Source organism: Alligator mississippiensis, chromosome 3 (genome assembly GCF_030867095.1).
Source record: "Alligator mississippiensis isolate rAllMis1 chromosome 3, rAllMis1, whole genome shotgun sequence".
Taxonomy (NCBI): domain Eukaryota; kingdom Metazoa; phylum Chordata; order Crocodylia; family Alligatoridae; genus Alligator; species Alligator mississippiensis.
In genome coordinates this window covers 20,104,265-20,248,443 of record NC_081826.1, presented here as the reverse complement: position 1 = coordinate 20,248,443, position 144,179 = coordinate 20,104,265, and the positions used below count along the sequence as shown (strand labels likewise).

The 144,179-nt window shown below is 44.2% G+C and overlaps 1 protein-coding gene and 1 non-coding gene across 2 annotated transcripts; both read left to right on the top strand.

Moving 5' to 3' along the window:
- Positions 1-31,392: 31,392 nt before the first annotated feature.
- FER1L6 (fer-1 like family member 6) lies at positions 31,393-127,184 on the top strand. The gene is made up of 41 exons (XM_059723470.1): positions 31,393-31,499; positions 32,750-32,832; positions 36,156-36,279; positions 37,098-37,152; positions 37,243-37,374; positions 37,953-38,015; positions 45,616-45,694; positions 48,425-48,581; positions 49,373-49,559; positions 51,528-51,720; positions 52,901-53,238; positions 58,142-58,250; positions 61,583-61,769; positions 67,527-67,647; positions 71,813-71,913; positions 72,708-72,798; positions 75,459-75,578; positions 78,168-78,320; positions 81,101-81,287; positions 82,027-82,151; positions 82,890-83,024; positions 83,647-83,796; positions 88,393-88,503; positions 89,747-89,908; positions 91,515-91,698; positions 91,985-92,211; positions 93,535-93,657; positions 93,787-93,826; positions 95,814-95,932; positions 96,946-97,077; positions 99,768-99,893; positions 100,740-100,867; positions 101,966-102,136; positions 104,336-104,496; positions 107,579-107,721; positions 110,252-110,340; positions 112,848-112,946; positions 116,469-116,710; positions 118,541-118,704; positions 123,565-123,665; positions 125,355-127,184. Exons 1-41 carry the CDS (start codon positions 31,393-31,395, stop codon positions 125,536-125,538), a joined length of 5,703 nt encoding a protein of 1,900 aa, XP_059579453.1. The 3' UTR covers positions 125,539-127,184.
- On the top strand, positions 64,421-64,613 carry LOC132249717 (U2 spliceosomal RNA). The gene has a single exon (XR_009461279.1). It is a non-coding gene; the product is annotated as a U2 spliceosomal RNA (small nuclear RNA).
- Positions 127,185-144,179: the final 16,995 nt, after the last annotated feature.

Here is a 144,179-nt window from a genome sequence, read left to right as displayed (position 1 = left end):
TGTGGTTGTTTAGGGTAGAACATGGCGATGAAAAGTGCTTATTTGGGGTAATTTTCAGGCCACTTTGTGTTTTCAGGGTACCTTCTGCTTTGATGGAACAGATCTTTCTACAGAGGTTTTGGGAAATGTGTAAAAAATCGGTTTTGGGAAATGTGTAAAAAATCCATGTTTTGTTTTTCTTCTTGTGCTTTGTGCTTCCTAGTATTGGCAGTAAATGGAATAAAAATTGCTGCAATATAACAAAAAAGCCCAATTTCAAGCTCTATTGAATTGGCTCATGAGCAGGGATCCTGATTTTCTCTGATAAAAAAAAAATTGCAAATTCTCTGATCAAAAACCCCAAATCTGCAATTAAAATGAAATGCCACTGTATATATAGCTATCAATTGAACACAATGTTTTATTGATATATTTACAATTTTAAAGCAGTTTGGAAGCCTACAAGTGCCCCAATCATTATAATAAAATAAATTCTAAATACCTATACATTTTGGTATTTGATTTTAGGTTTTTTTATTACGGAAAATCAGAGCTCCCCCTGTCTCCTTCACTCAAAGAATGAGCTCAAAGGTTGTCCTCTGTCCTCTGTTGATACAAAGCCAATGCATAAAGGCATCGGGTTTTGTATCAATAGAGGACAGAGTAGCAGAAAACCGGGATGTCCTCTATGATGGCCACCCTACGGGCAGCACAGCTGGAGCAGAGTCCATGGGATGGGCAGGTGCAGGCTGCCTGCTGCAGGCTTGGGCGGGGGGTGGGGGGTGGAGCACTTCCGGGGGGGTAGGGGTCCTGTGCTCCCCATATCTGTACACAGGGCAGGGGCAGGGGCAGATGCAGGCTTCCTGCTGCAGGCTTGGGCTCCCTGCCCTGCTGCCCTACCCTGGGGCCTTCGCAGCCTGGCAGGTGGGTCCTGGCATGGCAGGGCAGAGCAGGGCTGGGAAGCTCCTTGCTGCTGCAAGTCCCACACCACTCCCAGGCAAGCATGGGGGGGCATGTGCCCCAGGGATCTGTGCGAGGGGCGAAGCGGGCTGCTGCTGTAGGTGTTGTCCCGGGCACCAAACTTCCTTGCTTTGGCACTGAGACCCAGGCTATCACTCTGAGCCCTGCTGCTGTGCCTTGCAGTCCATCCTGCTGCAGATCCTGGGTCTCAGTATGCATCTCGGCAACTGCTGTTTCTCTCACTTTCTTCAATCCCAGCTCCCCCTCCACTTCCTTCCTCTTTCCCCAGCAGCCTGCTGAGAACAGTAGTTTGTGCTGTGACTTTACAGTCCAATATACCTGCTTCAAAACCATCACAGACAGCTGCCTATCCAGCTTCTTCTTGAAAACTGCCAGTGAAAGAGGCAGCTTGTTCTATTGTCCTATTGCTCGTATTAAGTTAGGACACTTTTTTCCATAGATGTAGTCTAAATTTACTTTGCTGCAGTTTAAACCCATTACTTTTTGTCTTGCCTTCTGCAGCAAGAGCAGTCTTTCTTCCCTCTTCTTTCTAGCAGTTTTCAAATATCTGAAAGACTGCTATACTGTCTCCCATTAATCTTCTTTTCTTCAAATTAAATATACCTAGTTCTCCCAACTTTTCCTCACATGGCTTGTACTCCAATCCCTTTTTTCATCTTTGTTACTTGCTTCTGGATCACCTCCTGTTTCTCCACATCCTTCTGAAAATGCAGAGCCCAGAACTGCATACAGTACTCCTGCTAAGGCCTAGCCAGCACTGCGTTGAGTGGTACTATCACCTCTCGTGTTTTGCACACAATACTTTTGTTAATGCAGCCTAGCATTTGCTTTTTTCATGTCTGCATCGCATTGTTGGCTCATGTTGATCCACGAAGACTCCCAGATCCTTCTCAGATATGCCACTGCCTAGCCAGTTATCTCTCCTGCATTTGTGCACTAGGTTCACTTCCCTAGATCTCACACTTTGCATGTCTTTGTTCATGTTGTTGTCTCTAGCCCAGTTCTCCAATTTGTCAAAATCGTTTTGAATTCTGATTCTATTTTCCAAAGGGTTCTCAAGCCCTCCCAGGGCTTTGTCATCTGCACACCTGATTAGAAAGTTTGCTATTACTGCATCCAGGTCATTAATGGAAATGTTAAACAGCACTAGGCCAACAACAGGGTCCTGTGGCACTATTATTTATCAGATGACTGATAAATATCAGACTTCAGGACCAGGAATTGGAAGAGTTCTCTGGCCCACAACTGGCTCTAGGTTATCTGTTTAAAATCATACCACTCTCGTTACCATTGTGGTTTGCTTCCTACTTTACCTCTGAAAGGGTGTTGGCACCCACTATTTCATGAAATGCTAGGTTTAGATGTTAATGCTCTATACCAAATGAAAGCTACAGCTACAAGCCTAGCTTTCAGGTGATATAAAGCTGCACCTGTTCTCAGGATAGCCTCCTCAAATTATAGCAAAATCCAATGTAGAATTTGTGGAGAGAAAGGAGATAATCAGAAAGGCATACTTTTTAAGATCTAATATGTCAAGCCTCACCTGGATTAAATGCAATTGAATAATTTATGCTTCAAGAAAGCCTGGATGGTAGTTCTGTATATCTGCTGTAAACTATCACTAGCCCCTTTAAGAGTGCTGGTCCAGGACTGTATTCATGGTGTATGTAGTACCGCATAGTAGATATTCCAAGACTTATCAAATGCATGGGTTAGTAGGTCTTGGTCCTAGCTAAATTGGATTAAGATGGAGTGGAGCTTGGGATCCCACTGGCTTGGTCAGGCAGGACTGGGTGGACTGAAGGAGCTGGACTCAGACTGGGGTTGGGGGACAGCTGCATCCCGCTGTTTGAGTGCTCAAGGACTAAAGGCTTGACTGGGGATACCTCTGGAGGTGTGTGTGAGGGGGAAATTAAGGTACTGAGTGTATCTACAGTTGTTGATGCTCCTTACCTTTTACCAGTTCCATCCTTTTGGCCCATTGGCTTGTAACCCTAACCCCAATGAGTTTCTGTATACAAGTGGGAACTCCCCCGCTGTTTTTTATGCCAGTTTTTGGGCTGCAGGGTGGCACACAGCATTTGGTCTGGACTCTGAAAGAACTGGGGGCCTGATCTATAATTGTCCCCCTCTGCTGTTGCTGATCTACACCAGTACATGCAGGCTTGAAGTTGCATCTCAGCTTCTTGCAGACCCTGGTGAGAGTGTGATGCATGCAGCAGAAATGGGGGCGGTTTATCTTTCTGTAGCTGATGTAAAAAGAAAACAGTGTCTCAGAGACAGAGCTATCTCTTGCCCAGGCTCAGGCTGGAATTGGAAAGCAACCAGCTAACTTCCTGAACAGTTTTTGTGTGTCATGCCCACTTGACAGAGAATCTCACAGCAAATTAAGTGCTGAGACAAAGTTAAACTGCCAGGCAGTTCCTGCAGCAAACAGTTTGTTTTTGCTTTAGTGCCATAAGGTACCCTTTAGTGCCAGGGTTTGCCCTCTGGATATCCATCAGTGGCTTTCCTGTGCAAACAACATACTCATAAAACAGAAGCATCTGTGTAGTGCCTTGTTTAATGGACCTTCCTCCCCACATCATGCATCTTTACTGGAGAACTTGCAGAGAACCTGCCAGCTGTTTGTGTTTTGTTTGCCTGTGCTGTTGCTTTGGGCTTCTACCCCAGCAGCCTCACTGCCCTGTTCAAACACAAGTGAGTTCACATTTCTCCATCTGGATGTGTATATTGCTCACTTTATCCAGGCAGTAGTCACTGCTGTTACTGACTATGAAAAATGGGCTTATTTCAGAATAACTATCTGATCAATGCTATATGAGGCTACTGGAGGATCTAAAGAAAAAGGGGTGTGCCAATGGGGACTTTGATGAAGGGGCTGCAGAGTATTTTGAAGATCCATCAGACCCTCTCTCTCTCTCTCTCTTTGCCCTAGCCTGGCAAGGTAGGAATAGGGAAACTCAGTGGATCAAGTTCCCTGAGGACTTTTCTGAAATAAAGCCCTGGATAGGTTATATCTGGCTATGCTGCCTCTAAGTCACTTCCTATCACAGGACAGAGGAGAGGGGTCATTGGGAGCTCATTGGGAGTAAGCTTGTTGGGAGCTGAGGAAGGGATAGTGGCTGGAGCACTGTTGTGTTCAGCTGTCCCAGTCTGCTGTAATAGTCCATTTGGATCTGGCAAAACTCAGAGTAGTCCTGAGACTTCCCTAAGTTATGGCTCAGCCCAGGGGAGCTCTCAGCAGTTTGGCGATGCAGGAAAGGTGGCAGAAGGTGACTTAGATCGACTTTTTGCTACGCCCTATCCTGAGTTGCCCTGAATATAAAACCTAAGATTTATACTGTTGAATAGACTAAGACCAAATTAATATAAGATGGGGAGTTGAATAATCTGTTCGAGCCCAGCTATGCCTCTTGTGAGGCTGAGCTGCCCAGAGGGAAGCTCCAGCATCCCAGTGGAGAGGCTAGGGGCATTTTCATAGTATCCCTCTCTCATCACCCCAATCATGCACAATACCTCCTGAACTCCAGGCAGTACGCTTTGCTGCACCTTTAAATCCTTCTGCTCAAGGAGTTATGGCTCCATCACCACCATATATACTTAATTAATTCTTCACAACACCCCTCTGAGAGGGGAAACGAGGCACAGAGAGATCAAGAGGCATGACCAAAGTTGCACAGTGTGCCAGTAGCAGAGATGAAAAGAAAACCCAGCTCCTCTGCACTTGGTGTCCATCCAGTGCCATAACCACAAGACTGGACTGCCTTTCCTCCTAAACTTGTGCATCCTTCCCCTAAAGCTAAACAGTTGTTCCACATAGTCCAGCCTTCCTGGTACACAAGATGTGTCTGGAATAGCTCTGTGTATAGCATCTTAAGTGGAGATAAGGCCCTTGGGACAGTTAGCAGGAGATAGTTAGGCATTGTACTGCTTCCTGTGGATGATCTGGGTTAGCTTGCCTCATGCCAGATGAAGGTACATTCCCGCCACTCATTTCCATAGCCGGATAGCTAATGCACACTCATCTTGCAGTAACAGCACCTTCTTTTGTCAGCAAAGGTAGTCTCAGATAGAGTCCACACTAGCTGTCCCTCTTCACCAAGTTTTACATGTCAGCACTGGGGACCACATAATGCCTGCTTCCTGCCTGGGTGGGCTGTGGCCAGAAGGGGCCTCTATACCCTTTCCCATTTGCACACATCCAAGAAAGACAAAACTGCAATTAGCCGTACGTGCAATATTGCTAATAAAAAACAAAAATATCAGCCCAGATAGACTACATGAACTCACGCCACAGACTTTAGTAGCGGATGCAGCAGAGACTGTTATTCCTGTATGGTTTTCATTATATTAGAGGAAGAATTAGAGAGCAGACACAAAGTGCAGAACATCCTGCTTCACTTGGAGATAATAATAATTTCAGATCAGATCTGTATTGTCTCACTGTTATTTTCTTGGATTCTTCAGTCTGTCTGTGTCCACTTAGCATCTCTTGTCTTATACTGGGATTGTTAGCTTCTAATGGCAAGTATTGGCCTTTTGTTCTGTGTATCACCTAGTGCAAATATTGGCCTTTCGTTCCCTGTAGCAGCTAATTCAATAGGGCCCTGGTCCATGGCTGGGGCTCCAACATGTTACCGCAATACAAATACATAATGTCCCATCAATTGCCAAAGTAAAATTATAGTAAGTAGCTGAGGCTAGGGGTGCCCTGTGCCATGTTCTGTACAAACACAAAGCAAGGGAAGCCTGGACCCAAGGAGCTCACAGTCTAAATAGATAAAAGGTAAGAGAGAAAACTGAGGCACAGAGAAATGAAGTGACTTGCTCAAGATCATGCAGCAAGTCAGTGGCAGAGCCACAATTATAATACAGGCTGCAGCACAATTTCTTTCTATTATTAAACCATTAATTCCTGGTAAAATAGGTAGAAAAAGAGGGATGAAAAGATGACTGCTGGGAGAACATAAAGCCAAGGTCCTACTTGATGGGAAATGTAATACAGTTCTTTTTTATAAGGCTCTCTTTTACAATCACTTTTTCTTTTCAAATTCAGCACCTGCTGCATCAAAGCAGCGAGAAGTTCAAGACACGTCCAAAAAATTCAGTATTCTCTAAGAATTGTGTGCAGCTGCCATAACCCAGAGCATCCGTTACATGTCTTTACACATGCTCTGGGGTGGGGGAAGGAGGGGGCTTTAATTAAAGCTGCTCTCAGGAGCTGCTCTAATGAAAGTGCCTGCAGCGTCTTGTGTATTTAGTGGCCCGTGCTTCAAAACAGTGGTGGGGTGCTAAAGCCTGTTCAATGACCTTTACTTAAAGTGCCCTGCCACCTTTTTGAAGTGCAGGGATGTTGAATACATGAGAGGTTGAGGCTGTTGGACCATGATCATTAACATGCATCAGGGCAAGCATCTGGCACGTGTATAGGTGCCTCATGTACAAAGTCTGTGATGGTCAACACATCATGACTCTACAGCTACCTACCTGACCTCTCCTTAAAATATTTACTAGGCTACTGGGAATATTAGACATGAGTTTCTTAGGTAAAATGATCAGATACTTTGCTGTGTTGGTGTCTCCCTGTCCATTCTGCAGCATGATTTAGGGAGTCCAAAAACCTGTTTCTTAAAGGAACTGGTTTTTCAAAAAAAGCTAATTCACCACATTTCTTTACCTATGTTCTCTTAGCTCATTAGCTGTATGCCTTTGCAGATTACAAAATGCAAATTATTGTCCTGCCTGCAGATACTCTCATTTCTGGAGCCAGAATCTTCCATGATACAAACTAGCATTGCTCCACTGAAGTAAATTGAAATAAGTCTATTTATACCTGCTGAGGAGATAGCCCATTTAAGGGGGTCTATGCTTTTTATGAAACTTGTCCTCCATTGAACTTATACTCTGTAAACACTGTTCTAGTAGGCAACTGTCAATCCTCTGGATCGTGGCATAAATGTAAGGAGTTTAGTCAGAGGCCTGATAAATCCGTTTGTGGCTGACAAGCTCAATTCGAGAGCGACACAGCTTGTTACAAGTTTCACGGATCCATATGTTGTCTGAGTTGGAGTCCACATTTACAGCGTGCTGCTTTCTTTTTTCTCGTTTTGCTTCCATCCTTTGAATCAAAGCTGCTTCGTGTTGAGCTGTACCCAGTGCCAGATGTTCCCTCCAGATCAGATGGGATTTTGTGCACTCCTCCCAGCTTTATATGTTGAGGTTGAACAGCTTCATACCATTTTTGCACACATCACGGTACTGCCGTAGAGGGTGACCCCGCTTTCTAGCGCCATCTTGAATCTCACTGTACAAACACTCTTGGGGATACGGTCTTCTCCCACTCTCCTGACATGGCTGATTCATCACAACCTCCTTTTCCTGATAGTGGTTTCTAAGGGTGTCAGTTCTGCATGCTTCAGTACCTCTCTGTTTGGTATTCTGTCTTCCCACTTCATTTTCAGGATCTAATGCAGACATCTCAAGTGGAAGCTGTTCAGTTTCTTGATATGCCTAGCATATCTAGTCCACATTTCTGAACCATAAAGCAGAGATGATAGTATACAAGTCTCGTAGATTTGCATCTTCACTTTAGCTGAGCGTTTGATGTTATTCTGTGCATGTTTCTGTAATAGCCCCAGGTTCTTAGCTGTTTCTCCAATCCTGTTAGTTCAGTCTGAAGGTCAAAATTCCTGCTGAGCCCAAGTAGCACAAACGCGGTGGGGCCACTTGTGGTGGGTAGCTGCTATAAAATACCACAATATTGGAATCTCCAGAGTAAGGCAAATTTAGGGTGCCTCAAAACCCTAGCCCGCAGTGCCTTGTGGGTAGTCCTTGGTTGGAAAAAGGTTACAGGACATCACCCTGATAGAACTGCATCCTCACTGATGCATTAGGCCAGGGGCAGGCAATTATTTTGGGCGGAGGGCCACATACTGAGTTTTGGCAAGCCATCGAGGGCTGCATGACAGGCAGCCAGACAGATAAATATTAATTTTCTACATTTTTTATGGGCCCTGCAGGCTGGATAGAATGGTCTGGCGGGCTGCATCCAGCACGCAGGCCTCATTTTGCCCACCTCTGCATTAGGAAGTCAACAAGAGCTTTTATCTGTTGCTCTCTATCAGGAGCTACAGCTATTGAGGCACTGAACTTCTGGACTCGGGCTGGCCTTTGGACTCTGTCTCAATGGTCTAAAGGGGATGGTATATCTAGGACAGCCTCCAACTCTTGCCTAGGCATATGCATTGAAGGTCTGGGTGTGATCTATACTAGCCAAAATGATAAAGCGACTTGCATGCTGGAATGTTTGGACTCTGACCCCTGGGTTCGATTCAGACTCAGGCTTGTGGAAAATGGTGCTACTAAATTATGAATTGGTTAAACTCAGAATTGACATTGCTGCATTTTCAGTAACTCAACTCTCAGATACAAGTTCTATCTGAGAGAATGATTACACCACATTTTGGCATGGGAAACCAGCAGGGGAAAGGACAGAATAGGCTTTGCTATTAGAAATAGGTTACTATCTTTCTGTGAAAGCTCCATTACTGTGTCTGTTTGACTCATGATGCTCAGAGTGCATATGCAGAATGGCTTCATCATGTTGTTCAGTGTCTATGAGCCTACCCTTCAAGCTAGCAATAAAGACAAGAATGTTTTCTACCAAAAACTTGAAGAAGAGATTGAGAAAACTCCCAGAATTCATTATAGTTCTTGGTGACTTCAACTCAAGAGTTGGATGTAGTTTTAAGAATTGGCCTGGTATTCTGGGCAAAAATGGAATCGGTAATGTGAATGAAAATGTCCAGTGAATGTTAGAGCTTTGTGCAAGTTAAAATCTGTGTGTTACCAACACATACTTTGCAGGGAAAATCACAAGAAAGACATAGAGGAAACATCCAAGACCAGGGCACTGGTGCCAATTAGATCTCATGCTAGCTAGGTGTAACCAACTAAAAGAAATCCTGAAAATGAGGGTTTATCACCATGGACGATGTGTGCCCCCAGTGGCTGGGGGGGCATGGCAGCAGTGGGAGCGCGGCAGCGGTAAGCGGGGGAGCTCCCGCAGATGCCATCGGTGCTGTCGGTGACAGGGGGTGGGGGAGTGGTGAGCACTGACCAGGGGTCGGTGACCACCTGCAGATGCTGCTGGCAGTGCTGGCAGTGGCCAGCGGGGATCACGGACTGCCCACAGATGCTGGCAGCGGTGTCGGTGTTGGGGTAGTGAGTGGCAACTGCCCACATGTGCCACCGACAGTGTTGGCAGTGCTTTTTTGTAAGGGGTGCACCGCCATGCTCAGGGGGTACACATGCACCCCTGCACCCCCTACGCATCACCCCTGCTTATCGCAGCGCAGACTTTGACACTGACCATGCCTTAGTGTGCTGCAAAGTCAGAATCAAAGTCAAAAAGATCCTTCATAGCAAAACTATCAGTCACCCTCAGATAGACATCAGCCAAACTAAAGACATAGAAAAATGCAGACTATTCAATGAAACGTTGTGAAAGCAAATTTACCTAACTCAGCCACCAAGGCTTGGGAAAGATTAAAAACTGACATGTACAATGCTGCTATAAAAGCGCTTGGCAAAAAATACAAGAAAATGCAAATTGGTCTGAAGAGCACTCTGAAACCCTTCTACCACTGGTTGAAAACAAAAGGACAGTGCTAACCAACTCCAAGAAGTTTCTCAACACCATACACCTGGAAAATCTGAGAAAGTTTTGAAGACAAATGAAAAATGAGGCTAATAGCTGAGCCTAAAATTTTTGGCTGAAACTCTGTGATGATATTCAGAAAGCAGCTGATGCAGGTGATAGCCAGGGAATGTACAAAGGCATCTAACGAGCAATTGGTCCACTCAAGAAAACCACAGGTCTGCTGAAAGATTTAAATGGAAACGTCATTACTGAGAAACAGAAACAACTCAAGTGTTGGCTTGAACACTATGGAATCATATACTAGGTAAGACTGAAATCAAACACTAAGAGCTTGAAGAGTTACCACAGTTTGACATTATGATGGATAATTAGTCTACATTAGAAAATTTGCAGAAAGCCATTAAATCCATTCCTAGGAACAAGGCATCTGCCAATGACTATTTGCCTGCCGAAATCTACAGGTGTGCCACCAACTAATTTCTTTGAAAGCGTCATGAAGTTAGATTGCTCTGCTGGAAAGAGGAAGCGGTATCGCAAGATTTCAATGATGCTCAGTTTGCATAATGATACAAAAATAAAGGGAATAGAAGCAACTGTGACAGCTATAGAGGTATCTTTCTGTTGAACATTGTTGGACAAACTGTCGCTCGCAGCATGCTGCCTAGGCTGCAATTTCTAGGTAATAAAATCTAGCTGAAAGTAAATGTGTTTTTTGCTCAGAACGGTCCACCATTAATATGTTATTTTTGGTCAAGCTGCAAAAGAAGTGTAGAGAAAAATGAATACCACTGTATATAATTTTAATTGATCTGACAAAGGCCTTTGGTACAGTCAACAGACAGGCCTTTTTATTGTTCTGAAGAAACTGGGTTGTTCCCTTAAGCTGTTGAACATCATTTGCTCATTACATCATGGTACGAAGGCAACTGTAGTGTATGAAAACAAAGAATTAAACACCTTTGAAGTCAACAACAGAGTGAAACAAGGGTGTGTCTTAGCTCCATCCTTTTTAACATCTGCTTTTTATTCCTGCTTCTTCATTCATTCAAGGACAGCAATAATGGCATTTATCTTCGAACCACACTAGATTGTGGCCTGTTCAACATTACAAAGTTTAAAGTGAAAACCAAGGTGAAATAACTGGCTTTGAGAGATTTCCTGTTTGTGAATAGGTTGCTTACACTGAATCTTCCCTGCAAAATCTCTTGGGCAGGCTTTCTGAGCCATGCAAGAGCTTTGGGATGGCAGTTAGTCTCAAGAAGACTGTGATCATGTACCAGGGCATGAAAGAGCCAGTACCTGACATCACTCTGGAGGATAAATCTCTTGGTGTTGACAATTTTTGCTACTTGGGTTTTACAATCAGCAGGAATTTTGACCTAGAATGAACTAACACTGTTGTAATGTTTTAAAAACACCTCCATGAGCAGATCGGTACCAAGGCTCAGTTGCATTGACAAAATAAGAGCTAGATTGGCATTTTTTGCATGGACTATGGATTGGCAAACCCCAAACTCCATGGAACAAACAGCAGTGGGGCTTTGTGGTGCTGAAACTCAACTAAAAGTCATGTTTCATCTCAGAGCTTTGCAAATATGGCTTACAGCTCTCAACACTTTGCTTGTGAGAGAGGTAAATATTTTATGTTCGTTGAGAGCCTGGACTACTAGGAGGTTACATAACTATTTTAAACACGGCAGCAGCAGAGACAGGAATAGAAAGCCCATAGCCCTGCTTCTTATTTGGGCCTGCTAGACCATATGCCCTGCGAGTGCAAACTCAGGAATGTCTTATGTTAGAAGGCTGAGCAGAATCATTTCTCCTGATATTGTGACTATAGAAAACCTTGCCGAGTGTAAGCTCTCCGGTTCCATTTTGCTGATAAATCTTTCATGCTGTTTAAGTTCAACCCCCACCTAAACTTATCATAGTGCTTCAAGGAACACCTCCTTTTCAAATATCAGAGGGTGTTCTGTTCAGCCTTATATCCACAAAAGAAAACTTGGTCAGAGTCAACAGCACTCTCGGCTGACAATATGAATGCACCATGTGCTGGGTTTCAGTGGTTAAGCTGGGTTAAAGTCTGCTTGGCATTTCTTTCCAGAATGGTGCATCACCTAACAGTTTAAGGGTCCATGATCACCACCATAGAGCGAATGGGATTTTTCTTTTTTACAGCAATGGAAGGAGTTTAATGAACTGGATTGTATTCTGAGCATTGAATAAAACTTGACTTCACTAGATTTTATTTTATATAGATTTTAAATTCTGTGCCCTGTGTGATGATTTCATGTGGCATTTAAACCTTTTGTGAAGCTTTAACTACTTATTTGGAATTGAAATATACCCAACATACAAGATGTATTATCTTTGTAGAGGGAAAATATTCAGGATTATTCTGGTGGAAATGTTCATTATTTTCACTATGTGGTAACTAGAAGCACATATGAAGTCAAGGCATATTTCAGAGATGCATGCCCTGAAGAGAAAGGTAATATTGAGGGGAAAACATTTTCAGCTTAAATTTGGTTGAATTTTACTCAGCTTTTATTACAGCTGATACTGCAGTAACACTGAAGTGAGGCTGCAATGGGCTTAACATTTGTTTAATAGTACATTTTCTTCCCATTAGCATCACAGTGCTCAGTTTTTCATAGCTCATCGTTAAATCTGCAAAAGCCAGCTTCCTTTTCACTACCGTTGCAGCCATCAACTTCAGAACTGTATTTCTCACTGTCACTTGGTTGGTACATAATGTCATCCTGACTGCCATCAAGCTCTTTGCTGATTGCACGTTTCTTAAAGAACCTAACAACAGCTTTCAGCTCGACTTGATCATCAAAAGTTTCTACCTACTCACAGATCTGTGTAACAGTAAGGTTTTTAGCCTTCTTGAAGCTGTGTGCTCCTGACCTTCAGTGTCCAGCAGTCATGCGTTTCAGTGTTCCCTCATAAAAGTTTTGAAGGGCTTATTAATGGGGCTTATCACTGGCTGAAGCTGGGATCTGAGATCAACAGGCATGACAGTCAGATTAGCTTTTTCTTCATGGAATTTCTTCTTGATTGCTATGGTAACATTGGAGTGATGTTTTAGCCATGATTTTCCAGGAATTATGTGAGGCAAGGATTTCTTTGGGTGAGACCTTTTAGTGGACCAGCTGCATAATTGTGATGAGTTAGACAAGCTTTTGAATGCAAGACATTCTTCTTCAGACTTCCATCAGCAATAAAGGGCAGTACAAGGTCTTTCCCCAACATTAATTTATTGCAATATGTGCTATTGCACCCTAGTATGGTGTTAGAATGGGGACGTCTACATCCCAGCTAGTGATCAACATGTGCTCTGGAGCATAAGAGTTAATGGCCCTTACAATTTTTACATCCCTCTGTCTCAACATCACACTTCTTGCAAGATATATGGACAATTTGCTCACGAGGTAAATAAGTGAAACAGATGACTTTGCTGTGTGGTGCACATGGATGGGTCCTATTGAAGTCAACGATGCTCTTCCTTCACGCATCACTGTTGCAGGATAAAGACCTTCATTAACCTTCACAGAGGGCTGAGGTCATCATTCCATGAGGCTTAAATGAGGGGTGAAGGAAGCAGCACTGCAAACCAGATCAGGAAGGTCTTTCTGGGTGGCATGGAAGAAAAAGACAAGCAGTTATGGGGGAGAAGTGATATATGGGGCAGTGTGGCTGTTATCAAGGATTGCTTAAATCCATATGCAGCTACCTGATATGCGTGACTTCTTTTCATGTGCAAATGAGCTGAATTTTTTGCTGATACCTGGTACTTCTGTTTGCTTATTAAAAATGTGGCTGTTCAGTGTTAGTAGATTGAAACCTTTTCTTACTTAAAAAAAGCAAGAGATGAAAGAGAGAAGACTTTTTTTTTTTTGCCCCAAAACACATTTTGTTAAAAAATCAAAAGGTGTTCTGTTTAATTTTTCCAGAAGAAAGTTTTGATCAGGGCAGAACAGCAGTATGTTGTTAGCTTAGCTTTAGATATTCCAAAACCAGCAAGGTACTTGGTGTTGAGAGTCGCAGCTTCCTGCTGAGTGGGAAGCTGTTTGAAAACTTGCTTCAAATATTATTTGAAACTTCCTGCACTTGAAAAACAAAAAGTGTGGAACACGGATTGCTTAGAAAGGAGATTGGCAGCGTGGAGCCTTTCGCCTCTGCCATGTCAACATGACTGCGTGCCAAGTCACTCATGAGCCATAGATGTCAGCTTGAGAGCAGGTAGGTTTTTAAGGGTTTAGATCTGTGTCTTTTCTTCTTGGCAGCCTTTTGTCTCCTGAATTGTCAATCCAGGACAAACTATTTACAAATCTTAATAGTTAGGAGAAAAAAGGAGTAAACTGTCCTAAAGCACATCTTTCCTGAAATTAATAATTCCAAATTCAATCCTTTAGGATGGTAGGCACCAACCTTTTTGGCAGGCATGTTAGCCCTGCACTCTCCCCAAGTGCTACTCTGATCCCTTTCCCTTCCCCAATCTGCTATTCTGCTCTCTGCTTCCTTCCCTGTGCTCCCTGCCTTATCTACCATTGTGCTCCCCGATCCCTCCCCAGTCTGCCACATACCACACCCAGAGGCTGCCCATGCCACTTGTGGCATCCTTACCACAGGGCTGCATTCACTAACCTATTAGGACAATTTTGCTGTCTTCTAGGGCTTCCTATTTCACAGCTCCTGCATCCTGCCTCCTTGCCCTGCACCCTGTACATGGGTACTCATTTTAATTTTCATGGGCTGGCCAGGACTGGCCTCCAAAATCCAGAATTATCCTGGCCAATCCGGGATGTATGGTCAACCTGCACAATGTGCTACGTCACAGAGATAATAACTGTGAAATAGGTTACATATCTCTGGAATAGGAGGAGGGTATAATTCATCCTTCACTTAAGAAGCCTTAAACTCCTTTATCCTTTATAACTAAATGATGGAAGCTTTAATAGCCTCCACCCCAAACACAACAAGCACATATCACTGCCCCAAATACAGGCACACATTAGGCACATGTAGGCAGAGAGGATTCACTTTTATGAAGTTTTTTGTGAAAGAAACAGCAGAAAAGGTGGACAAACTGAAAGAAGAGGAACAGTTATAGCCTGGCCCTAAGAAAAAGAGAGAGAGCTTTGTAGCCAAATGCTGGATGAAAGAAGCTTGGAGTTGTGAATAAAGAAACTGTCTCCTGTTGTTTGATACTTCTGGTGTTCAGGAAAACACAACTTGGTACATTTTATATAAGCATACAAGATGCCTGACTCCCTCATTGATTTCTCTCCCTAAAGAAAAGAACCAAACAAAACCTCAAACTTTGGCTAACCACTCAGGTCAGAAATGACTTTCACCGGAATCAGCAATTCACTGGTTTCTAAAGAGAGGAAATATGAGCTGGTGTTCCTGGAGAACCAAGATGGAGCAAGTAGTGGAGGCAGTAGTAGTTTGGAAAATTCAAAGATGGCTGAAAGGAATTAAAACAATTTTGCCAAAGTTGCAAGGCAAATAAGGCACTAATTGTTGGCTAACCACTTGAATCAAAATGCTGTTATAATAGTTCACCTGTATATTGTATCTTTCATTCCAACTGGTCTTGGAGTATTCCCCAAAGTACATGCTTTCATAGCAATGAACTTCATTTATATACCTTAGAGAGGTGGAATTTACTAGGGCTGTGCGAAATTTCACCAGCCATTTCGTTTCAACACTGTTTTGACCAAATTCAAGGTCAAAACAGAAAAATTGGAGTGAAACAAAGGCCGTCGAAATAGCCTTGAAACAAAATGAGGCTGGTCAAAACATTTTGAAAGTCAAAACCTTTCGACCATAGGCTGGGGATGGGAAGTTGGTCCACCTGGGCTGACTTCCCATCCCGAGCCCAAGATCCGGTAGGGGGCACGGAGGCAGCCCAGCTGGGCTGCTTTCCTATCCCCCGTGCTACATCCGCCGGGGCGGGAGGCAGCCCAGGTGGGCTGCCTTCCACCCCCGGCATGATCTAGCGTAGTGGTATTCTCAGTGGTGGCACTGTTCTCACTGGAGGGAGATGACAGAACAACGAGTAATAGTCTCAAGTTGCAGCAAGGGAAATTTAGGTTAGCTATTAGGAGGGCAGTAAAACACTGGAACAGGTTATGCAGAGACGTGGTGGAAGCTCCATCCTTGGAGTTTTTTAAGACCTGTCCAGACAAAGCCATGGCTAGGATGGATCTAGTTGGGGCTGGTCCCGCTTTGAGCAGGGGAATGGATTAGATGACCTCCTGAGGTCCCTTCCAGCCCTAATTTTCTATGATGGTATATGATTTTTACAGTAAGCTGCCATTTTTAATATCCATTTAGGTGAGAAATGTGACTTGAAAATAGTATGTGTCATCCCTTTCTTCTTTAATCACTTGGGGAAACATATTTCAGCAGACTACAAAGGAGTTAATCTTTACATCATCCCAGAGTTCTTTGTTTTGGTGCAGTGTTTACCAACTTGACTAACATGCCAGCCCATTTGATACATAGAAGTAGATGAATTTTAAATACAGATATTAAGTGGGGAGTATGTTCACAATGTAGAAGGCAGTCAGTGGACGGAAAACATTCCTGAACGGGATGGAGCCCTTAGCACCTACTCCACCGTCCCACAGGTACGTTTAAAAAATGGGACTTTTTCCAAGGCTTGTGTTTTATTTAGCAGCTGATGAAATTATTTTGAAGGAAAATAAATTCCTTACTGCTGTTTAATTAGTTTAAGCAATGGCAATTACCACTAGTTTAAGCAGTGGCAATTACCACTGCTGTTTTATATGTATATATTTCCTGTTGCCTTGCACTTTGTGTAGTCTACTCATGCAATGTTCAGCATAAAAATGAATTCAGATCAGCATGACAATGGGTTACATCCTCATTTTACAGGTGTATATCACTGCATGAGGTGCAAGGAAGTGAAGGTACAGAGCCCATGTGTATAATTTCCCTCTCTTTTTCTCTCCATATATTAAATGTGGGATACATTTATCAGTGTCAGATACTCATCTGGTATAAATTGGTATGGGATAAATGAACCATTAGGGACCAACACTGAGTTATCCCTGTTGTGAACCTGGCCCATTTTCTGATACAATACATATAGATCGTGGAGCTCCTGGAAAAAGCTCTTACCTTCCTGCAGGACAGAGTAATAATTTTAAAGATCTCATTTCCATGTTGCTGTCTGCAGAGCTCATTTCTATGTTGGAGTCTGCAGAAGACTATGGCGGTAGTAAGACTGGTGTAGTTGCACTGTGTGACAGTATGAAGGGCTGGGCACTACACAGGTTTACTGGCCACCTGCCTCTGCTTTTGGGAAGGGGCTAATGTCCTGGACCTCTGATTGTTGGTTGATCCTGTCATCTATCTGATAGCAGGCGAGGAGAAACATTTCTCCATCTCACGGCCCAGATAGACCCAGTATCTAGTCCAGTATATTTTCCATGCTGTTATATTTTTCAATTCTGATTTGTTTCTGATGGAGCTTTTCACCTTTTAAAAGGTTATAAATTATAGATTATCCAGACTGTGTGTTTTATGCCTGTCAAAGGAAACAAATGACACTCTGGTTTAGCAAGGTTATGTGAATAAGCCTGAGGTTTCAAGAGTCCAGTCTCCACTTAGCTACTCAAAAATACATAAATATTTAAACATTCCTGAAACCAGGGTCACATTGGCTGATCTGAAAGACATCAGTGATGGCATTTTCACCAACAGCTTTGTCTTGCTGCAATAGATTGGATGCTAATAATGCAAATACAGTCCATGGGAGCAATGGTCTCAAGTTGCAGCAAAGGAGGTTTAAGTTGGATATTAGGAAATATTCTCTCACTAGGAGGGTGATGAAGCACTGGAGCAGGTTACCAAGAGAGGTGGCTATCTACAGAGGTAGTAGAATCTCCATCCTTGGTGGTTTTTAAGGCCCGGCTTGACAAAACCCTGGCTAGAATGGTCTAGTTGCAGATGGTCCTGTTTTGAGCAAGGGGTTGAACTAGATGACCTCCTGAGGTCCCTTCCAACCATAATTTTCTATGATTCTAGGAATATGTTGCAGTGTGGCTGCTAAGAAATAGCTCTCCTGATTTTAAACAATAGCCTGTAATATAGGATCATGTAACTAGAGTGTATATCCAGCTCAAAGAGAACTGGGCAAACTTTTTAGAAACCTGGAGACACCTACTCAGAAGTGTCCCCAGCACATTGCTTAAATGATCTTCAGTGGTTTTCACTTTAGATGGGTCTGGTAGCATCTACATGTAAGGTTCATAGAGGTTTGATGTGGATTTCAAGAGAAGGCTAAGTCTTTTCTATTACAAATATTTTGCCCCTTCAAAATATAAAATAGGGTATAGAATTAGGAGGGATTAAACTAAATAGGGGCAGATGATGAGACCTATTAGACTGTGCAATAGCATCCAGAGAAAAGTCATGCTGGAGTAATGGAACCATACCTGGACAAAGCATGTGAGAATATATTGTATTTAGCAATGTTGTGTAGGCAAGGGAGAGAGTCTGGATGATGTCTCTCTCTAACTTGTGTGATTCTATGGAAAGGCTTGAAATGAAATCTTCATTAAACTTCCTATTAAGTCACTCCCTGGGTCCCATCTGGCAGTATGGAATGGATCCTCTTGTGTTCATTCCTGTCCATCGATGTAAGTTGATATTTCATCCCCGGGACTTTGTCTAGGTGTACAAATGAAACACTGGCAAGCTGAAAAGTACTTCCCAATTAATCAATTATGCTTGCATTATAATTTTTGGCTGATTACTTATATTTATATTGATGTCCCATCCTACTGCAGTAATTATGTTTTATGCTTTGAAATAATCAGTTTAAATTGGGGAGGTAATTTATTTTTTCCTTCCTATCTCCTTTGCTAGTAAGTGAGCTGTTTATTGGCAAGTGCTGAAAAGTCCCAAGCCTTTCTTGGACTTAAAAAAAAATATTTTAGAGAAAAATTGAGATGTTAGAGAATTGAGTTGCAAACTAATTGTGCCTTAATAATTGCTGTGCTAATAACATGTTATTTAATGTACTGGAAATTCCCATGGAAAGGTAAGTTTTGTGGAAAGAATCAGCATTTAAACAAGGAGAAAACACATGTATAAACACAGACTCATCTATTGGATTTGGCATTTATGTCAGTGAAGAGTAAAGGGAGCATTTTGATTATGTTATATTCCTTTAAACTGAGTGAAGGCTATTCAGATCATGGGTTTTCAGTATGTAGGAATGAGATCTGGAAAATATGAACTGAAGCAAACCTTTGGCTTTCCTCTTAAAGTAACTTTTCTTTTTTTAAGTTGATTAAGGCCACCTCATCTGTCACTGCTCCTGATAAGGCAGGGCATCTGGTGAAATAACCAAACAGCACACTTCCCTCCCTGCCTCTCCCCCCAGCAGTGCAAGCTCTTGCCTGCCAGTGAAAGCTCTCAACCATCTCACCATCACCCAGTCTTCTAAGTGCCTCTCAAAATTTCTCTTGGTGGCAAGCTTCACTTCTGGGTTTAAAACCTATAGACCTATTTCCATTGTTGCCTGCCTTCACGCTATGAGCTATGATTACCTGACTTTCCACCCTAGTTCCACTATTCACAAGGAGTGAAATTCACTCCTATCCAAAGGCCCAGTCCAAGGCGTACACACTGTTTGTGTCCTGCTTAAGTCCCCAGGTTACGATATAAGGGACTGGAGTAGAGCACAGGGCTAGTATTTGCTATGGCACTGGCATGAATTTCACTAGAGCAGCTCACTTGATGGAAAATGACAAGAAGTGGGCCTTAAGGAAAGAACAAGCAGATGTCTGCATCTGGTATAACACATTCTCTAGAAATCTGGAACCAGAACTTGAATATGTAAAACTATAAAGAAATGTCATATGATCACATCAAATCACAGCAAATACGTAGAAATGCAGTAGGTTCCATGCTCATACATGCATAACCTTAGGTTTTTCACTTCTGTGTCCCTCCAAAGGGTCAGGTGTAGTGGCAGTAGTAAGACCACTTATAAGACAATGCAGTTTTGACAGATCCTAGATCCTACTGGATAGATCAGCAGTCCACAATCTATAACTTGCAGGCCACATGCAACCCAAAAGTTTCTCCAATGTTGCCTGTGGCCAAAGGAAATGTAGTCCTCCACCAATACAGAAAGAGAAGTAGTAAGCTGCCTGCAGCATGTCACTTGTTCAGTATTGTTGCCAATAGGCCAGGGAAGATTAAGGGTTGGTAGGATAGATAGGCCATCTCCACAAACCACACATACATTTCAAGAAAAATAAACCTAAATAAGCCACCTGAAGTAGTTTAGTCCTGCATACATGAATCAAAGTGGGAAGATTATCTGATTATGCATTAAATAATAGGCCAAATGGCATGAACCCCCCTGCCTTGTTCAGTTCATGATTCACTGTACCCCAGGTTCCGTTCCTCTTACTTTCACAACAGACTATATTCAATATAGAGCAGGTTATATTTTCAAGTGCACCCCAGATTATATGGAGCAAAATCTGAAGACATGGGGAAAGGTAGCTTTGCAACTCACCTTTTCTGGCACTAACCATATCAGTCCCTAGCACAGGTTAAAAAAAATATAGTCTTGGGCTGCTCTAACTTTTGTCCAGAGGTCTGTAGGCCACAGCGAGCTGTTTCTGCAGTCAGAAATACCTGAATCACTGCAGCTTCTTGGGTGCTGCCTTCACTGAGGGCTCCTAAGTGAGGTTGTGGGTGAAGGGGTAATGTCAGAATCCATATGGTGACTCTGAGAGGGTTATGTGCAGGCAATTCTGCCAGCATCCCACACGCCTTTGTAGGGCTGAGCTGGTACTCATGCCACCAAGCACCAGCCCAGCTCCACCCCACCCCGGGGCTGTTACACAGAGGAGAGAGTCTGTTCCCTGTGCAGCAGGGGAGGTGGGTGGAGGTGGAGAAAGGTACCTCCACTGGGGTCTTGGGGGAACCTGGGCCAGGCCTGCAAAGTAAGGGGGCTCAATCCCCACCCCCCCCTTCCATCTCAGCTCTGGTTGTGTCAAAGCTGAGCCAGCAGCTGCAAGCCTGGAGATATGCGCTGCCGCTATCAAGAGGCTTGGGAGGGGGGTTGCGGGGGGCGGGCAGAGTCTCGCAGACTGGCCTATCTCCCCACAGTACCCCTAGCTGGGGGGGGCGTGCAAGGTCGGGGGCTCTCTTCCCCCAGCCTCTGCCAGAGCCTCTTGACAGGGGCAGCATGCAGCTGCTGGCTTGGCTTTACTGGGGCCAGAATGGGGCTGGGGAGAGGGGTGGTTCTGCAGCTGCCTGAGAGGCTTTGGAGCACTCCTGCCTGCTGGGCAGAGCTGGTGCAGGCAGATCCTTGCACTCCCCCACAACCCAACAGGTGCCAGGAGTTAAAGCGCCTCTCCGACAGGCCATCTGTCGGCACCTGTCGGCACCCTTGGTCATCCGGGCAGTTCTCTGTGCACGGAGACATTCTTCAGTGACTGGCCGCCCTGGGTTTGGGGACCTTTGGCTCCAAGAGAATCAGAAAGCCAGAGACTTAGGCTGCCAGCTGCTATTCTCTGAAGCCAGCGTACAGGATTCCGTTTTTCATTTGCTGCAGATGGATCAAATGACTTCATCTTCCTCCTTTTGTCCCCCCGTTTTTCACTCACAGGTCTGTTAATGTGATCTGGAAAGGCAGCATGCCGTACTCTGAGTGTTTGAAGTGAATGCTGCCTTGGTGGCATGTGGCTGTCTCTTTAACAAGAAGCTACTATCCTTGCATGTTAATTCGTATTTGGCATAAACTCATCAAGGGATTTAAAGAGAAGGGGAAACTAAGTTTAACAATTCAGTGACAGGAAAAGGACCTCTGAGTAAATTCAGCATTTAGTAAGGCTCATTCTTTCGCTTCCATTCTAAGAAGATTGAAGCATTTTTTTTTCTCTGTTTCCTTAACAATTTGCTGTTTGAATTGTCTGATTTCTGGGAAAACATCACAGAACATACGTAGTCAAGGCATCTGTGAAGGTGCATTTTAAATGGCAAAAGCAAGGCACAGGGGTCACAACTTGACATGCTTGCTGATAGTCAATGCAGTGATTCAGGGCTGAAAGGGCAAGGAGAATGAATTACACTTTAATTCCCTCTAAATCTTTGTGGGTAACCAGTTTCTTGTAGTCTGGGCGGGACAGTGTGCCTGGCTTATAGGCAGAAGTTTCTGTAAAGTGGTTGCTAAGCATTTGAGTACCATTTAGGTATTTATTCCTGGGAAGTACCTGATCAATAATAGGTGTGATTAGTTAAAGGGAGACATGTGATATTTGCTTGCAGGTGTGGGAGAGTTATATCTTATATGGGAGAGCATGTAAGTGGCAACTCTGTACAGATTCTATATAATACTTATACCCTGATCAAAAAGATCTGGTGACTTGCAGTGTTGTCATAACAACAGGCAAGAATGGAAGCGCACTGAGAACATGCTTGTATATCTCTGTAGTCAATCTGTGCCGAAGAGGCTATGCCATCCCTACCTGAGCCCTGCCTAGGACTGCAAACATGAGGTCTCTGGTCACCACTATGCAGAAAGCCTTGTTACTGTTCTTGAATGAGACTACAGTGTGACAAGAGGAAGGCAACATACCTCCAGTGGTGACTTTGGCTCCAGGTTTCAGTGTCCTACAAGCTGTAAAGATCAGCTGGAGAGTGAAAATATGTCTTTTATTTTATGCTTAACAATTGACAATCCTCTGAGAATCACATTTGTGGAATGCAGTTTTCCTTGCTTTCCTTTCTGGAGGTCAGTTACCCTTCCCCAAATTAAACTTTCCTGGTAAATGGGGAAAAGGTAATAGAACGGGATAGAAATGGTGAGGGCTTTTCTGAGATACAACATTATCGGCCACCTAAATGAGACAAACTGTTGGGGAACTTAGGATTTCGCAAGGGTCTTGGTGACCATCATCTAAGAATGCTCAGAGCTTGAAGCTGTTTTTATCTGAACAGGCTGTTGTCTTTTTTAGCATCCTTCAAAAAAATTCACACGGGTGGCAAAAACACCCACAGGCGTTGAGTTGATGGCAACAGATGGGTATGAGTAACTGACAGGGCAAAATAAAATGTTATGAAACTGTGGAAGTGTAGACAAAAACTTCTGTGTAGCGCAAAGAACAAGTCATTAGATTGCTACAAGGGGGACTTGGGTTACATAGGAGGAAGAACTTCCCAGGTGTGAGGATGGATAAGTGCTGGGACAAGTTGCATAGGGAGGCTGTAGATCTGTGTTCCACAAAAGTCTTTCAGACAGGTTATACAAATCTTCATCTGGGATGGTTGGACATGGATGATCCTGCCTCAAGCAGAGGATTGGACTAGATGACTTTTTGAGGCCTCTTCCAGAGCTATTTTTCTATGACTCTATGCCCCCTGGTAGATATTACACATAAGAGGCAATTGACCAGTAAATCATGTCTTAGGCCGTGCGTAGACATAACGAGAGGTGTGTGTGCATGATACTTTAAATACTTTTGTACCACTTTAATGGTATCAGTGTTTGCACGCCTTGGTGGTGTATTGTGCATTAATTCCAGCTACTGTAGGAAATTTGGCAGCATAATGCACCTTAAATGACTTGGGGGGCAGCACTGGTTTACTGTCCCTACAGCTGTGGTGCGGAGCACTGGGCTCCGCGCAGCTCCACAGTGCCACAGGAAGCCCTGCAGGCAGCCTGGCAGCAGCCCGGGAAAGCAGCTCCGCCCAAGAAAAGTGGTGAGCCTGATCTTTTTTCCCCCCCCGGAGCCTGCCTGAGCTGCACGGGGGCCTGGTGCTTCCCTCCGTGTCTGTGGTGCCCCCTGGGACCACCCAAGCCGGGCACCTGCAGGTGGGTGCAGCCTGGGCAGGGGGAGTGCAGCTACCATGGAGGGAAGCACCAATTCCTGCCCCCTACCCCATGCAGCCTAGGGGCTGCTCCGCCCGCCGGCAGCTCGCCCTCCCTTCCCCTCCAGAGAGGCAGATAAGTCAGCGAGGTGTGTGCACGACATGGGGGTTTAATCAGCCTTAAGTTGAAGCCATGTTTTTTAAAACCCACTGTTTCAATTTAGGGCCCCTGTTTTGTCTACACACACCCTGTAATAGTAACCTGGCCATGCATTCAGGCAATTAATGCCTGAGTAAAATGGGAAATAAGCCACAAAATTATTTTACAAAAATATATATAATAAATTTGTGGCTGGTTTTCATCATACCTTAAATTAAACATATGGCGAGATTCCCCCACCATGCGGCCCAATGCCAGCTGCATGGTAGAGCTCTGGGACTGGCCTGAGTGTGGTCATGGGCCAGGACCCACAATCAGCTGATTGTCAGTCCCAGCCCCAGGACTGTGCCACAGTCTCAAACTTGCTCCACTGTGGTTCCACAGCTGTGATTGACCATAAGTTGATAGTCAGTCTCAGCCCCAGTACCATACCAGTTCACCAGGCAGCTGGCTTTCAACTTGCCGGTGCCTGGAGAGTCCAGAATTATGATCCTGATCCCAAAATTGCCCCTCTTGCCTTGTATGCGTAGCATGGCAGAAGGGGCAATTGTTGAGTCAGGGAACAGATCCCATCATGTCATTAGGTGAACGTGTGCCACGGGCATATAACTATATTTTCATATGTGGTGAAAACAAAAGGATGTCTTTCGATGACATTCTCCTGTGAATATTTTTACTTTTTTGCTGGAAAGATTGGAATTTTTTCCCATCTTCAGCACCAGAAAGTTTTAGGTTTTTGAGGTATTTGATTGCTAAAACCCAGGTGTTTTTGGCAAAAAAATTGAACTTGTTTGTACACCCTCATGGTGCTCTGGGGCAGGGCCAACATCCAGAGGCAGCTCATGTGGGGGAAAAAAAAAAACATTTCCAGAGAAAGTTTTCAGCAGGCTTCTATTATCATCTAAAGGCTGTGAATAAGCAGAACTTCAAACTGTTATAAAAGGTGGGGAAGACTAGGGAAGACTTGCCACTTGAGAGCAAATCAGCTGTCCTGATGTAATGAAGACAGTGGTCCGCTCCAATATAGTGTAAGTGGAGCTCCATTCAATGGAATAAATTTAAACTTACAGTGGTATTAGCTTTATTGATATCAGTATAGGAGCAGACAGATATAATAATGTAACCATGATATGGGAATTTGCAACCAGTATAACCATCTTGTCTCTTTTCATCCAAAGACAGCATGATGTGATCCATTTGTGTTTTCATTTTGGCACAGTTGCAATTGGCTCTTTCTTTGGAGTATACAAAGAAGACAGTTGGATTCCACCTTAAAATGATTATCCCTTTTTAGCCTTTCTCGCAAGACTCAGATTATGGCTCCCTTGAGCTAAATGTATGCTTTTGAATAACTCTGCCCCTTATTTATTTTTAGAGCTACAGCTACATCATGTAAGTAAAAGTGCCTGAGTTTTCTGGCTATCCCTTGCTGATGCTTGAACAAAAAAGCACACATTTCACAAGCAGGGTGGCACCTTGGGGATTAACTGGTCCAGAGAGGCATGAGCTTTAATAGGCAACAACCTGCTTCATCAGATGCTAGGAAATTATTTCACAAGAGATTCATAGGTACTAGGGTCAGAAGGGACCTCAACAGATCATCGAGTCCGACCCCCTGCCTAGGCAGGAAAGAGTGCTGGGGTCAGGTGACCCCAGACAGATGCCTATCCAGCCTTCTCTTAAAGACCCCCAAGGTAGGGGAGAGCACCACCTCCCTTGGAAGCCAATTTCAAATTTTGGCAACCCTTACCGTGAAGAAATGTTTCCTGATATCTAGCCTAAATCTGCTCTCTGTCAGTTTGTGACCATTGTTCCTTGTTACCCCAAGAGGAGCCCTGGTGAACAGAGCATCTCCGATCCCTTGCTGTGCCCCACTAATGAATTTTTAGGCAGCCACAAGATCACCTCTAAGCCTTCTCTTGCAGAGGCTGAAGAGGTCCTGGTCCCTCAGTATGTCCTCATAGAGCTTATCCTGTAAGCCCCTAACCATATGAGTGGCCTCCTCTAGAACCTCTTGAGATTACCCACATCCTTCTTAAAGTATGGCACCCAAAACTGGACGCAGTATTCCAACTGTGGTCTGACCAATGCCACATAGAGGGGAAGTATCACCTCCTTGGATCTATTTGTCATGCATCTGCTGATGCATGATAAAGTGCGGTTAGCTTTGCTGATTTTGTCACTGTAGCTTTCTGTGCCTCTCCCCCTGAGCGTTGCGGGTCAGGGCTTCTTTCAAACGTCACCATTGCCTTCTGGGCTTCATGGCCAGGCTACTGGGAGCGGCCTTGGGTCAGCACCCCAGGGGTCTCTCCTGCCACGTCTTTGATGTTGATTGGTTTTCTAGCGGGAGGATGGCGTCTGGTCCTGTCTCCCCCTTGGTTGTCCTCGCGGCTATTGCTTCTCGGGGCTCCACCTCCCTTACACCCTGCCTAATGCCAACCGTGGTGTTGTCTGTAGGGGCTGGTGTTCTGGCCCTCACTGACAGTCACTTAGGGGCTGCAGCTGTGGGCCACAGGTGGTACTTGCACCGAGCTTCCGCTGCCACCCTTCGGTGTTTCCCGGTTCATGTGGTGCCTGACTCTGCCCGGGTCTCAGGACCCCTTGTCATGTTGTTCCCTCCCCAGGTTTCGTACCTGTTGTCTGGCATCTGTGTCTGGGTTCCGGGTCCATCATCTCCACCGGTGTCCCAGTCACTGCTGTTGTTGGCCTCTGCCCATGCTGGCCTCATAAGTGACTCCTTGGGCCCTTGCTGGCCCAACTTGCCTTCTGTGGTTTCCCCTCTGGGGTGCCACCACGTCTCTTCCTCCATAGGATCCTCTGCACTCTCTGGCCTCTCTGGACTGGTTGAGGACACTACTTCCGGTTCCCCTGGCTTCCTTCCTGCCAGGCCTTTTATCTTGGCACTGGGTGGCCACCTGGCCAATCACCCCTGGCACGCTTTTACAAAGCATGCCCAAATGGATGCGGGAGCCGCTCCCGGCTCCTTCTGGCTCCGCCCCGGGTTTTCCTTTTGGTCCCTGTCTGTGGCGGCAGGAGCCGCCACAGTTTCACTTTCACTGCTGTTGGCTGTCGGCACGGCATCCTGCTGCCTTTCTTCTGCCTCCGGTAAGTTTCCTCCACAGTCACACTGACGACTCATGTTCATCTTGGAGTCACTATGACTCCAAGATCCCTTTCCACTTCTGTGCTGCTAAGAGGGTCATTCCCCAGCCAGTAGGTGTGCTAGATATTTTTGCATCCTAGGTGCAGCACTCTGCACTTGTCCTTGTTGAACTGCATCCTATTGTGTACTGCCCACTTTTCTAGCCTTTCCAGGTCTGCCTGTAATCGTTTCCTACCCTCTGGAGTGTTCACTTCACCCCACGATTTAGTATCATCTGCAAACTTGGACAGAGTACACTTCACACCCACATCCAAGTCACTGATGAAGATATTGAAGAGTCCAGGTCCAAGGACTGAGCCCTGCAGGACTCTACTACCCACATCCTTCCAGGTCAATACCGACCCATCTCCTACTACTCTCTGGGTGTGACCAGTAAGCCAATTTGCCACCCACCAGACTGTGTAAGCATCTATGTTATAGCCTCTTTATTTATTTATGAGAATGGGATGAGATACCGTATTGAAGGCCTTGCTAAAGTCCAAGAAAATGACATCTACCTCTACTCCTGCATCTAAGACCCTGTCATAAAATGAAACCAGATTGGTCAGGCATGATCTACCTGCTATGAATCCATGCTGGTTTCCCTGCTGCATATTTTTCCCGCTGGACTCCCAGAAATATGATCCTTCATAATCTTTTCAAAGATGTTTTCAAGGATTGAGGTGAGATAGACTGGCCTATAATTACTTGGATCCTCCTTCCTCCCCTTCTTGAAAATAGAGACCACAGTGGCCCTTTTCCAGTCCTCTGGGACCTGACCCAAGTGCTGTGAGCACTCAAACAGCCATGCCAGTGGTTCTGCTATGACACCGGCCAATTCCTGCAGTACTCTCAGATGAAGCTCATCCGGGCCTTCTGACTTGAACACATCCAGTCCATCCAAGTGATTCTGCACCAAGTCAGTGTCGACAATTGGTGGCCTGGTGCCCATCTAAGAACCCACTAGCAGACTTATCTTGACCCCTGTTCAGGAACACCGAGGCAAAAAACTCATTGAAGAGCTCAGCCTTATCCCCCCTGTCTGTCACTAATTGCTCCTTCTTGTTCAGTAGGGGTCCTATGCTGCCCTGTACCCTCCTTTTACTCCCTACATACCTAAAAAAATACTTTTTGTCATCTTTAATTTGTGTTGCCAGCCTCAGTTCTGCAGTGGCTTTGACTTTTCCAACTGCCTCCCTGCAAGTCTCTGCTACACCCTACATAGCATTGTTCTTTGCTCTATTTCCTGCTTTGCTGGGTGTGCACACATTCTCCTGGGCACACTTCTGTACACTTCAATATTCAGACAGCACCTTTTAGAAAAATGATTGTTTGCTGCCTGCTGTGCTTTGTGCTGGATACTTGTCTGCATGGGTAATGCCATACTTTGCAGTTAGCTACTGTTTCATCTCTCACAGGGCTGCTCACTGCTCTTCTGTGCTAGAAGACACTGATCAGCAGTGCAGCACCAGTGGGACTGGTGGTTCTCAGGTGTCCAAGCTTTGTTTCCGTGGTACTACTGTTTCTGATAGGTTTAAAATCAAGGAGTGAAATCCCGATCCCATTTAAATCACCTGGGTTCCATTTGATTTCAATGGAGGCAGGATTTTCTCAGATATCTTTATCATTCCTTCTTGTGTTCTTCTAGTTGTGGCTTCTTCAGTTCAATCATTAAACTATCTCAGAATAGCAAGGACAAATAATGACAGGCTGCTTTGTTTCTAATCTGAATTTTTTAGTGGCTACTTGCTTCACTCCTCTGATCTCTACCATTCTGCCACTCTCCCCCCCCACCAACAATAAAAAACCCTCTTCCCAAACTGAAAACTATATACAACAGTCTCAGTAATTGTCTCAGTCCTGGGGTGGGAAGCTGTGGGGTGGGGTGCCTGGGGTGCAGAGCCTGGAAGCAGGTGGCCAGCACCCCAATGGTGGACAGTTCCCCCAAGGGTTGGCAGGCTGTGGTGAACACCAGGGGATCCTGTGGCTGGGAGGTGGTGGGGGCCCTCCCCTGAGGCCCAGGTGGGAGCTTGTGTGGGCTGGTGGCCAGGACCCAGGGCCCCTGAAGGCTGGGGATCAGTTGTGGGGGGGGGGTATGGAGTGGCCTCTACTGGGCAGGCCTGGCTGGCCAATTGCTGCTGGAGCAGCTCAATATGGTGCTGTTCCAGGGCCTCCAGCTGGGCCCAGTGCTCCTGCTGCACCTGGTCCCATATCTCCTTTTGGGTGGTATCATGGGTGATATTTTCCTGCCACCAAGCCAGCTCCTTAACCTGCTCCCCTGCCTGCTCCTGCATTCTCCGGTTTTCCACTACTGCCACCACCTGCTAGAGCAGGAGGATCCAGTTCCTGGTGTACTTGCACAGCCAGCACATCTGGGCAGCTCCAGCGGTAGGTGGTGGCAACCCTGAGGTGTCATTTCCACAGGGTCCTCTGGTGTCTTCCCCATGTCCAGATATTGGCCCTGCAGAAGCAAGAGACAGAAGCCTTTTGTGTGACTTTGCAACATTTCAGAGATAACATGCTTTGCACCAGAGGTCCTGTGCTGCCCGGCCTCAGATCAGAGGTTGGTCATGCACAGGTGCCCAGGGACCATGGTAAGTTGTTTGGGAAGGGTTGGGCCCAGGTGGCCACCAGCCAAACCCCCTGGCCCTGCTTGTTTTCCTGGGGCCGCTGGGCTTCTGGGTGCTGGCCGTAGGCAGCCTGCCTCCCCCACCCCCTTCCCAGGGCAGGCCAGGCCAGGCCAGGTTGCTAGCAGCAGCTGATGCTGCAGCACAAGATCCCATACCCCTGCTGTCTCACTTCAGGCCAACCACTCTGCTGCGCTGCTGTAGAGCACGCGGTGCCTGGGCTTGGGACATATGGGGCTCCCAGATAACTGGGACTAGGGGCTGGATGTGTACCCACTCGCCCTCTCCACAGTGGGCCTCTCCAGGGAGGTGCCATGGGCTGCCCCCCTCCTCCCCCAAGATGTTGCTGTTCTCCAAGCATGCCCCTGCTGCATATTTTAGAAACATAGGGCTGGAAGGGACCTCGAAGGATCATCAGGTCCAGCCCCTTGCATGAGCAGGCAGAGAGTGCAAGCAGAGGCCAGGAGAAGGTACTGGAGGCTCAGTTGGTGAGGCTGGAGGATCATCATGGGACCCCCCATCAGCGACGGCGTCTGACTGCACCCAGTGTCCATAGCTTGCAGTGTGCAGCAAGTCATCACCTAACCAGGGGCCCTCCAGGGGTGGAGCTGGTGGCAGGTGGTGACATGGCCAACCGCTCCTCATGGTTTGGTGTGGGGCTGGGATGAGGGTGAGGCAGCTGTGGGTAGGGCTCCCTGAGCTGCCAGTGGATGCAGCAGCTGGGGAGGTGGGTGGGGTGGGACACTGAAGGCCCGAGGTCTGCCTTCAGTGGTGTCAGGGAGGATTGCAGTCGAGGGCTGGTTGCCCCTGCTGGTGGCACTCACAGGGGTGTGGTCTGTCTCTTGGCATGCCAAAATGTGGGTCAGCTCCTGAATGAAGGGCATGGTCTTTGGGGCACAACCCGACAGACGACTGAACACAGTCATGGCCATCCACTGTGCCCACAAGACCTTGACCTTCATGCAGCATTGCCACACTGACCGAGAGTGGCCTCACACATGCATCCCACCTGATATGGCCTCATAAATGTGGGCATTCGAGTGCCTGCCCCACATGAGCTGCCTCTGGATGTTGGCCCTGCCCCAGAGCACCACGTGGGTGTGAACCTCCTCCCAGGTCCAGGTGGGGAACCAAGTGTGCAGGATGGGCATGGGCATGTGGGCAGGGCCGGGGCTTGATGAGGACAGTGTGCTGGATGTGCTCCCCTCACCAGCTCTCTGGGTCCCAGTGTAGCTATCCCTGAGATGCTGGCCCTGGACAGCACCCTGGACAGGGGCATAGCCAGGGACAGGGAGTCACGCAGCAGAGGTGCTTCACCACAGTGCCTGCAAAGAGACAGAGCTGGGGGTGAGGAGCAGCAGGGAGCAGGTGCTGGCCCTGCTGCCATAGAGAGCAGAGCAGCAGCCCTGGGGGGAATCTCAGGGCTGGGCAAGGGGCGCAGCAGGCTGCAGGCCTTTGCAACACTCACCTGTGGCCAAGGAGCAGCTCTGGCTAGGGGACAGGACAGGCAAAGGCTGTCCAGGGTGGCACATGGGGCCAGTTTTGCTCTTTCACAGTCCAGCACTCCTGTCCAGGCCTCTGAGCAGTGTACACCAAGGCAGGTATCAAATTTAGGTGCAATTAGTTTAAATTCACCATTTTTAAGGTGCATTAAAGGTGCAGACATGTAGATGCATGTCCTTAATGCACCTTAAGTTGGGCTAATGTGCGCTAAATGTGCACATGTAGGTGCTCCCTTTAGGTTCACATGGAAGGACTATTACATTTCTGGTTCCTTCTTAATAAATTGTAAAACTACTGAGATCCCTGCTGTGGTTGATACTGGACATTTAAACTTTAACAGCCAGCCTTTTCAGTTTTCAGTAACATTTTCTTTATAACTGTCTGCACTTGTAGGCTCCAGGAAATTCATGTTTAGATATTAGAGCACAGATTGCTATCTGTTCCTTTTACTTCGTAAATGGCTGCTTGTTCACCTGAATTGATTGGGACCATGTACTTTCCAGAAGAAAAAAAATTCAACAGCAACAGTATTTCAACAGCAGCTCACAAATTCTGTGCCTTTAAGTCAGTGAAAAATACTGTATTAATTTGCTACTGTGTTGTGTTTATATATCATGAAAGACCAAACTAGTGTTGCTGTTCAAGATAGCTTAAGATAACAGTCTCATTATCCCCTCTGAATCATGTAAATACCTGTTATTGATGGTAGACAAGGTTCCTTGGGTGAATTTGATATCTTTTATTAGACCAACCCAAATAGTTGGAGAATAGTTATTAAGTAAGCTTTCGAGTTCAAAAACCCTTCGTCAGGCTAAGGAAGTTTCAGCAGTTGGTGTGTGCTCTTCCTGGATGGAATGAAAATGGAAATTATTGATGGTGACTTTTGGGGTTATGGATTTTTTTTTTTTTGGTCATTTGTGACTTCTCTGTTTTCCTTATGGAAAAACTTCAGTATGATACCCACACACCCAGAGCTGCTCTGTGTGCTCTGGGAGGGGGGTTGTGGTGGGCAACAGTATTTATTAATTTGGGTTGAATTTAGTGAGTAACTTTGGCTAAAAAACAGGGGTAAGGAGATTTTTAAAAATGTCAAGACATTTGGTTTCAACACTTTTTTCATGAAACATTTCATTTTAGAAACAAGGAAATATTTTAAAAATATATTTAAAGGCAATTTGTAACTCTTGGAATTGCATTTTTTTTTCAGTTTTAAATGTCCTAAATCTTGAAAGAGAAAAGATTAAAGAAAGTGATTATATTACTTAAACCCAAATTAAACATTTTGATTCAAGTTAAATGAAGTAGTTCAGTTCTCAAACTCTCCTACAGTGACACATGGGAGTTGCAGTTTGGGTTGCCTAAAAAGAGCATTTAGCTTTATCTTAATTCAGTACAAAGCTGTTTTTTTACTTGAACCCTGTAATCTGCCAAGAGCTTTTAAACTGGTAAAATATTATCTTTGACCTCATCACAGGCTCAGTAATTACATTGCGTGGGAAATCAACAGAATGATCCGTTTGGCTTGGGTTTCCTTTTTTTTATCTTTTACAGTTTGAGCTGCTTGAAATCAGGTTAAAGCTGTTTCTAATCAATAAATAAATGCCTCTTCACATTCCAAAATAAAAAAAAAAAGCAAGAAAACACAATAGGAAAGTTTCCTGATTTGCTTTTATTACTTTTTATGAAGAGGAAAAAATTGGAATATAAACAACCTTTCTTGGAAGTTAAAGCTCTCTTTTCAATAGGTGGTTAAATAAAACAACGTCAAATTGAAGATGATATTCCTTTAATTTCTTTTCCTGTTTCCTTTTCAGAAAGGGGCTGTTTGCTGGTATAAAACTGAAGAAGAAAAAGAAAGACGAGAAAGGGTTAACTATAGCAAACAAGGGTGCACTGGGTAAGGCCTAGTAAATCAATATTAAAGCTGATTTGAATAGATGACAAGGGTGTGATAATTTTCCCTTCCCTCACTGTGAAATCATTTGAATTGTGCCTTGAAATAATTGGTTTAGTAATTGAAAAGATGAGCAGTAAATTCCTTTTAGTCCTATTAACTATGAACTCTGACAGGGTTATTGAAAGCCACTCAGAGACCCTGTGAGTTCAGAATAATGTATCCGAGCTGTGCGTAATGTTATAGAAACAGACCATGGATGTGGGAATGCCTTATCTCTTCTAGATGCACATAAAGGAGGGTCTAGGTAATTTTGAATTCTAGACAGGCCTGTGATTCCTGCCGAAGTTCTGGTGCTGTTGGAAACCACGGGAACAAAGACAAAAGTGTGAAGCCACTTTTTGTGGTTTCTGGAAGCCTCCGATAGAGTTCAGGAGCTCTAAATATGCGTGTGGTTTTAACTTTATCTAACACAGGGATCACACATCCATGACCCACGCTGCTTCTTATTCTCCTCCTTCTCTTGCACCTCTTTTCCAAACTTGCCTTTACATTTTCCTAGGTGCCTTTCTCCAATGCTTCTATTTCCTATTCCATTATCTCTTTTACATCTTTCCCACAATGGGCATCTCAGGCAGGATGAACAAATTGAATCTCATAAATCTTAGCTGTGATATCATGCTTTGAAGTCCCTTGGGTCTTTCTGAACATGGGCCATTATCTGCTTTGTGCAATCCATGAGCTATAATGTTGTCCTGAGCTAGATGAAATATATATGTGCTGTAGCCCACTATTAGACAGAAACGGAAGTAGTTAACCATGTGTCAAGATGTTATATTGCTAGTAGGTGTGATATCAAAGCAGGTTCACTTAGTAGGATGCAATCTTTTTTATCAGCAACTGCTATGAGGTTCCACATAACCATGGTTATGCTTCACAGAAATACCTATCATGTTCCAAATTGCTTGCAGATTTTATAGTGCATTATATTGTTGCCAATAGTGAAGTCTGCCGCACTTTTCCATGTAATTACCTGTGTCTTGGCAACTACTTAATAGATTCTGTTGTGTGAATGATCTCTGAGACATAGCTGTCATTATTTTTCATCTTCACACACTTTATTAATGTCTTGCCTAGTAAACACCTGGACTACAAGAGATACGTAAATCTCTTGCTGTCCTAGCTTTGATTGAGAATTTTGTCTCCTACTGGAGCGCACAAGATCTAGCATGGAAAGAGTACACTGAAGAAGTATGTTTCATTCTGTACAATTTTCATTTTCTGTTATGGAATTCCCACCGGGTGATAGCTCTTCTTGATTAGTAATAAGCAAAGAGTCCAGAGTAACTGGGGGAAAAGGTACCAAAAATATCTACTCAGATGATAGAAATTTGTGATTTTAAAGAAAAAGCACTACAAAAATATTGTATGGATAAATTGAAACACGGGAGATTGCTCCAGATACAGTATATTTCTGTCACATGGCCATTTTCTGCTGGAATCGAATTTCTGACTGGTTCTGCCTAGAAAGTAAACAATGTTAGGCTTCACAGGATAGTCATCAAATATCATTCTCTAGAGAGTCAATAGGATATGGGCTGCAATCATGGGACTGTGACACTCAGGAAACAGAATACCAGCAAAGCATATAGTGAGACATTATGGGCCCTCATTACAAATGAAATCATGCCAATTTATGCTGCTGAAGCTGCAGCCTTCAGCTTCCGTCAGAATTATTCTAGGGTTTGTGAAGTAGAAGTGACTTCCTATCCACGTGCTTGTTGACACTGGATTTATGACCCAGATACCTTGTTCTGGGTAGACCCAAACTCTCAGACCCAATCACGACCTCTCCATTTGATAAAAGGCAAATTTTTTTGATACACAGTGATAGCACAGAAGAAAAATGCAAACAATTCTATATCTACCAGTCCTAGAGCTGTTACAGAGGTAATGCATGTCTGGCCAGTATGTGAGCTTCACCCTGAGGTTCTGTCTTGAGTATCAGATGTCAGCAGCCTGGAGGTCAAAGCCCAAGGCCCACCCTTCTCAGTAGAGTGGCTAAGACAGGCTAGTGGTGTGCTCTCTGTCCATGGTGGCCTAAGGTTCCCCTCTTGGGGACCCTTTGCTGCTCTGAAATCCCCACTTTTGTATTCTTTCTCCCCTCTGATGACTCTTCATCTCCTGCATTGTTGATTGGTTTCTCTGTGGTTGTCATACTGTCTACGTTTTGTCCTGTCAGTGTATTCCCGTTTCACAAACCCATCACATGCACACATCCTAATTTGGTTATTTACCAGTTTCTCTTAATTTGGTGCATCTACCAAAACCAGAAATCCCAAGGGCTCTGGAGTGGGTGCTGTGACCTGGTGCCAATCTGCAGAGTCCCTTATCTCTATTTGGGCACACTGTTCATGTCTACAATTCCTAGGCTTCTTTCTTCAGACTCAGTGGGCCTTGAAGGAATCTTTGTCACAAACAGGCATTTAGAAATCAATTAACCCTTGCCATTCCCTCTGGACCATTGTTCTAATATAATATCTACTTTACCTACAAGCAAGTTCTGAAAAGCAAGCTTCTAAATACCATTTTTTAGCCATCAGTGCTTATTTATTGAGTCTTCTTTGGCTTGCATCAGCACAGTCTCAGAGTGCCTTATGAGGCTTTACTGACTGGAGCTCCACCACTTTCCAGTGAGGCAGAGAAGTGTTATCCCTTATAGAGAGAGGGTATGGAGACCCAGAGAGTTTAAAGCAGGTATTATTAAAAGTGGACCCTGATTTTTTGGATGTCAAATGTTCAGTGCCAGTTTTGGGACACCCTTCAAATATGACTGAATTATAATTTTTAGAGATGTCCCTGGCCCTCCTCCCTCTTTTGCAGAATAAAAAATATCTGTATAAAAATCCTCCAAAGTCATTAAAAATTTCAACTTTCCCCCACACGGAACTGACCCTTTCATACCATAAATATTTTCTCACAAAAGCTCTTCAGTGGGACACCAAAAGCAAGGAATTTGGGTTCTGGGCACAATGAGTTTCAGGGCTGATGTCAAATGATGCAGTGCCAGGTCTTTTTAGTTTGTACTGATGAATTGTTAGCATAAAGGCTCCAGTTGATTGTAACTGCAAAGGAGGCAGGAGAAAAGTGGTTTCCAAGTTAGTTAGGGCTCAGATCGTTAGAGTTTGAATTGGAAGTCACTCAAGACTATGGAACATTGATAAGATATATTACATACTGGAAACCATACTCTAATCACTGTTAAGTTTCATACATGAAGAGCTTAGACATTCCGTGTCGGCTTTCTGAATTATTTTGTTAATCAGGTGACCATGAGGAAAGTGATGGTCTTCACCATGAGGAGCCGCATGGACAAGAAGGAGATGGAGATTCGATGCATGATGCTTCATCTTCTAGTGGCTTTGCACCCTCAGGCCCTCTGACTAAAAGGTACAAGACAACATTTCCAAAGATTGCTCCAAAGATTCCACATCATGTCTTGGAGATGGCATTGCTGTTGGCCACATGCTCCATGACACAAATTTTATCTCCTGACAGCACTGACCTCCCAACTACTGTACTTCTACCTTGTAGAGCAAGATGTTTTTGTAAAAAAATATAACAAGCTCAGATTTTCAGAATAGGCAAGTCAGTGCAGAGAAAGATTGAGGGAGAGCAGGACCAGGTTTAGGCAACTAATGAAACTGAGTTAAGGAGAACAGGATTGTCCAGAGATGCTGATCATAGGAGGAAAAAACTGAGTCCATTTTCCACTGTAGTCAACAGAAATTCTCTCCCTGGCAACAGAGAGATGTGGATCCTATACCTAATGTCCAACTATGCAAAATATGTGAGCAAAGTTATTTCACGTATATCATATTTGACTGAGGGGGTGTTGTATATAGTTAGAAATGTAATGGCTGTGAATGAAGAAGGTTAAAGTTAAATAATTATAACTGACCTTTCCAGTCTCAAAAGTCCATGGAAAAATTAACTGGATGAAAATCAGACTGACATCTTCAGTGTCCCCCATCAAAAGAGAAAGCTCTCTTTGTGAGATTTAGTATTAGTATTGCTGTCCCCATGAAAAGTCCCAGCAATTACATTAAAGTGATTGCCAGTGATATAAAAAAAAAAAAGCAGATCTCAAAAAGAGCCACCGAACAAGTCATTTCAAGGAAAAAACATCTCTTGAGCACATGTTAAAGAACTAAGATTTCCATGTTCTTGAAGGCAATGTATAATATTCTGTTTCATCTCTCAAACAGAGCAAAACTGGTACACAAACTTCAGGAAGGGGAGGCAAAGCATCAGAATTACCAGGTGAGTCCAAAGCAATGCCCACATTTTTAACCCCCCATTTCTGAATCTGAGACTGAGTTGCAGTGTATATGTTGTATTTGTGCTCTTTAGATTGCCATAACCATCATTGAGGCCCGGCAACTGGTTGGTGAAAATATCGACCCAGTGGTGATCATGGAGATTGGGGATGAAAAGAAGCAAACGACAGTCAAAGAAGGCACAAATGCCCCATTTTACAATGAAGTATGTCCTTTTACCGTGAGCTATTTGCCATAGTGGCAAAGTGGTGATTGTTCATATTAGATTGACAGGAGATAAGTTAGGGCAGAACAGCTGAACTTCACTCCAATGAGTGAAGTCTTTTAGAAAGCCCTGCATCTCTCAACCCCTCTTTTTTTCATGTTCCTTCCATTCTAGTATGTGAAAGGTACTAATCTCCATGTCCTATTCATAGTTTACCTTTCCATCTCTAACATTTTAAAAAAGAAGCTCAGTGAATTCTTTCTAAACTAGCATCCAATCCATATCATCCACCCTGCATCTAAAATCCCTCCTTATACTTACTTTTGCAAGCACCATAAGTCTAACAAAAATAGTTCTTAAAACACATCAGTCCTTTAGACTTCCTAGTGTAACCTCTCCTTTCTTGCTCCACCTTTTATATTTAGAGCTCTTAAATTTAACATATATTTTAAAACAGCCAGTCAGAGGGACATGAGGAAGTATCTTAGAGTTGCCCCTGTCATCAAACAGCAATCCACATAGTGCTTGTTGAAGACCACATAATTGCAATACTGATCTGTAATTTTGTTTTTCCACAGTATTTTGTGTTTGACTTTGTTGGACCTCAAGTGCATTTGTTTGACAAAATCATCAACATTTCTGTAAGTATGATGGGAAGTTTTAACAATATTTTATTAAAGGAAGATCATGTGCTTTGGTCCATGGCCAAAGAGATTCCTCTCAGAGACATTATTAAAATGAAAATCAATTTTAAGTGCCAGTGATATTATAAGGTAAAATAATATTTTTTTTACCAGAGAGTCCAGAGAAGAGCCACAAGCATGATCAGAGGTTAGGAAAACAGACCGTATGATGAGAGGCTGAGAACTATGGGACTCTTCAGCCTGGAAAAGCGCAGGCTCAGGGGTGATCTGATGGCCACCTATAAGTTTATAAGGGATATCCACCAGGATCTGGGGGAAAGTTTGTTCACCAGAGCGCCCCAAGGGATGACAAGGTCAAATGGTTATAAACTCTTGCAAGACCGTTTCAGGCTGGACATAAGGAAGACTTTCTTTACTGTCCAAGCCCCAAGGTCTGGAATAGCCTGCCACTGGAGGTGGTTCAAGCACCTACTTTGAATGCCTTCGAGAGAAAATTGGATGTTTATCTTGCTGGGATCCTATGACCCCAGCTGACTTCCTGCCCCTGGGGCAGGGGGCTGGACTTGATGAACTTCCAAGGTCCCTTCCAGCCCTAATGTCTATGAATCTATGAAATCTATGAAAATACTGCATTGAGGTGAAGCAGAGAAAAAGAAAACTCGCACCTGGTAATGGCATGAAGAGACTTTGAAACAACCCATGAGGAAGATGTAGTGTGAATTTTCTTGGATGGCGTCTTGAAAGTTGATGGTAAAAAGTATGTCATTTTGAGTTGAGATTTGAAGATGGCATCAAACTAATAATTTGTTCATTTGTTGAAGATGAATTTTACCTTCAAATTAGCAGAGCCATCCATTTTCTTCGGCCTTCAATTTTTCAACCTTCATGCCATGCTGTCTCAGTTCACTCATCTAAAACTTTTGGTTTATCTCAGTTTCTCAGATGCAAAAACCAAGCTTTAATTTGAAATGTTTAGCCTCCTTATGCTTCAGCAATCCCAGTGCTAAGACCACGTTGAGTCTCAAGTATTGATCCTTATTCAGGAGGAAATGGAAAGGCAGTGTAAGTCTGTTCAGCATTCTGCTACTGGTAACTTCTCAAAGAATATGTAGCACCTCAGAACAGCCTTGTTTGAAATACTGAAATGAACTAACTTCAGATAGTAGATACACAATTATTTTGTCAAAGATAGTTTCATGCAGTTGGGAAAGCCGTATGGGTCTAAAGGAGTTGCTCCTCTCTGCCTGCCAGCAGTGGATTCCTAAGTGGTAGATTACTGTATTATCTCACATACCACACACCCCAAAATAAGATATACACCTTGTTCTGGGAAGGCAGAATGAAGAAAAAAAGAGTTTTTCCAGAGTTCTGGCTGAATTCTAACTGCAGGGGATGCTGACTGCATGGCTGAATCCAGCTGGCTCTGCTCAGTCAAAAGCTAATGCGTTAACCAGCTCTCAGACACTGGCAAATTGGCAGTACCTGTTGGCTGCTCAGTGACAAGCTACTGCTAATTCTGCAGCAATTGTGAAAGGGTTAACACTGAAGCTGTGGCCCAGGAGGGTGAACTCCACCCCCTCCATCCTTGTGGCTGGCAGGGGGAGACGCACAGAAGCCATTTTACATTGTTTCCATGCTTCCATTCCTCCATTCCAGTGTCAAAAATTGGCTTCCTCACTAAAGACAAACACCCCAGTTCTGGAGGGATGATTTTTGGGGAAAATGGGTGTTTCAATGTAGTATGTAAGTACATAAGTTACATGCATGAAGAAGCACTTTAAAATGTTGTAAAGAATGTCTCAGATTCCAATTAGTGCTGCTGTAGCCATGAGGGTTCAAGAAATGTGCCAAAAACAAGATTTGTTTGATGGTATTTTTTATTGGATCAACTATGTAGCTGGGAGAGATGAGAGAAAAAATTTCAGGCATAAATCTCTATCTCAGATCTGGGATGGAAGCATTTATTGCTGCAGTTAAATGCCAGGTAACGTTTGGTGCCAAAATTACTTTTGTGTAACTTGATCCTGTAAATGAGAATAGTCACTTAAAAAAGGGCACGGGAAGGGGAAGGCAGTAAATCCATGAAGCAAAGAGGACCATTTGAAATAGATAACCTAACTGTGTCAAAGAATAAGACTATCCAGAAGGGAAGACAGCCATTGCGACATTTCTTATGACAGTGGCATATTTCAAACAAATAGAAACTGTAGATCTCACTCCCATTCTCTTCACAAGATAAATTCCATTCTCAGGTGTTTCACATAAATAGGTGTAACGATGCTTAGAAAATACACCTAGTACCCATGAATGCCAAAAATATGAGTGTGTTTAAATTGGTTTTGGAGTTTGGGAAACAGAGAAATTGGGTTAGGATTATATCCTCAGGTTTCTATTGAGCTACATTGGCTTGTCGCCTGAAGTTGCAGATGTTTATCCAAAACTTATATCATAGGTTCATAGGAAAGCATGGCTGAAAGGGACCTCACAAGGTCATCTCACAAGGTCATCCTGGCTCAAGGCAGGAAATCCCTCCCTAAAGCATCACAAACAAATGTCTGTCGAACCTACTTTTGAAAGTTTCTGAGCATGGATGCCACAATTAATTTAGGTAGCTTGTTCCAATGTCTGAACAATCTCATAGCCAAAAGGTTCCTCAGAAACTCCAGCCTAAATTTTCCCTGCTGCAGTTTTAGGCCATTGCTCCTAGTCTTGTCCGCTACAGCAACAGAGAAAAGCCCATCTCTATCGTTTCTATAATTACCCTTTGAGGTATTTAAAGACTGCTATCAAATCCCCCCTCAATCTTCTCTTCCTCAGGCTAAATAATGGTAGTTCTTGGAGGCAAGACTTTCCTCATAAGTTTTGCCTCCAAGGCCATGTGCTTTCTTAATTTGCTCCTTGCATGCCTAGACAATACTCTCATGCTCTTCCCTAGGACTACGACCAAGTTCCCACTTTTTATAGGATTCCTTTTTAAGTTTCAGCTCCTTGAAGTTATCATTGTCTAGCCAGGCTGATCTCCTATTACACATCCTATTCTTCTGCCTCATGGGGATAGTCTGTTCCTGCACCCTTAAAAGAGCCTCCTAAAAGTACAGCCAGCTCTCCTAGACTCCTTTCCTCCTCAGACTTGCATCCCAAGAGATACTGTTTACCAGGTTCCTGAGTTTAAGTTTGCTTTTCTGAAGTCTGGTGCCCTTATTCTGGTGTTCTCCTTCCTTCTGACCCTTAGGACCTTGAACCCTATCATTTTGTGGTCATCGTCACCCAAGTTACCTTCTATCTAGACATTCTCAGCCAATTCCCCGCTACCCTGGGGGTCTTCAAGAGGAGGTTAGATAGGCATCTAGCTGGGGTCATCTAAACAGATGACAGTTGCAGATGACACAAAGCTATGGGGAGATGTGGACACGCCGGAGGGCAGGGAACAGCTGCAAGCAGATCTGGACAGGTTGGACAAGTGGGCAGAAAACAACAGGATGCAGTTCAACAAGGAGAAATGCAAAGTGCTGCACCTAGGGAGGAAGAATGTCCAGCACACCTACAGCCTAGGAAATGACCTGCTGGGTGGCACAGAGGTGGAAAGGGATCTTGGAGTCCTAGTGGACTCCAAGATGAACATGAGTCGGCAGTGTGACGAAGCCATCAGAAAAGCCAATGGCACTTTATCGTGAATCAGCAGATGCATGATGAATAGATCCAAGGAGGTGATACTTCCCCTCTATCGGGCGCTGGTCAGACCGCAGTTGGAGTACTGCGTGTAATTCTGGGCGCCGCAATTCAAGAGGGATGCGGATAACCTGGAGAGGGTCCAGAGAAGGGCCACTCGTATGGTTAAGGGCCTGCAGACCAAGCCCTACGAGGAGAGACTAGAGAAACTGGATCTTTTCAGCCTCCGCAAGAGAAGGTTGAGAGGCGACCTTGTGGCTGCCTATAAGTTCATCACGGGGGCACAGAAGGGAATTGGTGAGTATTTATTCACCAAGGCGCCCCCAGGGGTTACAAGAAATAATGGCCACAAGCTAGCAGAGAGCAGATTTAGATTGGACATTAGGAAGAACTTCTTCACAGTTCGAGTGGCCAAGGTCTGGAACAGGCTCCCAATGGAGGTGGTGCTCTCCCCTACCCTGGGGGTCTTCAAGAGGAGGTTAGATAAGCATCTAGCTGGGGTCATCTCGACCCAGCACTCTTTCCTGCTTATGCAGGGGGTCGGACTCGATGATCCATTGAGGTCCCTTCTGACCCTAACATCTATGAATCTATCTGTGAAACCCAGCACCCTTTCCTGCCTATGCAGGGGTCGGACTCGATGATCTATTGAGGTTCCTTCCGACCCTAACATCTATGAATCTATGAATTCCTCCCTGTTTGTGAGAAGTAAGTTGAGAAGTGTTTCCCCCCTTGTTAGCCTCTCTTATCTGAATTAAAATGGTATCCCCAGCACACTCCAGGAACTTGCTGGACTGCTTTTGCACTGCTGTGTTTCCCTCTCAACAGATGCCACAATAATTAAAGTCCTCCCATCGACCAAGTCCTGTGAGTTGGAAGCTTCCATCTCTTGTATGAAGAAGGCATCAAACCTACTCTTGGTTTGGAGGCCTGCAGGAGACACCAACCATTACATTCCTCCTGCTGCTTCCCCCCTGACCTTTGCTCAGAGGTTTCAGTATGCCTACCTTTCACTTCATATTGCACCTCTGAACACATGTATATCACCTTTATATATAGGGCAGCACCTCCTCCTTTTTCCCCCTGTCTATCTGTCCTGAACAAGCTGTACCCATCTACTGCTGTACTCCAGTCATATGAACTATCCCACCATGTCTCTATAATCCCAGTTACATCATAGTTCTGTGATTGTACTAGGACCTCCAATTCTTCCCCTTCGTTTGTTCTCCACACTTCTCACATTAGTGTATAAACATTTTAAGTATATGACAGTCCTGCCATTGCCCTGAGAACATTGCTAAGGTTTCCAGTATTGCTTTTCTTTACTAAGTTTTTATCCTGGTCTCCAGGCTTTTTACCTACCTCTGGGCTTTTGCTTCCATCCCCCGGTGAACCTAGGTTAACTTTCTACTCTTTGTCAGGTGGACCCCGCTTCTTCCCAGCAGTCCATCTTCCTGGAAAACCACCATTAAAGTAGTCCAAGCCCTGCTGGTAACACCATCTATGCATGCCCCGCTTTTCTGTTATATAGGGTAAAGTTACATATGACACTTAGACCATATTAAGGGTACTTAAAACATAAGCATCTCCATATCAAAGCTTGTTAACTCATGCTAAGTGCCCTCTGAGTATCTCAAAGTTATGCTACTTCAGGCAAGGTTTAAATCTGGGCCATGATCATGTTAGGTAATCTTGGTCTGTTCCACCAAGATAAAATTTGCAGTCCTTTCTAGGACAAGGGTGGGCAGTTGTTTTAGATGGAGGGCCACTTAAGGAGGTTTGATGAGCCTTTGAGGCCCGCATGGATAGCCCCGCCCCTTGACCATTGCCCTGGCTGTCATCTTGGGCCCAGAAGTCTCACCCATAACCCCTGACATTTGCCACTGGAAATCCTTCCCCTTGCCTCCCAGAAATACTGCTTTGGGAGGTGGGGGGGTTGCCATCTTAGAACCAGAAAAAAAACAAATCATACAATAAAAGTCAAATACCTATTATAATATATTTTAATTTGACAAAAAATATTTTTGTCATGATTTGTATTTGCGTACTGTATATAGAAGTGATTGCATAATTACAAAAAAATAAATTCTTAGACTTGTATATTGTGTGGGGGTCTGCGATTGGGGTGTGTGTGGGGGTGTGTATGTACATATGTGTATACTGGCATGTGGGTGTGTGTGTATGCTGGGGTATGTATGTGGGGGCAGTTTGTGAGGGGGTGTGGCTGTGTGTGGGGGGCAATAGGATATGTTGGGGGGTTGTGTATATGTGGGGGATTGTGGAGGCAGTGTGTGGGTGTGTGGCATTTGTGGGGTGTGGGGGAAGGTGGGGACCCCCCATACTCCCCCAATGGCACAGCAGCAGAGGCAGGGGTGCTTGGGGGCTCATGCCCAGCACAGGCGCTGGTGGCCAGTGGTGTGCAGCTCCGGCCAGCCCTGCACATCGAAGTGTGCAGGGGCACAACCCGTTCTGGGTTGTCTCTACCGCCAGCACTTTCCACTGCACATGCGCAGCTCCCACACTTGCGCACTGTGCTGGAGCCAGCTCCCTGCCACTGCTTCCTGCTGCTCAGGCCCCAGGAGTCTGCGGAGAAGCAGGGGCTGGGACTCCCCTCCACTTCCAGTGGAGCTCCAGGACCTGTGCAGCAGGGAGTGGTACAGATATCCGGCTCCAGTGTGTGGAGCTTCGCCCCCGTGTGTGGAGCTTCCCTCCCATGGCGCGTGAGTGCAGGGGCTTCATGTACACAGCCGGGAGTGCCAGTGATAGAGACAGCCTGGTGGGGGCTGCACTCCACGCCATGATGTGCAGCACTGGCCAGAACTACACACCACCAGGCATCAGCACCTGTGCCGGTTACCACCGCCCCAAGTATCCCCACTTCCTGCTGCTGCTGCCACTGCCTGCAGGGGCTGTGTGCAATGGGCAGATTGTGGGGAGTCCCCCCCTCTCACACCCACATGCTGCCTACCCAAGCTCTCCGCTGCCACCAGCCCCCTGGGCATGGGCTCTTTGCTGCCACCAGCCCCAGCCCCAAGCTCTGTGCTCCCACCTAGCTGCAGCTCCGCCCCCACTCCAGCCCCTTCACTTCCCTACCTGCTGCGTGGAGTGAGCAGGACACCAGGGAAGCCAAGCAGGTCCTCTGGGGCTGCAGCAGTGACAACAGCAGCCCCACCCAGAAGCTGCTGCTGGCCAGGCCCTTCCACCCACGAGGGTGGGAGTGAGGCGCAACAGGGTAGGTTGGCATGGTGTTTATACATTGTTGCCTTGCTTCTATGCTCATGGGTGGAAGGGCTGGATGAGGTACAATTGGTAGGTGGGTGTTGTGGGCCCAATGAATGAGTCTGGCAGGCCAGATTTGGCTTGCAGGCCATATTTTGCCTGCCCCTGCTCTAGGATATGTTTGCCATTCACTGGGCCCTTACCCTTGACTGGAAGGATCAAATACCACCTGGGCTCCATCCCTTCACTCTTGCTTCATGTAGTCGCTTTTGATGTGCTCAAGGTCACACTGTATCATTTTACATCCTGCAAAGTAAGCACATGGTGTGAGACCAGAATTGCATTTCTTGCTTTAAAAGCAATCACGCACAACAACTAATGTAACTGAATGTATACTGGTGTAAATATGTATGTTTGGCCAGAGCTTATTTAATTGCTCCAATCTATGCAGTTTCAACTTAAGAACTGCATACAGATTGGAGGTTGTAATCTAGTTTACAATATAGAATGAAACTACACAGTTTCACTGGTTTTTCAGTTTCTAAATAGATATCTAAAGTGACATCAAGAATGTTTGTAGGCTGGCTCAAAAGTGGCTAGGTCTGTCTGGGGCTAGATATGACCTCCAGTGGTTTCTTTTTTTACTTGCGCCATTGGGAAAGGTGTAAGGAAAGATGATCTTACCCTGTAACATACATTTCTTCAACAGGTTATGCACAACAAGCTGATTGGGAGCTTGCTAATTGGTTCCTTTAAGGTGGACCTGGGGACAGTGTATAACCAGCCAGGTAGGAGATGTGTTGTTTTCTTTCACTTTTGTTAAATTCGTGGTTTTCTCAGTTTGTTTCATTCAGTTTCTGGACTGTCTTTCTCTAGGACCATCACAGAGTAATGAGGATGGTCGAACTTTGGAAGAGGCTACCTAGAGAAGTTGTGGAATTTCCATTCTTGGAAATTTTCAAGAGCAGGTTAGACAGACACTCGACTGGGATGGTTTAGTTAGGGAAGATCCTGCCTTGAGCCGGGGGCTGGACTAGATGACCTCATGAGATCCCTTTCAGTGCTACTTTCCTATGATCCTAACAGGTGAAGGGCCAAGTTTTCAGAAGAATTCTTGTCTTATCTAGGCTCCAGAGTAGTACCTCGGTGCGTTTCTTTTGTTTGTTTGGGTTTTCTTGTGGGGGGGGAGAGGGGGGGAGCATTGAATATCACAAATCTTTTGAAAATCTGACTCATAAGTGCTATTGTGAGAGCTGCAGAATGCTAGGCCCACAGATACATCTCGCCCTTATTTCACTTACTCAAGGGAGGAGTTCTTTGGAAATCTGGTCCCATTTGTGGGTGCTGAGCCCTGGGTGCCCCCAGGAGAGAATGAGGGAAATAGAGAGGAGTCTGGGAGAGGGGCAGAGAGAGACTGAAAAGCAGGAGAAGAGGGAAACAGGAAAGAAAGACAGAAGGAAGAGACAAAGAGAGAACAAAATGAGAATCGGCAGCTCTAGATCTGTTCAGTGCTTCTTGAAGTTAGAAACTAGAACAACCAACCCTGGAAAAAATGTTCATAGCACCTATATATTTCTGACCAGAAAACATTTATCCATCTGAGCTCCACTCAGTCTGTAGAAAGATTGTAGGCACCTATATCCAAGTGATTTCACTGGCAGTTAGAGGCCTAAAAACCGTTATGGTTCTGGCCTTAAATATCTTTACTTGTGACTTCTGTCACAGACTTCCTGTAACAAAGTCACACAGGAAGTCTGGCAGAGCGGCAGTGCAGCAAAGTCTCTTCAATGGCAGGCTAACCATTGTAGCCCCTGAACCATCTGGCCCCAGTTCACCTGGGAAGGGAATTGCTGAGGCAGTTTTGTAAAGCTATAAATAAACACATTGGTATTGTGAAGTTGTAGGAAAACAGAAGAGTAAGTGTAAATGAGAGAGACAAATGGAAAGGACAGATGGCCCAAGGACTGCAATCCCTTTGTTTCACTCTCAGATGCATGCACGGACAGAAATCCCATCATCCCTTATAACTGCACTATGATATAAAAACACTCTATAGAATTGCCTCAGGGGCTTCCCTCTATCACATACTCCTTTGACATAGTCAAACAAGAAGGGGTGATGCCTGTGTGTGCCAATCAGGAAAACCCTGCTACAACCCTACTGAAAGAAGCCACGTTTAAACAGGACACCAGGTCTGGTTTGGAGAGGGCCAGAACAACTCCTGCATCTGGCACTGAAAGCCTCTGGTGGATTTACCTTTCAGCCTCTTCTCCAGATGCTTTCCACTTCTTCACCTGTCCACCCCTTTGCTTCTGAATCAACTGCAGTGCTTGTGTCCTGTTTTCAGTTCCCAGCTAGGATTTTGCTGTTGGCAACACTAAGCCCTAATCCAGGGGCAGGCAATTATTTTGGCTGGATAGCCACTTAGTGAGTTTTGGTGTCCTCTCAAAGGCCACATCTCTCTCTTTCTCTCTCTCTGTCTCTCTCCTTCCCTGGAGCTGTAGCATGCCACGATCCCCATTCTTTCTTACTCACCCCCTCCTTCCCCCCCACTCCTCACCCAGAGCTGTAGCAAGCCCCAATCCTCTCACCCTCCCCGGAGCTGCAGCATGCGCAGATCCCCCACCTCTCTCTCTTCCCTCAACCCCCAGACCTATAGCATGGCCTGATCCCCAATCTTGACTGGAACCTACCAGCCCTGTCCGCAGCTTACACCAACACCCGCCTGGTGCAGCGGATGCAGCCGCCAGCATCAGCTGTGGGCGCAGTCAGCAGGTTCTCGGGTGGGGATTGGAGCATCCATCCAGGTCGACAGCTGATGCTGCCACATCAGCACTGGGCAGAAGCAGTCCTGCCCATATACCTGGCACAGTGGAAACAGTCTTAACCCCCACCCAGCACCATGTGGTGGCCAGAGCCAGAGCCAGAGCCACTGGCTGCCCACAAGTGGGATCTCATGAGTTGGCAGCTGCCCACCTGCAGGCCAGATACAATCAGTTGGTGAGGTGGATCTGGCCCATGGGCCGTATTTTGCCTACCCCTGCCCTAATCACTCTTCAAACTGCTCTCATTGAATAAAGCTGCTTTTCCTAGTTATTTCCTTGGACAGGCTTAAATTTCAGCCAGTTCCCCCTGAGCATTTCTGACTGCTCCTCTGAGCCCCTGATGAAAATGAGTTTCTGCTCGGATTTCTCTCCCTTCATCATGTAGACATATTATAGACATGCACAGCCCCTATTGCTAGTTACACAGGCTGAACACAACATTGCCATATCGATATCATCTTTCTGTTTTACAGGAACCTTGCCTTCCAGTCACCCTGTACCATTGTTATCACATGTAAATATACTTCTCAATCAAATGTTTCCAACGCTATTCTCATGAAAGGGCAAACCCTGTCAGCAGTGTTCTCATGATTAATGGTTAAGCTTCCCTTCAAGTGTTTTTGTAGGCTGCATCTCTAAGAACTGAGCCTCCAAAGCTTTCCTGCATGATGATTAAGCTCATGTATTTTGCAGGTCATCAGTTTTGTGATAAGTGGGCCCTTCTCACAGACCCTGCTGACATTAGAACAGGAGCCAAGGGATACCTGAAGTGTGATATCAGTGTTGCTGGGAAAGGAGACACGTTACAAGCCACACAGAAAATAAGCGATGCTGAAGAGCAGATTGAAAAGTATTGTAACAATCCTTTTACTTTGCTTCTACCCCCAAAGTGCCCCAGACAATCCAGCTAATGTCTCATGCTCCTCTTTTGATAGCGTACATGCCTTGCCTTTCTGATCTGGGATTAGCAGATGCCTGTGGGTGTTTAGCTGTTTGATTTGCTGGAGGGGAGTTCTTTAATTCCACCACCAAATTAAAGAGAGCGTTAGAGTCAGCTTCCTGCTTCTGATGGAGTTTGCTCTTCCCAGACCTTACTAAGTGCTAAATCATACCTGTCAGAAATGCCTTTACCCAGGGGCTATTTGAAGTATTTCTGATGAGCAACCTTTTTGTTTGCAGAATGTGCCAGATTGTAGCAGAGTTCAGGAGTCTGAAGTAAAACAAAAGGTTTGGGGACAGGATACTCCTTAGCTTCCTATCAGATGTATGTGCATGTGAATATATTCATACATACGTATATAGCAAAGATGCTATTGCAAGTTACATGAGTTGAACATGGCACTGCATTATCTATACAGTCATTCTATTGTTTAGGAGCAGTTTTAATATGTCTAAGCAGGAGCACTTTGTAGACATCTATTTGTCAAGCAGTAGCTGGAAAAATGTTTAAGGTGGAGAAACAAATGCACATCCCAAATTCCCAATTCCTTCCCACTTTTCTTCTCTGGTACATGGTATTTACCAGGCTAAACTGGAAAGAAAAATATTTTAACCACTTGTAGAATGTATTTTTGGAATAATTTGATCTTGCCTAGCTGAATTCACAGTCTTAGGGAAATGACCTTTTTTTTTTTCTTGTAGGAACCTCTTGATTCCCAAAGGATTTCCATCTGAAAGAGCTTGGGCTAGATTTTATGTGAGAATCTATAAAGCAGAGGGGCTCCCAAAGATGAACTCCAGCATCATGGCTAATGTTACCAAAGCGTTCGTAGGCGACAGTAAGGACCTTGTGGATCCATATGTGGTGGTCATGTTTGCAGGTCAAATGGTAAATGGGATCATATTGATCACAAGATTTAGGCCTTCTTCTCTCTCTGCTGAGTAACCGTCAGAATTTAAAGCTGATGCACTCTTATTCAATGTTTTGCCGTCAACAAGAATTCTTCAGTCCCCAAATTGCTGTGAAAATCAGGGACTGATTACCAGTGGCATACTAGTAGATTCAGCTTCAGCTAGACCTATAGAAAATAAAATCCTTTAGCGTTCCATTAATAAAGAATCAAATCACAGTGAAGTGAAATGACACACGCTGGAAATACAGTGCTGTAATTCCCTTGCACTCAACAAAAGGCTGAAAGTCCGAGGGGGGCATGCTGGGTCTCCCCCCTCCCCCCCCCCCCAAGTCTATAGTTTAATGTTCAGTCTGTTAATGGGGGAGGGGATCCCCTGTCTGCACCAGGGACAGGGCTCAGGGGATCCTGCCAGGGTTGGGGAACCCTCTAAGGCTAGGGGACCTGGCCAGCCCCCCGCTGGAGAGAGTGTTCCCCCCGAGTGGGATCCGTAAGAGTTTGAGGGGCATGTGCTGGGCAGCCCATCAAGGATGAGCCCTGCTCGGCTGCATTTGGGTGCCTTTGGCATGGCCAGCAGGCTGGGAGGTGTGCTCTATCACCTCCTGGCTGCTGGTATGGACCTCTGCAAAGGTCTGGCTGCCTTTCCAGTTTCAAAAGTGAACAAGAGTTCACTTGTTTATGGTTCAGTCTATGCAGTTAAGAGAAACCTGCAAAGTTTGAATTGATTCAGCCTGGGGCTTTTTAACTGTCTGTACTTAGGTCCAGTGACAACAGCCAGGGAAGCAATAGTTAGTCCTAGCTCAACTTCCATTATCAATATGTTGTCTAACCCTACTTCTCCTGACCCTCGCTGTACAACAGCTTCCAGCATTGCTTTCTGCGATAGAGCTGCCCTGTTGGTGCCATTAGATTTATGATGATTGCTAGTAGAGATGACATCCAAGGACCCACTTCTTGTCTTACCCAAGTGTAATTTCAGGGACTGCCTTGGAGTTAGTCTTGGTTATACTTGTGTTAACAAGATCAGATTTAGGTAGAATCTTTCACAAACTTTCAATAAACCTGTAGATGCTTTTGTGCCTTAGGAGAGTTTTTCAAGGCCAACATGTTTGGGAATGCAAATGAGTATTTTTTTCAGACTCCTAAACTCCACTTGCACATTTAACTTGCATACCCAAATCTGACTTTTTGAATTTGCAAAATTTCACGCCCCCAAAAATATGGGTCAAAATATTTGACCTATTTGTGGATGTGTGAGAGTCATTGTGGCCGAACGTAGGCACACAACTCAAGTTTCCTGTTCAATGCAGTTCTGATTACAGAAAGGAGTGGTTTGGTGGTGTGGTTCTGGGATGCAGAGATTAGGGCTAGAGAAGATAGACCTATAGTTGCATGGTTCCACACTGGCTGTTTACAATGAATTGGGCATGCCAAAGGCTAGAGGGTTATTTCCACCTTTGGTTGCAGTGTGGGCCCTAAAACAGCACCGCTGTCATTGTCAGGCCTAGGAGGGGGAAATTCTAGCCCCTTTGGCCTTTCCAAAGGTGCTTAGCTCATAGTCCAATGACATGGGAAACACACTGGCAGAAAATACCAGTGTCTGAGCACACAGATAGATTTGTGCATGCAAGATAGGATAATTATTGCACTATTTGTGGGTAAGCATTCTAAAACAGGAACGTGACCCTTCATTAAATAAGTAGAGGAAAATAAGAAACTTCTTGCACCCATTATTTCAGTGTTGCATCCATCTTATGTTAGTGCTGGCTAGCATAAAAGGAGACATGCTTTCGAGTTATAGTAAATATACTAGGTTGGATAATTGCTTTTAAAAACTGTTTGTACTTAGATCAATGTAGATCAGGCAGAACTTGTTAGACTCAGCTTTGTTCTCCCGAATCAGATCTAGTCTTACAGCATCTGAAGCTGTTGGGCTTTCATTTCAGGGCCGAACAACAGTGCAAAAAAACTGTGCTGATCCTGTGTGGCGTGAACAGATCGTCTTCAAAGAGATGTTCCCCCCACTGTGCAGAAGAGTCAAAATCCAGGTGTGGGATGAAGGCAGCATGAATGATGTTGCTTTGGCTACTCACTTCATAGATCTGAAGAAAATCTCAAATGAACAAGATGGAGATAAAGGTGGGGGGAGGAATGTTTGTTGTTAAAAACTGTTGCAGGCTCATAGGATTCAATTTACTTACTAAAGATCTGGGCATCAGGTAAATACCATTTAAAGAATACAAAGAGTGAAATGATGCTCAGACCTTTTGTTGATTCTGAGAGAACACCCCCATCCCTGTATGTTATTCAAAGCCAGATCTCATTATGTGCTTGATGGCCCATTATGCATGTCCTGGTGCATGTATTGCCCCCTGTCACAATAGGCACCTATAAACAATTACAGAGGCTGTTCCAATGTGCTGGAAATCCAGTGTGTTGGAGCAGAGTTGATTAATCAAGTCTGCCGGAGTGTGGCAATTACTGTGCTTCAGCAGCCTCCTGTGTCTCGTGTATCAGCGTCCCCCATGCTTAAAAATGGTGGCGGGGGTGCTTGAACTAAAGCTCCTCAAACAAGTTCAAGTGCCTGCTCTGCCATCTTTAAGCACAAGGCCGGTGATATGGGAGACGTGGTGGTGCTTTAATGAGAGTGGCTCTCAGCTGCTCTAAGTAAAGCACTGCCCTCCCACCCCCAGAGCACATGTGAAAGTGCCCGATGCTACTAAATAACATTATTTTGCTTAGTATCATCTCTGGAAATGCTGCAATCACGTTGCCATGGGATATTTCTAATTCAAGCAAAATGAATGCAGGACGTACACCACTCTCACTGCTAGGTAGAAAAGTGACACTTGCTCTTAAGGGGCAGATCATGAACCGTTTCTAGATATCTGAGAGATAAGTTCTCTCCCCAGCACCCAGCCCATGTAATGGGATTGGGAATAGATATATCATCAGTCATGGATTCTCATGTTTTGCTGGGTCTGAGTTGAGAACAATTTGAGGAGGAAGAGGAGGAATCTTTTCTCTTCCCCCATCATGGCCTGAGTCTGCAGAACAGGGAGCCAATGCTTCTCCATTTTAAGAGCTACAATAGTTTTCTTGGCTCTAGGACTTCACCTGATCTGCTGAAGAAATCTCAGAGGAGCTTAAAAGTGGCAGATGCTCTGATTCCTAAATTCACTGCTGGGGAGACTCCAGCATCCCCTAGAAATGGCATTAGATCGAGTCCTCAGTGATTATAGCTCTCAAAGAAAGAGCTCTTGTCAACAGAATGTGTAAAGTTGTAAGGCAAACACTGTAAAATATATCTTATCTGCAGGGTTCTTGCCTACCTTTGGACCAGCTTGGATCAATCTCTATGGTTCACCCAGGAATCACAGTTTAATGGATGACTACCAGGAGCTCAATGAAGGATTCGGGGAAGGAGTCTCTTTTAGGGGCCGCCTTCTGATTGAAATTGCTGTGGAGATACTTTCTGGAGGTGCTCATGAATCTACATTTTCAAAGATCATAAAGTTCTCCTCTAAAGATAAAGACTCCAAAGCATCTAAAGGAAAAGACAAAACAGACAAAGCAGCAGAGGATGGAAAATCTTCTCCTTCAGATAAGACAAACTCAACCGAGGTGGAAGTTGAGCCATTCGATGTGCCTCCAGAGGTCAGTATAGAATATACTGATGTACTGATATACTGAGGCTGATGGATGCTTGTTTCCAAGTACCTGAAGTAGGGTCTGAGCACGCAGCTGAGTCCCTAATGTGGAATCCTGTGTCTTTGAGAAACTTTGCTTTTTGCTCCCTGCCCTACGTGCTGCTGTGATGCCTGTCCCCTCTCCCATCTGCCACATGCCACACATAGAGGCTGTCTGTGCCACTTGTATCAAGTTGGCCACCCCTTTTCTACATTGATCCTGACTATAATGGTAGATGTTATTTTTATTTGCATGATGTTAGCACTCAGAACATATGCAGGGTGATGTACATATAGAGGACAAATCCAGTCTTATATCTGCCTACTGTGTCATTTCTTGCACTTTGCTCTGAGTCTGATGCTGACAACTGTCAGAGATATGACGGTGGGCTAGAGGGAACCATGGATCTGACCCAACAGGTCAGCATCCAAATTCCTGAGTCCTCCTATTGAATAGTTCCTGGTCTAATGGTGAGTAGCTTTGTTCTGACATAGAATATTCATTCTCCAATAATGCTTAAACTGATTGTCCAGACAGGTGCATGTATGCATAAAATAATAATTTGTAGCTATGTGTTATTTAAATATCCATTTTTAGTTTTAGGGGGCCATAATAGGACACCCCTAATTTAAAATAAAGTAGTGCTAGACATCTTAAATGGTTATCTGAGCATGACAGGCAAAGTGTCATCATAGGGCAACATGTAGACGCACCCATACTTTTCTAATACAATTGTGCATCTACATGTTGCCCTATGATGACATAGTGATGCACTGCATTACCATACAGCCCTAGGGGTCTCCTCTGCATTGCTCTATGGAACCTCTACAGTGTATAGCACCCCTACAGTGCCATACAGTGCGCTACGGTGATGTAGTGATCACGAGTGTCTACATGTGATACAGCTATGTCACTGTAGAGGCGCACTTCCTGGGTATAGCACACTGTTACAGTGATGTAGTGGCAAAATCTACCCATGCGTGGAGTACATGGCACAGTAACTGCCCGTACTGTGCCATGCTTTAGCACTTCCAAAAGGAAGTACTAAAGCATGGCGCCATAGCAACATCGCCATATGGCGATATGTAGATGCGCCATTCGATATGGGGTGGTAGCAAAGCATGGCACCATTCACACTTCTACCTAAGGCTACTCTCATTTCCTTTCATTAGGAGCCTCTCTCTTAATGAGAGTTCAGACTGGAAAATATAGTTTGCAGATTGCAGATATAGAACTTAGGGTTGCCTTCTTTGAAGTTGGCCAATTTTTCTGCTAGTATAAGTGGACACAGCTCCATTGTCTTTGGTGGCATTCCATGTATTTGACTCAACCTTCTTCTGCTTTGACTTCTTCTGCTTCTCTTTAATACCCACCTCTATTGCAATGCTTAAAGGAAACTACCAGGTTAGGTGAAGTGGAAATCCAGTGGGAATAACTGATATTTATAAACACTGAGTTTGATTCTCTGATTTTATTTTTGCACATCAGTAGTTGCTCCATCAAAACCAGTGTAAGTGCAAAGAGAAGCAGTCCAGATGATTGCTTGTTGCAGCCTTCTTCCATCCTTCATGATTCCTGTATTCTTAAACTGTTAGCTCTTTGGGAGAAGTAATATAAGTCACTGGGCACATCTACATGTGCATTAACATGCTTTAGTTAATGCACATTAAATCTAGTACCCAGAGGCACAACTCTAGGCATCTAGTTTACTCTGTCATGAAGTAAGGCATCTGGTGATTGAGATGCCTTCTGGGTTAGGCAACAGCTGAGTAAAGATTGCAATTTTAGACTTCAGATGCTTAAACTGTGCCTAAATCGTCCTTTAGACACCTAAATTCCTTTTTGTAGGGGGGTGGATTGTCTTTTATTTACTTTTCCCGTGTCTCAGTTCCCCCTCTATTTCTGTTCATGAGGAAAACAGAGGTGTTGTGAGGATAAGTACCTTAAAGATTGCAAGGCACTGAGACACAATGCAATGAGGCTGAGAAAAATACTTAAGGTGGATAAATAGACTACTGCAGCACCAATAAATATTAATAGCCATAAGAAGGATTTATTGCTAGTAATTAAGTTTAACTCTCAAAAACAGAATGACTAAGATGCACCAGCACAACTCCAAGATATTTAACATTTTTTTGTTTTTTGGCATTCAACTATATTTCATGCTACCGAAGACGCAGTCATTACATTTCGGGTCTGCAAAAGGGATGTTGGGAATGCTGGAGATTACAAGAAAACAGAAAAGCCATAAAATGTGTGATGTTTTCATCAAGTCTGTGGGCTCACAGGGGCAAATCCGCTTGCCTTCCTGTCTGACATTACTGACTGGGTCTCCTCACAAGAACATATTGAGCATTTGAGATTTATTCCTTTGATAAATGGGAGTAGAAATGTATCACCAATACTGAGTCAGGGCTTTACTGCTTTCGAATGTTGTTAGAAACATGGAAGAGGGAAATTAGAACTGATCTTCAGCTGCAGTTAATTCTTGTGGCTAGCTTCAATATGAGGTGTTTCTCATTGTTTCATCCTACACCTCACCCCACAGTGACACATCCCTCAATTCTTTCAAGATGAGGATACCTTGGGTTATACCAAGATATTAGCTCCTTTGTGAAAGGCAGGTGGATTATTATTAAATTACAATTTTAAAAACCCACCCAGACACAAGGACACAAGGACAGGGGGCCAAAAAAAGAGGACATGACCAGGAAAACCCAGATTTATGGTAACCCTACAGCCAACTTTGCTCTAAGTTATATTCAGTGTGGCAGCATGCACATGGTGGGGTTACAGTGGAGATAACAGGGACAATCGGATGGGACATAACTCAGAGTAGCATCTGAGACACTAAATCCTGCTCAACTAATCTTAAATTAGGGAATTTTGTTTTGCAAATTAGTTTAGGGCACTGAAGGAATTGGTCCAATCACTCATAGGAAAGTATGCACCATTAGCTAGTGGGGAGTGTGTCTCCCAATATGTCTGTACAGTTCTGCATTGTCAACCCTTGATAAATACTATTAATACTCCATAGCATGTGTCAGCATGGTAAAGGTGGGCTTAGCTGCACACAATAGGGTTTTATTAAAATTAGTTAAAAAATATACTTCTTTCAAAAATATTTTGGTCTTTCTGATTTACTGGCATTTAACAGAGAGGTCCCTGAGTTTTCTGCAATTCTCATTTTCACATCATTCAGAAAACAGTAGTGCAAGTCTCTGGCCAGAGGCATAACTGGACAGTTCTGTGCCCTGGGTAGCACTGGTGCATTGAGCAGGCTACTGGCAGTGGCTAGGCCAGCAGCTATTTTGCAGCTCCTGCTTTCCCAAGTTGCCACCTGGGGCTGACGCCTTGGTCCCCCACCCTTAGTTACATTCCTGGTGATAGAGGTGAAAGAAAACATTAATGAACCGTCATACCATCACTGTGTGCAGAACCTCCCTTTTTCCTTGCCACCTGATCCAAAGCCCATTGAAAGAAATAAAAACACTCTTGTTGATTTCTGTGGGCTTTGGATTGGGGCTGTCATCTATCAATGTGGCATGGTGTGCCACTTTTGAGCAAGGTCAGAAGGGTTAAAAAGAATTTAATTCCAACCGATGTGAGAAGTTTATTGATTAATTGACAAAAACAAGATTAATTGCCAAAGATCAGCATAATCTTATGGGATGAGTCTTGTCTGCCATGGAGCAGCATCAGCCAGCGTTCTCCATAGTGAGGGTTGGGGGAGGTATCCTCCTTCAATGCCCATCAGACAAGCATCTTGGTATGCGCAGCAGTCCCACAGGTGGTGTTGTCTGAGGACTTACCCTCCAACTTTTTCCAGTCATATCTTCTATTTATTGAAAGGCTGGTAAACATGATCTTAATATTTTAATCAGGGATTCCTGATTGGCTTTATTTAAATTTCTTTGTTTCCCTGACAGATGAGGTTCTTTGGATAAATCTGATATTTTTAATTAGACCAACTAAAATAGCTGGAAAAATTCTTCTTTGCAAGCTTTCGGGTACAAACACCCTTCTTCAGGCAGAGGGAGCACCTGTAATTATTTTGCGCTCTCTTGGATGCTCTTTCTTTGTTTCACTGCAGCCTTTAGAGCTGGATCAGACCAGATTCTTCTTTGTGGATATGAAAGTTGTCACTGAATTGGGGATGCATACCTTTAGCAGCAGGATACTTCCTTATTGTCTTTCTTTTACACTACTGTCTCTCACAATTTACCTAAACATTTGAACAACAATCCATTTAATACTTCATGCATTTGCCACTGCAGCTTTGCTGTATCTGGTTCCGGACATATTTCAGCATCAAACACAGGCTTCTGTTATGCAAAATCATCCTTATACTATAGCTTGGCTGCCTGCTCTGAGTCATGTAAACATAGAGGCCCACACATGTCACAAATGTTTCAGTTCTTTTATAGCCACATATATCGTAAGTGTCACTTCTGCACCAACAATGAAAAGATGTTGAGGGCCTTCAAATCCTGTTGACTTCCCTGGGGCCTGGAGTGTGCTCAGCCTCTCCTAGGATTAGGCTCCTATTGACTGAAATACATTAACACATGGGCAATAGACGGAAGTCACCCAGGGGAGCCTTCAAAGGGAGCACAGGCATGCATTAGAACGCTACAGTTTAATATAGTACGGGTAAGAAATTGTATTACCACCTTCAGTTTAATATTATTTTAGGGCAGGGATATTTGATGGGTGCTGTCGCATTACAGTGTCTGTGAATTGCTCTAGAAAGATGATTTGAAAAACTGCCCTTCAATAAATGAACAAGCTGAAACCATCAGCAGAGATTCCTATGCACTAAAATAATATTAAGAGGTAGAACAAATGTTATTTCTCACTTTCCCTATAGATCCATGGAGAGCAACTTGAGGAATTTTTTCTCTTTGGGGCATTTTTTGAAGCCACAATGATTGACAGGAAAGTTGGAGATAAACCAATAAGCTTTGAGGTTTCTGTTGGTAAGTATGGAACGGTCTTCTCCAATCCATAGAGTAAATCTTTGTGTATTACAGTGACTTTATTACTGACAGATGCATTTCACAGAGCTCAGGGGCTGACTTCGGAGAAGGACTTTGAAATTTCAATTAATTTCTGAACCTAATGGTATTGACAGTTATATTATTACTGGATATTCCTTCTTTTAGACAACCTGGGGACCCTGAGACTTTGCTGCTTCCCTGTATAGTTGGATCCTGTATACTCAGATCCTTCTGTTTAGTACCCATGCACTGTCTCATTGTCTCAGCACTTTGCATCTCCATGAGAGGGATACGTTGGAAGGAATATTTACTTAGGGTGCAGATCACTTAATTGAAGCTACTGCAGTTCCTCAGGAGTCTTAGGGCACTTTTATACATGCTCTGGGGCAGTGGGGTGTGTGGTGCTTTAATTAGAGTGGTTCTGAGACATAAGCAAAGCGTAGGAGAGGCATGGAGGGTGGGGGCATGTGCCCCCCCCCGAGATTGGCTGCCGCCAAAGCCACCGGCAGCTTCTGCGGGTGGTCACTGCTCTTACTTGCCCCCTCCTCACCACCAACGCAGCTGGTGGTGTCTGCAGGTGGTTGCCGCTTGCCCCCCTTCTCCTCCGCTCACTGCCATGCCGTCCCCCAGTTGCGGGAGGCACCAGTCATTCATTTTCCAAGAGCTGCTCTAATTAAAGCACCATAACACCTTGTGTATCAGCGTCCCTGCACTTCAAAATGGCAGCAGGGGTGCTTGAACTAAAGCTTATTTAACAAGACACGGGAGGTTGCTGGAGTGTGGTAATTACCATGTTCCAGCAGACTTGATGAATCGAGCTTGTGTACAGACACCCTTAGGGATTCCCTAAGGAGAGGGATCCAGGGAGTTGGGGATCTCCTAGTGCAATCCTACCAATCCACTTCTGCTTGCAGATGTATGAGGGCACCAGGGCAAAGCTGAGCTGCACCACACCGACAACTTTACACCCCCTAAGTGTCCTATGTTCCTTTCTAGTACATGAGGACTGTACTGCTTGTGTTGCAAAAGGAGATCGTTCACAGCTGTGGAAAGGCAGGAAGTCGGGGATTGGATTTACCCAAAGTGGAAAATAGGTCACTTAATAAATAAATGTTAGTTGAATAGTTACAAACCTCAACTGAAAACCTACAACCAACCTCTTTTCTCTTGAGGAAGTGTGACCATCCTTCTCTGAATTAGTTCTTCTTAACAATTTGTGTGCTCAGGAACATTTCCAGAATGGCAGGGCTATACTAGATCATCCCCATGTTATCTTTCCATGTGATCAGTTGTCTGGGTGTGTCTGTTTTCTGAAGAATGTGTATGAACAGGGAGGGACCTCATAGACAAAAAAAGCTGTGTGTAATATTGACCTACACTTAGACTTGGTAGGGAGAATGAGCCAGGATTATCAAGAAGTGCATTTGTATACTTGAATGATAAAAACCAAAAGCTGGCTCATGTTAAGAATGAGCTGTCAAGATGAGTCTGGCTCTGAACCCTGGATCTGAACAGCTACCAGTTTTGCCTACTGTTAGAAATCGGATCCAAATCTGGCAAATGACCTTTATTTATATAATAGGCTGAAATTAAATCCAAATCTATTCACTGTAATGATATGAGATTCAGGATCCCCTTTTGTGTCTTTAGCCTATTTCTAATAAAAATTTGTACTAGTCAGTCTAACACACACCTCTCCCTTGTTAATACTGGTAACCACTGCATCATGTAAACTTCTATATGTATCACTGATTGCACTGTTAGCAGAAAAACTGAGTGCCACAAATGAAATTTGGTCCTCACAGTATTCCTATTACTAAAGACCCTTTCTTATGCCACAATACTATATCTGCTTGAATACTTCTGAGATGAGCTCTTGTAAAAAGGATCCACATGATAAAAACAGGAAATAAAAGCACTGCATAAATCTTGCCTGCCTTATCTCCCTCCCCACACCTCTTTCTTCCCCATGCACACACTACGAGCTGGGCCTATAACTCTGTACTTTCCATTCCAAAAATACTGTCTGCTATCAGTTGGCTTCTCAATTCATTTAGCTGTAGAGAATGTCCCTTATTCTCTCTGTGGACCAGTCACTAAAGTTCATCTTTACTTCCAGAATGGCAATATGTTGCTAGCCCTAGTTGGCATCTTAATGCTACCAGATAAAGTAGCTAACACAAACTGCTGGCATAGATCCTGAATAGATTATGTGGCTGATACTTGCTGTCACACTACTGTAACTCTTAGCTGAGGAGGAAGAGGGAGCTGAGAGATCCAGATGGAATTGCTGGTCAGTATTTTGTATTCAGGCTCTGGCCTTTTCTCTTTTGCTCCAGCAATTTTTGGCTCCTGTCATTTTTTAAAAAACAAATCTTTAAAATGTCATAAACCTTTCACTAGAGGTAGGCAGGCTGATTCAAGAAATCCAAAATCTCTACACTGTGTCTGGGCATATGCTCTGCAATACTTGACTTCACCAGAGTCAAGTGTTTCTGGTCTCTTAAACAATCTAGAAGCCTACTGAGAGCACAGTGGGCCTGAGTTCCCTTAACACACTTGACAATTTGTTGAATTTGATAGACTGACATGAGTAAAACCACTGTAAAAAGACTGTTGAGTTGATAGTATGTATTGACTTATTGTGCATCGGTTCTTGAACTGCAGTCTGTGGACTTTGGTAGTAGACTGTACCCCACGCTGTTGATCAGTAGAGAACTGGCAGGTTACTTGGTGCTTTAGATTCTTTATCACAAGAAAAGCCCCCTGAGCCAGTAAAAGGAACTGGAAGCAAGGAGGAAGAGCAAGGAGGAGCCTGCAAGGAGGGCAGCTTTTACAGAAGACCAGGAAGAAAGGAATAGGAGCTGGACACATGGAGACGTTGCTATATCAGTTCTTTTTCTTTTAATAGATTAAGACAGGGGCTGGCAACCTATGACCTTTGACTATGGGAGCCATCAGATCTGGTTGAAGCAAGGGGGCTTTGGCAGCATTTGGTGGCAGGAGGTTTTGGTGGTGTTCAGTGCCACAGAGCACCGCATAGACTGTGGCCAAGCAGCAGGGAGAAGTGGCAGTGACAGAGGCTAGGTCCTGGCTCTTGCCTGCCTTGATCTTGGCTGGGTCATTCCATGCCACCATAGGACCGCTGGACAAAGGCAAAGAACAGATCCTTCTCGTTGTTAAATAAGCTTTTGTTCAAGCACCCCTGCTGCCATGCTGAAGCGCAGGGACACTTATATACAGTTTTAGCACCTGTGTAACTTCATTCCACCAGCTGTCCTCTGACTTTGTACCCTTGTTTTGTACCCTAGGCAACTTTGGGAATGTCATTGATGGAGGGTTGCCAGGAGCGGGGAGTAAAAAAAAGGGTCATGAAGGAGAAGATGAAGAAAGTGCTCCTCTGCTGCATGAAGGGCAGAGTGAAGCTTCCCCTGACATTGCAATGCCATTGATATCCACAACCCACCCCGAGAAACCTCTTATCACAGAAGGAAACAGGTAGATCATTTAAATGTCATATGTATAACTTGCAGATCCCTGGGTTTTGCCCTGTACCACTGTGACATAGATTTGAGTTTCATTAATATAAACCCCAGCAGAGCTGGAGAGAGCTTATGCTTTAAAAGAGCAGCTGATCATTGAACATAGTGACATATAACTTGCCGCATCCTTAGCAAAAATAGGCCAAGCTCCATTGAAGTCAATGGATGTGTGCTGATATCCACCATCCAAGAATGTTGACCTGTAATGAGAGCTGGCCACGGTTGTTTTTGTGCATTACGTGGCCTCTCTAAGCATGCAGGTAAAGGCATTTTTAGAGCTTATGTGTGATCTACACAATCGCTCATCCTGCCATGCCACACACACATGGTAGAAGGTGTGATTGTGGGATCACTCATTAGATCCTATCATGCCGTATTGCCAGTGCAGGGGGAGCCTGATCCCTCCACCAGCAAGAAGCAAGCTCCCCTGGCGGGGAGCGCAGGTCGGCTGCTGGACTTTCCCGCCATGGGGGCACACTATGTGTTCCCACAGCTGGAAGCCCCATCAGCTGACCTAGACTCGCCACTCTGGATTCCCCCCCACATGTGAGCTGTGATCAGCTGATGGGGCTCCCAGCCACAGGGGCCTCTGGCCATGCATTCAGTTAATGGCACGATAGGAAGCAACTACCAAGTTATTACATATTTTTTGGTACAACCTTGTAGCTCATTTCCCTTTTTGATCATACCATTTATTAATTGAATATGTGGCTGGGTGACCACTTGAGGCATGATTAACTGGTTAATCATACCTTAAGTGTAATGTGTAGATGGGGCCTATGGAGTCAGAAAAAGGAAGGTAAAGACTTTTTTTGCATCAATACCACTGATGATAGGGAAGAACTCTGTTGAAATAAATAGGACGATACGTGAAATGCATAGCAGAGATATCAGAATTTAGTTCTTTTTTTTGCAGAGAAAACAGATTTGTTTCCAAAAGTACTTTCCAGAACTCTAGGAAGTAGGAGCACTTGTACACGTGACAATGTTACCATGTACACATGATGAAAATTTCCCTTTGTGTGGCTTAATGGCCTCACACTTTACATGTACATGAGTTTTGGGGCTTTTAAATGAGTTTGCAGCATCATAAACTAAACCACATCCCGTTGTAGTTTAGTTTGCAACATTGCAACTTGGAACGTTGCAGCCATTAATCTGCCAGCTCACCCCTAGCCACAGGAGAGGCAGGCAGGCTCCACTGAAAAAATGGATCAGGCCCCTTGCTGCTTCTGCCTTCAGCAGGCACCAGTGGCCACCAGGACACCTGGGACTGCATGGGAATGGGCTGGCTTGCCTCTGGGGCAGTGCAGGGAGGTGGCAGGAGGACAGCTGGGTGTGCTGACTGCTGGAAAAGGTGACAGGGATGGTGCATGAGGTGCTAGAAGCCCAGGCGAGCTTGGAGAAGAATTGGATTGGGCACCTCCAAGCTGGGGCAGCACCCAGCCCTCCAGCCTGCCTGGCCTGCTCTGGAGGACACCACCACTGTGGAGGGAAGGACTAGGGCCCCCCGCATTAACTCACCCCCCAGGCACGGGAGAGGCGGGCAGGCTCCACTGAAAAGAAAAAAGGATCGTGCACGTATACAGTGACAGAAACATAAAACCCACTGTTTCAATTAAAAACTCACCGTTTCAATTTATGGGGCATAGAATGCAACCCGGAAGGACTAAGCCCCCATCACATGTACAAGCGCCCTAGGTTTCCACCATTAAGCAACACATACAAGGAAACAAATGGGGAAAATGGAAGACTGATAAGCCATGGAGAAAAAACGGAGAGTTGATATAGCAAATAAAAACAGAAATAAATACTGCTGCAGCTGAATTTAAGGACAGGAGGGATTGTCCCTGAGGAAAAAAAGAGGTTAAGGATTTAATTCCATTTCAGAATGGAAACAATGGAAGCAAACCCCACCTTTGCTGCTTTGGCCACTAGGACTACCCTCCATGAGGAAAAGGCAAGACCATCCCACTAGGACTATCACTGAATTCAAGGAAGGTTTGTAGTGCAGGAAGCTCAGGAGGCAGGAGTGACTGATGCCTCCTGAATCTGGGGGGCACCCACAGAAGCTGCCGACGGTGGCGGCCCTGCCAACAGCGTCGGTATCAGCCATTGGGGGGCACCGGCCCCATCGGGGGGGCATATGCACCCCCGTGCACCCCCTACCAGTCACCTATGTCAGAATGTGACAGTACCTGTCACCGCCAAGCGTCAGGGCAGTGCCAGTGGAGATTATAGAAGTAAGGAGCAGCTAGATTGGATGTTAGTTTGGATCCTGCACCTGTATAGGGTGCAGAGGTGCTTGGGTGGAGTCCTGCCTTGTAGTAAAGAACACAGTTAGAAATAAACAGTGAAACTAAGGGGAAGTGAAGATTGCATTGATGGACTGTCATTTCTGCAGCAAATAAAGACATAAATATCAGTGTCTGTCAAGTGGTTTCCTCTCATCATAATGCTACAGATTAGGCCCATGCTGAGTTACTATCTTGTGAGGCAGACCGAGGGATTATTAGATTTCCCCTTGACAGGAATTTATGTTTTAAGAGCTACAGAAAAAGGAATAAACTTCTTTCTTTTCAAAGCTGCAGCTCCATTTTTTGGCTCATTTCTTTCTTTCGCCTCTTGGCCCAGATCAAGTGTAGTTCCTGTTCTTATCAGCTGTAATATCTGATACGTCCTCCATTGGAGGCTGTGTATTGAGCACATTTTTGGTCCTGGGAGGTGGAACCGGAGCTTGCTCCATCCCCTCCATGCATCAGCCTGGTATTACAGTGCTTCTTTCTTTCTTTCTTTCTTTCTTTCTTTCTTTCTTTCTTTCTTTCTTTCTTTCTTTCTTTCTTTCTTTCTTTCTTTCTTTCTTTCTTTCTTTCTTTCTTTCTTTCACTACGGATCCATTTTCCTTTCATTTGTGCAGCTATAAAATGTTTTGCCTCTTATTTTTCTTTTCTTGTGCTGTCTGTCTTCATATGTCCTAGTAGGGACACTTGTGACTCCTTATGTTAGCATTTCATTGATGCTGTCACAGTAGCTGAAACGTTATTCCTCATGTTAATTTTTTTTTTTTCACTCGGACATCTGCAGTTTATTTTTAAATGAGCACATTCGTTTACAATTTAGTACAAAACGGCCACTTTCCCCGCGAGAGAGGAGGTCTCCCATCGAGTAAAAAACTAACTGACACGAGAAAATGTCAAATTATTCAAATAAATAAAACATTTAAATTACTCAACGGTTTTGCTCACCAGTCTCAACAGCTTGGATGCCGCACAATATGCGTGTCGAGCCTTTCCTAAAGATGATACTCGCGTCCCAATCAATATTTGATCAACTGACAGATCAACTCTATTTGATAAATCAAATAAGTATTAGATCTATAAATTGGCTTTAAAATAAATTGTTTCAACTGTAGAAACACTTCGGTGTTTCAAAATGTTATGTTTAAAAGTAGAATTAGAAAAGTGGGACTTGCCATACGAATTGCCTATGATTTTTCATATTTAATATAATGCATATAATGCACAACAAGAGCAAACTAACTATAGAAAGGAATGGCTGTGCTCAGCACCCCATGGAAGGATTAATAATAGGAAGTTTCAGTCTTTTAAGAGAAGAAGATTTTAAAAGCAACAGCTCACCCATAAAAGAACCAAAAAGTTCTGTGAATCACGATTAGGAGAGTTCTGACATATACGTCCACTCAGGGATGAGTTTGGGATGGTCTTGCCTTTTCCTCGTGGAGCAGAACGAAGGTAAAAACCCATCAATTGTATAGATGTCCCAAGATTTATGTGGCCATACTACTTAAAATATAACTCCTATGGAATTCACTAGGATTGAATTCACAGTAGCTGTACGTTACTGCAGTCCTGGAGAATTGTATCACGTTTTGATATTCCATAGGATGGTTACATATAACCACAAAGAAGATTTCATTCTCTTAAATCTATATTTTTAGAGTAACTTTTACAAAAACCTATTTACTGTATTTTCTCTGGAACCCCATGGGTTACAGCCAAGATTTTCAAAAGCGCCTAGAGTTTTTAGTTGCCTTAATTTCTGAGTGACTTGAAACACTTTAAAGGGGCATGGATTTCAGGAAGAGGCTGACCACCCCTGGCTTTAACTCAGGTCTTTTGTCTTTTAAGTTGGATACCCCAAAAGATGAAGGTCACTAAAGTTAGTAGTTGCTTTTGAAAACTGTGGCCATCAGACCTATTAAATTTTATGAGAATGAAGAATTTCTTTTGGGGGCATATTTACAGATGGACAAAAAGCCTTCTTTTCTCTCCCAATTCTCTCTTATTATAGTAGTGTGACTCCTTCCAAGCTAACCTGTTACATCTCATGGTAGAGTAAGAAGTCTCCTTGAAGATAGGGAGATCTGTGGTGTAGTCAGGAAAAGTTTATCCTTTATCATTTTGGGAAAAGCTTGACAGTCCACAGAGACAAGACACTGGAGAAAATGGCCAGTTCCCTGGAATCCCCCTTCTTCAAATGCAGAGCACCAGGTCCACACTCTGCGAGTGGAGTGGCTTCCCCAGAGACACTGTCTACTCTCATTTTCACTGTTTGTCTCCTCTCCTCTGACATTAGCAAAGTGCACCGAATGGGTCTAGAGAGTGGCATCTGATGCATGCTGAATCCTGTGGGGCTGACTGGAGCAATTTGTAATGGCAGGGTGGTGGGGGGAGGATCTCTTTTGAAAGGGAATGAATTCAGTGCTATAGGAATGAGAGAGCTATTCTGATGGCTGCCTTCAGAGATATCTTGTCAACATGGCATCTACAACATTTTACATCTAAGCATCAGACTCCCTGGCAGACAAATGCAACATTTTATGGAGCTTCCAGCCAAACTGGTCTCCTGCTGGTTTTCCATTTTCAGGGAAATGATTTAGCTGAAGGCACAAATTAAATGTAGCACAAAGCAGTGAGCTCTTGGGTTTGAACTAAAGATAAATCCTGAGAACAGAAAAAAGTACATCTACACTTTATTATTGAGCCATTTCCAGTCCTGGTATTATACCCACATACTCCCTCCAGTCCTGCTTCTGCCAGAGAGAAGTTTCTACAGATACCACTTCAGGGAAACGAATTTTGAAGGAGCAAGCTGGTAAAGCGACTGGTGTGTGTTTGTTCTGCGTAGACGTTACACAAAGTCCATTGGTTTTCCCATAAGAGTAGACCAAAATTTACTCTCCCCTCAGTATTACACAGTATGCTCTGCATCTCTTGTTGTAGGAAGTAACAACCAACAGGCATTAGTGGTGCTCCAAGCGTCTAGTTTTACTGGCTTTGCTCCCTTTCCTTGTCAAAGTTCAGGAGTACTAAGTCAATCAGTTCTGATACTGTCGTATTTGGAGGCTAGGGAATTATATCTTCTGCCCTTTCTTCTCTTCCACCAAGTCTTAGAGGCTGCAGTTTGCTACCAGTATCATAGAGATGATACTACTTATCATAGAGAAGTAGGGCTGGAAGAGACCTCATCAGCCTTCAGGTTGCACATTTTTTTAACAACTGCCCCATTGGTTGAAAGACAGAGATGTATATTAACTTACACTCAAGCTCCCTTATGCGCATGCACATGCCCACCCTCTCTTTCTTTCTCTCAGATATACAAGCTGTATCACTTTACACACACTCTGTGAACTTGCCCCGTGTTGTTTGCTTGTTTGGACAGTCTGCTCATACAGCTTCATGCATTTTCACAGGAACTATCAGTACTTGCCATATGATGAGAAGAAGCCTTGTGTTTCAGTCAAGAGTTGCTGGGGAGACCAGACCTTCCGACTGTACACTTCCAATATGCTAGAGAAAATGGCAGATCAACTGGTAAGCCTGCTGCAATGTAGAGTTGGAGACAATTTCCAGAAGAATGTGAGGGTGAAGGAAAGCATTTCATGTTCCTGAACTACCATGGCAATGTCCATGCCTGTAGGAAGTTTGTGCAGCAACTTAAATCTTCCTGCTTTTCAGAGATGAGTTCTGGGTTCTCCTCAGTCCTCTTGCTATATGGCCCTTGGGAATGATGTTCTAGCTCAAAGTGCCAGGCATCACAGTGTTTCCCCATGGGTCACCGATTGACTGGAGTGGCATATTTTGAAGGATTCCTCCCAGGTTGCTAGTTCCAGATATAATTTACCGCTGGAGATTAAAAGGGTTACATAAATTCTTTGACGATCCCTGGATTTGAGGATGATCTGTACCATAGCTCATCGATGGGACCTAATGTTGTTTAAATAGCAACCCTAAGTAACAGCAATGTCAGCAATGCCATTGTCCTTCATGCAGAGAGTGATACAGCCACATTTGATGCATGATGCACGAGGACTCTGAGATTCCTTCTTTATTTCTAGGTAAATGAAGGGAGAAAATACTCTTCCTGCTGCTGTTATTTTGAATCCACAGCAGCAGAGAGGAGATCTATTTTGGGAACAGTGCTGCATGGGAAGGAAAAAAACTATACCTACAGCATATTCATTACTTTTTTATGTGATTTATATACCACCTTTCCCAACAAAGGTTCAGGTTTGCTTACAGTAAGAGAACAGGGTTTCTACACGTATGTCAGTAACAAGAGGAAGATCAGGGAAAGCATGAGTGGGGGAGGCAACTGAATGGAGGAGGCAACCTAGTGACAGAGGATGCAGAAAGGGCTGAAGTGTTCAATGTCTTTTTCACTTCAGTTTTCACAGGCAAGGTCAGCTCCCAGACTACTGCACCTGGCAGCATAGTTTGGGAAGGATGTGAGCAGCCAAAAGTGGTGAAAAAACAGGTTAGGGACTAGAAAAAATGGACATATACAAGTCCATGGGGCCTGATAGGATGTACACCAAGGGTGCTGAGGGAGTTGGCTGATGTGATTGCAGTGCCATTGGCCATCATCTTTGAAAACTCATGGCAATTGGGAGAGGTCCTGGATAATTGGAAAAGGCCAAACATAGTGTCCATATTTAAGAAGGGGAAAAAGGGGGATCCAGGGAACTACAGACCAGTCAGCCTCACCTCAGTCCCTGGAAAAATCATGGAGCAGATCCTCAAGGAATCCATTTCTTTGCACTCAGAGGCAGAGAAGATGATTCAGAACAGTCATCGTGGATTCATCAGGGGCAAGTCATGCCTGACCAACCTGATTTCCTTCTATGATGAGATGGCTGGCTCTGTGGATGCAAGGAAAACAGTGGATGTAGTACACCTTAATTTTAGCAAGGATTATGATATGGTCTTCCACAACATTCTCGCAGGCAAGCTAAGGAAGTATGGGCTGGATAAATGGACTGTAAGGTGGATAGAAAACTGGCTAGACCATCAGGCACAGAGGGTAGTGGTAGATGTCTAGTTGCATCCAGTATCAAGTGGAGTGCCCCAGGTGTTGGTCCTGGGGCCGTTTTTGTTCAATATCTTCATCAACAACCTGGAAGATGGCATAGAGAGCACCCTCAGCAAGTCTGTAGATGACACCAAACTGTGGGGAGTAGTAGATATACTGGAGGGTGTGGCTAGGATTCAGAGAGATCTAGACAAAGTGGAGGATTGGGCCAAAAGAAATCTCATTGAGGTTCAACAAGGACAAGTGCAAAGTCCTGCCCTAACCCTAAGAATCCCATGTACCAGTACAGGCTGGGGGGTGACTGGCTGGGTAGCAGCTCTGCAGAAAGGGACCTGGGGGTTACGGTGGACAATAAGCTAAATATGAGCCAACAGTGTGCCCTTGTTGCCAAGAAGGCTAATGGTATACTGGGCTGCATTGGTAGGAGTGTTGCCAGCACAGTAATGATTATTCTGTTCTATTCAGCACTGGTGAGGCCACATCTGGAGTGCTGTGTTCAGTTTTGGGCCCCCCACTACAGAAAGGATGTGGACAAATTGGAGAGAATCCAGCAGAGGGCAACAAAAATGGTTCGGGGGCTGGGGCACATGACTTCTGAGGAGAGGCTGAGGGAGCTGGGCTTATTTAGTCTAGAGAATCGAAGACTGAGGGGATTTAATAGCAGCCTTCAACTACCTGAAGGGCAGTTCCAAAGATGATGAAACTAGACTATTCTCAGCGGTGGCAGATGACAGAACAAGAAGCAATGGTCTCAAGTTGCAGCAAGGGAAATTGAGGTTAGATATTATGAAGAATTTTCTCACTAGGAGGGTAGTAAAACACTGGAGCAGGTTACCCAGAGAGGTGGTGGAAGCTCCATCCTTGGAGGTTTTTAAGACCTGGCTAGACAAAACTTTGTCTGGGATGATCTAGTTGGGGATGGTCCTTGTTTGAGCAGGGGGGTTGGAATAGATGATTTCCTGATGTCGCTATCAACCCTAGTTTTCTGTGATTCTATGAAAAGAGCAACCTAAAAGGGGAACTAGATTATTATACATAAAACAGAGACTCATTATGTGATCTCAGCTAAGCTTTGTTTCTTAAATGCTTGCAGAAAGAGAAAGGTCTTACACAGCTTCTGCAAGATGTCTGGGATCAGACTCTGGTAGCCCTCAAGAGGGAGGGAGTTCCTAAGTTCAGGAGCAATTACACAGAACAGCCTTATTTTTGCTTTCTGTCCAAAGCCCTTTTATAGCGGGACAACTTACTTAATTTATTTGATGCATTACTCTGTGCAAGTCCTTTCACAGCATCTGATGAAGTGAGCATGGGCTCATCAAAGGGCTCATCAATGCTGTACATCTCTGATTTAGTTAGTCTGTAAGGTACAAATATGACCTACCTTTTGCCTAACTTCAGGCTAACAAGGTGAATTACCTCTCTCTACTTACAGGACTGCCAACATTTTCATCTTTCTCGGGCTTCTCCCCAGAAAACCGTGCCTGTTTGCAACTGAAGAGACTCCTTAAGTTTTCTAATTGTCATAACAGAGCTGATTCTTCAATAGGGCAAGTGCAGACACTGTCGTGCACTGACGGGCCCTGCATGGTGGTTGTTTAGCCTAGTTAGAACAGGCCTTTTAGAATTAGGGGGAAAATTCTTATAAGTGGCTTCTAATGTTGAGTGTCTTAATTTTGAGGCACCCAGATTTAGTTATACAGGGCCTGATTCTTGTTTCATTTCTACTGATGTAAATCAGAAGTAACTTCATTGAAATTGAGTTGTATTGATGTGACCCACATCTTCAAACCTGGGTGCCCCTGAAGAAGCAGCCCAATTTTGAGGGAGCCTGAGCACCTGCCATTCTCTTGGAGGTCACCTCTAGAATCAAGTCACTCATTTAGGTATCTGATGGCTCAATGCAAGGCCTGTTCACATTAGTTGGTAGACTCTAAGCATGGATTTACATGACTAATCTTAGCACCTGAGGGTTGCGTCCAGGCGAGCTCAGCCAGGCGATATGTCGTGCAGCAGACCCATCTGTGGTGCCATGCACTGCACATTCAGGTGGTCCCCACACTGTTACCTTGCAGCATGGTTTTGTTTTTTTTTACCCTGGGAGATCCCAGGGTAAAAAAAACCCCATGCAGAAAAAAGTGGAGTGGCAGTGCGTGCCACCCAAAACGGCCTTACCTGGAGTCCTGGGGGCCTTGGGGAGCTGCAGCTGTAGCTGGTAGCTGGAGCATGGCTCTGGCAGGCCAGGTTTTGGTTTTCTATCCACCTTACAGTCCATTTATCCAGCCCATACTTCCTTAAGGCTGCTGGGGACAGCACAGTTGCTGGCCTAAGCCTCCCTTACCCCATCCAGGGTAAACTGCTGTGCACCAGAACACATGTAGCATTGGCGTTCCCCAGGGACAAGTAGCAGCAGGACAAGGTGTGTCACTTCTTGTTCCCAGGGAAACAAATGTCCATGCTCATGTGGATGCAGCCAAGTTTAATTTTTTTATTTTATTTAAATGACTTGCTTAAGACAGACAGACATTTCAAAGCCATTACTTTTTGGGTTCCAAGTTCACCTCCCTCTCTGTCACTAGCCATATCCTGAATAACCATATTGTAAATAATTATACTGACAAACTGAGAAATCACTCTCCTACATCACATGTTTTCACATCTTGTTTTTAGGAAGAAGGATTAGAGCAAGTAAAAGATTTGATCAAAGTTTCGGAGACTGCATCAGAAAAGAAAATGCAGACCACTGTCAGTAACTTTATCAATCAAAGCAGGTAATCTAATTTACTAGAGAAGCCCAAAATGAATATTGTATACTGGCAGCACATTTCTCCTATTGGCTGAGAAATTGATGGTACAAATGATAAAATCTAAATGGCCTTAAACTGGTGTACAAGAGGATTTTTACAAGCCAACACTTTTATACAAGGAAAGTATGTTTTAATGTACTTGGGACTTGTTTTCACCTATCACTTATCAGGTTTTCTGGACTCTCAGAATAAAATGTCCATGGGAGTAATTGAGATGCAAAAAAGTGCATGATAGGTGCATTATAGAAGCAGGCAAAATTAAACTGAATTCAAAGTGTTTGCCAAGGTAAAACCCTTCTCATTAGGTAGTGTGTAATGCAGGACTAAGAGACATATGAAGCCCAGCCATGAATTGATTTGGTAATCTACCCATTAAGGTACAGACTGTACCTTTCTTTAACAGTCATATTTCCATATTATGCCATGTTTTCTAGATCTGTATTAGTTTTTCTTGTCTTCCTCTGGATTCTCTTTCCAATCTGTCCACATCTTTCTTAAAATGGCTATAATTTCCTAAGTGAAGTCTCACTGAGTTTGAGTAGCGTGGAAGAATCATTTCCTGTGACATGCATGCCACACTCCTGTGATAGGTGCCCCAATATTTCTGTTATACTGACAGTTCCAGCATCACCATCTTCAGCTTCATACACTGTGTTATAGAGAATAATTCACTTGCAGTCTGTTTTATCTGCCATTGTAATAGAGAAATCTGACTATCTCAAAAAATGCTTCTGTGTTTTGCTGTGTCCTGGACATAGAGCTTTCATTGCTAATGCTGAAAAGAAGCCCAAAGGGATGAACCAGACGGCTTTGGACAAAAAGAGACTCACGCTGTGCAAGCAAGAGCTGGTATGAAAGGTTCTCTATTTAAACAGTCACACATTTAAATAATGGCTTAATGTGAAGTGTAATCGTTGCATATGTAGCAATTCAGATCTGGCTTCTCACTGTGGCGGAGCTTCAGAATGAACACAAAAATTGTATCAAACAGCGATTTTTTAAGGCCTGCTATATTAAGCAAAGTGTGTTAAGGTTCTTTGAAGTAATTTGGAAAGTTTCGTTTTCAATATGCAATATTCAATAAGAAATTATTAGTGAGTTAGGTCAAGGGTTTTCAACCTTTTTTAACAAGTGTACCCCTTTAGATTTTTTTCTTGATTTTAAAGGGGGGGGGGGCAGATCGAGGCCCCCATGATGAGGGAGGGAGGGAGTGGGGCTGGGGCAGGGACAGGGGCAGGGGTAGGCACTGCATAGCTGGGGCAGAGCGCAGGACAAAGCCATGAGAGCGGTTCATGTGGGAGGAGGGGGAAGGGGGAGGACTTCCTGCAACTGCGCACATCCCGGTGGAGGTCTGGGGGACACATGCCCCCAAGATCTGTGCATGGGGTGGAGGCAGTTGCTGCTGCAGGCTAGACTTTGCACCCCGCTGCCACAAGACCTGCACAATGCCATGTGCCTGCTGCAGCTGGGCGGGCAGGGAAGAAACACACACGCACAAAGGCACAGGCACACACATGCAGGCACAGACACAGACACACGGAGATGCAGACACACACACATCCAGCAGGTAAGTGTATGCGGGGGAAAAGGGCAGGGGAGAGGAAAGGGGCTGGGTGGGGCAGATCGAGAAAGGGAGTGAGTGTGTCTCTGTGCCCGCTCCCAGGACCAGGGCCAGGTAGGTGAGGGCCCCTCTGTGGGCTGCACATGCACCACCTGGCCAGTCAGCCAGCATCCCATGCTGCCACCATCCCATGCTGCCACTGCCGGGCCCTGTGCTGCTTTCTCATGGCCAACCACACATGTGGCTCTGAGGGCTGCTGATGGGAGGGGCGTGAGGTGTGAGGCATGTCAGCAGCCCACAGAGCTGCACGTGCAACCAGCCACGGGATAGCGGTGTGGTGTGCGGTGGTGGCAGCATTGGATGGTGGCAGCGGGATGCACTGTGTGCAAGTCCTCCCCCCCCCCCCCGCCCCCGCTGGCCAGGTGGTGCATGTGCGGCCCACAGAGAGGCACTGCTGCCATCCTTGGAGCCCTGCTTCTTGGAGCGAGCTGAGGTAGAGGACAGTAAGGGGCTGCAGTGTGCTGCGTAGGGCCAGTGGTGCCCAGCACACCCCTCTTGCTCCCGTGGTTAAGAAGCAAAGTATGGGAAGGTGCCGGGGGAGATCCTCGCCTGCCCGCCCGCCTGGGTATACCCCCTGCGTCTTTCTAAGTACTCCTGGGGGGGGGGGTGTACCCCCAGTTGACAACCCCTGAGTTAGGTTCTTCTTACCAATACTTGGCATTACAATAGCCCCAGAGCATTGAGTTAGACTGAGTCATTCCTAATGTAGATTAGTGTAAGCACTTAATCGTATTCTGCTTAATTGTTCTGGTGGACCTAGGTTTGAATGATAGAAGAATCAGGCTCTTTATATTGTGCTTTATTTTCCACATATGTGTGTATGTGTAGATTTTTCAAATACTATTTGATTTTCACACCATGCCCTTTAAGCCTCTTTTATACTGCCTGAGTGAAGAAAAGGGGCCTCTAGATAAACAAGAATCTTGCTCAGAATATACAAAAAGAATTAAATATTGCATGTGTTTTGTCTCTCTGTCTCTCTGTCTCTCATATGTATACCCTGTAATCAAGCTGCCAATATGGCCCCTGTTATCATAGTATCTGAGTGCCTCACAATCTATAATATATTCTCTTCACACCTGTGGGATATGACAATGGCATTATCCCCTTATTAAAGATAGGGAACTGAAACTGATAGTCCAGAACCTCAAAGGTATTGTGGCATCAAATTTCCATTGAAATTGGTGGGAGTTAAGCATGTAAATATTGCGTAGGGTCCGCGGCTAAAGGACTTGCCACAAGGCCACATATAAAGTCTGTGGCAAAGGCAGGAATGGACCCTGGGCCTAACCTGAATCTCAGATTAACACTCTAACTACTGGACCATCACTTCTGTTTGACTGTCTTCTTTCAATGTACACTCCTGCAGAGCCTGTCCCTGAAGGATGAGGAATGTTGGACAATCCCCAGTACAACTAACATAGGCCTTCATTAGCAGGTTGATATTGGAGCCATCCAATGTCGTAACTGTGCAGTAAATGTACAGTGTTCTTTATATATCTCAGTGTTTTCAGCTAAATCTTAGAGTTGAACATTAAACGCATTTATTAGTTGTATTTAATGCCTGTAATATTGCACTGCATGTATCCAACTACCAGGATTGTGCTCCATTGCGCTAGGCAAAGAAAACAGAAATTTCCATGATATAAACACACATGCTTGGAGAAAATGCTAGGTTTCTATAGATCCTGTTCAGTAAATTTCTTCCATTTTGACATGAAAAACATTTCATTAGCTTTTCCCACTTCAGGGTAAAGCACTTCCACATTTTTCAATGCGAATCTAAGTACACATTTTCCTTTGTGTGTCTAGTTGTATAGTTTGAAGAGCTTTTCATGAATACAATAGCATCTATGAAATATTTACATGCCATCTATTCCTGTTTCAGGAAGCATTGTCAAATGATGCTCAAGGAATTATTCAAAAGCAGAAAAAGAAAATATCTGTGGATGAAATGATGCGTGAGACCCAGACCTTTATAGAGAAAATTCGATTCCTGGTTGATGAGGTAATTCACTACCAACAGAGAACTTTATACAGGTCCCAATGTCTCAGTAAAATCCCAAGCTTGGTGCTAGTTACCTGAGGATCCCCACTGCTCTCCATCACCTCACTCACTGCTTGCAATATTGGAAATGTCCCTGTGGCCAGAGCAGAGTTATGAGGTGAAGCTGGATGTACCAGATGTGCACTTGCATGCTAGGTTCATAGATTCATAGATTCACAGATGTTAGGGTTGGAAGGGACCTCAATAGATCATCGAGTCCGACCCCCTGCATAGGCAGGAAAGAGTGCTGGCTCTAGATGACCCCAGCTAGATGCCTATCTAACCTCCTCTTGAAGACCCCCAGGGTAGGGGAGAGCACCACCTCCCTTGGGAGCCCGTTCCAGACCTTGGCCACTCGAACTGTGAAGAAGTTCTTCCTAATGTCCAATCTAAATCTGCTCTCTGCTAGCTTGTGGCCATTATTTCTTGTAACCCCTGGGGGCGCCTTGGTGAATAAAACCTCACCGATTCCCTTCTGTGCCCCCATGATGAACTTATAGGCAGCCACAAGGTTGCCTCTCAACCTTCTCTTGCGGAGGCTGAAAAGGTCCAGGTTCTCTAGTCTCTCCTCGTAGGGCTTGGTCTGCAAGCCCTTAACCATACGAGTGGCCCTTCTCTGGACCCTCTCCAGGTTATCCGCATCCCTCTTGAAGTGCGGTGCCCAGAATTGCATGCAGTACTCCAACTGTGGTCTGACCGGCGCCCGATAGAGGGGAAGTATCACCTCCTTGGATCTATTCGTCATGCATCTCCTGATGCATGATAAAGTGCCATTGGCTTTTCTGATAGCTTCGTCACACTGCCGACTCATGTTCATCTTGGAGTCCACTAGGAGTTCCATCGTGAGATTCAGACAAAAGTAGTGATGAAGCAGGGGAGGACAATTATTTTGGGTGGAGAGCTGCTTAATGAGGTTTAGTGAGCTGTTAAGTGCTGCATGGGTAGCCCCGCCCCTTGAAAGTTGCCCTGCCTCCCTGGCTGCCATCTTGGGACCGGAAGTCCCATCCCTAACACCTGACCTTTGCCACTGGAAGCTCCTCGCTGCGATGTGCAGTGTTGGCTGGAGCCAAGCACCAGCATCACCCCTGCTGCTGTTGCTGCCTCTGCTCTCTGCCAGGGCTGCGCACCATGGGGGGAGGGTGGGAGGGGTCCCCTTACTCCCCACCCACCCTCACACCCACACCCTGCCCACCCAAGCTTTGCACCGCACCCACCCACCTGCAGCCACCCCCCCCACTTCCCTGCCTGCTGCCTGCTGCCTGGAGGGAGCAGGATGCCGGGGAAGCCTGCAGTAGCAGCCCCACCCAGTGCTGCCTAGGCCAGGCCTTTGTGCTCACGAGGGTGGGAGCAAAGCATAATAGTGTATGTTGGAAACGAATATAGGCATCTCACTCCCACCTGTGTGTGGAAGGGCTGGGTGGGGTTCAATTCATTGGGGGCCACCATGGGCCAGATGAAAGTACCTGGTGGCCCCTAGGCTGTATTTTGCCAACCCTGATCTAGAACAAAGAAAGGGCCTTAATGAAAGGTCCATGATGGAAGAGCAGGTTCTAGGGCATCACTTGGGCAGTTTGCAGCCCTCTGCCTGCCATACAGCTGTGCTCTATGAAGCCTTAATTTTCACTATGGATGAGGGGTGGAAGAGGTGGGTCACCCAGTTGATCTTTAATTATATGGATAATCTTTGTTGGACCCACTCTGAATCTTGCACCCTCACACTGAAGAGGGTAATGAAGGAATTCAGTTACAACAGTAGCCAATGCTGTTACTCCTCTTCCAAGCTGCTGCTAGTGCTTATTCAATCTTGGATTTATGAAAAATAGATCAATGTCTCCTCTTTCTTATTTATCCTACAGTCCAATGGGGAATAAGGACTAAGCCCACAGATTTAATGATCAGAAGATAACATGACTGGCTAGTGTCATCTGTATATAATACAGGCCCTAGATTTTCACCTGGTCATTTCTACACCATATCCACTAATTTTGGGTGGTGCAAGACCATCTCTTTTAGCAAGAAATTCCATATGGGTTTAAAGACCTCAATCCCACATCCTTTGTCAAGATCCTCTAGTGGTTAAAAATTGTGTTTAAAAAGTTCACTGTATTCCTAGTTTGAATTTTTCTGGCTTCAGCTTCTCACTGCTATATCTTTATATTATTTCTTTATGTGAAAAATTAAACATCTGCTATTATAGCCTTTTCCCCCTCTGTGGGCCCTTATAAGTCATGATCAAGTCATCTACTAATCTTTGCTTTGATAATCTGAACAGCATGAGCTCCTTAAATCCCTGTGCAAAGCTCTTTACCTCTGGCTTTGTTCAGAGACAGATTTGAATTTTGAGGCACAAACTAATTGTTTCTTTAATTTATGATCCATATCTAGCTGTTCTCGGGAGATACTGATTTTTGCCTTGTCAAATAGTTGAAGAAAATCAGCTGTTATGAGTTGGTGTTTAACACAAATTAATGATGGTTGCTTGTAAAAAGAGCATCACTCATTAGCTTAATGTTTGAAGCACTGAAATTCTGGTCCTTGTCATTTTAATAGCCTCAGCATACTGTGCCCGATGTGTTCATCTGGATGCTCAGCAACAACAAGAGAGTTGCCTATGCTAGAATCTCAGCGAAAGACGTGCTCTATTCTCCTGTGGCTGAGCAGAGAGGCAAAAACTGTGGGAAGATTAAAACCCATTTCCTGAAAGTAAGTCTGGGACATCAGGATCATTTACTAAAATGTTTTTTAGCAGGTAACTCTTTGGAAATTGTCCTTATCCAGGTCTCATTCCAGGAATTTCATTTTAGATTCTAGCCATCTGAAATCAGAGCTTCAACACAGTTTTGGGTTTGTCTGCATTAGCTAAAGCAGTGTTTCTCAGCCAGTGAACTGAGACCTCCAAGGAGTCTCACAAGGCAGTCAGGAGACTGAGGGTGCAGACAGAATTTATGTTTCTTTCCTCTGAAAGTGCTCTATAGCTGTGCTGTGACACATGCATGGATGCAGAGTGATTTTAATGTGGCTGATCATGTGACAAATTACCCTGATCAAATGAGGGATCAGATGAAAGCATTGCCCCTTAGCAAACTTTTGTTCCCTAACGTTAATTTGTGGCAGGATTGGGGCTGGGCTGATGCAGTGCAGCCCTGCCCCTGGGGCTGTCAGCAGGAAGAGATGAGGAGCAAGCTGCAGGTTGGGGCTTGCCCAGCCTGAGCTGGAGGGGGTGGATTGGAGCCCCCTCCCCTTGCAGCCTCCCTGACTTTCCCCAGCTCACTACCCCTCCTCCCTTCCACCTCCCTTCCTAGTGACAGCCCCAGAGCTCGGGTGGGGAGCAGGGCTGGGGGACAGAGGGGGCTCCTCAGCTGCAGGCAGGCTCCTTGGGCTCCTGTAGGCAGGCTCAATCCCCCCTTCCCCTGTCTTAAGTTTTGTGGGGGCTCTCTAACTCATGGCACTTCATGTAAAGCACTGTGAGTTAAAGCAGGGGCCTACACATCTGTCAGTGCCCATCATAAAGCACTGAAAATCTGGTTATGAAGTAAAGCCCAAAAATATTGCTTCCCTACTATCTGCATGCTCTGCCCCTTCAAAGTCAAGCATTTTCTGTCAAACATTTGGAATCTGCACACAAAGAGATTTTCTAAGTTTACCATTGTTATTACCAACACATTTTTATACTTATTTTAAATCAATGTAAGGATGTTGACTTTAAATAAGGAGTTAACTTGAAGAAGCTGGAAGACACTGATACACACACACACACACACACACACACACACACACGTATATATATCATATATATACATACTCTCTTTCAATTTTATGCATATGCATATTTCAACTATATGTTTAGTTGAAATAATATATATTTTATCTTTTCCTGTTTATGTATCTTCTTCTCTTCTTATACATGTCCACCATCCTGCTAAGCGATTTATTCTTTTTTTTGCTGCAGTGTCTGTCATAAGTCCATATACATGCATATACAGATACAATGTGTACAGCCTCACTAAATGTTTATTCTCTAACAAACGCATTGCAATGCAGCCTTTGGAAACTCATGGAGAATTGCCAACACATTGCTAACAGTTATGCTCAGACAACAAGGAAGCATAGTTTCAGGTATAATGTAAAATTGTTTATAGCTCCAATTTAAAGTATGTGTGCGTATGTGATTTATATATGTGCGCATATGTGCATATATATATGTGTGTGTGTGTGTATACGCATACACATATACATATATACACACATATACAGAAATATGTATAAAGTACTACAGCCTGCATGTGTCAGACAAGACGGGCTTAGTGGACGTTATATACAGAAACAGTATGTACAGTAACAGTACACAATGAAATATCATAGCGTTCAATCACTGCCCCTTGTCAATAGCTTGATGGAAAAGCCTGAACTTACTGAAACAACAGACAGTTAGTAGCTTATTCTGTAATAGTTGAAACTATTCGTGCAAGCTTATCTAGAGAGCAGATAGCCTTCTTTTAATTGTCAAAGTAGTTTACTAGGCACACCTCTAACTACCTATTAAACCTTTCAGTGCATTTATTTTTACCATTTTTTTAAAGCAGCTTGTTGATTTTTTTCAAACCTTACGTGTGGGAGATGACTTCTTTTTCTATTTAAATGCTTGATTTTATTTTAATTAGATAAAGCCCATTTTAGAAACGGTTATTTTGAACACAAAATGAGGCTCAATGAGAGGATCTGGCATAAGAATTGTTTTTGTCAATTAGATTAAACCTCATAGGCACAGTATGGTCAGTTCTGTTTTTATCTGAAAGCAAATAATAATTGGGAAACTTGACAGAAAATCCCAATGGTGGGATGTTTCTGTTCTCTTTAAAATACCAAAGGTCCACTATTGTGGGGGGACAAAAAACAAAACAAAAAAAACAGATAAGCAGTCTTCAGTTGTTAGAGACTTGGGAAAGATAGTGCAGTGTAATTATAGTCTAGTTGCTTTTATGCCAAGAATTTCCTAATAATAAACAGTGTAAAATGCAGAATAAGCAGAGAAGGAATGGGAGGGAAGAAAGGAGGTCAATATTGTGGATTTTTTGTAAATACTTTACTATTTTATATGATTTTTTTCCTGACCTGCCTACGCAGTAATATTAAGACCAGGAGCTGCAGCACAGGAAAGTAACATCCATTGAAAAATGAACTAAACAATGGGAAATTTAAGAGAGCAACCAGAAGAGACAAATTTGCATCTGTTTTGTAGAATAAACCAGGTTTCACACTACACTGGGGATGCCACTGAAAGCAGACTTTTCCAGCTAAGTCAGTTATTTTCTTGCTTAGAGTCAAGTATGTCCCACAGCCATTCTTCCTGTGAAGTAGGCATTCCATTCGTCAGGATATTCACCAAGGACATATTCCTTGTCTAACATGCCTTGTCTAAGCTGTTCGTAACATTCAACAATTTCTCTTTCTGGCACTTGTCACTGATGTGTGAATTTCTTCAGTTACCAGGAAAACGCCCACCAGGTTGGAACGTATATGCAAAAGTTGACACCTACCTCTGGCTTGGTTCTGTCAAGTATGCCCACACCATTATGGAGAACTTGCCTGTTGGATATGAGACTGAAGTGCCCTCCACAGCTAGCACAGGGCAGCATGGTGCCCATGACCCTGCCAATCTGCACTACAAAAGTAAGAGAGTACTTCTGCAATATAGAAGCCAAGAAGCTTAGTAGTTGTAAGGAGCATTAGATACAAGATGTTCTGATTTAGCAGGGCTGCGAACCTTCAAGATGTCTGCTTGAAATCATTGCATTTTCTACTTAAGATATGCTACATGTTTTGATCCTTGGAGGCTGATTCTGGCTGCTGAGTTCAGAGTTGCTGAGCACGCAGCACATGCAAAGATGAACCTCATGGAAGCTCCACTTGCTTCATAGAGTCATAGGTGTTAGAGCAGGAAGGGGCCCGTTATATTATGACTCATTCTCTATCTTCCACTCATTCTACATTTGGTCTGCACAGCACAGATTATAGTATTTATACTATCTAGTGTCAAATGTCCCAAAGGGAGAGGCTTATCAGCTTTCTTGGTAAAGCATATGTACTGTGCTATGTAATAAATAAATGTGTACAAGAGACAGTCTGGTCAAATGACCATACACTGAAAATTAACAGACTTGAGACAATCTTCATTTTGACACTGAAAGTGAAAATGTCAGAGAGTAAGCCTCAAATTTCCACTTGTAAGATGGTGACAGTAACATGTCCCCATCCCATTAGAGTGTTGTCAGGCTCAGATGTTGCAAAAGGCTTTGGACTACCCAAAGTGGATGGTAGAGGCTGGAACTCTGTTTGCATCCTCTTTCTACGCACACATGGTGTTATTCTTACAAAGTTGATGACCCTATTTTTTCTTGTAATGACACAGCACAGCACGTCTTCCAGCTGAGAGCTCACATGTATCAGGCCAGGGGGCTCATCGCTGCAGACAACACCGGACTTTCTGATCCCTTTGCCAAAGTCACATTTGTTTCACACTGCCAGACCACAAAGGTAAGTTCTGAAGGCTGCCTCTTCCGTGCATAATCAAGGAACGGAGATGTCTAATTTCAGCCGTGAAAATGAGATGATAGATTAATTTTTCAAAGCCACATTGGAATTGCCATACCAAATAGGAACAGAGATCTATTTAATTGAATCCCTCATCACTGACAGCCAGTATCAAATGGTTCCATTTCCCTCTGTAAAATGTAGATAATATTTAATTAAAAACTACTAACTCCTTTACAGGGAAGTTATAAGGCCTAATTCATTACAAATTATAAATGGCTTCAGGATCATAAGAAATTCAATGCTGGGTAACACCACAAGCCCATCCAGCCCAGCATCCTGTCCCTTCCAGTGGAAGAGAGTGGATAATAAGGAAGAAAGTATTTATGCAAGACCTGTCCAGATGGCTCTATTCTCTGCCCCTCTCCAGCTTCCAGTATTCAGAGACCCAAGAAGTCTAATCCATGGGTTGCACTCCTAACTATCACGTTGACTACCCACTGATGAAATTATCCTCCAGGAATTTGCCCAGTCCCCCTTTGAAACTGGCTAAATGATTGATCAGTCTTAAATTATCAGGTTTTGAGATCCTTAGGTAGAAGATGCTCTAGAAATGGGAAGCACTCATACAATATTAGGACAAGAGGTAACTCTTGAGGCATCTCTGAGTGTCTATCATGTTGTACACTGTACCATAACACTGTTATCCAGCTTTCTGAATTATTTTCTGTTTTTCATTAGATTATTTCTCAGACATTATCTCCTACCTGGAATCAGATGCTGCTGTTCAATAACATTGTACTTCATGGTGATGGAAAGGAAATTGCTGAATTCCCTCCAGTGGTTGTCGTAGAGCTGTATGATGATGATGCGGTGGTAAACATGAAATACTTCCTGTTAAAATACATAAGCTGTCACAGTGTTACTGTCTCTGAAAGGAACAGAGCCATGTTATCTCATAGGCTTCCCTAGCCAGATACATCAGTTTCTGGCTTTTTGGAATGGAGCTTAATATTGTAGTGGGGTGCAGTCTGAGGCTTAGATTTATTCTTGGCCTTCAGTTACATCTTCGCAAACCCAAGATTCAACTCATTCCTGTTCAGTTCAGATCTAAAGAGGGTAATGAGTGGGAACCATTTAGGAGCATTCTTTTATTTGTATGCAATTGCACTGTTGTTTCAACATGTAGACAGAGACCAAATTTACCTGGCCCATGCAAGCCTGGTGTCATCTCACTGACTTACAGTATAGGCCTTGGAGTTGCTGAATAGTGAACCCAAAGGTTTGGTAAGCTTTAGAGAGGTTTAAGGAATTCACCCCTCTTCATTTCAGTAGCTGCCTTCCACTGTATCTTACTGTGTGCCTCATGCAGTGCTCAGGATATTAAAAGCCAGTCTCACACATTTGGGTCTTGAACATGCTCAACTGGGTCTTGAAGGCTGCTGTTAGATTTGGACTACATCGGAAAAGATTGAAGTATGTATTCTTATTTATTTAGGGTAAATCAGAATACATTGGCTCTACAGTGGCTTCTCCAGTGGTGACACTCGCTGACCAGAAGTATGAGCCACCTAAACTGACTTATCACCCATTGTATTGTGGAAATCTCTCTGGAGGGGATCTTCTTGCTACCTTTGAGCTACTACAGGTGAGCTAGAATCATTTGACCATTAAGATTTGGCCTTATCTAGGGTAGAGATATACCCTGGCTCCAGTCCCACCCTCACTTAAGCAGGTACCCCCTTTTTAAGCTCCTTTTACACCTTTTATACCTAGAGCCCAGTGTAACCATCACACCTCTGTGTCTTGAAGTTGGAGATAGACTTCCTGCCCCTGTTCCCACAGCTGCCAGCCCTGGTGATCATCTGGGTCTCACTCCCCTCTCTCTCATGCTGCAGTTGTTGACTTCAATTGAAAGTGGGCTTCAGTTCTGGGAAATGGCCCTGCATGTTCTTGGTGCGCAGAGCAGCTTTTTGTGTCTATCCATAATCCCCCATGCCAGCTTTTCTGCCTGATAGCAATATGAAGCCAAGGTAGTTGAGAGTGAATGAGCTGGATTTTGGTTTGGCTGTAGTGCATTTGTACAAGTGTTAATTAGTTTTCAAATGCAGGGTAAATTCTGCCCTTATTCTGGTAAGGCAGGTACCTTGCTGAGATGCCAACAAGCTACAATACTGTGTCTTTCAGTTTCTACGGGGAGTTTGCAGGGCTACCAATTAGGAGAAAAATCATTTAACTAATAAACAGAGTATTCTGGGATCAATGAAAGATGCAAAACCTGAAACCATGAGGCCATTTTTACGGTCACTTTCCAAGGTGAAACTGCACTTTGAAGCATGTGGAGCTAAATTTTGTTTTTAGTGATGCCTGTTTAATGCTTCTGAAGGGAGCTCATCATCTTTGTGGGATGTAATTGAGGACAGAGGATAGCAGAATAGTAATTTTTTTCCCTCAATTTACATCTCATCCACATTTCTGGTGATCGGAGAAAACATTCACTTTCATTTCACTTGGCCAAAGAAGTGCAGCAAAAAGCGCTGTTTTATCTGAACATCTCTCAAAAGCCCGATTTAAAAGCTAGAAAGTAAATATAAAAATGACCCAGCAATTGCCATCCTCACGGTGTTTACAGTTAATCTCACCAATTTGTAGCCTGAAGAGTCTCACCTCAGATTTTTCAACTGTGTGGACAGTAAAGAACTATTTCTAGCCAAGAGACTTTAAAACATTTGAAAGGTTTCAGGCTCAGAGGCCTGTCATGCTGGCCGCCTCACCTTTTGTCAAAGGGTTCTGGACAATGCTCAGCAGAAAAATGGAAAGGATAAATCTACAATCACAATTTCACTCTGTGCTTCAGAGGCAATCAGTCACCCCTTTGGTGACATTTTACATTAGAGTAGCAGTATCTAGGGAGAAACACTCCTGTGTCAAAATTAAGATTTTATCCCCACAAAAGTGTTAAAATAAATTTTAATATTTGAATAGCACTTAAGAGACTTCAAGCAACAGGAGATTAAGAGAATGACTAATGAGCACTTGCAGTCTTGATCATTTGCAGTCATTCAAGATCACAAGGTGCTTTTCTCAAGAACTAGAGATGTTTTTGGACCAGACATCTTGGAACAGTTCCCATCTGTATAATTACTAGATTTGTATAGAAATCCTGCCCCCTCCCCCCTTGCATTAAAACTGCTGCCATTTTATTTTTAGTTATTTCACTTCATACATAATTCACTTGGATTAAAGGACTATTTTCACATCCAAAACCTGTGAACATTGGTAACTTTAGAATTTTGACCTCAGAACTTCACAGTCCCCTGTGACTCAGAACGGGCCTTGCTTGAAATTAGGATTGTGACCACAAAACAAGCTCTGTAAAAAAAGACGTATTCAGTTTTTTTGACCAAAATGTCTTTACTTTTATGTTTGAAGTCATGTGAAAGAATAGCTTCCTCTTTCTCAGCTAGTGTCTTAACCCCCTAGAGCTCTCCATGCAATATAAACTTAACAGTCACGTCTGCACGAGCAGGGCCGTGCACTTGCAGCAGCACAAATGTGCTGCAGTGAACGCCCTGCTCGTGTGGTTTGCAAAGGGACACATTGCCCTGCTGCTCCATGTGCTTCAGGATGGGGGCTGTCTGGGGCACAGGGTGCCTCAGTGTTGGGGGGCTAGCCAGCACACAGCCTCCATGCTGAGGCACTGCCCCAACCCTGTGCCCCAGTTGACACGTGGAGATGGGGAAGCAGACAGCTCCCCAGCTGGCTGGAGCATAGTGTGCCTCAAGACAAGGGAGCAGGAAATCCTAGTAGCAAATTTTGCCCTAGCACAGTCAAACACGCAACACGTGCAGTTTGTGGCACCACAAAGAGGTTTGCAGCACCACAAACTGCACATGCCTGCACATCTGGATCCAGCCAAGAGGGTACAAATCTTTGCTTCTTCCCATAGTTATAGTGTGGCACTGAAATAAAACCACTCAAGTTATATAAACACAGTTCTATTTAGGGTTTCATAGTGTGGTAGACAGAAGATTTGGCCCATGATCTGCTGCTAAACAGCTGCTGTATTGCCTGCAGGAGTCAGAAATAATTCCCCCACCCCCACACGTGTTTCACTGGCCAGATGTGTTCTGTTCTGTCCCCCCTCCCCCACCTTTTTTCCCAGAGATTGGCTACATTTGGAGACAGAACATCAAATGGGTTGGGCAGAGCTCTGGGGCAATCCAAGAAATCTTAGATTCCTGGCTGGCAGGTCCTGCTCACTTTCTCAGGATCAGACTGATTGACACCTACAGGGTGGGGTATCAGAGTGGCAGAGATGTGAGGGCCACAGGGAGCTGGTTTGTTTTCCTCTGCACCATGGGGTATGCAGGCCTGCTCAGAGCACTGGGGCATATCTTATCTACTGAGTACGCTTGTGATGCAGGCACCTCAGGCATGGGTGATGCTCCAGTTTCTCCAGTTCTGTGGCATGCAACAGTGTATGGTTCTGAGGACTGAAATGCTGAAATCTAATTAACTGAGTTTAGTTGGGGTACACAGGTATAATTCTGTGGCCTATTATATAGAGGAGCTCACACTAGCTGATCTAATGCCTGTTTCTAACCTTGACCTCCATGAAATCTAATAAACAAGGTGCTTTGGGATTCGTATAGGTAAAAGGTGCTAGTGTATATAAATGTGAATTATTGCTGTTAGTTTTATTATTGCCATCACTTCTTACAGCAAAGCAATGACTAGGAGATATATATTACACCCTTCTGTTCTCTGCACCTACAAGGTAGTCAGGAAAATATCTCCTCTTCCTTATGTTAATTGAGCCTCCCACACAGTAGCACATATCAGTACCTAAAAAAGACAGATGACACTTATTTAAAAGAACCAATTCACAGGTCCCCTGGTGCTGGCAGCTCATAGCCTTAACCTTTCAGTAGCAATAATTTATCTTTGTAATTACGAAGTGTTTTTGACAAGGCATCGCTGCTTCGTACAAGCTATGTCCTTTTGTTTGTAGGGAGTGTGTATCACAATACGGCCCATCTGTTTGATCTATTTGCCCAGTCCCTTAGTTAACCTGAAAACACTTCACATCTTATCCTCTCCCATATCCACCTCTTCATGTATTGTAATGAAGCTGAGCACAGTTGCTAAGCAAGTCACAAGATAATCTGTAAACTAGAAATGCATAGTTTGTTTTAGTAGAGAAGAGATCTTTGTTAAAGAGGGCAGTGCTCTTTTGGCATAGCCTGATCAAGTAAAAGCAAAGTTCTGCTAAACCAGGCAGGGTGTAGATCTGCCTTATAGACACTTGGGAGGAAGGAAGGGAACCAAACAACTCTTGAAAACGTATAGTGGGTTAAGGAATAAAAATGCAGGGAAATGGGAGAGCCAGATCATGCTGACAGGTAAATGTCATTCAACTGAGTGAATTCTTTAAGTCAATGATAATAGACAAATATTATGACATCCGTTCCTCCTACGCCCCTCACCCATACATGCGCACACAATCCAAAATAGGTATATGAGGTAAATATGAATATCAGCCTCGTTGCCCATCCCAAAGGTGAATACATGTGAGCTCACTTACAAGAAGCACAAGGGCTGCCCGCATCCAGCGTCTTGGTGGGATGCTGTATAGAGGGAGGACTCAGCCTTGACATTTGCAAGGCTTGGTTGTTCCCAAACATGGTATTTCTAGTTTGACAAATCACCCATGTTATGTCAGGCTGTGTGTGACTTCCAGGCAGAGTTAATAGAGCCACGATCACCTTAAAAGATGGTTAAATAATGTTGTCTGCTGGATTTTTTTCTAGATTGTTCTTCTGAAATAGTGGCCAGTATGTGATTCAGTTCATCCCTTCTTAGTTCACCAGACATTTTTTTTTCAATAGGAACCATAGTTAAAAGAGTATCATCTTTCGACAGCCTTTTAGTTATTATATTATTAAGTATAATTACTCAGGGCATGTAATGTGTTCATTACAGCAGATTATGGTCTATCAAGTGAAGAGAGACACTTTCTGGAGAGCTGCCTGAATACATGCTATTGAACATAAAATGATTTCTCCCCGTGAAATCTTTACCCTGTCTTTCTCATGATGCATATAATTTTCTCACTGTTGCGTTTACATGACAGCTCTAGTCGCTGTAAAGCGCTCTATTCTATGTACAAGTCACAGGAAGCTCTGAACAGATCTTTATTTCTGCACAGACCAATAAGAGCTATTGACCATTTTATTCTTAGGTTCCTGATTCTGGTCCACAGAGCCTTCCCCCATTAGATCTACCTGATGTTAGCCAGATGTATCCAGTTCCAGCCAATATCCGGCCCATTTTAAGTAAATACAGAGTGGAGGTAAGTGGCCAAAACCAATATTTTAACTCTTTCAGACTCTCAGTTGCCTACATTGTTACAGCAGGCCACAAGGTTTAGCTGTGCAAGCTTTTTATTTAGACACATAAGTAAAATTCTACGGGACTGTGAAAACAAGTCAGAGGGCCAGGTCAGGTGGGGGCCCTGAAAGGTATGGGTAACTTGCCCACTGAGTTTGATCTTGAAAATAACTAGGGCCAGATTTCAGCTACAGCTTGTCCATATTAATGGGGGCCAGCTTTTTTGGTAGGTGTGCCACAGACAAAACCCTACACCATCTCCAAGTGCCAGTCTGTTCCCTTTCTCCTGCCCAGTTACTCTGCTTTCCACAATGTGCCCAATAAGTCACTGTATTCCCTGCTCCCTCCCTCATCTGCCACGGGCCACACACAGGTTTCCCTTGCTACTTGTGGCACTTATGCAGCAGATTGACTACCCCCATCATCTACATGACCTTAGTTCTCCACCAAAGAGTATGTTAACTCAATTACCCTCAAGAAAATATCAAATCAAACTCAACACAGTAGTTCTTTGGCAGCTCTAGGCCTGTGTTTCTAGTCCTTTCTAGACACATCACCCAGTTCCTGGCAAAATAGCAACCCTACTTCTTTAGGCTTCTTAAGGGCTGACACCAGGCACTTGCTCTTCTCACACTTGAACTCTTCCCCACTCAAAACTCTCCTCGTTGCCTCCGTTTTCCAAGCCACTTCTAAAGGAAAGTTGCATCCTCTGAAGGTCTGCCTGCTGACTCAGTTAAATGTCCATATCCAGATGTAGCCATGAGCCCTAGTTGAGCAGGGTAGCTGCTATTAACCTCTTCCCAGCTAGGGTGGGGTTTATATACTCCCATCACATAGGCAATGGGCTATGCCAAGTTGTTTCCTGAGAAGGTGACTGTTCAGGTGAATAGCTTGTGTTCAGGTGAATAGCTCCTGATAAAGGAGAGGAATATTACAAATAAAACTATTATTGTTGCTATTGCTGCAGCTGTTGCTGATGATAATCTCAGTGTTTGGTTAATGATTAGAAGTTGTTAGTTGCTTTAACTTGTAATGCCATTTTTTTACTGCAGAAAATGACAGTTGTCTGAGGCAAGTTCTTGTAGTCCTCTGGGGCCAGCTTTAGAAGTATGCTCTGCTGCTCGGTATTGCCAGAGTGAATCTGCCCCCTGATTCCTGGTGGTAGCTGCATGTTGCTGACCACGTCTCTTCAACCCTCCATATAGGTTCTGTTCTGGGGTGTTCGTGAACTGAAGAAGGTCCAGCTTCTCTCTGTAGACCGCCCCCAAGTTCTCATTGAATGTGCAGGGAAAGCCGCTAAATCGTGTGTCATCCAGAGCTACAAGAAAAACCCCAACTTCAACGTCCAAGCAGATTGGTTTGAAGTGGTGCGTACTATGTGGTGCCCCTGGCCATGGTGTGGTCCCTGTGAAAGACACAAACGAATGGCTCATTTCAGTGATTCCCTGCCAGACCGCTCCTCTGTGTCTTAATTATACATTGAGAGAAATCATTACTTATACATTAACCTAATCGTTTAAAGGTGCTCCAGATGGATACAATTACCAATGTTTTGCTAGAAGACGAAACTCTTCAGAAGCTGCATCTCAATTAGGCCAGATCATTAATGAAACATATTGCAATTACATTTAGATCCACTGGGTGGAACTTGTTGCTAGACAGCAGGAATTTTTTCTCCCCAAAGATATGTTACAATTTGGATTTCTTTTCTTTTTAAACCCTTATTACCATACTGGGCGGTTAAGTGGCCCAGGAGCATTGAAGACTTTTATATTGTTGACTTGAATCTATCCCTTATTAGGCATGCTTGGACATTTTAATTACTGTGCACTGGCCTGTAGGACAGGAACTGACAGTGGAGATGAAGAGCTATTGATGTATTCATAAAGCACAATGCTATCTCAGGGGTGGCAGTACTACCTAAATTGTTTCTGTTTTATTTTGGTATCTTTAACTTCTGTTGCACTTGACATGTTTAAAGTGCTATATAGACACTACATGGATGACTGGTGCCACCTTAGTCAGGGCGGGCATGTGCCCCCTCCCCAGTGATCAGTCAGTGCAGGCAATCTCTCTGACCGGGGGCGTTCCCCCACGGCCAACCTCACCAACCGGGGGTGGGGGATGGGTCATCCCATGGCAGAATTTTCCAACTGGTGAGCTGCCATACTGCTCCCGAAAGAGGCCATGGCACTCCTGGAAGCGGTCTACATCTAGCACTTGAGCTCCCCGGCCGGCACTCACAGTGGGGGGCACCGGCACTTCCACCTGCCACCCCCCCCCGCCCATCGCCTGACCAGGGAGCACAGCCTGACAGGGGGTGCACTGGTGCTCTCAGGGGGTGCGCGTGCACCCCCGTGCATTCCCTACACATTGCCACTGAGACATTACCTAGTTAATCCTCACCAAAGCCTTCCATAATAGGTAAGTATTTATTATTCCTGTCTATGCAGGGGGTCGGCCTATGCAGGGGGTCGGACTCGATGATCTATTGAGGTCCCTTCTGACCCTAGCATCTATGAATCTATATTGTCCTCACGTTATGGAAAGAGAAACTAGGAGGTAGAAGGGCAAAGTCACTGTCAGGGACATTATTATTGGACTGATAAATTCTTTCCTCTCAACATTCACTCTTCTTCACTGCTCTAGACCAGTGGTGGCCAATCTTTTTGGCAGGTGTCACAAATTAAACCTTGTCCCCCCCCACCCCCACCAGTGCTACTCTGCTCCCCCACTTTCTACCTGATCTGCCACTCTGATCCCTAACCCGAACTTGATCTGCCATGAGCCAAACACAGCAGCTACCTGTGCCACTTGTGGCATGCATGCCACAGGTTGGCCACCCCTGCTCTAAACCATTTTGTTCACCTTGACGCATTTAATAACCAGCACAGTCAAGCTATTGCATTTCATGACTACTCAGTCCAGGAGCAAACAAACAAAACAAATGGGTTGTCTGTTCTCTTTTGATAGGAATTACCTGAAAATGAACTTTTGCACCCGCCCCTTAGTATCTGTGTTGTGGACTGGAGAGCCTTTGGTCGCAGCACGCTTGTTGGAACACACACCATCAACTGCCTGAAGCAGTTTCTATATAAACCTAAGGGGCTTCCTGAAGCTACAGCAAAGGCAGTGGAAGTTGTAGAAACCGACAGAGGTAAATTCTAGATTAAAAATACCAAATTCCAAATAAAAATACAAAGTAATAATTTTGGTGAAACAATTGTCATTTGATAATTTATTGCAGTGAGTCTGCACACATGCTTAAAGCAAAACATTACTTAAAGGATTTCTGGGTTGGGGATAATTGCTTAGCCCCTTGCCAGATTGCGCACTATCAATGAATAAGGACAGGCATTATTGTTAATAACTGTTTAAGCATCAACATGATGACCATCATTTCTGGCAAAGTCTTACCCAGCTTGCTCTGCCTCTAATTTCAGCATCACCGGAGTCATCAAAGCTCCTTGAATCACCCCAAGAACAGCCGCCCCCAATAGATCATATATATGTTGATGTGGAGCATGATACTGCTGCAGTAGGAATGCCAGAACCAGTTCCAGCACGATCTCCTTCTCCAGCAACTGTACCTGCTACCTCTTCATTGACTCCACCTGCTCCTAAATCTTCATTGTCCTCATCTCAGCGAACAAAAGATGGAAAACAAAAGGTGGGCACAGCTGAGGCCATCAGCTAAGAGTTATTTGGAAGTAATTTCTCATTATTTATATTAGTGATGTTGTCTTAGAGCCTAGCAGTTCCAGTCATGGGACTGGATGCCACTCTGGCTTGATGCTATTCAAAGATAGAACAAAAAGGTGGTCCCTTCCCCACAGCCCTTGCAATCTGAATATCAGACCAGTGACCACTGGGGAATAAATGGATGGGGAAGCACCAGGGAACAGTGAGATGATATTGGCTATCATGGTGGGCAGTATATATTTTAGACTGAAATATTTTTTTTCTGATCAGTTGTTTGTGTAAATATGGGCCAGCAACTGTTTCTTTCTTTCTTTTTTTTGGTTTCAGTTTCACTGATAATAGTCATTCTTTCATTTTTAATATTAGAAACAGACAATGACTCAACTGGAGGCCTTTGTATTTCATTTCAGTTGGTTTTGGCAGTGAGGTAAAGAAAGCAGCCTCTCATAATTAGACGCTGCTAGTTTACTTATAATTTGAAGGTCTAAGAAATGCAGTGATGTTTAGACCCTCTATATACACGCCTTTGTGTGTTTATCATGTTTTACCATTGCATTTAAAGATACAAGGGCAATACAATAAAGAACAGTGCATAGGTAGAGCCAGGTGATTCAATTGTGTGCATCTAATACAGGTTATGATAGCTACTGTTGTAACTGCACTGCTAAATACGTGCCAATGACATGCCGCAACTCCTTACTGGTATGAAAGGCTGAATGCAAATTTAATAGGGCCCAATACTGAGTTATATGAGTAATCTAACTGAAGGCAGTAGGACTGCTTGCACAAGCAGTTGGTTTGCAGGTACTGTCTTTTACTTTTCTAAGGGCAAAATGGCTGTGTTTTCAATGGCCATTGAGAATCCTTATTGGCTTCATAACTCACATGTCGGAAATACTGAAAGTCCTGGGTATATCTGCAAACTGTCCCAAACTCAGTGATCTGGGAGGGGTAAAGAAACCAGGGCAGAGCAAAAAATGTATTTTCCTGAATATTAGTTTCTTTATGGCAAAGCTTTCCTTTAAATGGTTTGGTTTGTATCAGATTTTAGAAGTACACTATTTTGGTGTCAGTCAAAATAATGTAGCAACTGCATGGATAACATGTTAACCACAACAGGTTCTCTATTAGATTATAAATAGGGAGAAGCAAAATAAATGTAACAGTTACTTAGTTCTTAGAAGAGAAAATCCATTCTACCCACATTGTTCCTCTTATCTTCACAATCGATTTGGCTTTTAACAGCTCACAATCTTTGAATTTAACATCATTTTCCTTACATTTTTCTTAGGACTTAAGTAAATCTTCCCGACGATCTACCAAGAGAAAAAAGAGAACTCTAGTGGATGAATCTGCTGAAAATGTCATTGACTGGTGGTCAAAGTACTTTGCTTCTGTGCTAAAAATGCAAAAGGTCAGGGCTTCAATTAAATGTGCAACTGAGTGGATGAGTGGTATTTGAAAACCAGGTTGTGTGCTAAATGACTTCACTTTTATTGTTCCTTTTATATTTATATTGTCCATTCTCTTTTTGTTTTGATAGGCAAAAGGAATCTATCCCAGTGATGGAAAACCCATCAACAGTGAGAAATATATTTGCATAATTTTTACTTGTAATAATTTGTTTCAGTGGTAATTGAAGAATATTTACCGTGTCCATGGTTACTTTTAGTAGCATTGCATCAAGGTTGAAGTCTTCAGATACCTGGATTAGGTTATGTTGGGTTAGATATTAAATATATTAAAATGTCATGAGCAGTTCTTTGCAGATTTCAGCCTCAAGATGATGGATGAATTTACAAGGTTGCATGCTGTAAGGAGACAACCACATTCTCGGGCAGCAGCTGTATTGTGTCCAAAATATAAGAAAAATTTTAAGTGCAACTCAGAACCAAAACACTACAAATAGACTATGAAGGATTACAGAATTGAGAGGCTTTACCACGGCTGTGTCCAACTCAAAGTCGACTCAAGAATCTTTAGCATCAGCACTTGGAGAGATTTGCCAAGAATAGACAGTAAAGGCATTAATAAAACACAGTAATCTGTTGCTTTACGGGTCACTGTAATAGTGACCCATGCCTATAGCAAATATTTTTGCTAATCCAATTTCTTAAATTTGACAAGGAAGGAAATCTAATGTTTGTACTGGCTGTGCAGAGTTGCTGTTCATATTTAAAAAGCTGCCCTCATTCCCATCCTAGAGGTGACAGCATTTTTCGAGTGGTTGAAGTAATTTAGGGTTCCCAAAGCATTTTGAGGATCTTTCTATATCAGTTGTCATTATGTTGGGAGCAGCAGCTGACTACAGTTTCCATTACCTTAGTAGAATGGATGATTTCATACCAGTCTACATGAGATAAATGTTTTGCTAGACAGGAAATGCTGTACAAAAGTCTGACATCATATCCATGTACAATGATAATCTGTTTGGTGGAGTTTCCATTGCAGTTGACCAGGCTGACAACTTGAAAGCTGAAAAGCACTAAATTATTTTTATTTGATATGTTTCATATTTGTATCTAGATTTATACAACTAGGACTGAGCTTGCCAATCCTATATTGTTAATATAAGTATACAGATACATATACTCTTATATAAATACAAATCAATGTATAAATATACCCTTAAATATAAACATATACCTAATATAAAATATAGATAAATCATAGAAAAGTAGGGCTGGCACGGACCTCAGGAGGTCATCTAGTCCAACCTCCCCCTTAAGGCAGGACATTCCTATCTAAACTGTTCCAGTTAAATGCTTGCCTAACTTCCTTTTAAAAACTTTCAAGGAGGGAGATTCCACAACATCTCTAGATAATCTGTCCCAGTGCTTAAATGCTTGCATAGTTATAAAGTTATTCCTTATAATAATAATCATGTCTTATTTATGTTAGAGCTAGTGCAGTTGATAAGGTGAGACTGTCCCAAACTTAAGCCTAGATACAACCAGGCCAGAATAACAGTGGAAAGTTGGAATAAATACCTAGACTTCAAAGGTCCTTCTTGCCTTTTTCAGTATTTGGCGGCGCCTCAACCAATTTGTTTCTGCTTAGCAGTTGCCATCATTGCAGCTCACATTCTCTGGGGCTTCCTCAAGGTCAGAGGCATGCTGAGATGTGTTCTGTGCTGCCTTTGCCTTGAGGAAAATCTGGGTCATATGAGATCACAAAGAGGCAGTCATTCTGGCAGTGGCAGTCCACCAGGATAAGCCTCTCCCTGAAAAGGAGTGCTGAAGAAGAAGGATTAAAGGAGGGACAAGGAGAAAATAATGTGTGCATGGAGGATAGAGTGACAATGGAAGTCACCAGGTTTGGGAAACAAGCATAATCCTGTCACCTGACAGTGCTCAGCAGCAGAGTGGTATAAAAATTGTGTTTCTGTTAAGGAAAAGGCATGGAAAAGGAGAGGGATCTCTGACTTACTTGAGATGAGAGAGGGTAAGTGGAGAAGAAGGAAGGGAATAAGACATCTGTATATTTCTTTTGCCAACTCAGCTAAAACATGTGAGGTTGGTCCATCATTGCAATCACTAACGCCTAAATGATGTTATCAAATCTCTGTAGCTAAGCAGACTTCTGACTGTGTAACATTAAACATTGAAGAGACATCAGAAAAAAAGAAGAAAAATAAGTTACTCCAAAAGAAAGTAAAGGAAGAAGCCCCAAATCTGGCAACTTTGCAGGTGAAAAATATTTCATTACTTTGTTTTTATCCTATAAAGGCAAAATTGACTGCTGTACCCAGGACTTCGCCTACAGTGAGTCTTGAGTGGAATTTAGTCATTGTACTGCTACTCAGAAGAGGGTTGAATGTCACCCTTACTAAATATTAGACTCCTATTCCTTTTTTGTTTCCTTTTGTTTTCACCTTGGATATAGCTAATTAAATGAATTTTTCCACACCTTATTGTATCAAGGCAATTAAACATGTTCAATGATTTAGTCTAAAACATCTATTAACATCAGCACAGGAATGCACCTCCAGAAATGTGAGGTGTATAAGAATTGGGAAAGTAAATAGTATTCAAAGTCTTATATAAATGGATAGTCTGCTCTTACTGGGAATAATATATTAGATGCTATTCTCCCTATCTTATAAAAGACAAAGTAACAATAGAGGAGGTTCAAAGAAAAGATTAGGAACAAGGAAAATAATTAGAAACCGAGGAGTTGTACAAAAGGGGACATGAAACAAGTTTGTAATATAATGAAATGATAGCCTTTATATCATCTTTTAAACTAGAAAGGCCTCACCTTGAGCAAAAGAAATGGAGTACCCCCTTTCACCTTTACATTCAAATTCACACAGAATAATGCTGTAGCAGACAGAGGTAGAAAACCCTCTTTTAGATGATAAATGGATTGCATTATCTAGTGCAGTAAGACTGCTATTGACAATACTTCTTTTTCTTTTTTTGTCATGCTGCCATTCTTCTTGTCATGTCTTTTGCATTAAGGTGCTGCTAAAATATTTGGGTGGCAAAATACCATGCACATTTGTTAAAAATAAAACATTTTGCAGCAGCAGTGGAGGAGGGGATCTTTTCCTGTTGGTTCCCAAAGAATTTTGCAAATACTTGATTTTATAAAACCTTTTTCCAAGCTAAAATTGATCTTGGGCTTACCCTCTATTGCAACAATGGTTGTGCATGTACTTACTACGTCTTAAGCAATGAGCATTCTCCCATGTTTCAAGATCTATGATGGAGACCTAGAGAGTGAATTTAATAACTTTGAAGACTGGGTGAAGACCTTTCAACTCTTAAGAGGCAAATCCAGTGATGAAGGCCACGGTGACCATGAGGACAGAATAATAGGAAAATTTAAGGTGAGCTTAAATGCTGATTTGGTGCCTGGCAGTTTAAAGAGGGGCATGTTTTCACCGACGTTCCACATGTACCGGGAATGTTTTTCAAAAAGCATTGGTAGTCTGCTCCTATAATTAGCTCTCCTGTTGCAGCCAAAGTCACAATGTGTTACAGAAAAGTTTGAAGTTTTAGGAAGTTTGATGTTTTATGATCTCTTCTATTACCTGACAATTGAAGTCAGTGTCCAGCCCACAGTGTTTACTACTGTTTCGAATCAGGGCCCATAGCTACAATTCCAGAGCTGCACTGCATCGCAGTAATTAGAGCCAGAACAGAATGACTGTGCTATGCAGTCCAGCTGCTACTAATGTAACCCCATTTCCGAAAGATAATTTCAAATACACTGAATAGCTTAAATGATGAAGCTTCTACTTACATCCACAGGGAGACTATTCCACATTTCTTACATGTTGGGAAAATCTGCAAATGTAATTCCAAGCACAACAAAAGTAATATTTTCCTGCTTTCAGACTGAAGTACTCTGTTCTAGGCACTGGGGCTACCCCTTTTAAAGTTTTTTTTAGTGGCAAATTGTGTTCCAAGTTATAAAAGCATCATTACCAGGTTACTGTTTAAATTGGGGGCCAGATCCGGCCTGTGGAGCTCTATGATCCAGCCTGTGGGTCTTGGACTGACCCCACATGCTGCATACATCATGTGCCAGCCCACACACCACACACAATGTGTGGGGCTGCACCTGGTGCTGTAGGCACTGAACATGGCATAGGGGGTCAGTCCAGGGCATGCACTGCATGCAGTACCCTGCTGGACCAGCCCTGCACACTGGCTCTGAGGCCAGTCCTGATCACGCCCACAGACCAGCCCCATGTAACAGAGCCAGCACCTAGGGCTAGTCTGGAATGACCACCTCATACAGCAGGCACCCAATGCCAGCTCTGTGTGAGAGCCCTGGACCAGGGTTGGCACATGTTGCATGCAGTGTGCAAGGCTGGTCCAAGGCATGCACTGCATGAGGTGCCCGCATTGGACCAGCCTTCTGAGCTGGATCCATTGCATGGGCCCAGTCCAGCCTGCAAACCAGCCCCACACCTTTCATCCACCTCACAAGGTCAGATGAATGTGACACTCCTGGTTTAAACCAATTGACATTACACTCAGGTTAGACCAGTGTAAGGAAGAGCAAGATGTGAGCTTTAGGGTATTAGTATTTGGGACATGGAAATGGCCACAGCTGTCATGGACATTTCTTTAATAAAATTGTGAAGTGGAGCTTGTGGGTATTTCTTGGAATGGCTTGGAATTAATGAAATACAGTTATTGAAAGGCAGTGAGCTGGGGGACTAATGAAAGGCACAAAACTTTGGTCTTCAGGATATTACTTTTCCATTTGCCAAAGCAATATCTCCTTTGTGATGCACTGTAAAATAGGTGTGAGCCTGAGCACTACACATGCTGGCATGTAGGAGGACTGGTGTGTAAGGTCACTCTGTGGCCAGGTCTGATGCATAAGGTTAGGAAAGCACATGGCAGAATCTGGTACACAGGACTGGGTCAGCACGCAACCCTGTGCAGCGTGTGGTATCAAGCCAGCATATGGCTATTTCTGGCATGTGCAGCTCAGCCAGCACTGGATCACACCTGTGGGCTGACCCTACACTGGGTCAGGTCTTCATGGGGTCAGAGAGCTGAGCATCCCTGTTGCAAACTGTATCAAGGACCATCACTCCTGTGCAGTTAGTAGCCCTGGAAATTAGGGCTATGCAAAGCTTCAGTCACTGATTCAATTCAGTGGAGATTTGACTTGATTTGGTGACCAAATCTCTGAATCCAAATCGAATCAGGAGACCCTTTAATCTCTCTGAATCAAATTGGAAAGATTCAGAGATTCGGACATAGGCGCAGCTTTAAATGTTTTTTCTACATACCTCGAGGCACCAGGCATGGCTCGTGAAAGCTGAGATTCTGGGACAGATGGAGTGTCCCACAGGAGCACGGGGGGCTCCCCAGCATTTCTGGACCACTTCTGGGTCCACTGGGGAACATGCAGGGGAGCCCCCCCCACCCCCCAGCTTGGTGATTTGTGCTTCCTGGGTCTGGGGAGACACCTGGGGTCCCCCCGCAGTTGATCGTTGAGCCAGGGGGGCATGGGAGGGCCCCTGGTGTGCTCCCCGGCAGATCCAGAAGTGGACCAGAAGTACTTCTGGTCCACTTCCGGGTTTGCTGCCAAGCATGTTGCCCCCCCTTCCCCCCCCAAAGCTGTGTCTATGCCCGAATCAGCATCGAATATTCAGCTATGGATTCGACTGAATTGAATTGGGGACAGTGATCCGAATCAATGAATCAATCACTGATTTGGGCTGAATCGGAATTCAGATCGAATAGGGCCCATTCCGCACACCCCGACTGGAAAGACTAGGACCTGTCAGTGTCTCTCTTAGGGTCAAGGCTCTGAGTAACCTGTGATCAACTGAGCAAAGGCTGAACACAGGCTCTGAGAAACAATGTTACAAGGAGTTTTAATATGTTAAAAGGTTGAGAGTAAGCTGCTCCTGCATGAAAGAGCAGGTGCATTTAAATTGGCTGACGCAGTGCCTTCAATGTTGAAAACCATGGAAATTGGCAAATGGCTAAGCACCCTAAGAGGCTTATACTGTGTTTACAAGAGAAATAAATAATTGTGTCCTCGCAGGGCTCTTTCTGCATCTACAAAAGTCCTGAAGATTCCAGCTTGATGGACGGAGGGCAGCCTAAGGTTTTGCTCGGGGTACCACCAAACCACTCCATCAAAGTCCTGATCAGGGTGTACATTGTGGCAGTAAGTAGACAGCATCTCTTTCTGCCTTGAAATAATGGTTTGATACTCAAAGTCTTCTTCTGGTTTGTACCTAAGAGAGCTTCTCAAAAGTTTTATCCACATGGCACAATTCCATTACAGCAAGAGCAGTGAACAGCAGCACTGGACTTTTAGCCCATCTCAAGGGTCATCCCTGATATGCAGTTAGTAGCCCTGAAATGGAGTAGGTAGATGACCTATGGAGATTCCTTCCAGCCCTACTTCTCGATGAGACTTCTCTATGATTCTGTAACTTTCTCATTGAAAATCTCAGGGACGCTGGTCAAGCCTGAGAAGATGACATTTGGGGTTTTTTTGGAAAGTACAAGAGAGGGAAAGGGAGACAAAGCAAGGAAGGAGAGAAAAAGCAGCAAGGGCAAGGTATCCTCAAGGTAGTTTGGACTTGAAAGCCTCAAACAAAGTCAGCTTCTTGCTTGGCCTTTCCACTTTGTGTCTCTTCATCCATTCTATTCTGACCAGAAGCGACCCCCTCATACCTCTCTAGCCTCTTGCAGTCAGGGGCTAGGCATCCTCTAAACAGTATGCCCCCAGTGCTTAACTGGTGTTAACAACCTAAACTGCCACCAGCAACCATAAACCCAACTACAGCCATCACAGCAGCAACCATGACCAGCAGCCTCAGCAACAGTCATAGCCACAGCCACCACCAGTTAGTAGTAGTAATGATGTTAGCAGATGGGGCTGGCTAAGCTTTTGCATTTTCAGAACACCTCCTGCACCAGTGAGCAGCTAACTCCAACAGAACACAATCCATTGAACTGTGACCTTTCATGAAGCAATGATGTAACAGTCTTTTGTTCTTACCAGGCACTTAACCTTAGCCCAGCTGATCCAGATGGCAAATCAGATCCATATATTGTGCTGAGACTAGGCAAAACTGAAATTAAAGACCGTGAAAACTACATCCCCAAACAGCTAAATCCAATTTTTGGGAGGTTAGTAATAGCTTTATTTTGATTCATGGTGCCTCCTGCCTTTAGTTTTCTACAGATATTTCTGCTGTTATGAAGAGCTGAGTGCATTTGTTATACACTGATGCATATCTGTTTGGATGTCATATAATTGTACTGATTAAATCCCAAGAATTTGTGTCATGTTGCATGATCATAACTTATTCAGTTACCATGCTGGCCCAACACTTCCTGAAATTCAATCTGCAGAAAGCTTTGTATGTTATTGCACAAGAAGAAATGAAGCAACAAATGATCTAGTCAGCTCATATTAATGACTCTATTATTTAGGTGTAAAGTAAAATGGATACTGAGACAGTAAAGCCTATTTAAAAAAGGCGTATCATCTTTTAAATCTAAGTATTGCATGGAAATAAATTCTTACCTTTAGGATCAACCAAAAGAGCAGTCTGTACGTTATTCAAAAGTAGCCCTAGCTATGGATTCCCAGCTTTAGACACACGGGGTGCACCCAAACCAGCGTGCACATGCGTTTCCCCGGGGAACAAATAGCAGCACTACATAGTGGTGCCACTGCCACTCGTCCCTGTCTCATGCACACACGCTCTGGCACATGACAAGTTGCCTCAGGTGGGGTAGGGGAGGCTGTGGCCCTAGCAGCCTTACCTGGGGTGCTGGGGGCTTCCCAGGGCTCCAGCAGCAGCAGTACGGTGCATGGAGCCTGGCCGGCAGTCAGTGTGGCTCCAGCTGGCAGGCTCCAGTTTCAGGTGGTGCACACTGCTGCTGGGATCTCTAGGTGTCAAAAAACCCATCACACTACAAATTAGCAGTGTGGCAAATGCCGGTATGTGTGGTGCATGTGGTTTGAAGCACCGCATACTGCACATGCACACTCATCTGGACATGCCCATGGAGGCCACATTTTCAAGAGCTTTTTAAAATCTGGCCAGTAAAGCTCATTTTCCAGAAGCACTGAGCATCTCTAGCTGTTACTGATTTCACCTCTTCCAAACACTTGGTTCAGCATGTGTTGCTTGATTCATGTGTTTACTGTGCTATATCTTTATTGATTTAGCTTTAAAAATGATTTGGCTGACAAGTGCTTATTCATTTTTGTCCTAGGTCTTTTGAAATACAGGCCATTTTCCCAAAGGATTCCCTGCTCTCCATCCTGATCTATGACTATGACTTGATTGGAACAGATGACCTCATTGGAGAAACAAAAATTGATCTGGAAAATCGTTTCTACAGCAGACACCGAGCTATCTGCGGGCTCCAGAGTCAATATGAAATGTAAGATTCTCTTCAGATGCTTGTTGTGTGCCTACGTGGTAAATAAGTGACCTGTGGAGAAGTTTCTACATGCAGCCAAATAGTGCCTTTTTTCCAACCATTACATTTTGTAGTGTTTGCTAAATTGAATCCTGCCACAAAGTTCAGCAGTAGCTTTAGAGTAGTTGACAATCTGTATGGACACCATTTGATTTTTAAAACTAAGAGCAATGTTTGCTCACAAAATGTTCTAACAAGCCAACTGTCTATATTTAAATGTCTCCACTGAAGAAACTTCAATTGGAAATTTTACTGGCTAAAAGTGTAAATAAATATAGCTGTCAGGGATGGCTGTGCAGCAGTGAACAGACTCCATCCTGCTCTTGATTTTGTATGTAGAAATGCAGAGTAATTATACCACAACCAGTAAAACCGCTCTGTAATTTAAGATATTTATGAGAGAAGAGGATTTGCTTCTGGATTTTGGAGATAGTGGAAATAAGGCCATGTTCTACATCAGTAGTCAGACTGAGTGTTGTTTCATGACCTGGGCCTGATTTAATGTATAATATAGTATATAGAAAAGGATTTAAGATTCATTTGGTCAGATAAAACCCAAGAAGGAGCCTGAATCTAGCCTGGGGGTTCAGTACTTCTCTGGGAGGGGGGACTCCTGGGTTCTGCTGCCTGTTCTGTGTCTTACCTTACGAAGACATTTGATAAAGTAAAGAAACAGCCATGGGAGCCTAGGCAGGAAGTCAGGACTCCCCACTGCTACGTTGCAGTCAGACTTTCTTTTGTGTGTGATCTCACTCTCTTGCCCAATGACTCTTGTACTCTTGGCCACTGAGTTAGCCCTGCTTCCACAGGAAGGGTGGCATTTGCCCCCATCCAGAACAACCTCTGGTCTTGTGGTTGGGGTACTCTCCTGGGAGCTGTGGGCTTGAATACCCTCAGGCAGAGGTGAAAATTGAACCTAGGACTTCTTCTTAGGCTAGGGACAGACATTCAAAAAGCCTGAGCCTGAATTGATTCAATCTTTGCAGGTTAATATAACCTGGCTAGGCTAAATCAGTTTTGTAACCGGACAGCAATCCCAGAAATGCAGGCACATGCCTGCAGTGGCTCAGGCTAGAAGCTAGGAGGCATTAGAGAAGCCTTCCTTTCCTTCCACAGCATGGAGCTGAGTGGGGTATGGCAGAAGCTCTGATTAGCCCAGGGAGAATTGATAACACTGTTTATCACCCAAATAAGAAAACAGTAGAGGGACATTACCAGCTACTTGTTGATTGTCCCTGTTGATTCTACCTGTTGACTCAGCAGGGACTGCAGCCAGCATGTGGTCTGCTAGCTAATATACAGACACCTCCTCAGCAAGGCAGAGGGGAGGCAGGAATTCCTGCTTAGCAGGGAGTGGTGAGGGGAGGGGGGAGCAGCCCACAGTCTGTGCCAGAGCTGCAGCCAGGGAGCAGAGGGGAGGGGTCAGCCCTGCTGTAGAGCAGAGAGCCCTGCCCAGCCCAGAGAGCATGCCAGGATGCTAGGAGTGTCTGGTTTAGCTTAAACCAGCAAGGGGTCTGGAACAGACATTGCATAAACTGGTTTGAGCCAAATTGGTTAAGTTTGATACTACATTCAACCAGGTTTATCTCAAACTGGTTTATGTGCACTGAACATCTGTTCTGTTACAAGTTTAAACCAGTTTCTGATCACTTAAACTGGTTTATGTGTAATGTCTGTCCCTAGCCTTATACGCAAGTGCTACAGCCACCAAACTATTGTACAAAAGTCAGCTGTGGAGACATCATCTTCTCGGGCATTTTAAAAGAAAAGAGTGAGCCCTACTCAGTTTATTTTGAAAGAAAGAGGGATCGGGATTCTGGATTCCAGGTACACAGAGGAAACTCCTTGAGGAAGGTGTGGCATTTGCCAGCTCCAGAAGAAGTCCTGCTCGGTGTCCCTTGGCCAGAGAAGTGGTGCTGAGATTTCACATTCAGTGGGATGGATCTATAAGGCTATGCAGCAGATTCACGGGACATGTGCAACTCTGGCTTGTGTCACTTGCGTAACATTCTTTTTTTTCCATTCATCCTTGTGTTCCCATACAACAAGCCCATTGGCCAGGGAACCTGATATTCAGCATAGTGATCCTGACCAGTTACAGCGTTTAGTTGTATGGAATGCCTTCCCCATTTTTCTCTCCTCTTTCTCCCCTCACTGCAGAGAAGGGTACAATGCCTGGAGAGATGCAACCAAACCCACTGAAATCCTCACCAAGTTGTGCAGGGACAACAAACTGAGTGGGCCCTACATGCAACCAGGACAGATACAAGTAGGAACCAAAGTCTTTAAGGGGCAAACGTTCTTCAGTGAGGATGAGAATGGTAACTATGTGCTTTCTTTGTTTAATCATACAGTGGTTCATTGAGTTTACAGCTGAGATTGTATTCCCCCTCTGCCAGGCACTATAGAAGCTAATGGCAAGTGACAGTCTCTGCCCTGAAAACCTGCTAACCTCAGTACACAAGGATGGGAGGGGAAACACAAGTACAAAGAGAAATAAACTCACACAGGGTCACACAGGAAGTCAATAGGCTCTAATCCAGTGCCTTACCCACTAAAACATGCTCCCCCCAAAATGTTACCCTTCTTGGTTGTTACCATTTATACTATTATCCTCACTATTTCTGCAGCACCATAGCTGTATTAGGACACTGGCTTGAGTTCTACTCTTGGCCTTTCTGGGGAGCTTGTTGCCTTATGAATCTAGGAGGCATTGCAGAAGTTGTTGCTTCTGTGAAGGTGAGGAATTCAAGGTACAAGCTAGGAATAGCAAAGAGCTCAGGTCTTGGTTACATATGTGGTGGAGGTGAGGGGTGCCAGAGCTAGCAGTGATTATGTAGGAGGTGATTTGAGGATGGGTTAGGAGACAATGATGGATTAAGATGGATACCTTGAGTGGCTAACAACAGTGGAATGGTACACAAGGCAGTGGGAGGCTCTTTGCAGTTATGTAGGAGCCTCTGGTTTTGCCTGGGGAACCTTCAGTTGTGCTTACAAGATTCCACTTAATAGATACCTAACTACTGTCTACTCTTGCACTGGAAGCTATTGCTGATGCTCCACCATCGAGGGAAGGAATGAAGCCCACTTAGGGTTTGCTAGCCAGAGGGGTTTATGTTGCATGACTCCAGAACTCCCACTTATTTTCTTCACTGGGTGGGAGAAGAGGTGCAATTCCCAACACCAGACTTTGTAGTACTCTGCTTTATCACCAAAACAAGCCTTAGGACTTCAACAGCAGCAGACAAGGTCAAATAAACAAAAGCAGAGATCACTTAACCCACATTACCCATAGCTTGTACAAGTACGGCACTGAGTGTGCTGTACGCTCCTGATCCAAACTAGTATTCCAAAAAGAATCAATAAAGGTATTTTCACACAGGGGTTTCTATGGTGCTCATTGCTAGAATCTGGACATCTTAGGCAGTAGCTGATGTGGGAGGGAAGGGCAGTAGTTGCAAGGGAGGGAAGTATAATTACTTCCTTTTTACAGGTGGGGAAGTTGAGACATGGAGAATGTAAGTGGCAGGCCAAAGGTTGAGAAGCAAGGTTGTATCAGTGCTGGGTTTAGAACCCAGCTCCTGCTTCAGTGCTGGAACCACAGCACTGTCCCTCCTTCCTTCTGAAAGAGCTAGACAAGATATTAGCCCCACTGTCTTTCCACCAGAAGTAAAGATTTTGTAGCATAGCAGTGAACTCACTTAACTGCAGAGGAGATTTTAGCATTCTGCAATGATATTCGAAGGTTTTAAGAATAGGTTAGACAAATGGGTAAAGTTACGCATTACACTTAGAACATACTAAATCTGGGGAATGTTAAGCTGCGTTAAAGTTAGGATGTGTGGTGAGCAGTTGCATGTTATGAGTAATACCGTTTCTTGTCTGCACAGCTCTGACTTGCCACTAAAGAGCCGGTAAGAAGGGGTGCAGCTAGGACCTCTATCCCTGCTCTGGGAGGGGAGGAGGAGGCTGGAAGTGGTGGATTCTGGGATGCTAGAAGATTACAAATTGCTCATTTTATCTCTGTGGAAGAGACTGAAGTTACCCTAACACAAGCTAGGTAGCACGGGTTAACTCTCACCTGAAGCGGTATAACTTTGAGATACTCAGAGGGCAGTGAGCACAAGTTAAATGTCACTGTAGCAGGAATCTACCTTCTGGTATTTTTTCTCCCTTTCAGTGCCCATTCCATCTGCAAAGTCTGAACTTTTCCTTCATTCAGATATGTCGTACTCATCTCTCCTGTTCCTTCTTTGGCCAAGCAGACCAGAAACATAGGACTCAGGCAACATCTTTAGTAAAAGAGGGCCACATTATGTCTGTGCCTCTTAAGATGCACCAAGCAGGAGAATTGTTTAAACACTAATGACTCCAAGAGACCTTTGGAAGAACAGGACTAGAGTTGATCCTTTTCCTACCAGGGTTAATTGGGAGAAGTGCTTGTAGTAGCTGCTTCCAACTTGCCCCTTTGTGCCTGTTCATAGATTCATAGATGCTAGGGTTGGAAGGGACCTCAACAGATCATCAAGTCTGACCCCCTGCCTAGGCTAGAAAGAGTGCTGGGGTCAGATGACCACAGCCAGATGCCTGTCCAGCCTTCTTTTAAAGACCTTCAAGGTAGGGGAGAGCACCACCTCCCTTGGAAGCCCATTCCAAATTTTGGCCACCCTTACCGTGAAGAAGTTTTTCCTGATATCTAGCCTAACTCTGCTCCCTGTCAGTTTGTGACCATTGTTACTGAACCATTGTTGAGTCAGTATGCCTCTCAAAGGCACAGTGTCAATGGCCACTGCCAGTTAGGCCCTTTCTTTCCCCTGCCCAGCATGCCACTGCCCAGGGCAAGGCAGGCTTTTGTCCATGGAGTTTATGTTTTATCATCTTTCAGCTTAAGTGTTCTTCACTCAGGATGTGACTTTGACTCCCCAGGGCTCTCCATTGCTGCTATCACAAGGCAAAAGATGTGATACACAGGCTCTAGCACTTAATCACTGACATTTTCTGATGCTTCAGGAAAATGGCAGGTCCCCCTTTCTTTGAAAAACCAAAACTTTTTTTTGTTTTAAATCTAACTTAAGGATCTATTTCTAAGAAGATGAAAGCAAACTAGCGAGACTTTATCATTCTAATGTTAGATTTAGCCTTGAAACAGGCTGTTACAATACTGAAACAATTCACTGTGTTTTACAGCTTAGCTTCATTCTAAGCACTAAACTTTCAGTCACCCCCCCGGGTGCTCTTACTTACAGGAATTAAATGTTTATGACACCCCTCTTTTCTCTTGGGAAGCAATAAGCCTTGCTTTAAACATAAGCAGGCTTATAATGAGTGTCTTTAATAACAGCCAGGCCACATTAATTAGAGCCCTTGTATATGAATTCAGCTCTGTTTTTTTCTTTTGTTTAGAAGATCCAGTGGAATCATATGAACACCTTGCCTTAAAAGTTTTACGCTCCTGGGAAGAAGTCCCTGAGGTTGGATGCAAGCTGGTTCCAGAGCACATCGAGACCAGGCCCCTCTATCACAAGGATAAACCAGGCATGGAACAGGTAGATAAGCCTACAGGTGATGGAAGTCCCAAGCACAAGAGAGGGATTCCTCTGCTCCAATTACTGTTGTTTCTAGCATTCCCAGTGAAGCCTCATCACTGTCAGGGCAGAAGGATCATTTCCCTTGATTTGGAAGTGACACTCCTGCTTATACAACCCAGTATGCTATTGGCTATCTTTTCTTTTTTTGGGGGGCGGGTTTGGGACAAGAGCACACTGTTGGGTTGTGTTCAGTGTGTTGGGTTGTGTTCATGGTCCACTGTAATCCCTAGGTCTTTTTGTCCAGTACTGCAGCCTAGCCAATGGCTAGTTCCCACATAGGGGTCATTTGTGGGCACAAGGATTTGTCCTTTGTCCTTATCACTGCTATGGTGTTCTGATAGTGTGTAGTACAGTTAAAAAGGTAAAAATTTCTAGATAGCCATTGGTACCTGTCACGGAGGGGTCCTTGCGGAGGGCCGTGATCTCCTTGAGGCCCTCTCACCGCGCTACTCCGGCCTGAGGGCACCCTCCATTCTCGCCCGCCACGTCTTGAAGGAATATATAATAGGGAGGCTGCCTTGTGTTTCCTTGGGCATGTAAGCTCCTGGACCCCTCGTGGGTCTCCCCATGTGATGGGCGCTACCCAAGCACCCCAGCCTTATGGGCTATGCGTGGCTCCTACCTCCCCTGATACCACGCCCCAAGCCTCGCAGATGTAATAGACGTTGTCCGGTCTGTCTCTCTCGTGCCCAGCCTCCCGCTGGGCCTCCCCTGATGGTACGGTCCCACTCAGGGACTCCCTAGTGGGCCCCGGTCCTATGGGCCAACTGCACGGGCACCCTCTCTGACCCTGGCTCCCCGCGCTGCTACTCCCTGTCTTCTCGGGGCAACCGCAGCGCCCTGCCTCAGTCTGAGGGGTGTTACCGCACTAGCCTGTGGCCGGGCTCGCTATGCCCGTCTCGGGCTCCTCGGTAATTGCCCTTCTCTCTAGGGCTCCTTAGTATGGCGCTCCCCCTCTCTGGGGCTCGCTGTGCCCACACTGGGCTACTCAATAACATACAATGGCGCTCCCCCTCTTTGGGGTTCGCCGTGCCCACAATGGGCTACTCAACAACGTACAATGGCGCTCCCCCTCTTTGGGGTTCGCCGTGCCCACACTGGGCTACTCAATAATACTGCCCCTTTCCTGGGGCTGGGGTCTATGTTCCCCCACACGCAATCTGGGGTCTAGGTCCCCGTCCGCAACCTACGGGTTGCGCCCGTGACCCACTGGCTGCGCTCCTCGCCGCCAGCTGCTCGCGCACTGGCGTGTGAGTAATTGAGGCCTCCTCCACCCCTTACAGCCTCGCCCAAGCCTCCGGATGTAATAATACAAACACAAAGCAAAACCACAAGCCCCTAGGCTGTAACATAACCACAAGCCACATGGCCATAACTCATTATCATAGCTCAAGCCTCCAGGGCTATCATGAGCAGTACTTGTGACTTAGGCTCCTTCCCATATCTCGGCCGAGGGAGCTCCTGCCTCTCCAGCTGCTGGCAGAGAACTGCCAGCCTGGCCTCAGCCCTGAGCTTTATAAGGGCCAGGCCCTGCCCCCTACAGGCAGCTGGCTCTGCTTGGTTGCTCTGGCAACCCGCAGCTGCGCTCATTACCTGAGCAAGCCTCAGCTGGGCTCGTTATGTCAGGCCAGGGCGCGCTCACTCGCTCCCTGGCAGTTCCTCCTCTCTAGAAGCAGGGGTACCGAGGTGCCCTGCGACAGTACCATTCAATGTTGCCTGCAATAACCAAACCAGAAAACTTCAAAATCCGGATTCTGTTTGGGCAAGCACCCAAAGTTATCCAAACCTTTTGAGTCTCCAGAATTGAGCTAGAAAGTTCATGAAAAGTCTTTCTCTCAACATTTCAAATGGTTCCACCCGGGTTCTGACTCGAAAATACCACAAGAACTGTTTTGCAGTGTTTCAGCATGTTGGGCACTGCTGGAAATCCCAAGTGTACAGAACAAATGAAAATGTGAAACTCCTGAACAGAGTCAAGCTGGAGTTTGCTCATAGAAACCTGGGTCCGGTTTACTGCTCAGACAAACTCTGTCCCTGATAAAATAAGTAGTGGTAGCGGTGGGGCAGTGTCAGAGATCAAACACATCAACTGTGGAGGAGTCTATGTTGTATGTAGCCTGTATAAGCATGAGGTCTAGTCATAAGACTAGGGTTTGGCTCAACCCAAGTTATTTTGCAGGTTAAAGTATGTACCATTGGAGGAGAGGCAGGCAGCAGAGATGAACCAGGCCTCAACACAGAGAACTTTATAGGAAGGAGGGGAAAGTCCAAAGAATCAACTACAAAAATATCAGCAATAGTCTATACTGAAATCCACGTCACTTGTGTCGGAAGAACAACACAGTGCAAGAAGCTTGATGACACAGGAGATGATCTCAAGAGCATTTTTTCTTGTGCTGACTTTTTGTAATTTACAACTACATTTTTGTGCCCTTTACAATCTTGCTCAGGAAGGGTGACAGTGTTGCTTGTTTCTTTTTTTTCAAAGGGTCGTGTGCAGATGTGGGTGGACATGTTCCCCAAAGACATGCCTCTACCAGGACCTCCTGTTGATATTTCCCCAAGAAAACCCAAAGGGTACGTACTTCCTGCCAGTGTACTGGCATCAGTCTGCAAGTATTCTCTTTTTCTAAGGGCCTGGCAAGAAGTGGAATCTCACACCACTATTTAAACTGTGGATCACTGCCACAAAGGCAGAAGAGACTATTACTGTTATCCAGTCTGGCCTCCTGTATAACCTGAGCCACCCTGGAATCTATGTATTAAGCACATACCTTCTGTTAGAGCGGTAGCATATCTTTTTAGAAAGGTGTCCAGTCTTGATTAAATGATTTGAAGTGATTTATTCATCATTGCTAAAAAGACCAAAGTACAAGCAGCAGTTGCAGTTACTCTCACAGTTATTACCTCTCTTTTGAACTCTATTCCAAAGTCATAATGTGCTTTCTATGCCATGTTAGCTTTCCCACTTTTATAAAGTACTTGACCGCTGGTCAATATTTTGACTATGATACAATACTGTTGCACCTGGGAGATGTCCTCTGCTTTGATGAAGGATACACTGAAGAAGCACAAGAGGTGATTTGTTTGGAATATGAAGAGTCTCTATATCATTTCAAGCACAAAATGCATTTTGCACCTAAAAGCTTGTCTCCCACCTCTCCCAACTATAACAGTGCTCCCATAACAGATATCACCAAATCTTGCTTTTCATATGCTCCTTAGTCCATCACAGCTAAAGCAACATTATGACACTTGTACAATTTCAGGCATATGTATCTCCTCCCCTCTGTGACGTTTCACTGAATGAGTTAACTTGATAGACTGTTGGGCAAATAATAAAAGAGAATTGTTTGCTCATTCCAAAAGAACTTTAATCCTGTATTTTAAGAAGGGCTTTCTTGAGTAATCTTTGTGTCTGGAACAGTTTCACAGCTGCCATTAGTTCATTGTTTATGTTGAAACAAAAGGCAATGCTATAAAATAATATGTTTCTCTTTTCTATGTAGATTTAACTAAGTTCCAAACTTTGACAAGAAGAAGCCTCTATAATGAGTATTTTCATTAGACAGGGATTTTGTGTGAGGCTGTTTGTCAGCAGGCATTTTTCAAAGCAGGAACTTGATAATATTTGCAAGAGCAAAATGCTGTTGCCAATTTACAGCCTACAGAAACAAAGACAAATATTATTAAAGTATTAGTCATCAGAACAAATAAGAGAGGTTTACGTATCTGCAAGCGGCTTACATTTTGGGATATGCTTAATGCCAACTGGGCTGAAGAAGTAGAGTATAGGAACAGTGACCAAGTTCTATAGCTAGGCAAACATGTACATGTGTTTGTTTCTAGGAGAGCTGGTTGGAAATCTGACACTGAAACAGAGTTTTGTAAGAAAATGCTGATTTGTGGAATCTGAAATGTTTCACAGAAACATCTTAGGCTTGAGGAAATTTTATCAAACCACAGGCCTGTTTCTAGGCAGATACTGATGAAAGCTCAGCCTGGTTTTCTGGTGGGCTTCCAGGGTCCAAAGCTCCAGGGCTGTCTTGTCAAGCGGGCCCCAGAGCTTCCAGACTTCTGGACCAGGCTATTCCTCAGGCTGCCCAGTTCCCAAGTAGACAGACAGCCAAAGGAACCAGATAGTGTGGACACGCGGAAGGATTCTGAGCCTGCAGGCATCCACAAAGAAGGACTGCCCTGGAACAGCAGCCCGGGAGGTTCCAGCATGACTGATTGAAATTGATGTGTTTGTCAGTTTCACTGCGGCTCACACACATTCCTAAAGGAACATATTTCAGATACATCACGTGCTTCCTAAGCAATTCTTTTTTTAATTTTACATTTCTGGAAGATTTTTCAAACTATGTGTTTATTCTATATCAGAATAAACTCAAATTTTGAAATATCAGTATTTACTCAGAAATCTTGAGTTCAGGCCAGCTGTAGTTTTTAGAGCTTCCCACACGCATCATATATAAGTAGCCAAAGTGAAAAGAGTGAGGGAGAATGTGTCTCCTTTTTTGATAGCACTTGAAAATATCCTCCCTGAAAATGTCTATTGTCTCCTGTACCTTATAGATATTTCTAAACAGCACTTTTCTTCCATTTTAATGCACCAGATTGAAAAAAATATCATATGTCATCAACACGTTTTTCTAAAACTGAAACCCCATGTCTTCCTACATGGGTTTTGTTCTCATTAAAAAGTTGCTCAGTATTTTGTGGGCTGTGGAGAGGATACTGTCAGATCTATCTCACTGCAGCATTTTTATGAATAGAACGAAAAAAGGCTCATATGCAAACAATCAGCAAGGAATTTTCCACTCTTCTGAGGCTGCCAGTGATACCCTCCATCACTTTGCTCTGAATGCCTAGAGACCAGATCTTATTCTATCACAGTACACAAAAAGGGCCTGATTTAGATCCATTTAAATCAGCTTGCATATCATTAATTAGCTCAATGAAGGCAATGTTGTTTCGACTGCTGTCTGATCACACCTATTGCATACTCAGGTAAGCCGAATACAGATGAACAAGAAGGCCTTTAAATTCAAGTATACAAACATCTGGTTTCTTTCTTTCAGTTATGAATTGAGAATAATAATCTGGAATACAGAAGATGTCATTTTAGAGGATGAGAATATCTTCACGGGACAAAAATCAAGTGATATCTATGTTAAAGGGTAGGTTCATCTGGACACCCTTTCCTTCTTATTTATCCTTTAACAAAACAATTAACATTTTATTTTTTAAAAATCAGTGTCACATATTATGCTGTTGTGTTAATATAGCTGTCCTTATGAAACCTTGCTGTGATCTTGGTGATTTACTGTAAGTGCCTGCCAAGAGTAGCCAGCCATTCTGGATAATGTCTAGTGTTTTTTTTCTCTTTTAAGGTCAAAGAATTTTAAATGTAAACACAGGGCTGATTCATTTCTCACACAAACAACAATCAGGAATAAATGCATACAAATCAAATCCAAAATATAAATGGGTAAAATGCAAAAGCCTTCATTGTTTTAAATATGAAGGACCTAAGGGATGTCTGCATTACATTGTTATTTATCGAGGTGAAAAGAATTATAACCAGGGTAGAGAAAATATTAATAAGAGAAGAACAGTAATGTAGGAGATCCCTTTGGAAGACATATTTTAATCAACCATTTGTTGATCAAAGTAGGTGCATGTATAAATGGCAGGAGTCAGTATGTATGTTTCATTAGCATTTCTAGCTTCTTTTTCATGTTCTCTGTATGCTGTTGGAAATGAAAGCCCTGTTTTACCTTTGGAGCAGTAATGAAGTATAGTCAGCAGGGATGAATGAATTCATTGGGCAAAATTAAAGCAGAGCTGACTTGAACTTGAAATGAACTACATTTTTGACAAAAAGTTGAGATTACCTGTTAGAAATGAATTTTCCTTTTTTTGTGTTGTTCTCTGCACTTTCTGCTTTTAGACAGGACTTGAAAGGAAGTGCCAAAATGCCATAAAAGGAAAATAATTATGTCATAAATGGAAGCAGGAAGTATTCATAGATGTTAGGGGCTGAAAGGGACCTTAAAAGATTATTGGGTCCAGCCACTCCCCCTGTACTTGGGCAGGAAAGAGTGCTGGGGTAAGATGATCCCAGCAAAGTGGGCATCAAGACACTTTTTGAAGATCACTGGGGTGGGTGACTGTACCAGCTCTGGGGGGAGTCTGTTCCAGATCCTCAGCATTTGACTTGTAAAGAAGTTTTCCCTTGTGTCCAATCTGAAGCAATCCTCAATCAGTTTGTGCCCATTGTTTCTTGTCTTCCCATGGGGTGCCATGGTGAACAGATGCTCCCCCAGGCCCTGATTATGCCCCTAATATACATATAGGCTGCCACCAAGTCCCCTATGAGTCTTCTCTTCTCCAGGCTGAACAGACTCACAGGCCTTTTATGCTGAAAGGCTTGGGAATCTCTTGAGATGTTTCATGTAGTTTCACAGATCAAGAGAGGATTGTGTAGATCAGATGTGTGTTACTGCCTCAGTTTCTTGAGCATGGGACTTTAAAGCTAAGTACAGACAGTCAAAAAGCCTGAGGCTGAATTGATTCAGTCTTTGCAAGTTAGTCTAAGCTACAGAAATTAAACTGAGAAACAACTGGACAGACACTCACTTTTGATTCAGGAAATGCAGCCACATGCTTGCAATGGCTTAGGCCAGAAGCCAGGGTGCACTACAGCATGGCTCTCTGGCACATAGCCAGCATGGGCTACGTGTTCACTTCCTCTTCTTGCTGTCCTCGAGGTCTCTGGAATTTGCATTCCAGAATCATAGCAGCAGGACTCTTCAGGGTTGCTCATCACTTCCTCCCCTTGCTTCCAGGTGCCTCTGGGATGTGTAGTCCATAGTCGTAGCCCACTGTAAGTTTTTAGCAGGGCAGGGCAGCTCTGTACTTGGGGAAGGGAAGTTTAACCCCCTTCCTGGCCCCAGACCCCAGCTGGGGTTTGCCTTGGCAGGGCAGTCCCTAACCCTCTCCCCTCAACTCCAACCCTTCTGTGCTGGACCAGACAACCCAGCCCAGCCTAGGGCTGGAAAGCATGCTGGGATGCTGGGGGAGGGGGGCTGGGATTTAACTTTAACCAGGAAGGGGTCTGGGACAGAAGTTTCATAAACTGGTTTGATCTAAATCAGTTAAATCTGATACTACATTCAACCAGGTTTATCTTAGGCCAGTTTCAGCCATTTTGAAACTGGTTTATGTGCACTGAACTTCTGTTTTGTTACAGGTTTAAACCAGTTTCTGATGATTTAAACCAGTTTGTGTGTAACTTCTGTCCTTAGCCTAAGGGACTTATGTGAACCAAAAAATGAGTCTGAAGACTGTATGAGTTTGTCCATTGCCAATGATTGGTGCAACGAGATGGAGGACGAACAGTTAGATTTATTTGTTTTCATTGGGAGATTTTATCAGGTTTGCTAATTCTGAAAGACCCTTGAGGATAATGAGAAAGTCAAGCTACATATAGAGACACAACAGCTTGGTAACATGTGTTTACTCCATTCTACTTCCCTCAGGTGTATGTCTTCACTGAAGTCACTACAACTCATGGAGACATTCCTAGGCTAGCTTTAAACAAGTGTACTCAGATAATACTAGCAGCACAACAGCAATAGCACAGAACTCAGAACACAGAATGAGCCAGAAGCTTAGTAAATACTCAGGTAGCTAGCACACATGGAGGCCTATGCCACCACCATTACACTGCTTTCAGTATTTAAGCTAAATAGTTTAAAGCTAGCTTGTTATGTCTACTGAGCTGCAGTCATAGCAGTGACTAATGTAAATATGCCCTGAGTCATTCTCTTGGTCCAGGGATACGATCTAATCCAAAGATAGTAATGAGGAGCTTCTTGTTACCAAGTCTGAATGCCTAATAACTAGACTGCAATACATTTTATACAACATGAACTTCTAGCAATCCGGACACCAATGAGCATTTGTTGTACCTGTGTTTAGTATAAGCTATGTCATGACTAATATTTCCAAATTACCTTCTTGTGACCATGCCACTTTCTGGGACAGGATAACTATTTTGGGGTTATAGTATACTATTTAAATATTTATTAAAGGTCTATTTATGAAAAGTTAAGGAAATGTACATTTCAATAGCACCTTCAAAAGGAAAGTGTTTTTAGGGAAACACATATTATTTATGTAGTATGCCAATCCACAGTTTGTGCTGCATAAGAAAATAATAAAAAAAAGGAAAGATAACTTCGGGGAAATGAGTCAGCTTGACATCCTTCAATCTACAGCACTTGCAGCTACAAATGATCTTGACTCTGATATCAAGGCCATAAATCAGCCTTGTGACACTCATGAAATTTACCAGCCAAGTGCAATTCTTGGTCATTTATAATGAAAGTTATAATGATATTTTGTTTGCCTGTCTTAGAAAAAAAATACTAACCATTGGTGAGTTGGTGAATTAGAAATTTGCAAGTCTGATCTAAATAGAATTCACTTGATATCACTAAACTTTTGGCATCACTTTGTATCACCTGTAAGCCTGAGACATATGGTTATTTATACTCCATGAACCTTCTGAGTGCTCCACTATCATTGATTATGAAAAATACATATTTATAATGAATTTTTTGTCATTGAAAGTTAGCGGCTACAATACAGCCTCCCTACTAACATAAATGTCTTCAAATGTATGAATGCTGCAGCTGGTTAAAAGGCCTGGAAGATGACAAGCAGGAGACAGATGTGCATTACAACTCCTTGACTGGAGAAGGGAACTTCAACTGGCGGTTTGTGTTTCCATTCCACTACCTCCCGGCTGAGAAACAAATGGTAGTCAGTAAAAGAGAGAACATATTTTCCTTGGACAAAACAGAACGCAAAATCCCAGCAGAGCTTGTATTACAGGTTTGGGACTTTGAAAGGCTTTCGTCAGATGATTTCCTTGGTAAGTGAGGCCCACTGAACTTCAGCTGAAATGATCATAGTCCTTTGTTTTGTAGGAAAACATGCAAAGAGTTTTCTAGGGCCCAACTTTCAATTGTCCTCCTCCAATCCATTTAACTCTAAGTGCATGGTTTTGGCCCACGAAAGGATAGGCCTGTAGTGGCTTATTTATGGCACTTATTTAATAGTTGTCCTTTTCAACCCCAGTGATGAAATGATAATCACATCTTTCAGTAATATCAACCATTATTTAATATGATCTTAAGTCTAGGCAATTTGCTGTAACCTTGTTTATAAAAAATCCTAGGAATTACATATGAAAACAGCCTTTTTCGGTCAATCACCCCAACAATGATGGACTTCCCACTTATCTTTCAGGAATATAGTCTTGAGCATTTTATCTTTTTCAGTGTACAATTTCTCATTACTAGCTTTCCAACACATCCTTTTAAAAATTATCACCTACTTTCCCTGTTTGGAAACATTTCATCATATTCATCCCAACAAATCTTTTAGTCAGATTGATTAGGTCACTGAAAATTCTTTTCATTAGGCTTTACAGTCTTCAAACCTTAAAAGATCATCTAGATCATGCTTGCTTTCCTCCTCCTTTCTCTTCCCTGTTTATGTTATCTATGTATCGCTGTCCCATCTACATATTTACACTGTTCTGTGTGAGGTCAGGATTAAGAAATACTAATGTTAGAAGGTGAGTGCTGCAGTGTGTCCTGAAAAGAACAAGAAGTAGTTTCAATATTGCTCATTTTTGAGCATCTAAAATGGTGTACTTCAAATAAATAAAGATCTGGGATGAAATTTTAGGCTCAGGAAGTCAGTGGGAAAGCTCTAATTTACTCCAGTGGGGCTAGGCTTTCACCTCCAGCCTTGTTCTGAACATCTGTTTACTTGGCCTTTGTGTTGTCTTTAAAATGTTTATGGCAGCACAAAGGCAACGTCTGTTTCCAGCCTTAGAGATGCAATAGAGTCTGAGCTATCACATTCAAAAGTGCCGAGGACCAGCTCTGAAAATTTGGCCTTTTTAAAGTGCCTTAGGTTAGGCACCCAATGCACTCAGATCCCTAGCCACCTTTGAACATTTTGCCAGTTTGTGCTATTGACAGAGATTTAAGCAGAGCATTTTATCTTTGCTGGATCCTGTCACAGCGCGTTATCCTTTTTTCTCTGCAAACCCCCTTTGGAACTGACGTTTGCTGCCTTCCTGTTCATGGCTCCATTTTCATTGATTTTACAATATAGCTAGACAGAAAGGTAGAAACTGAAATAAACACTCGGCAGATCAATAACACACATTCCACATCTCTCTGACTTTTTTCATGAAGGGTTTCATTATGCTGGTATGTGCAATGGCAGATCAGTATATCCAAGCTCTGATAATGTTTTTTAGAAGTTTGGTAGAGACAAGTCTTTTTGTCCTTCCTCCCCAGTGAGGACCGTACAGGATATTGTGAAGGTCAGGGTCCTGTTCAGTCTCCTTCCTAGGCTCTTCACACCACTATTTCACAAACATTTTTGAGAACTACTACTTTGATCTGTATATGAGGTAGTATTGGGGTATTTGTCAAGCCAGGTCTAGATAGCATCTGATCACTATATTTAAATATAAGCCATGTGCTCGAATGAATATGTACTCAGATAGGGGCTATACAAGCAGATGATAAATGGTGCAAAGATAGTTTCAGACTAGACTGGTTTACTATCCTGTTCAAGCTGCAGGAGAGGTGCTGTGTTTGTCTTCACTGAAAGTGGTTGTTTGATTATCTTTACATCTGGTTTGTCTCTGCATGATGCCGTGGGTTTTTTTTTCCCCCAGGCTCCCTTGAAATGAACCTGAATGGATTTCCTCGGGCAGCCAAGTCAGCCAAGGGCTGTGACTTAAGCATGGTGACAGCAACAAGTGAAGAAAACACGATCTCCATATTTCAGCAAAAGCGTGTCAGAGGCTGGTGGCCTTTCATCAAAGCTGGGGAGCTCACTGTAAGCAGAGCCTTTTTGATTTAGAAGAATGATCTAAGGTTGTGGAGCGTTGTTTCGTGTACAGACACTCTGGTGAGAGGTGCCTCACAAATATAAAAAAAAGATGCTGGGCAACTGAAAAGCAACATTATGCCATATGTTGCACATCCACGGGGCTGCTCTAATTCACACTGATTAGAATGGTTTTCTGGGCATGCTGCCCTGGGTCACCCGAGTACACTCTTTTATGGCTGTGCCCGCTCCCGTCTCTCACATGCCAGAACTGCCGAGGCAGTGGAAAGATAGAGTGGAGTGAAGCAGATGCATCAAGCTAACTTTAAGTCATCTCATTTTCCCCTGCCCTGGGGGAAGTGCCATCTGTGTCATCCAGGTAGCATTAAGTCCCCCTTTATCTTGTGATTTAAGCAGGCCAAGAGTCTGGTTCTTAGGGTTTGTCTTCATGACACAATACAGTGTCATGGGGAGAGACCTGAGGCAGCTTTTGAACAAGGTAGCACAAGTATCAGAAGTAGTGTAGCTTCATTAGTACAGCGCTCAACCTCAGCTGAGTAGCAGACTTCATTAAACATTACCTAAGAGTCTACTCTTACTTTTACAAGAGATGTATTACAAAATACATCCTAAGAGGAGCATACAAAGTATGCTTTACATTTTCCAGCATGTTTTAAGCCCAGTATTTCCCTGATGCAGTGGCTCAATGGGAGTGTACACAATTGCAAGGAGAAATGACAGACTCCCTGAAACATCAAAGGGCTGTTGAACTCATTAGATTTCAGGAGTCCCCAGAAGGATATAACTATAACTCCAGGGTGTGCAAATCTATAGGGCATGTTAAGCATGCTAAATGAGCTTATTGTCAAATTTCATTTATGGTGAGGGCTTCAGCAGGGCAAAAATGTTTTCAAATGAGCTGAGATCATATGTCCCAGGTATCCATCTAGCTTTGTGTTTCCTACTGCTGGCCTCCATTGTAATATTGCTTAACACTAATAGCCATAGTGAAGTCTCCAGTGAGTTTCAGGAAGTCTCTGGACATTCTCCCTTTTCCATCAGAAAAAGTGGTATATTCCTGGAAATTTGCAGGAGCAGGCGAGACAGACACTTAGCAGGGATGGCTTAGTCAGGAATGATCCTGCCTTCAGCAGAGAGTTGGACTAGATCAGGTGGTCGGGGGGTGTGTCCACCGCCGAATGCACAAGGGACTCCCCTGCACTCCTGCGGGACGCTCCATCCATCCCACCATCTCAGCATTCACGAGCCACACCTGGTACCTCGAGGTACATAGAAAAAACATATAAAGCTGTGTCTATGGCCGAATTGCTGATTCTCCGAATCAGAATCAAATCTTCAGATTCAGATTCAGCCAAATTGAATTGGGACAGTGATCCAAATCAGCAAATCGAATCACTGTCCTGCAAATTGGGTCAAATCCAAACTGAATACTGCCTGCTTCACACACCCCTAGCAAATAGCTGGTAAAAATAACCATGCGCCGTGCATATGGCGCAGTACAAGTGGTTACTGCACTGTGCTTTAGTACTTCCAAAAGGCGCAGTAATAATGTCACTGTAGAGCTATGTGTAGATGCTCCCATAGACTAACTAAATCAGAGGTGTACAGGATGAGCTTTCATAAACAGTGGAAAGAGGCTGTCCTTGAGAAAACAGATAGACAGGAATGCTCTTGTTTGCGCAGTAGCTCTGTCTTCCAAGGATGCTTTTATGACTTCAGGATCTCTGTTGATTGGATTTACTGTGAAGGCTGTCAAGAGACGTGCTTAATACAGTGAACAGATGAGGGTCATATCTACAATAGCTTGGAGACAGCTTTACTTGCTCTGTAGATGTGACTTTAGTGATTTATTTTCCTTTAACTCTATTGCCACCCAGTAAACTAAATTGCTTGTGGAGCCTGTGGCAGGCCAGGCAATACTAATAATTTGCGTAGTGTCTTGTCATTCATGTGGAAGTTGGACATTTCAATAATATATTTATTCTTTTGAAAACAAAGGCTCTGAAAGTATTTGCAACTGAGCAACATGGATTAATTCTTTGGCTGCTTTTCTTCTATCACAGTTTGTGTCCAACCTCTCCAATCTGACCTATGCACTCTTTTTATTCTTACTATTACCAGGTTTGCCATAAAAGCTTTAAAGTTTTTCCCTTGGCCTAGTTAAGTTCACAGTGGGGATAATGAGGAGCATATAAACACCTAGATGGATACATCTTGATAAGGAATGATTCTGTGTCATTAATGTCTTGCAAGGGTTTTCATGCCCATTGTATTAATATTAATAATTTATTACTTTGCTGTTAGACTGAACTTGGTACACTGAGTAATGCAGTTGATATAGTCTACTGGCATGTATCTGGCATGTTTTTCACCAGTCAGGTCTTGCTTAGTTCATAGATCATTATGTATTTTCATAGCTTGTTAAAGGGAATGAAAATAACAACAACAATAAACCCTTCATTTACCTTATTATGATATTTTGTGGACCTGCCTGTATTTAGGCTTAAATTCTACACTGAATTATAATCCTTGAAAACAAATATACTACAGAGATGTGTAAAAAGTATGGAATTTGTCAGCATAAGGATCAAGACATAAAGCCATATGCTGCAGGGTGGGAAATTCTGACTTTTCAATGATGACCATAAATTGAATTATAAAACGTAAAGCTGTGAACTCAGATGGTACGGTAAATTATACTTGTTAGAGTCAGCAGGGAAAATTTAAAAAACTGATTCGGTGAGGAAATAGCTATTTTCCTGACAATACCCAGGATAATACCTGTCCAAACTCAGCCTGTCCTGGCTGAGCAGTTTCCAGGTATATACCCACGTCAATGATGCAGCTTACTTGTTACTGTGCGCAAAGCATTTTGATTTCTTCAGATGGATCCTGCTAAGTGTGAAGAATTATTACTATCAGAGCTCTGTTAACAAGCTGAAAGGTGCTTGGAAGTACCTTGAATTATGTTGTACAGTGTTCTTTTCAACCAGATCCATGGAGAGCTTATCTCAAGATTTATTTGCATGCAAGTGAAATAAAGAGATAAATGACTACCAGGGAAGAGCTCCAGAAGAGCTGCATAGTAGATCAGTCTGGGAGATGATGAAGGGTTTACAAATCGACTGTAGGCTTGGGATGATACATTGCTTAAACAAGAAATAGTTGAAAGCTTAGCAGCCATATTACCTATTAACATGCAAAAGTCAATTCCATTTTGAACAGCAAACAGCTGGTTTGGATTTTAGCAGCAACTGAGATGCAATGGAAAGACTTTCCATTAAAGATCCAGGTGTTTTGTGTCAGGCACCAGATGAGCAATAGCTGTAATATAGCACTTTAGCCCAGTTGATACACACAATTATTAAAAGGTTTGTTTTTGTAGCGATCTTCCAGGACTGACTGCCATGTTAGAATCTGTTACTTCTATGACTACAATTACAGCTGTTACCAAAAAGCACATGAATAATTCAAGTAGTGTCATTCTACTAGACAATCCCAAACCCCTGATCTTTCCTCTGCATTAATATTTTATGAGCGAGCTCTCCAATTTTAGGTCTATTGTGATTACTACGAAGAGAAAATGAGAATCAAAGTGCTACTCAAATGTTATGATTCTAATAGTTTCATAGAAAAGTAAAGCTGGAAGGGACCTCAAGAGATCATCTAGTCCAACTAGGGATCCAACTTGCGACTGTGGTCTTATGGGCCATTTCTTGAAACTGGAAGGATCTTTAATAAATACAGATATCCATTTGTCATTATCTGGGTCAGGCTCCCCCTTCTAGACACACAGGGTGATGTGTTTGGGCCCCATACACTGGACCGCTCTACTTTCAACATTTCCTTTCTGGGAGCAGACTCCAGGCACTTCCTCTGGCTCTGAGCTTCTAGGCACGCTCCTAGGATGACGTTTCCCATTTTGGAAACCCTTTCTGAGAGCCAAGAGCTTGCAACCCAGTTTGTTAAGCACAGAGACCAGTGCCCCTTGCCAGTGTGCTTAAGTTGTATAAGCACAACCTTTCCCAGAATCCCAGCTTTGCCAGCACTTCATTGTACAGTTCACCACTTCAAGGACATGAGCTAGGTGCAATAAACAAGCACAAGCTTTGCAAAAGAGATTTCTACCTCAGCTACTCTGTGCTTTAGAAAGCACAAGAGATACAGACAGATATAGGTAAAAACCATGAACTACTCAGATGCCTTTCCCTGCCCAAATCTCCTCACCATTTTGGAGTGTTCTTTGGGATTTGGTCCTATCCTCCCTCCTGCAGCCCATGACTACTTCTCCAAATTGAGGAGTCTCTCTTTCTCCCTCCTGTGGCCAGCTTCCTTCAGCCTAAGCTAGTCCCTTTGTTCCTCCACAGACCTGCCCCAAGCTTCTTTTGGATCTACCCAGCCTACATGTGGGTAAATAAGGGCTATACCAGTGCCTCTTTGGATTTGCTTCCTTCACACCTTAGACCTTGGCACAGAAGCTGAAAGAACCTGTTTTGTGTAGGGTGCAGTTACTTCTTTCTTCTGCCCCAGGCCAGATCTTCTGAGATCCTGACTGTCTTTAAGGACCAATCTAAACACATGTACCAGTGCCACCCCTTGCCCCTTAGCACAAGTAGTGCAAGGCAGGAAAAGGTGGCCCTAAAACATGAAGATGGTTAACAGATCATACAACCAAACTGGACTCCTAAAGTGTAAGAGGGGGATTCCCCACAATCCTCACAACCTGATTCAATCAACAGATTGAAAACTCTTCTTATCTCTTCTGGGTGAATAGCTCACATATGCTAATTGGTCAGTAGCTGGTTATTGTTTAATAGCCCCGGATTAAATATTTAATCAATATTCTAGGGCAAGGTGGAAGCGGAGTTCCACTTAGTCACTGAAGAGGAAGCTAAGAAGAACCCTGTTGGCAAAGCTCGGAAGGAGCCTGAACCTCTGGAGAAACCCAAGTGAGTAGAGACGTGTTCACTAAATGAGCTGGGAGCAGGCTGTGAATATGTTGTATTAGACTGAGTTTGTGGTTCAATCAATGCTGCTATGTGTGATAATAGTTTTTAGTCAGGTTCACATTAATTACAGATTCCACCCTTGATACCAAAACAATGATCACTGGAGCATTTAGGGTTACTAACCCTCTAGCAGGCTGGTATTTTCCACTGAATTGTGGTACATACCATATTCTCAAGGTGCCCATGAGTTACTTACAGGCCCTTAGCAGCTTTCTTCTTAAATACCACTGTTCATGATGTATCCTTTTAATTTTATTCCCCTGATTGTAACATCTGCACAAGCATGTGACATACTTCGTAACATGATAATCAGCTAAAAATCTCCAAGCACCCAATTCTGCCACTTTTCATTATGCTGAAGAGCTTTTTACTCTGGAAATAGCCCCATTATACACAGCTGACAGGCTCTGGTCCAATTCAGTCAGAGAGGCACAGAGCTTCCTGGGGCATTTTAAACTGTACGCATGATACACAACACATTTAAAAACCTTTTGCAAAGATTTCCTCATGCTATGAGGAGCTGGTTGCTGTACACCATCTCTTTGGCTTCAAATTCTTATTCTCCTTGGATCCGCCAGTACTGCTGGATCGTTTGAAGAAGGTCATAACTGTGATCCTGCCTCTTCTGACTGGTGTAGTAGGGGCAGGGGCAGGACAAAGCATCCTTGCACTCAGGATATTTGGGGATGGAAAACGCTGTTATCCTGTGTATAGGGGAAAAGTTTCTAATGCTCCTTCCTTCCTTTTGAAATCATGCAAAGAACCATCCCAATCTGAGCCTTGAAGGTTGTTTCTCAATGATCTGTGGTCAAGACCGCATTTAAAACTGCATTTGTGTGGATGGCATAATCCTAGCACTATGCCTGAACTGATTCCCAAAGGTTATATGTACTTAAAAAATTATAACCAGGGAAGCAGATTGTTTTTAATGGCATTGGCTGTGTGTTAAAACTCTGATCCTATTTCACTGAAGCTAACAGGAATTTCTCTAAGCTTTGGATCAGACCCTGTGGCACCTCAATTTCACATTTAAAATTTGCTGTGGGTTAACACATCAATTAGGATTGTACATCTTGTCTTAATTTGCATAGCTATGAATGGTGAAGAACATGTGTCACTGCGCAGTGGTGTATGGTGTGTATGGCTTTGGTAGTTGGTGGCTGATGGTATGTTGAGTAATCCAGAGAATACTCTGAAGTTTACTGGATATTAGGAACAATTAATGCAGTGGGGGCTAACCTTTTTGGCAGGTGTCCCACAAATGAGCCCCAAACCCTCCCAGAGTGCCACTAAGGTCCCCCTCTTCTCAATCTGCTGCTCTGCTTTCTGCTTCCTGCCCTGTGCTCCCCGCCCAATCTGTTTCTTTGCTTTCTGCTTCCTGCCGTATCTCCTGCTGCGTTCATGTCCCCTCCCCAATTTGCTGCATGCTACACATACAGGCTGCCCGTGGCACTTCTGGCATATATGCCACAAGTTGGCCACCTCGAATTAATATGTTCCCAGGGGTTAAACGGTCTTGTTTTGGAAAAGGATATTTTTTACATGGCCTTAATTTCATAACATAACAATATTTGGAAACAGTTGGATCTGTCCTTACCAAGGGTTTGTTTTTCTTTTCCTTTCCTTCAGCCGACCTGACACATCCTTCTCCTGGTTTGTAAATCCTTTCAAGTGCTTGTATCATCTCATCTGGCGAAACTACAAGAAGTATATCATCATTGGGCTCATTCTGCTTATTCTGATCATCTTCCTGGTGCTTTTCATCTACACACTGCCTGGTGCAATCAGTCGCAGGATTGTCGTGGGTTCTTAGGCGATTACATCTCCCGTTGTAACTAATCACATGCAAGTACTGCAATTAAAACTAAAAACCTGGCTCCAGAATTAATGAGGCTGAAACGCACTTTGCTCCCTGTAAAGATAAGATGCAGCCATTCACTTCAGCCCTTGGAACTAACTTGGAGCGTTCTAACATTCTTCTCATTCCTAACCAACCCTAATGCACATTATCATTAAGGCACTGCCATCGGTTTATTGGCCATTAAAGCTCTGATTCTGTGTCCAAGATTAAATATAAGAATATCTTCATATTCTTGAATATGATGCAGGGATTTATTGTAACAAGTCTCTACATGATCAAGCATCAAGAGAGAAAATAAGAAAAATTGCCTTGTTTGGTCTTTGCATCATTTTATAACTGATGATTTTAGAGTATTTTATGGCTTTTATGGTAATGTAAATGATTTTTTAAAAGAGAAATTGTTTGTGAAAGAAATCAAAGCCTGAGTTCTCTCATTCAGGGCAGAAATCTAAAAGAGAATTATGAATTTAAAAGAAAATGATTATGCTGCAAAGGCACAGACTATCACATGCATATAAATAACAGAAGGGAGAGAGAGAGAATGAGAAGTAGACAAAGAAGGCAAGAGCAGTTTTTAGATGCAGTTTGAAAACTGCTGGAAAGCTCATGGAGTGGAGATACAGCACACTGCTAGGTGAACTGCAGGAGTGTGGGAAGGGAAACAGGGCAGGATGTAGGCAGGAGCAAGTCACAGAGCAGTTAAAAGGCGAAGGGTGAAAACCTGGCTCCATTTTAGTGAGTGGCAAAACTCTCATCCTGGTCCAAACTACAGAATGCTCCATGGCCTGTGTCATGCTAGGTCAGACTAGAACAGGGGTGCTCAACCCCTGGTCCCTGGGCCATATCCAGCCCACATCTGGGCTACCAGGCTCACCACAGGTTTGAAAATTCAGTAGTGGGGGAATGGTAGCAGCTAATTACTGCTCCTCTGCTGCCAAACTTCCAGACCTGGAGAGAGCCCTGCAAGTTGGATGTGTTGGCCCTGCATACTACATGGGGCATGCAGGGCTGACTGGGACAACACAGAGCCCCCCGGTGTGCAGGGTAGAGGTGGGGCAGAACCTAATCCAGGCCTGTGGACTGACCCCACACCACTCATCCAGCCTGCAGGGCCAAAAGGTTGAGCACCACTGGACTAGATGATATAAAGTTTCCTCCTAAACCTTAAACTCTATGAATAGGATTCTTTTAACGGTTATATGATTTCCATTGTGCTGATATCTGGTTAACTATATAAGAGACCTGGCCTTCAAGATCTTTGCACTCCCCTGGACAATGTATTTATGCCAAGACAGTTTCAGAGCATGGGCCTTGTTGAAGTTGTATGGGTACAGAATAAGGTGATGCTGCAAGGTGCTGACTGTCGTCAACATCAAGTGACCTGAGTTGGGGCTGAGGACATGCTACACCTCGCTAGACCAGCGCTTCCTCACATACAGTACAGGCTTGCACACGTTTGTGATGCACTTCTAACTCAGCTGTTTTATTCCCTTGTGTACATAGTTCTGTGTTACCCTGATGTGCAAATTCTGTTTCTTCCAGTAAACTTTGCTATGTCCAGGATCAATGATTTAATAATGCTGACATTGTTAAGAGTAAATAAAATTATTTTAATAAAAATGCTCATAACAGAGTAATTTTTGCCATGTTATAACAGTCATAAAGACAACATTCCTGATCCTCCAAATATAACCTTCTGTTTCAGAATTGGCTTACAACCCTGATCTTATCAGATGTCAAGTGTCTTGTATGTACCCATCTCCACCCTACTTATATGCCATGCCCTGCCATAGTATTTTAGGATGAGACCATGGCTTGGACCCTGAGATGTCCTGTTGCATCTTCAGCAGAGCTACCAAGTGCTGAGTATGTAGCAGTAAGCATGCATTGCACAACCTGTCTCCCCTGCACAGCTCCGCTGGGCAAGTGGAGGCTGGGAAGGGGGAGATTCTTGACTAGAGCTGAGAAGGGAATTATCTTCCTGTCATAAAGATGAACTAGCATCTTTCAAAGAGAAGAGGAGGAGACACACTCCTAGTTCTGGACTTAGTCATGACCTCAGTGCCTGGGCCACTTGACCAGGATTTAGGAGACTGATGTTTAGGACCCTGTTCCTGCCTGAGATCAAACCTTGAACTTCAAACTCCTGCATCTGAAATATACATCCTAACCACTAGCTATGCTCAGGAACATTGGCTCTCCTAGGATCAGGGTTGGGTGGCCATCATAGAGGACAGTCCGGTTGTCCTTTGTCCTCTATTGATACGAAACCTGACGCCTTTATGTCGGGTTATGTCAAGGACATAAAGGCATTGTGTTTCATATCAGTAGAGGACAGAGTAGCAGAAAACCGGAATGTCCCCTATGATGGCCAACCTAGATCAGGGCCTTGTTTGCTAGAACAGCTGATCCAGCAAGATGTACAAATAGCTAGCAGCAAGTTACTAGTCAAACCCCAGAGCAAGCAGGGGCAAAATGGTAATAGGAACATCCTTGGGACATAGTGCCTCCAGGGGCTGCTTGTGAGGAAAGGACATCTTGGGTGCAACTCCATGCTTTCAGCTGTGCCTAACATCACAGCCTAGCCCTTAATAACGTAATGAACTTGCATCACCTTGCAGGATTGGTGTCAGAGGCTCTAACCAGCAACCCCACCCTAGCTGATGAACCATTGTTAAGGTCTCTCAAATGGCTGCTGGGGAAAGCAGCCACCTCATTTAGTTCCACCTCTGAAGGCAGGCTGGAGGCCAGGCAGCAGTTTGTCTGAAGGGCTGCTGTGGTAAGCCTTCTTGGATCCTGCACCCTTGGGTTTCTGACTTCTGACCCTGCTCCACTGGCTGTTTGGAAATTCCCCTCAGTCTTGGTAACTCAGTCTGACTCCAGAACCCTGATTCAGCCTGTGACCGGGACTCTGCCCCTGAAATTCCCCCTTGGATTTGGTCATTTGGTTTCTGACTCTGAACTTGATTTCAGCCTATAACTTGCTCTCTGGAATCTCCTCTTGGTTTGGGTACCTTGGACTCTGCCTCCATAGGTTAAGTACTGTTTCATAGATTCATAGATGTTAGGGTCAGAAGTGACCTCAATAGATCATCGAGTCCGACCCCCTGCATAGGCAGGAAAGAGTGCTGGGTCTAGATGACCCCAGCTAGATGCCTATCTAACCTCCTCTTGAAGACCCCCAGGGTAGGGGAGAGCACCACCTCCCTTGGGAGCCCGTTCCAGACCTTGGCCACTCTAACTGTGAAGAAGTTCTTCCTGATGTCCAGTCTAAATCTGCTCTCTGCTAGCTTGTGGCCATTATTTCTTGTAACCCCCAGGGGTGCCTTGGTGAGTAAAGCCTCACCAATTCCCTTCTGTGCCCCCGTGATGAACTTATAGGCAGCCACAAGGTCGCCTCTCAACCTTCTCTTGAGGAGGCTGAAGAGATCCAGGTGCCCTAGTCTCTCCTCATAAGGCTTGGCCTGCAAGCCCTTAACCATACATGTGTCCCTATGATCCAAAACAGTCAAAAAGCCCAAGGCTGAATTGATTCAATCTTTGCAGGTTAGTTTAAGCTGTGTAGATTGAACCAACAAGCAAGTAAACAGACATTCACTCTCGATTCCAGAAATGCAGCCACGTGCCTGCAGTGGCCCAGGCCAGAAGCTGGTGGGGAGTGTGCTAGAGCACACCTCCCTGCTCAGGTGCAACAAACAGCTTGGGCCAAGCCTAGCCTGCCAACCTTGCGAGGTAGGGTTGTGGGGGAAGCACAAAGCATTCTGGGATGCTGGGAGACTGTGAGTTAACTTGAATCTGGAGGAGATCTAGGACAAAAGTTCAATAAACCGATTTAACCTAAATCAATTAAATCTGATACTACTTCCATCAAGGTTTATCTTAAACTGGTTTCAGCCATTTTGAAAGCAGTTTATGTGCACTGAACTTCTGTTGTGTTACAGATTTGAACCAGTTTTTGATCACCTATACCGATTTATGTATAACGTCTGTCCCTAGTCCTGGTGGCCTAACTACTAGATCAAAATGCTTATGATATAATGTGAGTTGTAACCCTCCCCCATTCACGATACTATGCAGGCCCCAGAACCAACATAAATAATCTGTCATCCATCATCAGCACCAACCCAAAATACATGACAGCCATAGCAGCAATTTGGACAAGACTTTGCAAGGCATATTTCATGCAATGAATAGTTTTAAAAGAAATAACAAAATAAATATCTTGGACAAATGAAAAATAAATCTCTAGGGAAAATTAAATGCAGAACAATCTACAAGGTTTTCCAAAAAAATCAAATGTTAGCCAAAGTCTGGAAACTGTTTAAAGCAGCCTTTAAAGAAGCACCTACCAAATTGCTTTAAAATTAAAAGGATGTTAGTAGTTTAAATACAATTTTTTGAATCCTCACCTATCTTACTAATCAAACCTTACAGCATTCAGAAAGAATCCATTAAAATCTAGGACTTGGTCTTTTATCTTCTTGAAAGTGGCAACATTTGATCTCTGTGGGAAAAAGATAATTGCCTTTTTTCACCACTTGTATTCTATTTCCTTTTTCTGCAGTTTGCACAGTTTGGGCACTGAAAATCGACGTGCCAGTTTCACTCTTTTCTAGCCAGTTTCTAATGGATCAACGCAGAGCTGTAGTGTTGGGAGCTGAAATATACTTTTCACTGGATTTTTTGTAGTTGCATCTTTTATATCAATGTGCAGGCTCTGTAGGACTAGAACAAGTTCTAGAACTAGATGCTGGGTATATGGTGGCTGAATCAGTAGAGGATCAGTGCCTATTGCTCTATTACTATTGAGATCATCTTAACTATCACTTTGTAACAGTTCTTCTTCTTTTTTTAAATCCTCCCATTTGCTCTACTACATTTATTTCAGACTATGTGTTACTACCTCCAAAGATTAACAGAGCTCTGCCCAGGTCTCCTCTATCTCATACCCAGGCTTGATACTTTCTGCATCATCTCTGCACTGTCTGCTCTATTGCTGATACCCAGTCGGTTACTTGTCAGCTGCTAATACAAATCTCTCATCCTTCTTCCCTACTCTGGCATGCATGGAAATGCTTCTTGAACTCATCCAGGAAGTTGTCTCCTCCCTGCTGAAGACTCACCTTTGCATTAATCCCTTTGGCAAATTTGATGTTTGGCCAGCACAGGCTTGAGGACTGAACTATTGGTGTTTTAAATAACAGTTATTTAATGCTTGCGCGTTCTCTGTCCTCAGTTTTGAATAAGACACAAAAGGAGATTGAGCCTTTTCCCCAGATACTTCACTGGCATTAATCTATGACAGTCCTCCAAAAGCTGCTCTAATTAAAGTGCCCAGAGCATCACATGTATCAGTGTTTCACTCTGGAAAACTGTGTGTGTGTGTTGGGGGGGGGGGGGTAAAGTAAAGCTGTTCAAATGAGCTTTAGTTAAAGTACCCCCACTGCCATTTGTCAGCATGGGGATGCTGATACACATGATGCTGGAGTCTGCTGGAGCATGGTAATTACCCCACTCTAGCAGACTCAATTAATTACATTGTGTCAGAGCAACCACACGGGCAATTATTGGGCATGAATAAACTCCAGACACAGTTTATTCATGGATAGCACATTGAGACATACCTAGCAGGTGTAAAACTATTTAGGTCTGTCCTTATATGTGCTTTGGTGTGATTGGCAGTTGCCTTGGGGATAATGTAACATTCAATCACATATTTTTTGACTGTAAAATGTGGCTGTAAAATGGTTGTAAAAGTTGAACTGTCAATAAGTATTAAAAAGACGATCTATAGACACCTGGAGCACAGTGCTACTGAGATGGACATTATATGCTGTTTTCCTGCATATTACTGAAAAAATCTGTACAAATCAACTCACAGTTTATGACCATGAAGTATCTATAGTTACTAGAGACTGCGGTATTTCTTGGGTTACTATTGTTATTTAGTGCTGTCATTGTGCTCCATGCAAGAAAAAAGTAGTTTCTCATGCGGGAGATACCTCAGCTGTAGTCTCTAAATTAGTAAGATGAGCTTTACATTAGAACGAGTTGCAGGCACTGTGGCAAAATGCCATGTCTGTCTCTCCCAAATGTTGCTATCAGGCTGATGATGAATCTGACAATTTGGTTACCATGGTCACTGCAGAGGGCAGACACCTCTGGCCCCATTGGTTTCAGGTAACCCTGAGTTGTAACCTGAGCTGGGTACATTCCTGAGGGAGGGGGAAACCTGCTCCCTCTGCCTACATGACTGGCCTCACACACCTGGGTGTGGGGCTTAAACTCCCTATTGTTCTAAGCAATGTCATCGTGACTGGGAGGGGGCTAGAGAGCTTGCCAGTCTACCCGGCAACTGGTGATGCATTTCAAATTGTTTGGCTGGCAGCCAACAATGGCTGGCCTTCATTGGGTCAGGTAAATGAGGTTATAAGGTCTATATAAATTAAAGACTACCCAGGAGGCAGAGCAGCATCCATGATGAGAACTCTCAGAGAAGCTGAAGCATCTGAAACTCTCTGTTTCTTTTGAAACTCATGGTCAATGAACTGCTTGCCTCCAGAGGAAATCTCCACCTGCCTCTGGATGATGCTTGTGAGTAAGCTACTTGAGATCTAACTAGATATATAGCTTGCAGTAGCACAGATGCATAATCAAAGGCTACCATGCCACTGTTTGCTCTAAGGGATTTCTCTGATATTGCTCTACCCTGTACCCTATTCCAAACCTACTTCTTGTAACCAATAAAGTTCTCCTCTGTACCTAGCATGGGAGACTTATTGGGAGAGAGTTAAAATTCTGCCTTGTTGTCCCCTTGGTCCGGCTAACTAAGGGAGACCACTATTTGTGCTTCAGACTGAGGGAAGCACCCCAAGTTCTTGCAGTGGGTCAAGTACCCTCAAAGACTACTAGGCCTGTATTTCCCAGGGGGCACAAGGCCAAGATCAGTCAAAACCCTGGGTGGTGGTGGTGTTACTCCCAGGTTTGCGGGAGTGCTCCAGGAAGAGGTTCAGCCAGATGTGAAGCACCCCGAGGGAGGCATTCAGAGCCTGGAAGGTGGTCAGGTGCAGTGAGAAGGGGGGTTCAATGCAGGAGCACCTCCTACTAGCCCACCACAAGCACTGCCACACCAGTATTTGCATTTGGACATTTCTGATTACAAATGGCTAGTAAATCATTTAAGTGCTATTACAGGTTTCCCTCGATTTATGCATGCGTACATGCATTCCTGGAGAACAGTGCATAAATTAAATTCACATAAAGTGAACCCACTTTACAATGTAACAAATAGGGATAAGTTCCCATGGTGGTGAGGGAGGGAGAGAGGGAGTGAGGCTGGGACTAGGGAAGGGACGGGGGGAGGGGTGTGCATCAGTAGTGTGCATCAGGATCTGGGGGAATGTGTTCACCAGAGCGCCTCAAGGGACGACAAGGTCAAATGGTCACAAACTCCTCCAAGACCTTTCAGGCTGGACATAAGGAAAAACTTTACTGTCCGAGCCCCCAAGGCCTGGAATAGACTGCCTCCACAGGCAGTGCAAGCACCTCCTCTGGACTCCTTTAAGAAACATTTGGATGTTTAACTTGCTGGGATCCTTTGACCCCAGCTGACTTCATGCCCCTGGGGCAGGGGACTGGACTTAATGATCTTCCGAAGTCCCTTTCAGCCCTAATGTCTATGAAATCTATGAAAATTGTGGTGGACTTACCAATGCAGCCCAGCCTGCCTGGTCTTGGAGAATCTCCATGGTGATTGGTGGAGCACATCCACCAATTGGGTAATTTCTGGGAGGGGCTTACCCTGTCCCCTGCCTGGGTGAGGTGGGACAAAAAGCCCTGGACCTGACTGAAGTCTACACTTTACAGGTCCAGCAGCACTCCTGTGGTGGGGCCTCCATAGTGAATAAAAGGAACAGCACGCCCAGCACACAGTAGATGCGTTGGGGGATGGAAAGAAGAGCGGGGCTAGAAAGAGTTGTGAGAGCTGCCCAGCAGGGCAGAGCACATGCCCTGAAGAGCCCCTGAAAATGCCTCTTGAACTGACTGAAGCAATGGTCAGCTCCGGGTTTGGTCCCTGTCAGTGTGCAGCATGGCGTGTGGGGCAAGACACTAGGATTAGTTCAAGACAGATCGGGTCTGCAGCCCCGGCACGAGGCTGGGAAACCACAGTACATGATTGGTGCATGAAGCCCAGACTTTGAGAGCTGTTCAAGACAGCTCCAGTCTGCAACCCTGGCATGAGGCCGGAACCACTGGCGCACATGGCAGTGCACAGGGCCACTAGGGCCCAGATGCAGTGCAGGCAATGCTGCATGGAGGGCGCAAGATCAGGCCAAGCCCTGGTGCCGCATGAGGTGGCCCAGGCCTCCAGCCCCCTAGCAGAAGGCCAAGCCCATGGTGCATGGGGATTTGGGTTTTCCATACTATTCCCTGAGGCCTGACAGGACTCTGGGGACTCTTAGTAAGATCAGTTTTATAACTGTTGCTCTGTGCCTCAAATTTTGTAAACCAGTACCTTACATTTTGTTAACCCCACTGTGATTGGCTGGTTATTTGATTCATATACATAGATGACCTATAGAAATCCTTGTCAATAATCTCACCAATAGTTCATCTGAACCTACCTGTTGTTCACTTCATAGTTTCATAGTTGGTAGGGTCAGAAGGGACCTGAGCAGATCATCAAGTCTGACCCCCTGCCATGGGCAGGAAAGAGTGCTGGGATCAAACGACCCCGGCCAGGTGTTTATCCAGCCTCCTTTTAAAGACCCCCAGGGTAGAAGCAAGCACCACTTCCCTTGGATGTTGGTTCCAGATTCTAGCTGCCCTGACTGTGAAGTAGCGCCTCCTGTTGTCTAGCCTGAATCTACTCTCCGTCAATTTATGGCCGTTATTCCTTGTTACTCCCAGTAGTGCTCAGGGGAACAGGGACTCTCCCATTGCCTGCTGGTCTCCCTTGGCCAGTTTACAGACGGCCACCAGAACCCCTCTTAGGCTTCTCTTGTGGAGGCTGAACAGGTTCAGGTCCCTCAGCCTCTCCTCATAGGGCCTGCCCTGCTGACACCTGATCACACAAGTGGCCCTTCTCTGGACCCTCTGGATGCTGGCCACATCCCTCCTGAAGTGCGGCGCCCAGAACTGGACGCAGTACTCCAGCTGCGGCCTGACCAATGTCACATAGAGGGGGAGGATCACCTCCTTGGACCTGCTCGTGATGCATCTGTGGATGCATGACAAGGTGCAGTTAGCCTTCCTGACTGCGTCCCCACATTGGCAGCCCATGTTCATCTTGGAGTCTATAATAACCCCAAGATCCTTTTCTGCCTCTGTGCTGATGAGAAGGGAGTTCCCCAGCCTGTAGGTATGCTGCTGGTTCTTCCTCCCTAAGTGCAATACCTTGCACTTGTCTGTATTGAATCCCATCCTATTCTCATCCACCCACCCCTGTAACCTGTCCAGATCCAATTGCAGCCTGTCCCTCCCTTCTAGTGTGCCCACTTCCCCCCACATCTTAGTGTCATCTGCGAATTTGAACAAGGTGCTTTTCACCCCCTTGTCCAAGTCGCTGATGAAGATGTTGAACAGTGTGGGCCCGAGGACCGAGCCCCGCCCTTCTCTCCATCCCCCACAGCCCACATGCCTCCAAGTCGAAAATGACTTGTCCACCACCACTCTCTGGGTGCGGGCCTCCAGCCAATTGGTGACCCATCTGACTGTGTAGGCATCGACACCACAATCTCCTAATTTTTTAACAAGAATTGGGTGACACTTGTGTCTACCTGTTGTTTACCTATTTCACTTTATTCACTTAACTTGTGCCGGGTGTGAAGCCTGAGTGGGGATAATCTTCTAGGCTTTATTTAATAAAATTATATCTATCTATCTATCTATCTATCTATCTATAAACATTATATATTGGAAATATGTTTATTAATATTGCTTTTATTTAAATCTTGTATATAATAAATTTGTATGTAGTTAAGTCATCCCTTGTCCTGGCCAGACTCTACAGGAAGAAGAAGGAACTTACCAGTACTCACTGATCTCTCTCACATAACTCCTACCTGGCCAACATTTTCCTTCCATTCGAGGAGGGATCACTTATCCTGGTGCTCTCAGGTAAAAGGGATAATGTGCAGTTTTTTCTGTTTTTCTGTGGGAAATGGAAAACCCGGATCCCTGTTTATGAGATGCTATGAATACTCAGCTACCCTTAAGCACTGCAATGCAGAGTGTGTTTTCCATTCAGACACATTTGTATATTTTCAATGCATCATTTTATACCCAGAGATGGCCTTGAACATCCTGGATCCAGATTTTCAGATGGCCATGTATTTGACAACCAACTCTTAATTACAGTCTCTTGAAAAGCTTCCTATTTGTCCCTGATGAAGAGATTATAATGTGTGCAAACCTTTCAGCCTGTTTTCTTTCAATGTAACCGACCCTTCCTAAGAGCTATAGAGCCCAATTAGGCGTATTTTAATTAACGGAGTCTGGGAGATTTGCCTCAGCTTCACAAATGTGTCTCTGCAAAAGCCACGGAACTCATTGACTACAACAGAGCTTGTAAATTCACCAGCAGCAAACTGAACAACTCTGACTGCTCCACTGTTTTCCATTTAACTGTACAGCGACCACAGCTGACCTGTCAGTCTGGTGGTATTTGATATCTAATTAATGGGCTAATTCTGGGCTTACTTGTCTGTCACAGCACAAAGTTCCAGCTCATTGAAAAACTGCATTTGAACTAACTGCCCAGGAAGATGAAATTATGCAGCAATGTCATTTCCCTTCACTGCACTAACTGCTAATGTATTGTTTAGGCATCCAGAACCACAGTGACTGCTTTCTATCTGCAAAGAGAAGTCTGCTAAGTGGCATTATTTGAATGAAATTAGAATTGAAGTTTCATCACATGTAATGGCTAGATTAGCATCCAAAATTAAATGAGGGCTTGCCAGAAAAGAAGGATATCAGTTTGAGTTTCCATTTCAACTTCTAGTAGCATGCTGTGCAGTTCACTTTTCATTTCCTCTTGTCATTCACAAATCATGAACCCCGTAGACTCACAGGGAATATCTGCTGATATTAAAGCTTTTTTCCCCAAAGGTGCTTTAAGAATATATGCAGTAACTTAGACTTCATTATCAGGCAAGGGAGAAGACTGATGGTGTTAAGGATGCCTGAGATATACTGAAAATACTGCTTGAGAACCATCAGGTTGCACCTGTCACTAGATTACATGGCTTAACCTTGCAGCTGTATTACTTTGCCCTCCCTCTGCCTTCCCCACCTGTTCTTTATTACTCTGAATTTTTGTATCTTGCTTTTAAAAAAGCCCTGATCTTGCCATAAACTCAGCATGCCAGCTTCATGGAGCATTCTGGACAGAAATGGGGCTCTGTGAGCATGGGTAGTGCTCACCGCGTGGAGTTCATTGCAGAAGGGTGACCTTAAAATGTAGCACACTTGTCTAGTCCAGAGCTCTTGAGCAAGTCTATAACTAGCACTAAAGCATTTTACTGCCCATTGATAATACATTTATCCTTAATGCAATCCATTTATTACCTTATATGAGTATTTTTCCTAGTGGTTTTTATGATGTACTTGTAAATTTTTTTAACTTTCTTTTTTATTGTTTTTAAATGTAGTACAAAATCAGGTGTGTGTGTATGTGTGTGTGTGTGTGTGTGTGTGTGTATACATACAAACATATACACACATATGGTTTATATATATATATATATATATATATATATATATATATAACTATATGATATATATATATGATATCATATAGTTTACATAAACTATATGATCTATGTATGTGTTTGTCACAGTAAGTAATAAAAGGAGGATAAAGGGGAAAAGGAGGAGGGAAGAAGGAGAGATAGAAAAAAAGAAAATATTGTGCAAGGACTAATATTTTAATTACCAAAATAATTGAAGAATTCCTTCCAAATTGTACTAAACTTTTCAACGTATATTTTTTACTTTCTCTTTTTAACAGGCTGAATTGATTGGTGGAGGGATGTATTCTCCCCACAATCTTTATTAATGATTCTTGCTTCAGTGAATGGTTGCTCTGTTCTTTGAAAATACAAACTGTGCTCAATCTGCTCTGTATCATTATTGTTATTGATTAGTGTGAGGTCAGAGAACACGGAATTGAAAAGCTCTGTCCATTTACAGTCTTCAGGATCAGGACACTACAGAATAGCTGGGGGTTGTGAGAATGGGTGTCATGACAAACATTTGTGGATTCATTCAGCAGCTTCTTAGCAATGAAAAGCAAAGGTCAGACTTCAAACACCACGTATCTTGATTTCTTCTTGTATGGAGGCATATCCTGAATGGTGCTGAGTGCTTTCACTCCATTCAGTTAGGGTTCACAGTAACCAGCACCTCCCACAGACAGTGCTTATTAACAAACAGGATGAGACTTCTGGAGGTTCAGATCAACTGATGGGGTCAACAAACAGGAATTCAGGGCCCCAAGTCTGAGAATCCGTATGTGTATTTTGGACTTTGCCAAGCAGCCCTCACTAAATATTAAGCCTACTATTCTCCATCAGGGCATTTTTTTTTTTTTTTATATCATCTACATCTTGGGAACCCAAAGTCAATGGGGAGATCTGATTTACTTCTGTGAGCTTTGGATCAAGCCTTTGGTTTGTAAGATTGCAACACATACAGACAAGTAGCCAAGAATCGGATAGAAACCACTGCATCTAGGAGCAACAGTCTCTTCAATAGAATTTGGGTCATTTTCTTCCCTGACTTCCATGTGTATGACCTCAGTGACATCAGTGGGAGCAGAGAAGAATCTGCACATCACAGACTCAGGCCAACTATCTTCAGTTCTTTCCTCCATAGATATTTTAGGGTTTAGGCTTTAGTAATTCAGCTCCAACAAGTCACCCAAAGATTTGAAAAGAGACGTGGATAATGAGACTGAGTTAAGAAACTGTAAGGCGACTAGAAGCATGGAATTAGCCCTTGCAGATCCATACAGGGCACACATCTACATGAGGGGCTTTACTATGCATTAGACTAATGTAATGCACAGCAAAGTGTCAGTGTCTACACATGCACAGGACTTACTATGCAGTAAATTAAGCTAATGTGCCATTTGCTAGTGCCAACAAATCCAGGTACTAGATTAATAGTGCATTAGCTACTATGCAGTAGCACACATGTAGACACTGAGCAGGGTTTGTTCCTGATCAGTCTAGGCAGCAGGGAGCTAGGAGTGGAGCGGGGTGGGGAGAGGAGGCAGAGGCAGAGGCAGAGGAAGCTGTTCATGGCTCCAGCACTGATCAGCAACAGGCTTCATCCAGGGGCCAGGAGCTGAGCAGTACCTGGACAGAGGAGCTCTCTGTCCTCAGTCTCAGCACTACTCATCTGTCAGCTCCCCCCAGGCATGGGCAGGGAGTGGGAGCCAACTGGGGCCTGTGCAGAGAGCTCCCCCATCCCCTCAGCCCTGCTACTGCCTGTGCAGCATATGCCCCAGTTGGCTTCTGCTCCCTGCCCATGCCTGGGGGAGCCAGCAGCTGAGCAATGCTGCAACTGGAATGAGATGTGGCAGGGAGGCAGCACCAGAGAATGGGGTGGGGGCAGACATGAGCAGGAAGGAGCAGTAGGGACTGGCGCTGCTTCCCCCTCACAGCTCCCTCCCAGTCCCTGGCACTGCTTCCCCCTCACAGTTCCCCCCTGGTCTCAGCACTGCTTCTCCCTGTGTCTCTCTCCTGGCCCCGGTACTGCTTACCCCCATGCTTGGCATGGGGAATTGCCCCAAACCAGTGCTGCTGAACCAAGCTGCAATCCTGAGGTCTATGCCTCTGGGAGCTGTTCTCTGCTCCTGGACAGCTCCCCGTTACTCCCCAAAGCTCAGACCTGCCCCCTCTACCCCGTGTTAGCTTGGGCTAGCACCTGGGGGAGCCTGGAACTCCCCCTGGCTACTGCAGGGAAGCAGAGCAGGGTAGGGGGCAGGAGCAGCCCTGTACTAAACTGCTCCCATTGGGAGCAAATTTGCTCCTGACAAGGGCAGATGTGTAGATGTACACCCAGGAGCACCTTAATGAGCCATAGTTTTCTTCCAGAAAATTCAGGCACATTAATTGCAGGTGTAGATGTGCCCACGGTGGTCCATCTAATCCTGGCAGGAACCAGTATCAGATGCTACGAAGAGAGATGGAAGAAAACCTGTAACAGGCAATTCTGGTAAACCTCAGCCCAGAGCACATAACACAATTCTTGACGGTAAGATCCTGCACTGATGAAAGCCCCATCACATGAGTCATTTCAGTCTAGACCACACAAAGTGCTCAGACACTGTAGGGAACACTCCTGAACCATCTGGGACTAAGTCACTTGATTGATTCTGTCTGCTGGCACTTTTGAGGGAAGATCTATCTGTAAAACCGTTGCCATTGGAGTGGGTGGGGCTGAGGTAATTCACTTGAATTTTTATGCCACATCAAAAACAGTCCAGCAACAATATAAAAGAAGTTCTAACATCAGCCCAAGAAGCTGATTAGTATCCAAATTGTATTATCTGCTTGATTAGCATTAAAATATGCTAATGTATTCATTGAACTTACCCTACTCAGGACAAAATGAAGGATAGCCATAGCCACAATTTTCATTTTAGCAGCTGGCTTCACACACACTAGTATTACCTTCATCTTCACAGAGTTACCCCTGATTAATGTCAGGCTAGAGTCAGGTCCACACAGTCTTTATTTTGAAGACTGGGATAGCATGTGGGAAGGAGATATCAACTTTAGTATCTGAGCTGTAAGCACCCCATGTTATTTATGCTTATTTGACAGCATTTGATGACGGAGACAGAAACTGATAATAAGGGTAAATCCTACAGTATTCGCATTCCTTGGTGAGTTTTGTGTGTTACGTTAAGAAGAGATGCTCTATATGAGCTTTGTGATGCCATACAGCAGTACATAGGGAATAACGTGTCTCAGAGATCACTAAGGGACATAAACCATGGGCAGTGTATAGGTGCTGACAGTGGGGGGTACAACTCTGCACCACTGCTGCAGTGACAGGGCACAGCTCCACACCACCACCCTTGCAGCTGCTGGGCATCAAGTCCAGCCAGGCTGCAGCCCCACTGCCCACTGTCAGTGCAGAAATTGTGCTACCACCCCCACTGCTGCCAGGCCCTGGCTCCAGTGAAGCTGTAGCCCCATGGCCTGTGTCCCACTGTTGGCACAGAAATAGGCGGGAGGGGCACATGCCCCCCCATGCCCTCCTGATGCATTGCTAATAGCATAAAAACAAACATACCCTCTATAATTTTTTTATAACACTGACAAAAGAGGTATGGTCCACTGGGATGGTCAGGGTCCAAGGGACTCCTTGTTGAGGTGCATTTGCAGACTGTCAGCATGTGTGAAGTGTGTTGTGTAGCACAGGGTATGTCTATACTGCTAGTTAGGGTAGAGCATGAGGGATTGTTCTTAACTAGCCTGAGCCATGTGAAGTGCCCTCCTTATCTACATATTCTTGTCTCCTGTATGTCTCTGATTATTGGAAGTCAAGGCAGAAAATAGGGGACAAAAGGACTGGAAGTCAGGTGCCAGTGGTAAGCACTTATCACGCTCAGGTGAACAGTGAACATGCTCAGGGGCTGGCTAATGGCGGGAACTTGATCTCAGGCCTTGAAACTCATTAGAGCTTCCAAGGGCAGGCTATACTGTTGTTATGAAGGTGAACTAAGAGGTTTGTAATACAGATCAAGGACCTATCAAACAGTTTGCCTTGACTTGCAACTTTTAAGGATACATCTAAAGGACACCGAAAACACAAAGCTTTCCCAAGAATCCCTTCCAGATGAGGGCTTGCCTTGCAGATCGTCTCTTACCCATCCCCCTGCAAGACTTCAGATACTGCCAAGTAAGCAGCAAGAGGCTCTTTATCTACTCCCCTATGTTGCCCAGTCCCTGCTCTAGAAAACCAGACAAATAATTTTTCCTGATATGAAAAATCTTTAGCTCTTATTCTATTTTAAATATGTATAGGCTAGAGTTATAGTCCGTACAGCAATATAGAATAGCTATAAATCCACCCTAACTGGTTTTATTGCTGCTTTGTGTAAGTAGTGTGATAAAAAAGAGCTGGAACAACCTACATTTTAAATGTGTTCCTTGCTGCAAATAGGAGGGGAAATATGTGTGATACAAGGGTTCCTGCAGCTCTCTGGCTTAATAAATACAGAGCTGTATTTGAAAAGGAGTGAACAGCATATGCAGTCTTCATTTCCCAAACCAGTTTGCAATTCCAGAATCTAGTAAGATAGAACTGAAATAAAAATACTGACCACCCTTAAGCTTGTGTTGAAATTTTGATCTAAATCCATCTCCAGATTTCAGAGCTGGGCCATCCAGCCAGACTTCATAGCAATATGAATATGAATCCACATTTTAAAGCACAAGCCCTTTTCTAGCGGTGTTTTAATTCCAGTTATTGTGTGAATGTTGATGTTATTTCAGTGTCAGAGAAGTCTGTCCCTTTAGGCTCAGAACATTATGGCCGTGTGTAGATGAAAGAAGAGGCGTGTTTGCATGACACTTTAAAGTGGGATAACTGCTTTTGCAGTGCTTTAATGGTGTTGGTGTTTGCACGTCTCGGCGGCGTATTGCACATTAATTCCAGCCTCTGTAGGAAATTCAGCGGCATAATGCGCCTTAAATGACTTGGGGCGCAGCAAACTAAAACTCCTTCGAGGACTTTTAGTTTGCTGTCCCTACAGCCACGGAGTGAAGCACTGGGCTCCGTGCAGCTCCACGGCTCTGCAGGAAGCCCTGCAGGCAGCAGCCCAGGAAAGCAGCTCTGCCCAAGAAAAGCGGCAAGCCTGATCTTTTTTTTTTCCCCCGGAGTCTGCCTGCCTGTCTGAGCTGCATGGGGACCCGGTGCTTCCCGCTGCAGCTGCGGTGCCCCCTGGGACCACCCAAGCCGGGTGCCTGTGGGGGGTGGTGCTGCCTTGGGGGGGGGGACCCGCAGCTGCTGTGGAGGGTAGCACCAGCCCCTGCTGCAGCCCAAGGACAGCTCCACCCACCAGCAGCTCGCCCTCCCCTACCCACCACCATCAGCAGGGTGTGTGCATGACACAGGGGTTTAATCAGCCCTGAATTGAAGCAGTGTTTTTTAAAACCCACAGCTTTAATTTAGGGCCCCTGTTTCATTTACATACACCCTATCGTTATGTATTGTTTCCTTGCAAGAGGTGATGATACAAAACCACTTTCCGTTTGTATGGTAATTTGGTTAAATACATTACAATAATGATCTTTGAGCGCTGGGGCAGTAAATTTCTTTTGCCAGTTGTTTGGAGGGAACACAGAGATCTGTGAAAGAAAAATCAGTTTTAGACTGAAGCAGCTTTGTAACATACTCTAAATGGAAGCCTTCTGGTGGCACTGCTTAAAAATTAGCAACATGTATTAACTGAGATCCTTTGTTACACAGCCATTTTAGGCAATTTCTGGAGCTCTTAACCCATGGATTGGCTGCATGTTAACATCTTTAAGTGACTTAGGGCACTCATTAGTTGGCTTAAAGTTATGCCACTCCAGGGCAGGATTAGCTTTAATCTGCCTCATTTTGTTCCTGTTCCATTAAGGTGTGGCCATTTCCCACAGCTATTCCACCCAAGTTGAAGTCCTCCAGCATCCCAGGATGCAGTGGGCAAGTGGGGATGCCAGGACACAGTGGGGCTGGGCATGGTGCCACACATCCCGGGGACATCAGGCAGAGTGCAGCCCCAGAATGAGCCAGTGGCCATGGTGCCTCCCACTGCCACCTGGATTGGCTCACTGCTCCCACTGTTAATGGTATGGGCGGGGGGTGGTTAGCAACCAAGAAAAACAAATCAGGGCCCTCTAGAGCTTGCTCCCCCCCCTGCCTCCCCTTCTCCACATCACCACTGGCCAGGCTGCCAGCCAGCCAGCCATCGCCTGAGCTGCAACAGGCCTGATCCTTTTTTCTCTGGAGCTCAGGTACCCAGCCAGTAGTAGAGTGGGGGTCAGGGGGCAGGGGAAGATGGGGGCATGATTTCCAGGCATAAAAAGATTGGGTGCTGCCTGAGCTTCAAGGAGCTCAAGCAGCACCCAGGCAGCTGAACTCTGAGGGTCCCGATCCTTATTTTCTCTGGAGCTTGCTCCCCTGCTCTGCCACCGGCTGGGCACCACCTGAGTTCCAAGGGGCCTCATGCTTTTTGGAGCTCAGGTGGCATTCAGCCAGATGGCAGCTTGGCCTGGGTGGGGGGGTTACATGGGAGGGCAGGAGCCAGAGAAAAAAAGAATTGAGTATCTCAGAGCTGAAGTAGTAAGCTAGTCTGAACAGTGGCAGGAGGCATCATGGCCATTGGGCACTTTGGGGCTGCGGTGCTGGCTTTGCCTGGCAGGAGCAGTGCACCAGTCACAGAATCACAGGGCTGGAAGGGGCCCCGAAAGATCATCGGGTCCAGCCCCCTGCATGAGCAGGAAAGACATCTGGGGTCAGATGACCCCCACCAGGTGACCATCCAGTCTTCTCTTGAAGACCTCTAGGGTAGATAATTGAACCTC

What these genes read in the sequence shown, in the direction of transcription:
- FER1L6 (XM_059723470.1), top strand. Translation starts at nt 31,393, where the DNA reads ATGGCTGCTTGTTCACCTGAATTGATTGGGACCATGTACTTTCCAGAA. An exon ending in TGAACAAGATGGAGATAAAG is followed by an intron (nt 51,721 to 52,900) that starts GTGGGGGGAGGA and finishes TCTTATCTGCAG; the next exon opens with GGTTCTTGCCTACCTTTGGA. An exon ending in AGAAAATGGCAGATCAACTG is followed by an intron (nt 67,648 to 71,812) that starts GTAAGCCTGCTG and finishes TCTTGTTTTTAG; the next exon opens with GAAGAAGGATTAGAGCAAGT.